At 38.4% G+C, this 144,179-nt stretch overlaps 2 protein-coding genes across 4 annotated transcripts; one reads left to right on the top strand and one right to left on the bottom strand.

Moving 5' to 3' along the window:
* Positions 1-48,431: 48,431 nt before the first annotated feature.
* Positions 48,432-66,198, top strand: LOC311442795 (protein EURL). Of its 2 annotated transcripts, XM_084532416.1 has the most exons (5): positions 48,432-48,557; positions 48,782-48,912; positions 60,889-61,425; positions 64,667-64,729; positions 65,196-66,198. In XM_084532416.1, exons 2-5 carry the CDS (start codon positions 48,789-48,791, stop codon positions 65,354-65,356), a joined length of 885 nt encoding a protein of 294 aa, XP_084388542.1. In that variant the 5' UTR covers positions 48,432-48,557; positions 48,782-48,788; the 3' UTR covers positions 65,357-66,198. The 2 variants fall into 2 exon arrangements, with proteins under 2 accessions (XP_084388542.1, XP_084388543.1); XM_084532417.1 differs by lacking the exon at positions 48,432-48,557 and having other exon boundaries at positions 48,658-48,912.
* A 28,483-nt stretch (positions 66,199-94,681) lies between these two features.
* CXADR (CXADR cell adhesion molecule) lies at positions 94,682-128,311 on the bottom strand. Of its 2 annotated transcripts, XM_084505504.1 has the most exons (8): positions 127,605-128,311; positions 112,834-113,003; positions 111,462-111,666; positions 110,942-111,097; positions 108,761-108,883; positions 108,266-108,404; positions 107,756-107,942; positions 94,682-95,277 (listed from the first exon to the last, which is right to left on the bottom strand). In XM_084505504.1, the coding sequence occupies exons 1-8, from the start codon at positions 127,855-127,857 to the stop codon at positions 95,236-95,238; spliced, it is 1,275 nt and encodes a 424-aa protein (XP_084361630.1). In that variant the 5' UTR covers positions 127,858-128,311; the 3' UTR covers positions 94,682-95,235. The 2 variants fall into 2 exon arrangements, with proteins under 2 accessions (XP_084361630.1, XP_084361629.1); XM_084505503.1 differs by lacking the exon at positions 94,682-95,277 and having other exon boundaries at positions 106,415-107,942.
* Between the last annotated feature and the right edge of the window lie 15,868 nt (positions 128,312-144,179).

Here is a 144,179-nt window from a genome sequence, read left to right as displayed (position 1 = left end):
ATGGCAATAAAATACAAAGAACTTTTTAAAGAGTACCCATAGACTGTGAATGTATGAAAAAATATATAACTGTTCTGTAACTAAAGCTCTCTAGTGAACTAGAAACATGTTTCATTTATCTATGAAAGTGTTCAGGACATTACTTCTTGCTGTAAAGGACATTTTCTCCCCATAATCTTTGGTTTACTTTTCCTAATGTCCAGCCTGAACCTCTCCAGGCCCAGCTTTGTGCCATTCCCACTTGTCCTGTTGTTGGCTATCAGAGAAAAGAGATTGCACCTTCCTTTCCATTTTCCCTCCTCAAGAGATGAGCAATGAGGTTACCTCTCAGCCTCCTTTTCTCCAGACTAGACAAATCAATTGTCCTCAGCCTCTCCTCATAGGACGTGCCTTCCAGCCCTTACACTAGCTTTGTTGCCCTCCTCTGGATGCTTTCAAAGACCTCAACATTGTTTTTACATTGTGTATTCCAGAATTGCACACAATATTTGATGTGAGGCTGCAACAATGTTAAATGTAGCAGTAGGATTACCTCTTTTGACCAGCTGGCTGTGCTGTGTTTAATACACCCCAAAATGCATTTTGCCATCTTGGCTGCCAGGGCATGCTGCTGGCTCATGTTGAGCCTCCTGTCAACCAGCACCTCCAAATCCCTTTCCGCTGAGATGCTCTCCAGACACTCCTCTCCCAGTCTGTACCTGTGTCCAGCATTGTTCTGTCCCAGGTGCATCACCCAGCGTTTTTCTTCATTGAACTTCATGCCAGATGATTGTCCATTGCTTGAATGTATCTAGATTCCTCTGCAATGTCTCTGATCCTTCCATAGAGTCAACAGCACCTCCCAGTTTAGTACTATATATAGTCTGAATTGCATATATAGTGTATATTTTAATACATTATAATACTATATTATATTATAATATTGAATGGATAGTGTACATTTTGAATTACAATTAGTTGTGTTTTTTTCAGATTTAGCAACTCTAGATACAGCTGAGCTTCAAATATAAGATTAAGTTATTAAGGATCTAAAATACTGTAATCTAAAAGAACCTTGCTCTGGGATAGATTACAGGATGATGCAGCTCATTGTGTTTGCTGGCAACACAAAGGGGAAAGTAAACTGATGTCAGCTGCTCAGAAGAAGTTTCTTTCAAAAGAAGAAAGGGGCCCTTTTTCCCAATCAGTGCAAACATGAGGGGACCTGTATATGTAAGATTCATGCCATGAAATGCCATGAACAGATGGAATGAAAAGAATGACTACGCCATGCAGAGAAGATAAAGAAGATATGTGTCATATGTTCAAAGGAAATGTTTCCTTTGAAACATTTTTCCAAAGGACTTTGCTAATCTTTATAAAATACCATTTTCCAAAATGAAAATAATATTTCAAAAACATTAACTGTCTGTTTCACCCAAATTTCACAAGTCATCCAGCAATTATTCCACAGAAATTGGATCATGATCCTCTGTGTAGCTGTGAAGTTTTTGATTCAATTCCAGCAACAAAACCATCACCTTCTGTAATCACTTGCTGGACTATATTTTACATCAGAATGCTGCACAAATCTAACCCCTCCCAAATCATGCTTGAAGTATGGACCCCAGGAGGGCACAGCAGGTGTTTCCAAATTTGTAAGTATAGTAGATCTTTGTTTGTTGCATAAATAATATTTATTTTAAAATGGCTGAGCTTTGAGCTTCCATGTAGCTTGGGGAAATTCTGGAAAGTAAAGAGATTATTATTATTATTATTATTATTATTATTGTTGTTGTTGTTGTTGTTGTTGTTGTAATAATAGTAATAATAATAATTCAAGGAAATGTACTAAAAGGTGCAGCATGGTGAAGTAATTGCAAAGGTTCGGCACAGAAAACAGGTATCTGAAAGTCGATTAAGACCTTATTTGTGTTCTGTTTGTTCATTTTCAATATATCTCTCTCAGACCTTTGTCTCCATTGTGCTTTACAATGGCTTTACAGCCATTGTGGTCAATCAGTAAGCCATCTTCAAGAGTCTCAACACCTTAACATAAAGCAGTGAGTCAAGCATGTGGTTTCAGCCTTAATTCCACATTTTCTGACTCTAGCAAACTGTATCCAGTTATACCCTTAACCTAATTTCAGCACATTTTGTTGTACAGGAATATGACTTTACATTCTGCTTGTCAGTTGAGTATAGAAGAGTGGAGTAATGGTGTTTTAAAGTATTGTGAATCATGAATAAATGGTGCTGGAATATGCAAAGATTTTTCTTCAAATTTCAGTTATTGGGAACCTTTCATAACACTAACCCCACTGCAAAATGTGAATATTGCATAGATTAATCATTTTGATTATTAGGTTGTACTCTTTTCTGCCTCATCAGGGTTTGATCCTGAAAACCCTGCCACTAGAGATGCTCAACAGAAGAGTCCAGTACCCTTGCAAAAGACAAATTTTGGTTAATTTCACATCTTGTTACCTCTAGGTTTCATAAACAAGGGCATAGGCTCTTTGTAATTAAATATCATTACTATGTTTTTCTTAAGTAAGTTTGGCAGAAATTCATTTCACTAACTTTAGACATCTAGAGGTACACTGAACATGAGAGAACTCTTTATCTAGGTTCCCTTGAGAGCCTGTGGAAAGTCATGAACTTCTCAGCAGCACTTCTTCACATCTGTAGCATGTATTACCCTGGCAAGGGATGAATCACCTGCTGGAGGTGCATGTACCTCTTGTCAATGATTCATTTTAGCCCTGAATAGGCTGAAAAAACATCTTCAACCAGATGTTTAACTTTTGGACAGGCTAAAGTCTGATGAATCCCATCTGAAAGCACAAAGTAGTCTTTGCTGTTTATTTTGCTGTATTTTAAATCAGAGGAGAAAGAGTTTACTCAGTAAGACCTAGTTCAGCTATTGTCCCTGGTGACTTCATTTTATGTGCACATTATATATGTGCCCACTTATGTGAATGGTACTGGTTATGAGGCAGATGATTCAGTCTCCCAGAGGATGTATATATAATACCTTTATACTGAAAGCAATCTGAGACAGGACCTCAGAGCTGGCTGAGATGGTAGTAATGCCATTCAGATAAATGTTTTGTGCCATACAAGCCCGTAAATGTAGCTGAAATTTGTAATGATAATCAAATTAGCTTAGAATTGGTTTATTTTCTTTTGCCATATTTCATGTCTTTGATGTCAGTCCCATTCCCATATGCCATTAAAACAAAAGATTTTCCAATGCATAAATGTGGAATTTTTGGTAGCTATAGTAGATGTATGTAATATTAACTGGCATCAGCAAAAACGTATGTATAATTCCATTGTACCCAAAAGACAAGGAACAGAATTTACAGACAACAAAACTAAGTAAGCTGTGTAGCAGTAATTCCCTTTCTACTTGATCTAAAATTAATATGGATGGAGGTAAAATGAAACACAGAGGAAATGAGCACTTAAGGGACACACAAAAAAAAAGGGCCCCTACTGAAACACTGTGTTGATAAAGGAACCTGAGAGCTGAACATAAGACTCTAGACTTCATATTTATTTCATGCAAACACAAATATAGGCATTATTTCATTTTTATATAATACAAAATAAATGCAGCAACATAACCACTGTAAAGGGCTCCTAGCAAAATTCTTACTGAACCAAGTGGTAAAATCCCATTATTTTAATAGCATGTTTGTAGTGTGCCTGAGTTTCATTTAATACTACTTTTTTTTAGTGGCCCTATGCTTTACTTAACACACCAAGAGGCAAATCATGCAAGACAGAACAAAAGGATATACACAATAGTTGGGTGTTTGTGCTACAAAACCATACAGAAAAGCACAGACCTATATGAAACATTCCATGCTCAAACTGAAGGATAAATGTTCATAAGCAGTGAAGAATAGAAACTTTGAGCCAGTGTCAGCTCAGTTAAGTATAAATCCCAGTTTTGATGATGTTCTTTTTAAGTATTGGTCCTACTAAGTTTTATGAACAAGAGATTGTTAGGACAGGTCCTCATCCTTGTGCCTTTGTATACTGCAGACACTAATTTTCTGAATAATCTAAATTACACTGTCATTTAAATTAATCTTGTAAAAGACATTCATATAGGGTAGGCTTTTGTAGTCATCTGCATGTTTAAAGATAAAAGCTAGTGCTATGCTAGCAATGAAATACAAACAGTCTTAATCAAGTTTGGTGACTAAATCTTTACCAAGTCAGAAACATTTAGAGACCCAGCCTATATGGTCTTGTTTCATAAACTGCAGCTGTCATTCCCTCAAAGCAGTACAATAGAAATAAAATATCCTCAACATAACAGGTAAATTCTGTTAGGAACTAAAATAGAATCCTGGTAAGTTAAGAATTGTGATGGCTACTTTGAGAGATTTTTCATGAAATGGTAGAGAACGAGACCTGATGTATAACTGACGCAATTGTCAACTAAATCAGTTTTTACTTTTACTTTAAAATTGCCAGATTCAGAGGTACAAGTAAGGGCTGAGTCAGAGCCAGTGACCACAAAGATAAGTCAAAGCAAATAGAATTTGTCCTTTTCAGCTTTACTGTTAGAGCATACACATGCAATGTTGTTCTTGATCAAATGCTTTTCCATCTACTTATTACTTGCATCAGGCAGTGCCTTCCAGGTCCAACTTGTACAATTTTCAGACATTGCTGTTTGTAATGAGCCATGCTAAAATAAACAAAAATAAAAGAACAGGTTCAGAAAATATAGGCTTCCCTAGCCCTAGTCCTTTTTGGATTCTTTGGCATACTCTATACCACTATACTATACTCAACTATACCAGAGTATAGTTGAGAAGTCTCTCAGTGCTCAGCCTGCAGCAGCCTTCAGTCCCTCAGGCAGGCAGCCTCACACACCTCCCTAGGGAGCCACGGAGAGGATCTCTGTCAGTGGCAGAGTTGTCTTTCTGGCTATGGGCGCTTTCCCAGAAGTACTATCCTATTCTTCCAGATGCTTGCATTTGAATTACCAAATGTCTCTGTTTGATGTCCTCTTGGGATTTCAGTTGATAAGAGATGATAAGACATGAGAGAAGGTAAAAGGCTAACTATCCAAAATTCAGCTGGCAGTTTGGTCATGTTATATACAGAATTAATACTTTTGCACAGAGTTCATAAATTCTGTAGGTGGTTGCCTCAAACCATCACATAGACAGACTTGCTAAAAATAATGAATGGTGCTTAGAAAGCAACATAACTATGTTTTCTTACAGTTAAGAGCTTTTCTTACTGTGAATGTTGAGGGAGGAAGATTTTTGTTTTCTTTTGATTTTATTTTGAGGGCAGTAAGTTTTCTTAATATAAAGGAGTTCTACACATTTTGGGGCATGGTACCAATAGCAAATGGGTTCACTCTTGGTGCTGAGAGCAAGTGAAACGTTACTTAAGTCTTCAGAATAGAAGCTCTTACATCACAAAATCACAGAATTATCTAGGTTGGAAGAGACCTCAAGATCATCTAGTCCAACCTCCCTGCCAAACAAGATTACCTAGAGCACATTGCACAGTATGGCTTTTAAGTTCTTTGCAAACAAAATCAAAAGATAAAGATTAACAATAAATAAATAAATACAAGGAATTAGGAGTGACAAGTATTTAAAATCTCTTGCATCTATAACCATAGTGAGTTAACAGGTTAATTATTTTAAAGGAAGTGAAAATTGTTATGTGATGACAGTTTGGTATATTCACCACTTATGTGGACCATTTCTCCATCTCTTCCACACTTTATGAAGTTCCTTTTTAAGTTCCTTTTCCCTTCCTCTCTGAAATCAGAGTTACTGCAGATATTTCTGTTCACTCTCAAATGTATTCAGAAAAATTGGTTCTTGCAATTTGCACATTTTTATTGTCACTTCTATTCCAATAAAACCAAAACTAGATGGCTGAGACAGTGCAGGGTAGTTTCATATAATCAGTCAGAAAACCATTCAGATAATTCTCTCCAACTTTTTTTTTTTTTAAATTTATTTATTTATTCAGAACTATTTTGTTTCAAACATCTCTCTTTCAGATTGCTTTCTGAAATTGCTCCCTCATCCCATGTTCCAAGGAAAGAAGCAGCATCAGAGTTGTCAGATTTCTAATAAATTGTTATGGATCAGACTGAATATAAAAGTGACAGCTCCTGTCACGCACATATACATGTGCCTATTAGCCAAATGGCTAAAAAAGTAAGGATGTGGGTTCATGGACCTGCACTGAATCTGAAGGTGTACAGATTTAGAAACTCAGGACTAGAAGAGTAATTTGCATTATCAAATCCTCCCTTGATCACAGGCAACCATACAGCAGATATTCAGGCTACAAATGCACCTTCTGCATGCAGTGCTCAAATGATATTTTGCAACATCTTTGATGATGTAAACTAATAATAGAACAAAACAACATAGTTTATGAGCAATTGTATACACAGGATCAGATCTGAAGACACTCAAGTTATCACTTACATTTCTGCAACAGCATTTCATACAGTCATCTTGTCTCCTTCACTTATCAAATGAAACACACCAGAAAAACTTACTTTGAGCTAATCAGGCCCTTTGGCTATGTCTGTACTAGTAAATAAAGGTGCAGACTCAGGTTGAAGCTCTGGCCTGCAGTTATCCAAAGTGCTCACTGTTGTGTGCTCCTCTGCATGGTTTTTGCCTGCATCGCCTAACACTCTTCCAGAGAATGGGGGGTATGCTTGAGGAAACATGCACAGCAGGGGATATTTCCAATATACAGTACAGAAAGGTGTCTAATTTAATTGGGTCCCTCCATCCACTACAAACCTCCAACATTATCCCATTAAGTTCTGCACTTTCAAACCTTTTACTCACCCTTACATTGTACAATGGGGCAGGCAAAAAAATTTCATGGTGTCAAACAACAATTCAGACATTACTTCAGGTACTTTCAACCTGAAAAATGCTGTTGTTCTTTTGTCTTAGGGCCACAGAGTACCAAGTGGAGCTAAAGAAATAGCAACAGTATGGATGCAGCTATGTCCTGACACTGGCTTAAGGGACAGAGAATGGTCTCTGGCTTTGTTTTGTGGAATAATATGAAGAGATTAACACAATTTACTGTGTATTTCAGCCAGTTTCAAGTAGTGCTGGCTTGTCACACAACCCTCTTCAGAACTGAGGTTTTTCTCCGTATTTTTTGAGAATGACAGCTCTGAACTTCAAAGCTCTGAAGTTCAAAGACAAATTCCTGGAAGCAAGGCATATATATTAGGGATACATGGTGAGTATGTTACATAAATACTACCATTACCCTTTCTATGATAGTATTTGGACATAGTTGACACTCTGTTTTAACATGGTTCTTATCTTCCTAATTCCACTCATGAACAAGTTATTCAGTGACTTCAGCGTAACACCTCTGAATTGAGTCCCTGTAGCTTCATCTTAAATCCATGCAAATAAAAAGCTGACACACCCATCTTTAATATTTATACTGTTACACAATCTTGTTGTTAACCTCACTGAAGAGCGTGAGATCTGCGAGGGCTTCAATGGATTGTGCTGCTCACTGAAATATTTACACCAGCAATGTGACAGCTTTCCTACAGAAAATAATCTAGCAGTCACCAAGACTTTTATTGTCATGCATTATGTCAAATGTCTGAAAGTGAAGATTATGGCTCTCCATCACCTCTGGAGCAGGGTCAGTGAGGTTCTCTCTGCAGTTCAGCAGTGGCCAGTGCACCAGCCCACCATTTAATGACATGGAAATAGCCTTAAGATATATTTCTAGAGTCCATTTCTTTCATTGGACAGATAAGGCTATAAAGGTACTTAAATGGCTTTATTCAGCACATGCTTCAGATAAACACTAGAAAACCTCACATTGCCTGTCACTGTGCTTACATTAAATTATTAATGGAAAACCTGCAAACCAGAAACATTGCTGCTCATTTTGTCCCATATAAGCGACACAGTTTTAATAGTTTCCTAAATATTATCTTGGATCTTAATTTTTATTGTAGGGAATTGGTAAGCTATGACTTTAATTTCAAATCCAGGCTCAATAAAATATTGTATTGTAATAGTCAGCATAACCAGAGTGGCAGGAAGGAAGGAATGAATAAAAGGAATATCAGTAGGTTTTTTAAATTAAATCACATTTTATGCTTTCCAGATGGGAGCAGGAGACTAATTCCCACCTGGTTATATTTTTTACCTATTCAATATAATTGAAAGGAGTATGAAAATAATGTCTATTTCTCCAGACACGTGCTGAAATGCAACTCTTACATAATTCTTACTTCTCATCAAGAAAACAACACCTTTTCTCATAGTCTCTCTGAAACATTTCTAGGCTAAAGAACTGTGTATAAGTCGTTGTTGAATTAATAATTAAAGTGGGCTGAAAAATATCTATTTATATTGTAATCATAAATAAAAGATCAGCATTGTTCATGTAGAGTATTCAAAACATCGTGGACTATACTCCTCAAGAGTCAGAAAATGTATGACTTGAAAACCTCTCATATGGAAAGCTTTAGCAGTCAATTTGCCTGCAATTGAAAATTAATCGCATAGACACTTAGTAAAATTTTACAAAGTTTTGGATTCATTATCTTAGTTCTGCCTTTTTTACTCCCTAGTGAAAAATAACAAAAAAAAAAAAAAAATCATATCTCACAAAGAGGTCATAATTTAAAGAAAGTATGATAGATCTCCAAATTTAAATTTCTGATGTTCCCCAAGAAAGGCTGACATCCAATAATTAAAAATATATTCCAAAGGGAGAAAATGAACAATGGTAGTGTAAGAAATTGAGAGGCCAGTTCTGTGCAAAAGAGATTTGAAGTCTTTGTTGCAGTTCAGAGGCACCTGTTTTTTAAGCAGACATTGAGCAAAATCCTGTTTACAGTTTCATTTTAGTGTGCCACTCTAGTGATACATGGCACTTTTCAGCTTTTCTAATAGGTCAGCCAAGATTTACCCCAACATGCCAGTCATGGCCTACATTCAAACACAGTTCTCAGTCAGCCCTTTGGAGGTAATGAGGCCATCAAAACACACAGCATTTGTCTGATCTCCAAGGAGCACAGGAGTCCAAGCCAGGCCATTAAACTTCAGGTATATAGGAGCCTAGGGAAGTGGAATGATGTTGAAAACTGAATTGAGCTCATGTCAGTGCAGTACACAGGAGGATGCTTTATAAAAGAGGATGACAGGTGTACATAAAAGAGAGGACCTCTTTGCTGCACTTGTACGAAGAAGAAAACTGACCAAGCAAAGGGTTGAGACTGTGGATTGTGACTGAAGGCAGCAATGCCTGCTGGTTCATCCCAGGTTAGATTAAGAGCTCACTTACTTAGGTCATCCAAGGCACATTATTCTTCCCAAATCTTTTAAAAATCAGCTAAGTATTATCTTATATCCTTTTTTTTTATTTTTCCTCGAAGACATCAGTACAAGTTAGATGTCAAAACAGCAAGCATCATCACAACCCCAAAACCTTTGTTGTGGATCTCACTCTCTTTGATTAGGTTAACAGTGAGTGAGGAAAACTGACAATCATATACCATAATAAATAAATAAATAAATAAATAAATAAATAAATAAATAAATAACAGAAAGGAGTATGGGAAAATTAGTAAATGAAACAGATGGCTGTAATGCATATCAAAGTGAATGACTTAAAGTAAATAATTAAAGCAATAAAATCACCAACACATTTTTTCCATTAAAGTTCTAATTAAAGTAAAGGAATGGTTCAGGATCCTTGATCTTAAATGTAATTAACATTGGGTGCCAGGAGTTGGCTAAACGATTACTATTTATCAATGTGCCTCTACTATAAAAATCAAAGTAATGGAAAAAAAAAATAAACCTCTGTGGGTCTGTTACACTTCCTTTAAAAAAAAAAAAAAAAAAAAAAAAAAAAAAGTGTAGTTCCACTTGAGGGAACAGAGTCTACATTATGATGTTATTAGGAGGTCTGACCCAATATTTCAACATTTTCTAAAAAGTCAAATATGTGTACTAGGCTTAAAAAATCACACTACAGATCATGGACAAAAAAAATAACATATAAAACATTACTCATCATGTGCCACAATGGCAGTTATTCTGGCCCTGTAAATTTTCTGCCTTCATAACTGCGTTATTGTTAGTTTGAAGAACAGCCTTTAAATAGCAGCTATTTAGCTGCTACCCTGTTTTACTAAGCAGCTGACTGCTAAACAAAAACTTGGGTAATGCTTAAATTGAGTCCACAGCAAATGATGTGAATTCAATGAGAAAGCAAAGGCTACAGTGTTGGAGAGGGGCGGGAATGAAATGGAAATGATAGATCAGAGGAAGCATGGCAGGGGGATAGTTCAGAGGCAGAGCTGAGCCAACCTCACAGCCTGCTGCCAAGACCAATTTCAGTGTCAGACCACCTCAACTCTATTTATCTAACCACACCATCACAGAATAAGGGGAAAAGAAGAAATGCTGATGGAGAACAGGTGGTGGCATAGTAGAAAAAATATTTTCAGAAACGTCATTAGGAATTTGGTCAACAGTGAACAGATCCTTGTCCTTGTTAGACTTTTCAGGAGAGAATGATTATTTTTCTAGGTGTGTTTTTCTGGGAATCATTTAAACAGTGCACAATTGAATCTTTAAAAATTTCTATACTCTATTCTGAGGGAAAGGAATTTTCTCTAATTTGGCAAGAGTAATATGAGCATATTTAAAAGTATCACATAGTGTTTATTTGATGAGTATTGAATATCAAGAGGATTTTCATTTTGAAATTAAACTACTCTTTTTAGAAGCTCTGGTTCTGAGTAGGCTCTGCTTACTTTTCATCTCAGAGGAAAAAAAAAAAAATCCTTTTCCTTACTTCTACTAACTAAAAGTAGAAAGATCCTGAAGAAAATTGTGCTTTGGACCATTTTTTGAACAAATATTCTTTAATTTTAAATAATTTGGCTGATGCTAACTCTGATGTGATGCAGCACAAAGCTATTTTTAATGGTAGAGGGAAACTGGAGAAACAATTTCATGTTATTGCTAATGTTATATATGGAGTGGTAATTCATGTCGAGAGAATGGTTGATATTAATAAAGAAGAGGGAGATTTGGGAGTGTGGCCATGGGGGCTGGAAAGCCCGGTGGTTGAGATAACATTAGACTCTTAACGATGAGGCCATCAGGAATATAAAAGAGTTTCGAGGGAACAAAGAAGGGTGATTCAGGAGACTCCATGCAGTTTCTTGTTCTCCAGATGGTTTCTTGTTCTCCAGCCATTAAGGCATGGAAGTTTCTGGGTGTTTGCTGTTGTTGTTATATGCAAAGTTGTTTGACCAATGAAAAGTTGTTTTTGAAAAGGACTGCTCTGGGGAGAAGGGTATAAGAGGGGAGCCTGTCCTCAGGTCAAGATTAAAAAAAAAAAAAAAAAAAAAAAGGCAACACGAGTTATGTCATCAGTAAAGAAGCAGGAAAAAGGAAAGGAGTGAAGAGGAACAGTCTAGCAGAACGGAGACCAGGACAGGAACAGGCACATTGATCGCCTCATGAAGATAGGTTCAGCCAAATTCAGCAAACCACTCAGAGAAGCTCGTACTGAAAGTTGCATTGATGTCAAGGTGTGGGACTCTGCAACTAAAAATGACAAGGTTGCAGTGGGATTGCTCGGCACCTGGCAAGCAGTCTCTGAGGCCTTAAAGAGCCCTGTGGGGCCACAGTCAGAAACGTGTGGTTTGCCAGACAGTGAGGGAGCTGCGGGCTCCTTCACTGGTCCAACTGCTACGCCATCGCTCCCCCTCACCCACTACGGCCATCTCAGGCCTTTGCTGTTACGCCCCCTGCTGACCTGGACGTGCCTTTTGACCAAGGCCTCATTGGCCTTGAAAAGGAGATGGGTATGTTTTTCTTCCATCTGGGAAGAACGGGATACATAAGGCCTGAAGACTGAGTTGCTTGACAACTTAAAGTGAGACATATTGTTCAAAAGGAATGGAAAATGGAGACTTGTATGTAATCAAGAGAAGGAATGGAAAATGGAGACTCTTCAGTCATGGAACTTAAAGGATTATTTGTTACCTTTTCTGATTGTATAGGCATACTCGGATTTAGTATGTAAAAGCAATGTTCTGTATATTTAGAATGTTTGATGCTCGTGTGTGCGTGTTGGTGGAGCATAGACTCCCCACACACCCAGCACTGTTTACTTGCCTTTTATACCTTTTATAAATATTCTTTTATAGATATTATTAAAGTCAGATTGAGTTGAGACTTCATTTATAACAGGTTAATCCTCAAACTGGATTTTATTTTACTCTATTTTATTATTTTATTTTATTTTTTTTATTTTGTTATTTTATTTTATTTTTTTTTAACTATTTTTTGGTGTTAAAGTAGACAGCAACAAGAATGAAAATGCAAGGAAACTTGTACAAAGTAGAGACATTTCATAGATGCTGCTGGGGCAAATCTTACTGTACAATGAACTGCTTAGGAATCTTGTTACATGAAATAGTATTTGAGAGAGATGGCCAAGGAAAGTAAATGTTTTTGAATTGCCATAAAGATTCAGCTCTTTTCACTTTTGTTCTATGGATTTGTTTTCCTTTTTTCTTTTTTATTTTTTTACAACAACAACAACAAAAAAAACTTAGTTTTCTGTACATGTTGCTAATGTCTTATTCCCTTATGATCAGAAAAGAAATATCTTAAAAGTCATTTCACATCTGAGTTAATGTGAGTTTAAGAAAAGGCATGCAGAGCTATATATACCTGTCTGTGTTTATTATAAATAGATATCACTCTAAAAACAGATAGTAGGTGAATTCTTGAAAATCACTGTCGACAGTGTAAGGCATTTAGTGGAAGGAAACGCCAAAAAGTGTTCTGCTAGGTCCATGCATGTCAGTTTATGAGGTTCAATTCAGCAGCAAGACAGAAAGAACTGCAAATGAAGCATGAAGCACCTACCCTCCCACCCACCTGCCAGGGGCTGGGCGCTGCTGAGGTGCTAATTGACTGCAAGGCACCTGCTTGACATGCACAGCACTAGAAAGAGGGAAGCCTACTATGCAAATGGCATTCTGTAAACATGTGTATTTTGGGTGTCACACAGCCATCTTACTGTGTGAGGTATCAGGAAGCATCATCATTTATATTCAGAGGGAAAAATCCTCTCCTATCTCCTAGGAATGAGGAAAGACAAAGCTCTTCTTAGTGTTATAAATGAAGTCTCAACTCAACCTGAATTTTGTAATATTTATAAAAGAAATATTCATAGAAAGTATAAAAGGCAAGTGGGTGTATAAAAGTGCTGGGTGTGTGGGGAGTCTATGCTCCACCAACACGCACACACGAGCATCAAACATTCTAAATATACAGAACATTGCTTTTACATACTAAATCCGAGTATGCCTATACAATCAGAAAAGGTAACAAACAATCCTTTAAGTTCCATGACTGAAGAGTCTCCATTTTCCATTCCTTCTCTTGATTACATACAAGTCTCCATTTTCCATTCCTTTTGAACAATATGTCTCACTTTAAGTTGTCAAGCAACTCAGTCTTCAGGCCTTATGTATCCCGTTCTTCCCAGATGGAAGAAAAACATACCCATCTCCTTTTCAAGGCCAATGAGGCCTTGGTCAAAAGGCACGTCCAGGTCAGCAGGGGGCGTAACAGCAAAGGCCTGAGATGGCCGTAGTGGGTGGGGGGGAGCGATGGCGTAGCAGTTGGACCAGTGAAGGAGCCCGCAGCTCCCTCCCTCACTGTCTGGCAAACCACACGTTTCTGACTGTGGCCCCACAGGGCTCTTTAAGGCCTCAGAGACTGCTTGCCAGGTGCCGAGCAATCCCATTGCAACTTTGTCATTTTTAGTTGCAGAGTCCCACACCTTGACATCAATGCAACTTTCAGTACGAGCTTCTCTGAGTGGTTTGCTGAATTTGGCTGAACCTATCTTCATGAGGCGATCAATGTGCCTGTTCCTGTCCTGGTCTCCGTTCTGCTAGACTGTTCCTCTTCACTCCTTTCCTTTTTCCTGCTTCTTTACTGATGACATAACTCGTGTTGCCTTTTTTTTTTTTTTTTTTTTTTTAATCTTGACCTGAGGACAGGCTCCCCTCTTATACCCTTCTCCCCAGAGCAGTCCTTTTCAAAAACAACTTTTCATTGGTCAAACAACTTTGCATATAACAACAACAGCAAACACCCAGAAACTTCCATGCCTTAATGGCTGGAGAACAAGCAACCCCAGACTGCATGGAGTCTCCTGAATCACCTTTCTTTGTTCCCTCTAAACTCTTTTACATTCCTGATGGACTCATCGTTAAGAGTCTGATGTTATCATCAACGATGGGGCTTGCCAACTCCCATGGCCACACTTCTAAATCTCCCCCTTCTTTATTAATATCAACCATTTTCTCGACACAAATTACCACTCCATATATGACAAACCATTAATAAGCATAAATAAATCTGTTTGCGAGAGCTAAGGACCAGGGGGAATGTCCACTTAACCAAATAACATGTACAGTGCCTGTATAGAAACATAGTAAAACATAATATCCTAAATTCTGAGCACAAGAACAAGATTTTAGCCATTCCTACTTTAATTAGGAACATATATCTCAAATGTATCTGTTATGATGTGCTCTCAGTTCCCTAACCAAGGCTTCTGTAGATTTTTTTGGTTGCGATAAGCTGCCTTAGATGGGTGTACAGTCAATAAGGCAATGGCAGGGAGAATGGATACGTTCAAGCTGTAGTTCAACAGTACGTGTCCTGTATAAAATGTATTTATTCTGGATTAAAAGCACTTCAATAACATATGAAACTCGTTCTCATGACTCAAGTTTATTGAAATATTTTAGTAAGTTTAGTATACCATAATGCTTCCTGTGAGGTCAGTTATTGCCTGTCCATTATGCTATAAATTTAGTCCCAAACAGATATAATTTGTCCTCCTGCATCTGTCCTAGACAACCTGCTATCTCCTTTTTACCACTGCACTTTTTGATTTTCTTCCTCTCCATTTCCCTTCTCTCCCCTGCTACTTCACTTACCCTGTTTCCAGTTCTCAGCAGACCCTCCCTTGATCCAACTCAACACATTTTAAAATATCTGTTCTTCTGAGGGAAGGAGGGTTGGCGAATTTGTGTTAAATTCTTGTTATATTAGCAAGTTGATTAAAATAATGGGAACTGCAGCAAAATGTAGGTTAGAATACACCTCTGGAAGTCATTAATCCAAACCTCCTCTTAGAGCTGGATATCTTTGAAATTAGATCTTACTGCATAGGACTGTGCTCATTTGGGTTTTGAATACCCCCAAGGGTGGAGATACCATAGCTTCTCTGGGCACTGATCCAGTGTTTGACTACCTTCACAGTGATTTTTTTTTTCCTTATGTCCATTTAGAATGTCTCCCAGTGCAGCTTGTGACCATTGCCTCTTGTCCATTCCGCATGAACTTCAAAGACAACACTGGCTCTATCTTCCCCACAATACCCCTTTACACAATGGAGGCACATGCCTGACAAAGGTAAGGAGCACAAAGCCCTGGGTGGACCAGGGACATGGGATAAGGAAACATGTCTTTTCCCTTCCAGCCACGCCTCACCTGACAGATTGATTCCATTAGCTGATTTCCAATTACATAGAAAGGGTGATTTATAATGAAAGAAAGAACAATGTTGTAATGACTGAAGTCTTTATTGTAAGTGGGAGCTGAACTGGAAATCACCAAAATTAAAAACAGGATCCTCAGCTTTCTAAGTGAGAGCCTGTAGCATAATGGAGAATAGAGATCTCTGAAATGGCATCTACCTGCACTGGTACTTCTGCAAGGTGTGCCCTGTACAAAACTAGTCAGATGTAGCAGGGTGGGTTGCAAAGCTATTTAATTGCATCCATTAGCATAAGTAATAACCCTAAGGAACTTGGATTGTTTTCTGTGTCAAGTTTAGCTTGATCATTACTGGTTTGATGATCTGTGCACAGCTCTTAAATTCTGTGTAAGTGTACTTTAAGAGATATTCAAAGGCACTTGTACTTGACTCCTATATGGGAAAGCTGCGCAATTTAGGCGTCTACAAAGTTTTGAGTTACATAGGTAGATATTACGAAGCTCAACTAAGGGGCTACAGTCAAAGTATGCAGTTGATTTCCACCATCAGAGATTGAGGGAGGTGGAAGGAGGCAGGAGCACTGTTTGATAACAAAAGACTGTGAAATGCTCTTGCTGGAAAAGTTCAGGATTATTTTTTTCCCCCCAGCAAATGCATTACATGTAGCAATAACATTAAATATTGTCCAGTATATGTGCACTTTTAAAAGAAATGAGGGGTGACCTGGCAGTTGAAAGGGGAGGAAAGCCTCACTTGGTCACTCCTGTTCAGGAAGAGATGATCTTAACACAATGGAATATGATCCATGCTCTACAGATGTCCTTCCTTTAGCTGGCACAGGAACAACATTGTCTAGAAACTCCAGGCTGCCTGAGACTGATTCATATGGACCATTTCAATTCCTCTGTATGCTACAACACTGTAGGTTTAGTTTATAAAATAGGTCCAGGAACAGGAAGACTGAATTTGCCCCAGTGGATCAGCCCTGACATCTGTCTGATCAAGAATCCTATTCCTGACAGTCACCAGTATCAGGCATGTCAGAGGAAAGATTGACAAAGGAGGTCAGTGCATGTGATCTTCACGTGTGTATCATGGTTTCTGCAGATTCAGTATTGCACCTCCCTGTAATGCAAGGCTTAATGTGCTTTCAGATTGTTATTCTTTACAATCATAACTATTGGAGACACATGGCAAATGTTTTCCACGAAGGTGTCCTTTTAAAACCACCTAGAAAGCAGACTTTGCATAAATCTGTCACCTTTATATGTGAGAAAACCCATATCTCAACATGACTGATTTATGAATGCAAACCAACCTAAAACAAACACATCCTTTCAGTGCATCACTAGCCAACTCTATAATACCCAGTCACTGCACTGCGTGCAAAAGTTATATACACGCAAATCAATATTAGCAAAAAATGGGTCCGGGACAGATTTTCAAAATCTGAGGAGCAGAAATGAGCCTTTTTTTTTTTTTTTCTCCTTGGGAGGCGGCCGCAGGTTCTGCAGCTAAAATAAATACGCAGTCCTGCTGCCCTCCTGTGGGCGAACGAGATTGTAGGGCATCACGGCTGCATCTCCTCGGCTGGCTGCTGGCATCAGGGGAGGGGAGGGAATGCCTTAAAAATGTATGAAGGCAGGTTTATATGGGAGCTTCTGTGCAGAATAAATCTAATCTGCAAAGTCCTCTCTGCTCTGCTATGGCTGTTCTACGCATAACAACGTGATGCTGCTATATATCATACAATAAATCGTTTCATTATTAAATTTGGGTGAAAAACTATGTTTTAACAGCATTTCTCTCTCTGAAACATTCACGATTCTTTGATGCCATTAATAACAAAACCAAGCTGAACAGTACCCTTTCAAATGATGTTGCCTATTTCTGCGAGTTTTATTTAAAGAAATTAAAATGCCCATATTTCCCATAGGTATCTGACCTATAACGTTGCCAGAGACTGATTTACAGTGCAGACATCTCCCAAAATATTGAATATGATTTCAACTCTGCGAATGTCTACACCTTTATAACTCAAATGTTCAAATTACTTCAGCTAAGGTAAGAAGCATATTATGACATTTGTGGCAACTCAGTAGAGCTTGCTTTTTTTTTCATTCCCTTCTCTGTCTCTGTCTCTCTCTCTCTCTTTTTTTTTTTTTTTTTTTTCCCAGTCCTCTATCTTTGCACTTCCTGTTTCTGGAGGAATACCACTTCTGAAATACTATGGGAACCTCTTCCTTGCCTGGCCAAGATACAGTTGCACTGGAAACACAGCAAGAAAATCTTCTTTAGCTATTTCTAGGCCAAAGTTGTCTGGATAAGCAACCATATTTTTCCAAGCTTGTCTTGGTTTTAGATTTCATGCAAATAAACCACTTGTGTATTACTGATGAACCAGACACAGCTGATTGAACCAGCTGATAAAAGCTGAGGGGCCAGAGCTATCCTTTATCATTGTTTATAAACAACATAAAAAAGCATACCTGATTTTGTTCTTTTTCTGTACTTGTCAAGGAGTCTTTGCTGTTTTAAGATCCCAATTCTGCAAATAGAGTAATTAAAACAGTCCATACTCGACTACAAGTAAAGCTGTGTAGTGGCAAGTAGAATAGCCTACAGTCTTGCTCTCAACACATATGTTTGACAAAATTGATCCAAACATTCCTTATCTCCATTTCTGTGTGTGAAACAATAAGGTTCAAGCATCCCATCATTCACAGGGACATTACAATATAAGGGTTATTAATGACTGTAAAATTGTCAGAATTATTAAGGTCACTTACATGGACATTGATGGTGTGAAATTGCAAGAAATGCAGCCTTCTGTTTAAATTGTTAAAGCCTGGAGCATGACTATGTGCTCCTTAGCACACAGGACTACTGAGTATTACAGAGGAAGAAATAACAAGTACTATTAATATTAACTGGTCATTAATATATAATGTTAAGTGATTTCTCGGGTTATTCTCTTAATTGAGTAAATTGAATCCTTTTACATTTACTTGTTAGCAGAAGTGAATTGCTATGGTGCCAAAGAACTACTTAAATAAAATCTATTCTCTCACTGGAGTGAAATAACTAGTCTTGTTATCCATATAATTAGCAGAGGGCAGAGCACATCTTGGAAAATACAGAAGAGGATTAATAGAGTCAAGAATATTGCCCGAATATTGCAGGGTTTAGAAGTCATTACTGTGGATTTTAAGTAGTATTTTTTTCTTTATCCTTTCAACATTGTCCTTTTATTAATAAAGCTTACAACACTAAATGATCCAACACTAAATGATCACAACCTGTGTTTGCTTAAAAGGATCAAAATTAATGAAATGAAGAATTACACTGTTGCTATTGATTGTACCAATGATTTGGTTGAATAAGTATAGATCAGATTAAATATTAAACACTGAAAGAATTAGGCTTAAGTGACTGTATTAAATTGCCAAGTTAATTTTGATTTCTTTTTACTGACCAACTGGAACTAATTTAAGGCTGTGTTGACATAGTATTCACAGAATATTTAAACAGGAATGACTAAATATGCACCAAATCTCTCTTTTTTTTTCTTTTCCTTTTTTTCCTAAGAAATAACTCCCCTTCTCTCCCTTGCCCCAAATGTCTAAGGAGATTGAAAGATTTTTCTCAGACTAAACAGGCTACCTAACCTGGTTTTCATATGTTTTGATTTTCTTTTATCAACTCTAAATTCCTCTTACACTCAAGAAAATGTAAGGGCTGACAGAACCACTGGTCTTATTTTTGTATTTCTCCTAAATGCACTTCAAGTTAATAGCAGTGTATAAACTAACATATACTTATAGCTTTGCAGAGAAGATTGAGTGCAAAAAAATATTGCAACAAAGAGAAATAATACACTCTAATTTAACAGGTAAACTTTGCCTTTCCTACATATTCTCTATGAATGTATGACTTTCTCAAATGCTTTTTAAGAGACTTGTAAAATATTGATAACCTTGAGACATCAAATTCTTAAATGTTTGTTCTTTTGTGTCTTTGCTGTTTTGGTTTACTTTTTATTTAAAATCTATTTTTAGTATCACACAGAATTACAGAATCACAGAATTCTGTATCATTCATTTAAACCCTGCCAGTCTTGTGGGCTAAATGCTTCATAGGTAAAGTTATAGATAATAAACACTTTTTTTTTTTTTTTTTAAGGTACCCAAATTAAACAAATAATGTACTGTACCTCAGATTAAAAGCTCCCGATTGAAATGTCAATTTTATTTCCTTCTGTAAAGATCTGCGGATTTTTATTATGTGTGTATGGAATGAAGGCTTCTATCTAACAACAGCAACAGGAAAAATACATCTCAGAAGACCACAAATGGTTCATAATGGCATGGAAATCTGCAGTCATTCATGAACCTGTTCTGCTGTAACACATTACCTTGATTATTTCAAATCTTAATGTATCACATTGCATACATACAGGTGCAACTCCAAAAATATGTGTCAAAGTTGTGGGTCAAAACCATAAACATCAGTCCTAGTTCTCCAGAATTTAGACCTCAGGTTGTTTCTGTAAAGCCCAATGTAGAAGGAAAGTGACAACTGATAAAGCTGAGTGCCTTGGCACTTTCCTGAAAGTGAAGTGGACAAAATCCCAGCCCCAAAGAATGGAGAGGTGAGTGTCCTGGGGATTTGGACAGAACACTAGCTAGATATATGGATCCAAGCCAGGCATTTTATGAACATGCCTGTAACTCCTAACAACAGAGCTCTTACTACCTACCTTAAGGCTGGCCTTCAGCCCCGGAAAATTGGTGAAGCACCATTCATGTTTTTATGCAACCCAGGCAGATGGTAACAGCTCTGTATGAGACATTGAATAGTGTTAAAGAGATTTGGAACACAAGACCTATAGATTTGTATTTAGGACTGGGTTCTAAACTCCATAAAGCACTTTAAAAAAATTACTATATCATTTTGAGCAAAAATTTTACATGAAGAACTTTGCTGTGTTTCACAAGTGTTATTTAGAATTATTATGTAAAAAATTCTGACAGATCATGCCAATGTGAAGAACCTGTCTTTTTGTGTAACACCAACTGTGTTGCAAGTGATGTTGCTTCTCTCTCTCTCTCTTTTTTTTTTTTTTTTCCCCTACTGGAAAGAACAAATGCAGAACTGAAGATGTCTTTAGAGGAGGCATAAGTGGTTAACAGATAAAGTGAGAAAGCAGGTGTTATTTTTCACAACCAGGTTAGTTGCCTGCTTACAACTTTCTGCTTTGGTTTTACTTCTCTCTTTTTTTCTCTCTTTTGTTAATTTCAGGTATAACATCTTGTGTTTTCATCTTCTTGTGACAAAGCAATTTGACATGAACTCTAAATCCATGAATTATTTGGATATAAGATTTAAAACAGCTTTTTAATCTACCTATCTATCTTCTACTATGGTGATAGGAAAGGAGAATTTAAAATTATTCAGTAACCTGTATGGTAGCCCAACCTTATATCGTACCAGTTTTAGGTGTTCATTAAATTATCTTCCATGTTCTTTGTCATCCTGGAACTTGTTTGTTGGTCACCAGCTTGATCAATACACTAAAAAAAAAAAAAAAGGGGGGGGGGGGGGCGGCAGGCGTTTCTGTCTGGCTTTCTGCTAGGGATTTAATACACTATCTTCACAGCCACTCAGTTGCTTCACTGTTGCCTACATTATACAGAGAAATGTGACAAATTGAATCTGATTTGCGTGATTTCAACAGCTTTCTTGAGAAGTAGACTCAGCATTCATGTCCAAAGATGATCAAGCACTAATTTATCTGGAATTTACAGGGTAGGTCCTGTTTAACAAATTTGATTTCCTTTTATGATAAGATCACCTATGTAGTCGATCAAGGGAAGCCAGCTGATGTAATCTTTTTGGATTTCAGTAAAGTTTTCAATACAGTTTCCCATAGGATCCTACTGAAGAAAATGTACAGCATACAGCTAGATAAAAACATCATAAAATGGGTGAACAATTGGCTGAAAGGTGGGGCTCAAAGGGTTATGGTAAATGGGTTTACATCAAGCCAGTCATAAGTGGGATCCCCCAAGTCTCCATTTTAGGGCCAATTTTTTTCGATGTTTTTTATAAGCAATTTGCATGTAGGACTAGAGGGTGTTTTGAGTAAATTTGCTGATGATACTAAACTGGGAGGAGTCATTGACTCTTTTGAGGGTGGAAAGGCCTTGTGGAGAGATCTGGACAGATTGGAGAGCTGGGCAGTCAGCAAGCGCATGAATTTTAACAAGAGCAGGTCCTGCACCTGGGACGGGGCAACCCTGGCTATACGTACAGACTGGGCGAAAAGAGGCTGGACAGCAGCCCCACAGAGAGGGATCTGGGGGTTGTGGTTGATAGCAAGCTGAGTATGAGCCAGCAGTGTGCCCTGGCAGTCAGGAGGGCCAGCCGTACCCTGGGGTGCATCAAGCACTGCATCACTAGTCGGTCAAGGGAAGTGATTATCCTGTTCTGCTCTGCACTGGTGCAGCCTCACCTTGAGTACTGTGTGCAGTTCTGGGCACTACAGTACAAAAAGGATGTAAAACTGTTGGAAAGTGTCCAGAGAAGGGCTACAAAGATAGTGAAGGGCCTAGAGAGGAGTGCCCGAGGTCACTAGGCCTGTTCAGACTGGAAAAGAGAAGGCTGAGGGGAGACCTCATCGTGGTCTACAGCTTCCTCACGATGGGAGTGGAAGGGAAGGCGCCGATCTATTCTCTTTAGTGGCCAGTTATAAGACCGAAGGGAATGCTTGTGTCCTATGTCAAGCTGCAACAGGAGAGGTTCAGGCTGGATATCAGGAAGAGGTTCTTCACCAAGAGGGTTGTTGCACACTGGAACAGGCTCTCCAGGGACATGGTCATGGCACCAAGCCTGTTGAAGTTTAAGAAGTGTTTGGACTGTGCTCTTAGTCATATGGTCTGAATTTTTGGGTAGACCAGTGTGGATCCAGGAGTTGGACTCAATGATCCTTCTGGGTCCCTTCCAACTCGGGATATTCTATGATTCTGTGATTCTACTTTCTACTAAGCAGTACGTTCTTTTCCGTTTTTTTCCCGGCCTTTGTCACCAAAGTAATTGCTAATTTTATCCACAGGAGGGCAGCAAGAAGTTGAAAATCCCGTGTAACGCATGGTTGTCGTGTTGCAGTGAGCTATTCAAATTTCTAATTTACATTGCAAAGAAAAGTTCATTTAAAATCTTATCTTCATCCCAAGTCATCAAAAGGAGTTCAGTTATCAGTCACCTTTTTTTCTTTTTCCTTTTTTCTTTTTTTCTTTTTTTCTTTTTTTTTTTAATTTTTTTTTCTTTTTTCTTTTTTTTTCTTTTTTTTTTCTTTTTTTCTTTTTTCTTTTTTTTAATTTTTTTTTCTTCTTTCTTTTTTTTTTTTTTTTCTTTTTCTTTTTTCCTCAAAAGGAAAGATTTCTGAGAAAATGAATTTTAAAATGTTGAATTGTTTTACTCTATTCATATGTGACAGGTTCTACTCTTGGGTGTGCTGCAGTTTAAGTTCTTGGAGTCATAATATTCCATACAGAACAGATATTCCATGTTTCTCTTCTGAGTTGCTTTAACAACAAAAGAGAAGCAACCAACACAATTAAGACCATACCACACTCAAGCCATAAAGACCAACAGAAGCATGGGAAACCAGGCCTGCCTTCCACAAGGCACTTCAGCAAGTCACACAAAAATGGATCCTTGGAAACTGCCTAGGAATCCTAAATATTTTAGCCTAATCTATTCTAGTCTAATATTAGATATTTTCTGAAGAGACAGTTTAAAAATAGGAGAAAAATTAAAATATTATCAATTAAAAACCTCAATAACTGAAAAGTATCTTGTCTATTGGGAAAAAAAAAAAAAAAAAAAAAAAAAAAGCAGTGATATGAAATTCCTAGAGATGTCCATTATAGAAGATGATTTTCACCATTATTCAGTTAGCTATACTTTTCAAAATGCTGTGTGATCCTGTGACCACCAATATTTAGGTTTATTTTAATAAATGCACCTTCATAATTACAATTCATACTCTTTTACTAATTTAAAGGAAGAAATCAAGACATTATGGCATGCTGCGGTAAAAGGTTTAATCCATTCAGGATTGTTCAAATGGTCTCCACTACAATTTTTATATGCATCTAGTTACATTGGGTTTGTGCAGTACTCTTAATGAAAGAATATTGGTTTTACTGATTCTAGTAAATCAAAAATGATGCATCCTGCTAGAGCTCAGTCAAGCCATAGCTCAGTCTAACTCAGCTTCTTATCATTCACATCTCTAATTTCTCTTGAGAAGTTCAAGCAAAGTAACCTACTTAAAGGAGTGCTGATACTTTCTCAGAACCAAATTCCGCATTGTAAATGCTTCAAAGTGCTAGCAAATTGCTTACTCAATCAATAAGTGCACAAGGTAGAGAGGGCTTCAGCTTGAATATTGTTCCATGTTATCCATTGTGTGAATTGCAATCAAAGTAAGACCACTGCTCAAAGAAAAGCGATGTAAATTGAGCTGCTTTTGTTATACTGCTGTTACAGCCTCAGCTTCTGTTTGGTTGCTGAGTTTCAGAAAAGTCACAAGGTTCAACGGCTTTAGCAGGAAGCGCTTTTTTGATTCATACAGGTCTTTCTTTCACATATCGTGTCTCAGAGCCCATGCCAGCTCTATCCTGTATAGAATGAATCCCAGCACAGCAGAGACTTCAACATGTCAATTCTCTCAACATGAGAATTGCTTAACATGCAGTGTCCAGAGCTATCCTACAAGACAATATAGTGACTCTATGCTTTGTCTTCATTTAACTAATGTGCCAATCCCTCACTCTGGATCATTGAACACCTTTGCAAAATGTTTTCTTGTCCTGGTATTCAGGATCAATTTTGTTAAATAATCTAACTACGGAATTTGGCTTTGGAAATCTGTCAGAAACAAAGAAACAAACAAACACAACTCTGGTATGCAACATTATTATCTCATTTTCCTCTGTTTTTTAAACAAAATTGGCACAGAGGCACTGAAGGGACAGAATCTACTTTTTAGGAACATGACATTGCTCATAATTCATTTTGTACAGGCTGACAGAGAAACTCCAAATTGGCAATTATTGCTGCACATTTTACATTTAAATATCTGACTTATTTGCTCATCAGTGGATTCAGTCATCTTGTATTAATTAGACATTTTTTTTCTGTTATTCTATACACAAACACATATGTAGTATGATATTTAAGTTTGCCTGTGCACTAGAAGAAGTGTAGCAATAAACATCTTACAATGTTTTTTTTCTGACTGGTAATGATTGAGCCTGGATCCCAATCACTGCCAAGCCATGAGGGAGTACATATTTGCTATACTTGGGCTGATATTTCTCAGTTTAGACAGCAGCATTTGAAGTTGCATTGTCAGTGAAAATATAATAAGCTTAACTCAAAAATTGCTGAGCCCTTTTAATGAGTCCATGAGAATGTCAAACATAGTTTATCCAGTTCTCAAGTGCACATCCTGACAAATCTAAAAGCTGGTACTTTCATCAAAGCAGTCAACTACCGTCCCCATGGGGCTTTAGTATCACAGTGTCAGTGCTTAGCTCCAAGTACGTAGGATCTGCTGTAACAGATAAAACAAGTGGTCCATCTGGCCCAAGAGTCTGTCCCTGGCAAGGCCTGGCACCAGAGACCTCCAAGGAGTCTCTTTTGTGGACAGCTATGAATAACTTCTTCAGCAAGTGTTTCTTTTGATTCTTCTCAAATTCAGACATTTGGTGATTTGTACACTGACATATGAGTTTGTGTGTCCCCCATAATGAAGGAGTTTGAGGCTTGCTTGTTCTTTTCTTTAGTGTAACTTGTGGCTCTCTGTATTATTCTTATGATATTTTGTTCCCTTGCTTTTAAATAAGTTGTATAAGTGCCTATATTTTAATTTTTGGAAACAAGTTCCAAGGAATAATGTGTGTGTCTGTGTGTATGTATTCTGCTTCCCATTTTTTAAACTACCATGTTTTATTTTAGGGGAGGTCTATGTCCATATACTTTAAATATCCTATATATTATCCTATATATAAAGTATGTGTTTGTTAAGCCTTCTCATACCTCTTTGCTTTGTAGTCTAAAGCACTCTGACCTACTCATTCTCTCACTGTAAAAATAGTGTGTTGATCATATGCTGTATTTCTCAGTATTGTTTTAATTTGAATATTTTATTTGTGGGTTTGGGGTTTGTTTTGTATTTATTTTGACAATATGACTGGAAGTCAGCAGAATACTTGGGATGACATAAGCAGATGATGAAGCTCTACAAGGAGCTAACTTACTCAGGGAGAAGAATTTCATGATTTAGCTGATCTGAAAGAAGGAAAGGCTGCAGTAGCCTGTCTTCACTGATGTACTTATTTCTCAAGTTAATGGTCATTTTTTCTTATTCTTCATTCCTCAGCCCTCTTAAAAGCAATGGAATTTTACAGTTCAGGAGGGCCAGGACTTCACATTTCAGGTGCAGTTCATTCCATTTCAGGAAGGAAGGAAGGAAGGAAGGAAGGAAGGAAGAAAGGAAGGAAGGAAGGAAGGAAGACTGTCACAGATCCATTCTCTTTTAGCACCTAGGATTATCACAGCTCTTGGCCATTCCTGGATGCTGTAACATGTCCCTTCTTGTGAGATTCGATATTGGAAAGAGAACACTCTGCTTTTGCTCTTAGGTAAACAATAGTTAATCTTTTACAGAGGTCTTACATTTATCTCCAGACTAATTACCATTAGCTGCAGTGTATTACAGGATGGTAACTCACAGTGCAGAAATAATGTACCTGGATGGCTGAAATGTAATTTAGTTATGTCAACAGCAAGTGAACAATGTTCAGCCTCAAGAGCAGCAATGTTATGCGTGTACTACACAGTATAAAATAATTCTACAGATAGTTGGATCTTGTTTGTATTTGCAGCATTTTTCATGATGGAGACGAGACACCCTTGCACCGGAAAAGTGAAAGCAGATAAACTTACCTTCTGCTAGAAGTTTAGGAATAAGCAAATTAACAAATCCATGTATGTATCATTGTGCTGTGATGCATTGAATGATTATGTAAGAACATTTGCGTTCAAGCCAAGATCTTTGCTTGAATGAAAAAAATATCCTCAGTGGAATCAAATGAGGCTATTTGATATAAGTATAGAAATCAATTTAATATCTCTCTCTGCCAAGGGCCTCTGGGTTTAGGCCTGCTGCTGTTGAGCTCTCATTGGGCAGATAAGGCTCATTGTCCTGTCCTTGTAGGAGATTATGGGCTTCTTCTGTGGTCCTGCAGAAGGCTTCTCGTCAGCACAAAGACCTAAATGCTCTGATAAGTCACTTTCATTTATGCACAGACATAACATTACAAACACTTCTAATGTTATTTCCAATGCTGGAGCAAAATCCTGCACTCAGACTTGTGTGCTATGGGATCATGCTGCGGTTGTGTGAAGACAGTTTATCCTTGATACAATTTTTTTCTCTTCCCACTGTTTCAGTGGGAGGAAATTGCAATTAATCTTCTTCAATTTCAAAGGAGAAAAAAGTAATTATAAAAATTATAGTAATTGAGTCATTCAGCTGCACTTCAAAGGATTTTCTTTCTTTAATATCCTTGCGGAAATGTAGTTTCACATTTCCTAACAAAATGTCATTCCACCTACATCACTGGTCTTCTTAAAAAATGAATCTTTTAGAAATGATTATGGGCTGACTATGAATTCACTGAAATCAAAGGATACAAGCCAATGACTATGTTGTACTCAGTAGTTCTTGATGTTAAAATAACAGCAGGAGGTTACATAAAATTGAATCCATATAGCTGGTGTAAATGAAAGCATCTTTGAGCTTCCTGCATACCCAGGGCCTGGACTGAAATTTCAGTGAAATCGTGGGAAATTCTTCCTTAACTTAATATGGTAATATAATGTCCACAGGTTTCATGACAACAATGCTTCTTTGATCAATAGACCTATTAAGCCAAGTTTACTACAGAACTATGTTCTTTTCCTTGAAATAATTTCTTACCACTGTCATAACCCCAGTGCCTCCCACATTGCTCTCGAGTTCCCTGACACTTCCAAGGGGTTGCAGCAGAACACTGATTGCTGCCAAGCAGAACAGAAAACAATGTTGTCCTCTTGTGTTTTCCACAGTGGAGGAATTAAAATCTTCTGTTTGATTGCTGATTTTCACCAAACTACTAGTAATGACATGGTGTATTGGAGACTTTGAGACTTTTCTTCAATTTTGTTTGAGCTAATATGTTCAGAAATTACTTGATAATGGTGATGATGATTATAATAATAATAATATAATACAGTTTAAAATGTTATATATAATAATAGTATAGTACAGTTTAAAATGTTATATGCATACTTTTATTATGCATACTTTTATTATCTACGCCTTTCTGTGGTGTTATACTACTCTGTCACTGCCCCTCTGAATCTACCTCTTCGGATCAGCTTAGGGACATTTTTGTACGTTTGCTAACGTGCAGTATCCTGTGCTCTGCTTCTCAAGGCCTGTTCTGTTGTACCAGGGTTACGTTATGTTTCCCTAAGTTGCGTCCTTGTGTTAGTCATAAATATTTCATTCTGTACAGAATAGCTGCTTGTTACGACTATCTACATAAAATTATGCAAAGATAAAAACAATAACAACAACAACAAAATGATAATAGCCAGCAGGTCATTAGGAAGACATTGTAACATTGCTCTTACATCTAAACCTAGCAGAAACAAAGTTCCAAGCAGAACAGGACAGGTTTAAAAAAACATGGCTTCAGCTTTGAGGTCTTGCAAAGTCAGTACAAATGCTGTGGCAAGATACTAGCAACAGTTTTTACCAAGCTACAAGGCTGCAGTGCAGTATAATCACTGAAAACAGTTTTCATTTGAAAAGCAGGGTAATGTAGAGAAAGAGATACAGCAAAGTGCTTGTTTTCTTTCCTATAGTTCTATATATCTTTTGTCTGTAAGTGATTTGACGGAGGGAGGGGCGGGGGGGGAGGAAAAAAAAAAAGAAAACAAACAAAACAAACAAGGTTGGTATGAGTAGGAGGATAGCCTGAGTACACAACAGAAATAAATGTCTAATGGAAGTCTCAGAGATGCAGCAATAAGAATATAGAACAGCATGAAAAATTGCTGCAACCTTTCTCCTCACTTTTCCCTGCTTTCAGTGCCCATAGGTTAGGAGATGCCCAGTCAGCTGTGTTCCTGGGGTTTCACCTGCAGGTGCTTCTTCCTGGTTCCTCTGAGATCAACATCAGAGATTTCTGGGAACCACAGATCTTGCTGGACCAACTTCCTTGGTTCGCTCCTCTCATGATAACTCTCTAGATCTGATTCTCTCATCCTGGAAGTCAAGGCACGAGGTGTTTCTCTAGCACTTGCCTTGCCAGCACTGCAGCACACCCAGCCAAAACATCAGGCAGCCCCACCAGTCACTCCTTCACCCCACACCACATGCTTAAGCTTTTATTCCACCCCCAGACAGACCAGGCTCTGGGAAAGCGCATCGCCAGGCCTGCTATTGGCCTTCCTGCTGGTAACCCACAGCACCAGCTGCTTGATCAGGATTTCCCATTTGACATGGATCACAGTATGGCCCCTACAGGGATGCTGGGCTGATATTAAAAGAGCAGGCCCGACCAAGAGCCTGTCCCCTGGAAAGGGCCACTGTCAGAATGCCCCCACAAAGCTCAGCCCTTGAAGAGATCTTTAAATCGGGAGGGCGCTGCAATTGCATGCAGTTCACTTCCTACTGATCCTATTCCATAAGTGGACAACGGATCTGTTGGCCGTTAATACGGATTTTTGTGCTAATCCTTCACAGAGACTAAGGCAGCTGTAGGTAGGTGAAGGCGAAGGAACTGGGTTAGGAGAGATCCCTGGCAGAAAGCTGCTGTGAATTTTCTTCTCATTTATTCCATTTTCTACATGGATTATTCTTCAGACCTAACAAATAGGAAGTAAATATAGTTATGGGAAGGAGCTGCAGACTGCAAAGCTATTTAAAGTTAACAGAGACTGCTTTTCATAGTCTTTGTGAGATGCAAGTAACAATTTTGACACTTTCAGTATATTCAGAAAGTCCATTTCCAAATGAGAGCAAACTTCCTGTGGTTTTATGGTCCCTGAAAGCCTGATCTCTAAAACTGATGAATTACCAATTAAAAGCAGTAATGGCAACTGCAGCAAAGATGGGTAGCAATAAGATCTTCTTTGTTTAAAGAAGAAAATGAAAAGTACATTTGCTTTCAAGAAATGGTGATCCTCATAAGGAATTAAGAATAGCTTACCTCAAGCTCCATGGGGAGCAAATGGAAGGCATAATAACACTTAAGCTTTGGGAACGAGTCCCCTGTGGGGCTGGTCTGCTGGAAAGATCTAGTTCATTATCCGTTGAAATGTAAATGTTATGTCATCACTACAGGGGAAAAATGGAGTGAGCCTTTGTTTTAAAAAAACGGGCTTCATGTTTTCTCTAATCTAGCTGCAGTAAAATTAGCTTCAGTCTTTATTCTGTCGTAAATTTGTGCTCCAACATCTAAGCTTTTAACTAATAAATTATGTTTCTACACCTCTGCAGTGAAGCAAGTCTTCAAAATGTTACCTTAGTCTAAACTGATATAATATTGTTCTCCTTAAACAGCAAACATGATTTAAAAAAATAGACCTGTCTTAAGTTTTATTTTATTTTTTTTTCACATTACTGATGTCGCAAAAATTCCTCAGAGGGGGAAGAAGTGGCTTGTGCACAGAAAATTTCCTGTTTTGAGCTTAGCTATCTGTTCTTCACTGGCTTTGCCTCAGCCATCATTGTAAGGGACAAACCAGGTTTGTGTCTGATGTATAACTTGAGCACGGTGCGTTATGATCATGCCTGCTTCCACAGGTCCAGTCCTTTGTTTACAAATGGACATCACAATACACATGTTTGTTAAGGCACCTTGTGCACAGCATATGAATTAAAATAAGATCTGAGGTTTCTTCTCTCTTGCTCCCAGTACTTTACATCCAAACTATTTACCACAGTGTGCTTCATCATCTTCAGGAAAATAATAATAATAATAATAATAATAATAATAATAATAATAATAATAAGATTGCATTGGCCTATCTTCTGTTGTAACTTATCCTAGCAACAATGGCTGATAGCTAATTGTAAGTTAATGACCAATATTGAAATGCAATTATCACTTCTCCACTGCTCTTATTTTTATTCACTATATTAAGTAGAAAATCTGTCTTGCTGAATTTGTATATTTCACAGGCAATTTGATGTAAATTTATCATTTTAAAGTTAAAAAATATTAAATAAAATGTATCATTACATTAAATTTCAGCTCAGAATTTCCTGGTGTTATAAATACTAAGTTTAAAGTTCCTTCATAACAAGTTTTTGTTCTGTTTGATTACTTCTTTTGTCAATGTTGTTTAATTACATGTGATATTGTTTAAGCAATTCCTTTTTAATTCTCTCAGAAGATCATGTTCATAAAAAAAATAAAATAAAAAAAAAAATATGAAGAAGTTGAATAAGACATTGTGAATGGCATTTGTAGTGTTATACATGCAGGAAGATGCTATAAATAGAGCAGCTAAACTCAGAGACACACCTCTTGCTATGCTTTAATCCCCCTGCGAGATGCTGAGTACTTCTAAGTACAAAGCTCATAGAAATCACTTGATTTTAAGATGATCCATGCTTATATTGCAGAGTGAGGGTAATGACAATGTTGCTACAAGACTGCTGAAGAGAGTTATTTTGAGGCATACAGAAACAGTTTGCACTGAGCTCTGTGATATGGTTCACAGTGCTTCCTCCTCTATTCTGAAAAAGCCTTGTAGAGAAGAACAGAGGATGCCCAGTGAACCATGGCACCATCTCCAGTGCAGTGCGATTGGTGCCTAAGCATGAATTTCTCCCATAGGGCTTCCAAAAGCATCAGCTCTTTCCAAGAGTAAGCTACCTTGGTGACAGCCAGAGTTGAAATGCCCTCAGAACCAGTATTGAAAGCTTCTGTCTGGATCTTCATAGAAAAATTCCCATCCTGGTACCTTCAGAAGTTCAACATTTCTTTTCTTGGTTGTCAGGTTTTCAGCGAGTATAGTGCAATCTTGCTCTTCATCGGGATATATAAGCCTGCACTTTAGCTTACAGAAAATACAATATCACACACATCCCAAGGACAGGGGATTAAACAGAAATGTCAGGTGTTGTGAGAAAGGGGACACTGAAATGTGAAAAAGAAAAAATGGTGAAACGGAAAAAAATACTGCCTATATCATAGCTTCTTCTCCTTTCTGTGTATGTGTGTGCATGTGACAGTATGATGGTAAGGACAAAGTAACAAAAAAATAAGAGAAGAATGGAAAAAATCAGTCAGAGAATCCAATACCCTACTCTCACAGATAATTACATAATTTCTTCCATAAACTTCTGAAACTCCCATCAGAGAACTATCTAGTTGTGGTGGTGTTTTGTTTTGTTTATGTCTGGTTGTGGTTTGTTTTTGTTTGTTTGTTTGTTTTGTTTTTTTTGTTTGTTTGTTTGGTCACACTTCTTTAAGTAACTTGTTTTTACTAAGGATTAGAAACATTCTGCCAGATTTCAAGCCAAAAGTACTGTGCCAGTTTATATGATTTTTTAAAATACATCCACTGTTGTTCAGTTTGAGCCTTTCCTACAGAATTCATCTGTTCAGTTTAACAAAAAGGAACAATTGTATTCCTTCAGGCCTTCCTACTGCAAAATAAACAGAACAAAAGCTTATTTTCCTACCTGCTAATAAACCTGTTATAATTAATAGGAAGAGAGATACATAGGGCAAAACCCTAGTTCTGCCTAGAATAATGGCAAAACTATAATTTATTTTGCTAGGTTTAGAGTGTTATCTATCACATCCATAAAGCACTCATAGGTCAAATAATCAAAAATGGACAATGCAGAATCAAAGATGAGTATTTCTGTCAAATGCAGAAAAACATATCTTATTATGAGTTTGTGTTTAGTAATTTCTAGCTGTATGAATAGGCAAGTATAATCAGGACTTTTCTGCTAACTCAGAGGCTAAAACCTTGACAAGCCAAATGAAATAAGCAAACTGTGAATGCTTTCTGTTAGTCTTTTTGCAGTATGGAAGCAGAGATGGAGCTTTTTTTCTCAAAAGGAGATGAGCGGTGAATGCAGGTGGCTCTGTATAAAGATTGTGGACTGCCATGCCTATGTGGAGCACGCATCAATCAGAGTCAGACTTATGTTCTGCTCATATATGAGCTGCATGCGAGGCAAATATGCCAAGGCCACCATTGTGCATTTCACTCATTCCCAAAGACTTCTTATGTTTTCTTCTCCCCTTGGAAAAAAATAATCCCCTTGGATTATTTTTAGAAAAGAGAAGAATTTACAATGCCTTAAAATTTTCAATATAGAAAAAAAAAAAAAAAAAAAAAAAAGAAAAGTATCTGGAAAACATAAGTTTTGCCTCTTCCATAAAGAGAAGGTGGCATTTTCCAAACTATAAAGAGACAAGAAATTAGATAGCATGCAAATATTCAATAAATAATTGTAGAAGATCTCCGAATCTGTTTTTCCTATAGTTATTTTGTTCTTTATTGTAGTGATGGAGAATGTCACCAGGAACTGTAAATTCACTCAGAACTGGAGAGTGAAGAGTGTCTGGGAGTTTTATAACACTGATTGGAAGAGTATTTTGTAGCAATCACTCATATACGAAGCCCGACGGCTATTATGCCTTCCGTTGCTTGACAGAGTCCCACAGAGCCTACCTGGAAGATTGTGGAGTTCTCATTTCCTAAGATGGAAGAAATTACATTTGGAAGAAACCCATAAGGGACTTCCAAACTCAAGGAAGTAGCACAGGTCAGGCAGCTAAGAAATCAAACAAGAAAAGTTAGACATAAATAAAAAATTGTGGCAGAGCTTTTGCTACAGTGCTTTGTTATAAGTTTCCAAGAGAGAAGTAGTTTTGTGCAGCAGGTCAGAGTTGAAGGAGGAAGAAAAGGTAGGTTGCTTTGACTTTCCTCCCATGAGTATGAGCGTGTCATCTCGATTTAAAACATCATTTTAAGACATCATTTGGGGAGATTAACTTGTAAGTTACACAGTGCTTTATACTAATCAAAATATGTGAAGAAAATTAACACAAAGTCTTTCGCTCTTCTCAAGGGAGACAGTTTTTAGTGTTGTTTCCAGTTGATTTAGCTTTTAAATGAGTAAGGTTATAATTGGTAATTAAGCTGGCTGCATTTTTGGCATACAAATGAAGATGAAAAGTGGAGTTGCAGCTTCTGAAGGGAAAATGAGAATAAGCATATGGGAAGTAAATGAGGCTAATATGACACAATTCACAGCTTCATTAACATCAGTATGCAAGTCAGGCAGGCTCCTCTTGATGTTAACGCTACACATGCTGAACTTCATAATCAGATGACAAGCTCTGTTGCAACAGAAAATAAAAAGGTAGCTACTAGATGAGAAATAGCCTAAAAATAAAATAGTGACAAGGCTCATTCATACTCTGAAATGTAAAGCTGAGCCAGAGTCACACTACTGACAAGCAGAAGATCTGGAATTCTCCAAATCTTAGATGGCATATAAATTATGGCTGTATCTGCTGCAGTTACAAAATAGCCTTGGATATCATTATTCCTTCTGTTTTATACAATAAAACATTTGAATATTTAAGTTTTGGTCAAATTTCCTTTACTAACACACTGATTGAGAAGCCAAACTATTTGCAGCAAGAAACAGAAAGTGGCAATACATCCATATGACAGCAAACAGAAAACAGAAAGATAAAAAATGAACGGATTGCTAACTTTGGGCCAAAACCTACTGAAATTAATAGGAGTCTTTCCATTGACTTCTTGGGGTTTTATGTGAGTGGCTGTATGAGTACCTGGCAAAACAAAAACTTGGGCCACTCCTGATAGAAGTTGCTTCCTGATAGTGTATTGTACCTCCTGCTGTACTTTCCTAGTCCTTTCAGCTATGTTCTTCCTATTTTTAGTTCCTCCTTACTTTATTCAGCCAGGCAGTCTTCTCTAGGTTTTGGTATTAACAGTTCTTTCACACTTTTCCCAAGATGAACAGCTGTATTCTGGATCCTGTTGTGTGCAAAAAGAAAGAACACAATGCCTTGTCCTCTCTACATTCAGTAATATTTTGATACTAGTCACAAAACAGATTTCTAAACACTAAAGATCTAATAAATCTCCAGCTTGACAAACTTTTTCTGTTAGCTTTTTAATAGATTGTTCAAAAATGTGTGCTAGGTAATTATATCAGGAATGATAGCAAATGAGTGAAATAGATTTAAAAATAAATAAATAAATAAAAATAAAAAAGTTCTAACCAGAAATATTAAAGCTTGTAGGAGTATCTTGCAGACTTGTGAAATGTTAGGTCTGAATCCTGCATGTCTTGTGAATATAAACGTCATTTAAGTAAACCTGCACTGAAAACTAAGAGAATTTTCATTCAAATTTTGTTCATGATCCTCAAGATTTCATTAAGCCAGTTACTAGCTTTCCCTTCAAAAAAGAGTGGCAGTGTTATTTGACATACCTGCTTGTTAGTTTACTTTGCCAATAAAAATCCTAAGGAAAAAAATGAATAAATTTCAAATTATTTCTCACAGTAAGACCATTCCATATGGTCAGTACATATTCTTCCTTTATATATATATATATATATATATATAAATAATTATTTTTTTTTAATTTAATTATTTAATTTATAATTTTTTGTCAATAAAGTTATGCTTTAATTTTTTTTGTTTGTTCATTTGCTAATATATATGCAGGTGAAAGAAAGAAAGAGAGAGAGTAATAAAGAGGTATAGCAGGTACAGTAAGGAAGTCAGAAGAAATAATGTAAACATCTCATCCCTGTACGTTTGTTTGTTTTGTTTGTTAGTTTGTTTGTCTGTTTCTTTTCTTTTGTTTGTTTGTTTTTTTCAGCCAGTGACCTTGGTTGGCATAAAATTGACTTCAATTAGTAGATGTTGCATCACTCTGATGTAAGAGGTGGCCTTGTGGGTTGTAGATACAGCTAACAATTTAACAACTAAGTTGCGAAAAGACGTGTCTGGTCTTTTTATGTTTCAGACTTCATGCTGATTTGGAGGCCACATACTTTTTCAGTGAAAAAGAGCCTAACTAACTGCATGTAGTTAGTATACAGCTTGCTCAAGTAGGTCAGCACCATTGTGCTCTTACTGTAATATGTCTATCCTTTCAGTACTCTAGTCCATAGGGTAGGATTTCTGTTTACTGAAATATAACTTTATAGATGATACATATCTACAGGTAGCAATCTCCTGTAGTCCATTTACATTTATGGATTCTGACAAGCATGACATCACAGTTAAAAACTTTTATTCTTTTCTGAATCTTATGTTTAATATAACAAAGAATTGTTATGCTTTTGATTCATCCATCTTAAATGTTTTACCTTTGAAGTTGTTGAATAGAAGAAGGAAGAATCATTCAAACAACATGGAAAACTAGCAATGATTTGGAATGATGATAAATATCTTCATTGGATCAACCACACATATGAGTCACTGCAATGAGTAATAATGTTTGAACACTAAAATGCATGAAAAATATCAAAACTGAAATGTTTTTTATTATTTGAATCCCATCAGTTATGTGGTGAAGAGTCTGAATGATTTTTTTAAAATTGTCTCTGCCAATTTTAACATGCTCTATATTATTTCAACATGCTTCTAGACTATACCTAAGATAAAGACATTTTTGAGAATGAGGATAAATTTTCCAGAAATTCTTAAACAGGAAATTAATGACAGTATAGAAGATACTGAGAGAATAAGAAGAATAAAGAGAATTAGGATAACAGTTGGTATGAAAAAAATAAATAAAAAAAAATAAAATTAAAATTAAAATTAAATAAACAAATCAAACTACTGTGTTAAAATGGAAAGACAGGGAGCTTTGTGCTGTGATAGGTTCAGGAAGGAACTGAGTGCTCATCCTGCTCCTTAACTAACAATTGGTGAGATTGCACTTGTAAAACTCTTCTGTCAATTGGTTCCTCAGAGGCAAGGAAGAGTAAAATACAAAATTCTCTCCTAGCATAGATGTGGTCACACTTGCTTTTGGAGATTTCTGCCAGTGGGTGAAAAACATTAAAGAGCTGGCTTGTGTCACAATAGGAGTTTGATCAGTTTAAGAAGAGGACTCGGTTCAAGTTTTCTTGAACATGAAAACGTTTACTACTTTGTTTAACAGCAAATGTTACTATTTTCTGAAATATCTTTTTCCATGTGATACATATATAATGATGTATCTCAGCTATAAAAAATGATCTTTGATAACTGCCAGTATAAAACATTGTCTTTTATGTATATATTTATATTACATATTATATAATATGCTACATTAAAAAGGGCACTGTATAAATGCTTCTATTTCCTCTAATATCATTATATAGCTATCAGGCTAATATTTGCAATCAATAGAATCAGATAATGAAAACCTAATTCTTTGTTATTCTGGGCTGTGTACAAACATTGATGTCAATGGATGTAAACATTGACAAATTAAAACGGTACACTGAGCACTCACTAATTTTGCTAACATGGCCTTTGGCACAGGGCAATGAAAAATGGCTCCACCATATTGTTAATACTCATTTTTGTGGGTCGCCTGTTGTTTATTGTTTTCCATTATTTGTTAAAGTTATAAGACAGGAAGTATGTTATGATGACAAGACAAGCATCATTCAAACACTGTTAAAGTCATGTGGATGTTATAGTTTAGGTCCTTGGCTGAGGTTCCATGTAGGAGTGAGGAAAATTATCGTGGTTTTTGATACACTGGATCAAATCAATATCAATAATATTCAGGAGCTAGAACTAGGTATTTTAGGATAGACACAAATTGATGACCTTTCTAAAGTCTCTAGCAAGTAAAAAATCCATGTGCTTGAGAAAAGAATTTCTGTATTTCATTCCCCAGCCTGGGTTATGCATGGCGTCAGACTAGACTACTGCAATCATCTTGCTGTCTCTAAATGTGAATGACCTACAGCTAATATCTGTTCAATTACCTGAGTATTGTTCTCCATAATCTGGATAGTCTGTGCTTTAATGGATTACCACTTGGGTGGCATCATTGTCCATAGCAGGGGGTTTGGAACTAGGTGAGCTTTAAGACTCCTTCCAACCCAAGTTGTTCTATGAATCTATGATCTTCCAAAATTGTTTGGTATGCAATATTGAGCTTGTTAAGTGGTTAAGGAGACAACTGGTATTCACTTTGTTTTGTTTTGTTTTGTTGTTTTTTGGTTGGTTGGTTTCTTTTTTGAGAATTTTCTTTAAAAGAAAGTGAATTATGTGATCTGGAATGCTATCAATCCTAATGGCTTTCATAGCTTTAAGTATAGTATTTAATATAATATAGGAAATAAGATACATAGTAATCACCATTGATAGTATGTAAGTAGTGCTATAGAATAATATAGAATATAAGAGTAACAAAGACAATTTAGCATTAGTTAATAAGAAAATATTACAGTATCCAGAAATATCAGGGATACAAGAAAGATATAAGTTTAGGCTTTCCACAGGCATAAGATTATTTGCAATAGCCTGTAGGTGAAGTAGCAAATAAACTTGTAAACTAATCCAGCATAAGTCATTTTGTACTATCTTCTTTAGGTTAAGATAGTACAATCATGTCTGATTATATTTTTATATAAATAATATTTTTGTATTATTGATATATATATATGATCATATATATATGATATATATTGATATATATATAAGGACAAGTTTTCCCCTGTCTTTAAATCAGTTCTAGACCAGATTTTTCTCCCTGTGGGAAATTTTCTCACTAGTATTTTACTAAAATTTTTTTTTCACTTTATTGAATAATACATCCTTTACTTTACTCTTGATCTACTTTTCATCTTTCACATTTCATTTTCATTCTAATTTTACATAGTCATTGTTTGTTTACATTTCATACTACTGAAGAACATGAATTTGTTGTGTGATATCTGCATCACAGATATGCTTAGTGAAACTGGTAAATTTCAATATATTGCATGACTATTAAGTAAAAAACTTCTAATCTATTACCATGAGAGCCAGATCTCTTCAGTGAATGTTTCCAGAGCACATGTGATTTCCTGGTTAATTTCTGGAGACCAACATCTCAGAATACTTCACTGTATATTTCTGAATAGCTATGTCTGTCTGCTGAAAGAATTCATCTGTCTATTCATCTTTCAGAACCACCATTAATTATTTTCAGATCTTTCTCCAATTTCAACCACATTTGGCAGAGAGACAGAAGTCTCAGTTTTTGTTTTTGCAAGTTTAATGAAAACAGGAACATATGATGGAAAGAACTTAACAGTACCCCTTTGCAGAAAGACTGGAGTGTGAGGTTATTAAACATTTATTAAGTACTAGAGATGTGTGGAGAGGAGAGGAGAGGAGAGGAGAGGAGAGGAGAGGAGAGGAGAGGAGAGGAGAGGAGAGGAGAGGAGAGGAGAGGAGAGGAGAGGAGAGGAGAGGAGAGGAGAGGAGAGGAGAGGAGAGGAGAGGAGAGGAGAGGAGAGGAGAGGAGAGGAGAGGAGAGGAGAGGAGAGGAGAGGAGAGGAGAGGAGAGGAGAGGAGAGGAGAGGAGAGGAGAGGAGAGGAGAGGAGAGGAGAGGACAGGAGAGGACAGGAGAGGAGAGGAGAGGACAGGAAAGGAAAGGAAAGGAAAGGAAAGGAAAGGAAAGGAAAGGAAAGGAAAGGAAAGGAAAGGAAAGGAAAGGAAAGGAAAGGAAAGGAAAGGAAAGGAAAGGAAAGGAAAGGAAAGGAAAGGAAAGGAAAGGAAAGGAAAGGAAAGGAAAGGAAAGGAAAGGATGACTTTTCTATGTCTTAAGATATTTTAGGGTTAAAAAAGAAACAGACATAATGCTCATTAAATGGAACCAGCAGGCATCTGATTTGAAATGGGATTAGTTCCCCCATCCTGCTGTGCTGTTTTCATGTACAAGGATGGATTAACAGAACAGGTTGGGTTTGGGCTTTTTTTACCCCTCATTTCAGTTCAGGACTATCAGTCACTGCTTTTTCATGACTTCACTGACTAAAACTTTTAATTAATCTATCAGTGGAAACTAGGCCACTGTCAACAGTGAGCCTAATACTAGCTGACAATTTTTGGAGATTAAGGCTTAGCCTGTACATACAGTGATGCAACATTTTTATTTTAATTAACAAAAAAGAAGCAACTAAACACAGTCTTTACTTCTCATTAAGTTTAATAGAAGCAACATGAATTTGGCAGAATCATGGAACACTACATTCATTTTTCGGTCTGATAAGTTGAATCAGTAAAATACTCAGAAATTTAGCATGTTCAGGGAGGGGGGTATGAAAGTCAGTGACCACCTGGAGATGAATCAGGTAAGGAATGTGAAAAGCAACAAGAAGGGCTTCTACTGGTATATTATCAGCAGAAGGAAGACCAGGGAAAATGTGGGCCCACCACTTAACAGTGCAGAGGGTCTGATGACAAAGAACATGGAAAAGGACACTGTACATGATACCTTTGAGTACTAATAAAGACCAGGCTGCGATTCAGATGGACCTCAACAGTCTGGAGAAAGGGGCTGACAGGAACTTCATGCTGTTCACAAAAGAGAAATGCAAAGTCCTGCACCTAGGGAGGAACAATCCCATGCTGGAAGAATAACCAGTACAAATGGGTACTGACTGGCTGGAAAGCATCTTTGTAGAAAATGAATTGATTTTTCTGGTGGGCAACAAGCAGAAAAAATTCCAAAAATGTGCCCCTGTGGCAGAGAAGAGTACAGTACAGGAGAGATATAGAGCTACTGGAGATAGTCCAGCAAGGGGTCAAAATGACAGAGGGTTCAGAGCATCTGTCATATAAAGAGAGCTTGACAGAGCTGGGACTGATCAGCCTCAAGCATTGAAGGCTCAGGGAGATCTGATCTATGTGTATAAATATCTGATGAGGGGAGTAACGACGATGGAGGCAGACTTTTCTCAGTGCTGCCCAGTGACAGAGGCAAGAGAAAAGACACAAAAAGATCACAAATTCTGACTCCTGGCTTCACACAGGACCACCCAAAAATCAAACCCTATGTCTGAGCATGTTGTCCAAATGCTTCTTGAACTCTAGTAGGCTTGGTGCCATGGCAACTTCCCTAGGAAGCCTGTTCCGGTGCCTGAAAACCCTCTTGGTAAACCTTTTCCTAATATCCAGCTTGAACCTCCCCTGATGCAGCTTGATGCCATTCCCTTGGGTCACCAGAGGGATGAGATCAGTGCCTGCACCTTTGCTCCCCCTTGTGAGAAAACCATAGACCATGATGATATCTCCACTCAGTCTTCTCTACTCAGGGCTGAACAACCCAAGTGACTTCAGCAACTCCTCCTTCATCTCATACATCAGCCACTCCTCATACATTTTCTACTCTAGACCCTCCACCATATTAGTAGCCCTTAAACACCATCTTTGTTTCACTTAAGCATACAGAAAAACTTTTTCATTTTGTGGGTGGTTGAACACTGGTACAGGTTGCTCAGAGAGGCTGTAGAACTTCCATCCTTGGAGATACTCAAAACTCAACTGGTCATAGCCCAGGGCTGACTCTGCTCTGAGCAGAAGCTTGGAACAGGCAATCTCTAGAGGTGCCTTTCTGTCTCAGCTGGTCTCTGATGATGTATGTGATTAGAAATGTCCCAAAGCATGTAGCACCCAGACAATTCTCAAATCAGCAGGCCATGTTTTATTGAACAAATTCTCTTGACTGAGTTTTCCTGTCTCACTTTCCATCTTCTCATATGTTTAGGCATCAGAAGTGAATTTATAGTGTTTTTTCCTAACACTGTGTTAGGGCACTAACTGATGTAAATAGTTTCTGAGCGTATAATTAGTGCAAATGCACCACCAGAACTGAAATGAGGCAGGGCTAAGTCAATACAGGGATGCTAGCAGTGATGCTACAGTGTAGTTATGTATGTGTAGACAAAAAGTCTTTATAGCAGCGAGCTTCAGTGAAGTTTTCTGACAGGTTGATCATCTATACTAATGCAAATTCATATGGCTGCGAAGTGCTGTTTCCTTCAGCATTTCCACTGATGCCCTATGGATTTTTTATTTAATTGAAGCAGTAACATCCAAGTATGTATATATACATGTATATATAAAACACCTAAATGCTGACAGCAATAAGAGGCAGGAATAAGAGCAAACATAGTCACTGGATAAATGAATTTCCAAAGAGGTTGATTCTGCTGTACCAGTAATTGGAATGAGTGTTGCAGTGAACAACTCAGGCACTTCAGCTCAGGTATATACTTGCTGACGAAAACACTATCACCACAGAAGCATCCTACAACACAGAGGATTATTCTCCTTAGAACATTAACTGTAGAGAAGAAATACTTCAAACAATGGCATTCAAAATTGTCTCCTTTTTGACAAGCTTCCATAAATGTTTTTAGTATGTTGTATGAATTCACACATTGAACAGGCAGATGATTTTTCCCATGTTTATTGTTATTTTTGTTTTTATTTTGTTTGGCCTGAACTTTAACTCTCTGAAACAGAAGAGGGAAGGAAGAAGTTAACAAATCATCCCCTATCAATACCCTGTCAATGAGCAGATTCAACATTAAAAAATAATAATAATACAGAAGGAGATCAGTATGAAGATGTAATTCTTCTTGTGTTTGCTGCTACAGAAGATTGCAATATGAACACAGAATAGCCTGGTTTTGTATTCAGAATACAACTAATGCTATCAGTATATGTACAGAGCATTTGCTATGATATTGAAACACCTATATACTTCAAAAGCAGTACCTGAGTCTTGTCTAGTAGACAGTGACATACATCTTACTGCTCTCTAAAGAACACAACTATCTTATTGTATGCTTTTCAGGCTGATATTTCAACATGTGGAAAGCTATTAAAGACCACTAAAGTTCTTTAATGCTGTGGGTAGGTGTGCTACTTAGTGGTCCTCACATTTGGTAAGGCAGTGGACATTTGGCTGGCATGTCCCCGGATAGTTCACATGTCATACATGTATATGTGTTAGCCTAAACTTGAATAAAACCTTTACTCAAGCAGCATAAGACTGCAGTCTACTTAAGATGGTTTTCAAGACAACAGTTTGGCAACCAGAAGGCTTTGGTAACAACCTTGTAAAGGTTTATAATAAAAAGAAGATGAGTTTATAGGATTTCAGAAATACAAAGTGAACAACTGGATAGTACCAGTGAAGATAATGAAAGGTACAGAGCATGAAGACTGTATTTTGCACGTTCAATTCTGGGCTACAACTCTGTCCAGCAATGCAGAAATAAGTCTTGGGTGAATAACAGCACGAACTAATTTCTTCAGAGTTTGTGAGGAACTTCCAGCAAAGGAGGAGGCACGTTGTAAAAAGGCCAAAGGTGATTGTATGAGAAATGCACTAACGAGACGGTGAAGACTAGTATTACTGACAGGGAATACATGAGGGCTGATGCTCAATGAGACAATAAAGCTGATTCAGTATAGAGTCAATTGATCAGAAACTTTGAAGAGGACAATGAGTTTGCCTTTGATGCTGATGAAATGAAAAGCCAGAAGAGAGACAGAGACATTATGTCAGCAAAGAAGATAATCCTCACAATGCAATTTTCAATGAACTTTAGAAGAACACAGTGAAAGGCACAGGAATTAGAGAAAGAAGCTGAGAGCAGATGAGGTGTGAAGTGACAGGGGCAGCTGAGACAGTCAACAAGGCTGAATCTTCTCACTGATATGTAGGAAGAAACAAATAATATAGACACAAACTTTATGTTTAGATCCAGAGACAGCTATGCTGCCAGAAGTATTCAAATTAATGGCCTAAATGACTGAAAAGATAGTTTGTCATTCACAATAAAAATGGGGAGAAAGAGAGGTCTGTGAGAGAAAAACAAAACAAAACAAAACAAAACAAAACAAAAAAAAACCATGACCTGAATGTATTGTGCCAAGTTAGCTGTGGTAATTTCCTCAAAGAGGTGGCAAAAAGGTACTGATTTAGATCGGGTGAAGAAAGACAGATCAGCAATGTAGATGTAGAACCATGAGTCACCAGAATAAGACATGAGTTAATGTCAAGTTCATGGATAAGACAACTAGAGACAGAAATCACGGCTGTGAGAACTTCGGGGGATACATGACAGATCATGATTAAAAGCTGCTTGACAAGAATCCGCTTCTTTAAGAGAAATAGCCAAGAATTAAAAGGAAAATCAAACACACACCAAAAAAAAAAAAAAAAAAAAAAAAAAAAAAAAAGGCTATATGAAAACCTTACTTTAGAAATGATGGAATGACTTACACTGTCAGAAGATACTGACTGAGAGGTCAAGGAAGATTAAGGTGGAATAGAAGTGTGCTGGAATTTGGGTAGGAGGAAGGTGTCCTTCACTTGTAAGAGCACTTTCAGTGATTGGTAGAAATGCACAAATTTGTAAATTGTTGGGTTATCAAGGAGGAAAACAAGGCTGTGCCAGAAATAAGGCTGTGGCAGCAGAAAATAGATTCAGTTAAACTGAAAAGAAAAAAGTTTAAAAAGCTTTGGTTTATCACTAAGGGGGCAAGAGGCACTGCAAAGGATAGCTAACTCTATGGATGAAACATCACTTAGAAATTAGACAAAGTGCTATGTCATCATTACAATTAATCACTGAGATCTTATTAGCATTAGGAAACCTTGTGTGTTCTAAACAGAAAATCAGGAACAAGTTACTAGGAAATCTTTTACCATAACGTGAGGGCAGAGAATTAATTTCTCTCCTCTGTCTGCTGTTTATGACTTGTTTGAACAGACACAGACTGATTTATCACATCTCTGACACACTGTAGCCAGCAACCTGCCATAAGCCTTTGCTTATAAGGCATAAACATTTGTTGCTCCACCTTCACGTTCTGTGACTGAGGAATATTTTTACATTGGCTCAGCTTCCTCCTTTTTGTGGCCTAGCAAACATACACAACTGGAGATTTCTTCTTCTAACCTCAGAAAATACAGAACATGTTTTTCTAGGGACTGATTTTTCACGCTATCTGGATTTTTATTTTTTTTCTGGGGCAATTGTGAAGCCAAAAACCTTAACAATGAGCAATCTACTTTTCTAGATTGGTCAGGGCTGTGATTAGACCATTGGTACTGTGGTTAGCTTTAAAAGCTTTCCTCAGCAATGTCTTTTCAAGTTTGGTGTTGAGTTTGCCTACCGTCCAGAACAGGCCTACATCTCCTCCTATCACTGAACAAAACTAAATTTTCACAGGTGAAGATCTCACTTTAATGAAGTCATGTAAGTGAATGAGTGGAAGAAGATGTAAGTGATACATACTGGTGGTGTGGCGTGACCATGAAACTCTTGAGCCATAGAATGACACAAATGCTCCATAGAGTGAGCAGTGGAGGAATTTCCTGGTTTTGTATAGAAGAGCAGGAAGGAAATTGAGAAAAGGAACTGGAGGAAAATGGCAATAAGGGGAAGAAAAGAAAAGCAGAAAGAGGCTGGAGAAGAAAGGCTTAGGCTGTCATTACCCATCTATTGATATAGTCCATTTAAATAGTTTCTGCTGCTGCTTTCCACTCCTCCTACCACCTTGACACAACATCTGCTGTGCCAAAATGAATGTTTGGGCAATCATGCAGTGAATTGTACAGGAATCTGGTTGATATTGGTTACTTCAGCACATAACTCAAATTAAAATAGCAGGAATAAAGAGGATAGAAACAGGGAACACTTAAGCTGACACCGCTGCCAAGAGGACTATGGGATCATAGCCTGAAGGAAAGGCATAGAAAAGGGACTGGATAAATGAACAGAAGGACTGGAAGCAAGGGCTAAGACTGGTGATGCTGCATCTAACTTAATGTAATTTCAGACTATGGAAAGGTCAGTCACATCCCCACCCCAAAACCCCTTACTCCAAATCTAGCAATAATGTACCTGAAGTTATAGTCATTTCATGAACTCACAGAGAAGTCTTGCTTTGTTTATTTTCCTCTGCTGGGTCACCTCAGTGACTCGGTTCACCTTGGAGCAGCCTTAAGATCATCAGATCCAATGAAAATTAAATGGCCGGATGAGGGAGAGAACTGCCTCTTTGCAATTAGATTTTACATCACACACCAAGAGGGGCTAAAACTAGTCAGTAAAGGTTTAAAATAATACATTACAGAAAAGGTTAAACACTGAGAGAAGTTAAAAGAGAAAGAATGTGAGTGAAAGTATAAGAAACAAGAGATCACAAAAGAAAAGAGTCAAGACGGGATATAGCAAGGTATTTCTATCTCTATATATTCAGTCTTCCAGAGGTGAAAGCTAAAATAAGCAAGGAAAGTCTAGAGAACACAGGAACATCTGATTCATTAAAACAGGAACAAGTAAAAGAAACTATGGAAAACAAAATGAATGAAAAACAAAACAAAACACAAACAAAACAAAACAAAGAGTTGGAGACAATGTACTTGTGTTTATTAGCTGCAGACAGAGAACTACCTGAAAAACTATGATCCATAGAAATGCCTAGAAAAGCCTCAGCTGTCTGACCTATAGAGGAAAAAAAAATCCCCCAACCCAGGGGACAGCAGAATGAAGAGAACAGAGAATAAAGAGAATGAAATCAAGCTGATTTGGGAATGTTACTTTTTAGAGGTTTTCAAAGTGGGAGTGCTCACCTAGACTATGAATTCCAAATTCAAATTCTTTATAAACTTTTCTCCTTTCCTGCATCTCTTTTAATATACACACTCATATCTACACAGGTACTTTCATTTGAGCAACGCTAATGCTATTCATTATCTCCTCTGGGAGTTTGCTGCAGTATCTTTAATAATACCTAAGCATTATTGTTCTTCTCCCTGGACTCCTGTTTGACACTGTATTTTTCAGTAAAAATATTTTTTAACTTTGGAACTTCTACATCTTCACTTAGAAAACTGTATGCCCTCAAAAGACTGACAAAAGCCTTCATTACTAATTTTCAGCTCTTTAGAGTGAAGATACCAATGAAGTCAAAGCCATGATTTCATGATACAGGGGACAGAGTACTACTTTCAGCTGCCTTTCCACCACTGCTTGTAGGGCCATACTGTGAAACAAAACAGTGAATCGATCTGAGTTAGAATTAATTTTCTTTCTTTTAAATCAGTTATCCAGTCCCTTGCGTCATCTCATCAAGACTGAATCATGGTGAGGAAATAGCATGGGAACACAACCAAGCAGCTAGGGGAAGGTGAAGCCGTGGGAATTATTAAAACATGCCTACTGCCAAAGCCTCCCTAAAATGTAAACACAATCTTAATAGGGAGGAGGAAAAGAAAGAGAGAGATGATACAGATTTGTTTGTTACTAAAGTAATTTTCCAGTGTAAGTAAACTCCTAGCTAGAACAATATGCACTGATGAAGCAAGGGACTCGGGAGGAAATATGTATAGGTATGCATACATACGAACAACATCATAGGCACTAATTAAGGTTGCTCGGGGTTTTTGTTTTGTTTTGTTTTCATAGTTTTGCACCTGAAACTTTTCCTTTCACTATTTTCAATGCAATGACCTCTATATTTTAAAGTAATTGTTTTTACAAGGAAAGCAGTGCAATTGCCAAGAGCCATACTATCTCCCACATGTCATTCGTTAACAAGATTCATGGCTTTTTCGCCATTGGATTTCACAGCTGCTGGTACACAGTAGCAGTGGGGTGTTAAAACTCAATAGTCTTTGGATTTACATCAGATTCTGGAGGGGAAAATACACCCATATTTATAGATACTATAATCTTGTCATCTGCCCAGTTTCTCCTTTCTGTTTTTTGTTTGTTTGTTTGTGTGTTTGTTTGAATTATATTTTAAGCCAGGCTGCTGCTTCTTTGCCACCCTTCAGGTGTATGAAAAAAGCAGCCAAGGGAAACGCAATCCCTCTCACAAGTCCAGCGTCATGCAGTGGGAAAAACAATTGGAGGAAGATTTCAGGAAGCTCAGGGATGAAGTACGTTCTGCTGCCCTCCCACAGAAGCAAATCTAAAGTCTATGCACTACTTAAAAGCTGTGGAGCAATGTATTAACACAGAGTGACTTTTTGTTTGATTGTTTCTTTTCGATACAGTTGCAGAAATGCCCTGAGAAAATACAGTGAAAGAACTAACAGACTGTAAACGATAAGGTGTCGGAAAATGTGTTTCGAAGGAGGAGATTCTGGCAGATTACACATCTCTTTGCTACACAACCCTACTGACGTCACGGGACCGTGCTGTGGGTGCTTTCCTCACACCGGGGAACTTCCCGGGAAGGCCGGCGCCACCAGCCGCGGTTTCGCGAGCAGAGCTGCCGTGGTTTTACTTTCCACAGCAGTACCTGGGGCTTGCCAGCACGCCCAGCACGCACACTGGCGGCCCCAGCGCTGGCCGTGCCCCCGGCACGCTCCGGTCACAACTCCCAGCCGTGTTGTCAGGGAACTTTCTCCTTCCCTCCCTCCCTCCATAGGCACAAGGAGTGTGAGGCAACAGCAATCCCCAGGGACCAATTTTTTATTATTTTCCTCAGAATTATGGTAAAACACCATCGCCACCACACGCTCACCAACCCCCCCCCCCCCCCCCCCCCCCACACACACAGGCCCTGGGCGAGCCCAAGCGACGGCGGCGGGCAGGGGCGCTCTCTGCCGGTGCAGCCGCTCGCAGGCCGGGCGGCCGCCTCGTCCCGCCCCTCCCTCCCCGTCCCGCCCGAGCCCTTGGTGTCGTCCGGAAGCGGCGGGCGGCGCCGTGGGGGCGGACAATAGCGGGGCACCGGCAGCGGCAGCGGGCGGGCGGCGGTGTTGCGGCGCGGCGGTGAGCAGGGCTGGGCTGGGCTGGGCTGGGCTGGGCTGAGCTGAGGGGGGACGCGGGTCTGGGGGCTCGGGGCTCGCCCCGTGGGGGTCCCGGCCCCGTAGCGGCCGCGCCCCGCGGAAGAAACTTGTCCGGGACGCTGCCTGCCGGGGGGGCGGGGGTTATGCCGTTGTTTCGCGCGGCGGCCGTTGTTAACGGCTCGCGTGTCGCCCCCCCCCCCGCCTCAGGGTCAGGATGAACGAGGAGCAGTTCGTCAGCATCGACCTGGACGACGACAACGTGTGCAGCGTCTGCAAGCTGGGCACCGAGAGGGAGACGCTGTCCTTCTGCCACGTCTGCTTCGAGCTCAACATCGAAGGTAGCGGGGGGTGCTCCCGGGGCTCTCTGGGGCTGCGCGACCCGGGTGAAGCTCGGGGTGGGGAGCACGCCGCGTGCAGAAGTTTTGCTGCGGAGCCCGGCGGCCCGTTAGGTTTCCAGCCGGCGTGGTTCTCCTAGGCTTTCTAAGAGAGCACCCGCTGCCGTCGGGTGTGAGGGTGTGCTCGTGTTTCACCAGCTTCTGCAGCCCCGCGGTGCTTTACCTTCTGGTGCTGAGCCCCGGGGTCTGTCCTGATAGAAAGGAGCGCCTATGATGCCTTTATTCAAAATCTTTTGCTCAGTGATCAGAGTGGGTTATATACGAAACTTACACTGTGAATTTCAAAGCAAAGTTGTTCTTGGAAGCAGATTAGTGTCTCCTTTGAAGTAAAAATAATCAGAGGTCTGTTTAGTGCTTTCATAAGACGGTAATACATGCAGCATGATAAAGACTGGATTCATAGTCGAACTTCCTTAAAATTTGCAGAGCGTAAAGTAGGAGTTTGGTTTCTTAAAGACTGATCTTGTGTTGTCACTGGCCTCCAGAACAGTATGGATTGAGTAAAAACTTGTATGCTTCTGGAGCATGAAGCCTCATTTTCCCAACTGTCGTGGTTTAACCCGGTCAGCAGCTAAACACCACGCAGCCGTTCGCTCACCCTCCCCCCTCCCTCTCTGGGACGGGGGAGAGAGATGGAAAGTGAAGCCCGTGAGTTGAGATAAAAACAGTTTAATAACACAAAATAATAATAATGATAATAATACAATGATGATAATACTACTACTAATAATATGTACAAACAAGTGATGCACAATGCAATTGCTCACCACCCGCTGACCAATGCCCAGCCTAACCCCGAGCAGTCCGGCCCCCTTCCCCTGGCTAGCCACCCCTATATATTGTTTAGCATGACGTCAGATGGTATGGAATACGTCTTTGGCTAGTTTGGGTCACCTGTCCTGGGTCTGTCCCCTCCCAGCTCTTACTGCACCCCCAGCCTGCCTGTTGGCAGGACAGAGCAAGAAGCTGAGATATCCTTGGCTTGGTATAAGCATTGTTCTGCAACAATTAAAACATTGGGGGGTTATCAGCACTCTTCTCATCCTAAGCCAAAACATAGCATTCTACCAGCTACTAGGAAGAAAATTAACTCTGTTCTAGCTGAAACCAGGAGACCAACAAATTTGCCTATCTTGCTCCTTGTCTTCATGTCTGAAGTAAATGGCAGGCATGAATGAACAGAATAGAACAGAGATTTCCTTTTTTAAGTCAGATAAGGTATGTTTTGTTTTGTATTTTCTTTTAATGCATAAACATTGTCTCTTGATTTTTTTTGGACAACAAAGTAAGTTGTTCCTCCTTAAACAACCAGTTCTTTTGGCGTTTGCCAGTTCTGTATGCGGGTGACCACCTAGAGTAATCTAAACTGGTACGAGGCAGTTGAATGTGAAGATCTTAAAGCTGTAATGTGAATATTCTCATTTCTTGGTGACAGATAACAGGATATGGTTTGTTTGATATATGTGAGAGTACACTGAAAGTCTGATTGAGTCTTTCTGAGGGGGAGTACTGTGAGATATAATCACGGTGCCCAGTGAATGGTCTAGTTTCTTATTCTGAAACACAAGTATAAGACTGTCTGGAAGACAGGGGACTATAAGTGTTACGTTCAATATGCTGCTTCTATTGAGCATCTTACTTTTAATGCACGTGTAAGTAATAGAATTGTGTTATCACCTCACAGAAACTTGAAAAATATATTAGCAAATTGGAATTCCTTTCAAATATTGACCCTGTACTTTGTCTTTTAATTAAAAGTTGGGGGTTTAATTAAAAAAAAAAAAGTATCTTTAAGGCATTTACTAATAGAGGTGATATATATTTTAATATGAACAATGCATTCATGCTTGAGTAGTAGTCTTGCTTTTGTTTAGAAGAGACATGCTTGTATACCTCCACTTTATCATAGAAAACTCTGAGCAGCTGTCTAACCTAAACCAAGATGTCAGTGTGCTTTAATTTGCTTCCTGTTTTCAAATGATAGGTTTGCACCAGAGTTAAGACGCTTCTTTCTGTAGACTCTTTAATTAGAAAAAAAATGTGTTGCTATTGTTAGAATTAAGTAAGCCAGTTAGATTCAGAATCTATTTTTGTAGTGGAAGTTGTGAAAAAAATAAAATAAAATGCATTAAACATTGCTGGAGCTATTTAAACAGAGCTATTTGTGCTCTGTTTGAAAAGCTATGGACTTGTCAAAGTTTCTTGTAATGGATATTACTTTACAAAATGATCATGTTTTTTAGCTGGAACCATGTTATATTTATTTTTCAGAATTCCAAATAGACTTGATAATAGCAAAGGCGTAGTGTGTGCAGCAGTATAGTCTGCATAATCTCCCAGATTTTCACTTAATTTAAAAAAAGACAACTTGAACAGAATACTGATGAAAGCTCACCTGAAACTGAGGCCATTACGTTCTTAATTTATTTTGCATAGTTAAAGAAAAGTATTAATATCTTGGTCATTGCAGCATCAAAATACCACAATTTCTGATATTCTGTCTTATGTGCTCTTCTTTGAAAAGATGTACTGTTACTTTTATAGGGAGAGAAGGCTTAAGATCAGCAGAGGCTGTGTAAGTGACTTTAGAAAGAATCTTTAAAAGAATTTTTAGCTGAACGCTGTATGAGCCAGTTCTTTACCGTATCCAGGGTCACATTCCTTCTACTTCTGGCACATCTGTTACATTCATCTCCTGTATTTTCCTATAACAAAAAGAATGATTTATATGTGTCTAGAAGAGCAGTATTTTGAGAGCCCTGGGTAGGGAATGAAACAGAAAATTCATAGTAACTCTGAGTATTATACTGCATATTTTCATACCAACTTGCTGCTTATATTGTAAGAAACTTCACATAATGACTTGTTGCACAAAATCAACTGACTGTAAGTTGTGTTAACTCTGTAAATGTGCTATCTATCCCACACATAAGAATAAGTGTCATTCTTGCTAATAGTTTTTTTGAAATCATATTTAAAAATGCAGGAAATTAAAACATATATATATATATATATTTGTTGTTCAGGTATGTTTTTAAGTGATTCAGGAAGTGAAACAGGTTATTTCATGTTCATGCAACAGCTAGGATACTGCTTAAGGATTGCTTCTTTTTTGTATTGGTGTGCATCAAGGGATATTGCAGGAGCTGAAGTATTCCTGCTGTTTGCAGCAGCCAGTGTTAATTTCTGTATAATGTATAAAATTCTGGAAGTCATTTCCTCAGTTTCCTTGTTCAAAAGGATTTAGTATTCTAGTGCTTTAGTGAAACCAATGAGAAAATTCTGTTTCCATTCCTGCCAGCATCTGGTTCTTTAAACCTGTCTGTGGTAAATCCAGACACATGAAACGAACCTAAGCCAAAACTTAGCTGCTTAAACCCCATATAAAGCAGACTTTCTCAAAGGTATATAAACAAAATGTACTGTACAACAAATTGCACAGTCTCCAAAACAAAATATAGTACATAGCTGCACATTATACATGTAGATAACTACTGGTGTAAGTCTGTATTTTGGACATCTGTGAGTAAAAGTTGTAAAAGTTTGTGTGTAGATGGTGATGTCCTTGATTGTCCTGGGTTAAGTAAGATGAGTATTTAGAAACAAATCTAAGAACATCCCAGTGTGTAATGACTGAACAGGCTTCCTCCTGGATCAGTACTGTGATGTATCTCAGCCTTTACTTTCCTGATGCTTTGTGTTTTTTTGTAACCTTTATTATGGTTGGACAATAGCTTAGTAATGATGCATAATTGAAATAAACATTCAAGTTCTTTTTCCAATCCTTTTATACAGGCTCCTGCACAGAAAGCTTAGTCTGTGGTCTGCATTAGCTAAGTAATCATTGAGTTACTGAACAAGGAAAGCTAGCTCTGTTACTATGAAAATTCTGGTTTTCAATCAGAAATATTGTCTCTGTAATAAATTGTTTTTGAATACTAGATTTATAATGTTTAAAGAGATAAAATTATAGTTTAGGCTAAGATTTGGTGGTATAGTTAATTCACATAAACTGTTGGTTTGATTGCAGCTTGGAGTTCAGCTGTGATGTCTGTCACTGAATTTATTCAGGAGTGGTGTGTATGGATTGTAGGGCCCATTTCTCTAAAGTTAACTGGAAGATTGTTAGCAAAATAAGGAGAAAAGGGAGAACGGGTATACAGAATAAACAGAAAGCCAAGATGCAGGTTTAAACAGTCTCCTATTACTTGTCATCAACTATTGTTGAGGAACAGGGATAGATGGCTGTAGAGGAGAGTTTAGCAATGCTTCTGCTGTTTTTCAGTCTAAAGAATGGGGGGGACAAAAGGGCAGTGTTTCTGTCTATTGTGGTTGCCCTTTCAGCTCATTTTGTTTGAGGATTCATGCTCAGGGAAATCGAATGGATTAAAATACGCGTAAATACCTCATTCCCAAACTAGCCAGAAGGATGGTGATCAGGTGACTTAGGATGTTAGGATACTAACATAATTGCTTAGACTTTAAGATACATAAATCCAATGCTCTGGGAAACAAAGCTGGTTCTGTACAGTAGTTTTAAAGTTGTAGATAGTGTTTAGAATATACAGGTGGTGTGGGTCTGCTGGAATTGGATGTTGGCTTCTGTATGCCCTGTACAGGCAAAGTGAATGTCAGGGATTGTTATGTACTGTTTTGTTTTTCTGAGTAGGTGCAACAGTAGTAATCAACCATTGGAACAGGAAATGGTTTAAATTGTTTAAATTCATGTTTAAGTAGATTGCATAAGCCAGGAAATGATGTGTTGTATCTCCATTTGAGACCAGTTTCTTCTCAAGAACCATTTCATTGTAGCATGCAAAAGTGATTAAGTGGACCATGATAGTAAATACATAATACTAACAACAGATCTGAAGTTAGAAGTGCAGACTGGATTATGGTGGTGGAATACAGACACACTTATTTCTTGTGTTTGTATATAGATATAAACAAAAACACCTATTAATGGTGTCCCTACAATCTGCTTTGAGATGCCAATTGCAGGAGTTTCTGTTTCCAGGTTTCCACGTGACTATACCTGTTTGTGCTGTGCTCCTCCTGCTAGAAGGATGTAGCCATCTAGTCCACATTTTGCACAGCATGGAGAGGTGCCTGGAGTGCTGGGCAGTCGTGCTGCCTGTGGGGCTGCTCGGGGTTCTTCAGATACCTCTACATGGTAACATGTTGTGCAACATGGATGTGTCCCTCATTGATGCACGCTCTGTGATCCTCCAAACAATGTGTGGGGAAATCCCAGCTTTGGAAGCTTAATACCCAAATGTATTTGTGCAGACATCACACTCGGCTCTGAAAATTTCAAACTTTGTAATAATCACAGTTTAATTTTCATTATTTGTCATAAATGGTGTATTTATCTTATCCTGTTTTATGCTAGCATGTCATAAGGCAGGATTGTTTAAAAAGTGTCAGTTTGGGGTTCGTAAGAGAAATGAAACTATAATGGATGGGAAAAATCTGTTTGTTTGAGCTGATTTTTATGTACTGTTTTGCTTATCTGTCGCTGCTTACTATGATAACATCTTGGAGAATACTAACTGACAAGTAAACCGGCTTGCTTCCTTTTGTGTTTAGAGGTGAAAAACAGCTGAATTGTAAATGACAGGAGTTGAAACCAAAATCTATATTGCAGGCCTTCTAATATGAAAGAGGATGTAGGGAGTAGATAACACAGTAGTTACACTGGTTAATGTTAAGTATAGTTACGTTTCCATGATCCTTTAAAGTGTGGAGAGACTCACAGCATCTTAAGCAATTTCAGCATAAGATCTAGTGCATTCTGGTCTCAAGATTGAGGCAAAGGTGCTATAAACAAGTCTGTCTTAGCTTTTTTGTATTTTAAGGTCTATAAAATCTTGTGTAATATTCTTATTCTTCATTCTCAGTGTTCATCTTTGAAAAATGTGGTTTTGTTCTTAAAAGTTGCAAGTACTCACATTTTTTTCCCCTCTTATGCTGTATAGAAGAATATCTTACTGAAATATGGAAGAATATCTTAATAAATTAGGTGCAAACTGCTGTCTTACTTTCATTCTGTTCTAAAATACGTCTTTTTTAAATGCTAATAAAATAACAAATAACTTGTTATTCTGGCAAAAAAAGCTAAAAACTTTCATCATTGTCCTTTAGGGTAGACAGATGAAAACTTGTTTTAAGGTAGCATTTACGGTCCAGGGGCATGACTCATTTCTGCAACTTGAATGGACTTGTGGAACTAGCTGCAGCTTCCAGTAAACCTCTTAGCTATGAGTTCAAGTTCAAACATGGTTGGAGATGCTGTTCTTAATCCTTTGAGTGCCATACAAGTATTGCCGAGTAAATAGAGCTGTGTGGCTAGTCCTAAAACTGTTTTTGAACTCTCTTAACTTAGGGAAGTTTGTACATGCAAGTATGTAATATGAGCAGGTAATGTTACTTTGGCATCATCCCGAATACAGAAATACTGTCTCATGGCTTCCATTCTCTTCTAGGTCAGCTTAGTAGATTTCTCTTATAAAGTGAAACATCTCTGGCATAGTTTCTGTAGTAAAGTTTTCTGCAGAATGCATCAACTCATCTCATGTAATAGAAAAATCTCTTCCTAGATAGTAGCTTATAGGGAATGTGAGTTTTGAAAATATGCTTAAAGGCTCAGTTGGATTTATGTTGTCCTATATAGGATGTTTGCTATGTGGCAAAGTACATGTAAGTTGATAGAAATGTAATGGGAGGTCTTGATTACACACTTGATAAATGGGGAGCACTGGCTTTATCAAACAAAAATGAAGAGAGAATTTTAATTTATGAAAAAAAGATAATATCTAGTCATTACTGGTTGTCTGCTTTTGGAATTTAATGAATGGCACTGGCATTTTTCCTTCCAGCTAATCTAACAAATCAGAAGACTTAAATGAAACTGCATGCATACACTTGAAAATAGCATTTGGCTTTAAGTCCTGTGAGGCAGATGTATTGGAGATAAGTCTATAATGGCCCCATTTTTCAGTGTTGGCAGAATTGTACAACTGAAGAATAACAGGTCTCCCCACCCCTTGTCATTTAGATGTGAGGGTGACTTGCTGTCACAGTTTGCCATGGGCTGGTTTTATTTAATGCATTTTGAATAGGTCTTGGGGCAAGAGCCCTCCTCTTACAGCAGTCTGAGTGATCTGACTTGTAGATGGACATGAATGTTTATGTCCATGAAACAACATCTTGGGAAGCATTTCCTTTCGTTTCGCATGTCCTAGTCCTGCATGCAAGAAAAAATCAAAATTGAGCTTGTCTGATCTTAATGTTTTCAATGGAGGTGAGCAGTTGTTCAGGGGCCGTTTCAGAGGCCAGTTAAAGCATTGGTGTTTCAAGAGCAGTACTGTGTAGTCACAGAAGACAGCTGGGGAGAACAGTAACTGGAATGTTTCAGGAAGTTAAAGCCAGTGCATCCTGTGAAAATCCCAAGAACTGACTGATAGACAGTAGTCATACATCCACACTGTGATACTACTCGTTGTGAAGTACAGAAGTCTTACTTTGTTTTATTTGTCTCTGTGTTCATAGTGTTAAATAAAGTAGTCTGTCCTCTAAAATTGAATTATCTTTGTGTCATTTAATCCATGTCAGTTTACCAGGTGGTAGATTTTCTGAAGTGGTGATGAAGAAAAATATGGAGTATTACTTCTTAGTAAAAAGAAATAAGCATCTTTTCTGCCTCATAAAGCTGATGGTATTGCCCAGAACAGAAGGACTTATGTCAAAGGAAAGTACTCTTAGTTGCTGTAATTCTGGTAGGTTATTGCTAGTTTGTGCTGGCACAGCAGCTACTGTGAATCCTCAGATCTTGGGGTAAAATTCTAAAATGGTAGTGGCAGATGTTATGCATATCCTCTGTACGGGAAGGGACTGTCACCTTAGTACAGCAGAGAGGATTGTTTTTGTGTGTGTTTGTTAACATAGAAACTCATACCAGGTGAAAGATGAAGCAATTCTGCTAGCCTAAAGACAACTTCCAAACCACTTCTGTAAGTTTGCTGTTCCTTATTTTATTGAAGAACATCTAGATGGAACTCCAGGGTTCTAACTTCTAAGAGGAGAGGGTGGTTGTAAATTCTGATTTGGGATGGGATTTTTATTCTTGTAGATCGGAAGTTTTTGTAATAACTGGCCCCATGTTTGGAAATAATGCTGTTATGGCTAGTATCCTGTGGCTTATAAATAGCAAAACTTAAAACTTCTGAAGGAATGGTTTTTTTCTTCTATAATAGGTGTGCCTGAAATTAGCAACTGTTATTACTGAATTCTGAAAAGTTCATTTCTTTGAGCAGCATGTCTCTGGAGTGGGAAAGTTAACGACGCTCAAAACTCTAATGGAAGATAAACTTAACAGTAGGAGAGACTGCTAAATTGCTTTAAGTTCATGTCAGAGACATAAAAATCAGATGGGGCTTCATAAAGCCATGCTATGTTTTCTCTTGTTCTGTATGACTGATAATTGTGTGTTTTCTATTTTGAGTACTCTTACACCCTCTGGAAAAGAAGAGGTCATGCCTAGAAAATGGTTCAATTAAAGAATGCTGAGACTTTCAGTGGTGTGGGGGTTTTTTCTTCCTGTTGTTGTTTTATTCATACAATAGTCCTCTATTTTGCTGAAAGCAAGATTCACAGCAATAGGGAATTGTTTAACATCTGCAGTGAAGATGAAGTGTGTCAGCCTTGGAACCTGATCTGTGTCCCTTAGCCAGCTGCATTTCTACTCTAGGATTTCCTATACACTTTCTAGTAGAATTTGCTGGGGTTTGTCAGCACCTAATCTAGGCTGGGATTCTCTGCTTTTGTCTTCTGAAGGGTCAACCTCTGAATAAATGTGTTTGGAATGTTCTATTAAAAAATTATCAGGATAGGGCTTCTTAGACCAATATATGAAAACTCTATGTAGTGCAACATACTTTGTTCAAATGAGTGTTTCATATCTGTAAGTGTTCTGAAAATAACTTCAGAGAAGCTTTTGATACTTCTATATCATTAGCAGCCCCGTAAACTATTTTAAGACCACAGAGCTCGTGTATTTGGCTTCAAAAATTCTATATTGGAGCTCAAGGTTTTTACCTGTGCTTGACTATGAGTGCACATTCAGTTTTGTGTATTCAGTATCCAATTTTAAAAAATATTTAATATTCTTTTAGAATGTTTTTTTTTCATTGTACTCCTGTTTCTTATTTGCCTTTCTGCTGTTTTGTGAAAAGAAGATATCATAGTCTGTCAATTGATTATTAGTACTTACTAGTTTATTTTCACACATTCACCATTTAATGTGTAAATCCTAATGTCCAAAAATCAAAGAGAGCATTTTAAAAGAACAACATTTATAAATTTGTTTGCTCTAATGCTGATTAGAACTTGTTTCTGGACAAGTAATGTGTTACTGTAATGGAAATAAAAAGGCAGAAAGCCTCAGATCTATGTTTTTTTTTTTTTTTTTTTTTTTTAACGTATTTTAAGTGAAGCTGCAGTATTCTGTCATTTGTTGTGCAAGTGTTTCTTTTGTGATTGCCTCAGAAGTGATAGTGTGCATACACGAGGAAGCGTAGCCTGACCTGCTTCTACAGCCATGCCAGACAGAGGAGCTAAACGCAAGAGGCTATGCCTCAGAACTAGTGATGGGAGTATTTCACTGAACTAGCAAGACTCTGTTCTTGTATTTTTAATAAAAACAGTGTTGTAGTTCTTCCCCGAGTTTTGGGAGGATGGTGGGCTGGGAGAAGGGTAGAAGTAAAACAGGTGGTAGAACCTGTTAAGAGCCAGGAGCTAGAATCAGTCTGTGCAAAACTGTGTTTGCCCCAGCCATCCTTAACTGTGCTTCCTGTGGTTCCTTTTCGTCTCTTTAACCAAATCTTCAAGTATTTGCTTTAGGTGGGATTTCTCTGTCCTGTCACTAGAAGACATTGGCTTCATTCATTCATCTTGCGATGAAATTAAGTTGGTTCCTGAGAGCTACTTTATGGAAAATTGTACAAGACTTTTTCCTTCCAATCTGTTGAAGTTTTCTGTAAGTTTAAACCAAACAACAACAAAAAGTACAAAGAATCACTTGGGTAAAGCAAAGAGCATTGAACAAATTAGTTTTTGTCAAGTTTGAAATGTGACTGTCTCACAACTTCAGTTGACAGTGTTTTCTGTTTCTTCATGGCTTAATGATTTAGTTTATATCATACTACCCAAGTTAAACAGACTTGCTATAATCATACTGATAAGCTCTGAAGATAAATGATTTGCCTTTCCTTGTTTTCACTGGGAAAGTTTTTTGTTTTTGTTATTATTTTAAATTTTTTGGAGGGAGAGAGGGGAAAATAGTCATTGCAAGCAGACAGATCACTTAGAGCTAAGAAAAGGTAGTGGATTAGTGGATGGTTATTTGCTGAAAGAGGTTGAAAGATTTTTGAGGTGCTGGGTAAGGATCTTGATTTTATAGCTATAGAGATGACACCTGTACTTTGTATTTTGTTTCCTTCTTGAAAACTGCCTCTGGCTAGGATTTGTTTTTTTGTTTGCTTCAATACTTAGTTCCTGGACAGAAGGAGTACCTGTTTTCATGACTTTACCTGTATCCTCTGCTGCTGAGCACAAAATAAATTTCACTGTCGTCATCTTTCATTGCCCATTCTTGTCATTTTGACCTATAAATTGTATGTACGCTCTTACAAACAAGGCCTCAGTAACTCAGTAGCACTCCTGAGTTTCACTGATGTCTAGAGAGTAGAAAATAAAGAAAAATTGTAATGGCTCATCTCCCTGTTTTACCTCCCAAATACGGAACATCAGTTACTGCTACGTGAGAGATTCAAAATAAAGTGCTTGGATTTGTTTTCAGGACTTAATATTAAGAATCTTACCTTTGAAGACATCAGTAAGCATTGGGCACCTTCAAATAGTGGTTCTCAGAAATGCTTCTTGTTGTAATCAGGGACATAATTGTGTTACATAATTTTTTGTTCACATTGGGACCTTCCCAGGTAGCGTACTGACTGAGGTAAGCCAGACTGCTCAGTATTCTGAACTCGGATACTGAATCTACTGCATAGGTAAATCTGAACAAAAATAAGTATCCACTGAAGCTGAAAAGTTATTTTGTAGTGGAGTACTATTCACTTTATGAAATAGTAATTTCTCATGCCATCTGTCTGAACAACTGTTGATCTTCACAGATTGTGTTCCTTTTTACAATGTCAATCACTATCAATTACTTTGAGGTTTCAGTAAATTACCTGCTGTAGTTATTTAAATAGTCTTTGAAGGAGGACAAGCAAAGAGGAGAACAAGCATCCATATTACATGGAATTAATTTCCAGACAATATAATGTTGGCAAACGTAGACAGTGCTAGAACTCAATTCTCAACCTGGGCTACAGGCTTGTACTCCTGCAAAATAATAAACTGTGACCGAAGTCTGAATTATGTTTAAGTACTTGACAAAACCTGGGCGCTGCAGTATTGGTGGACCAAATGGCTCATAACATTATACATAGAAGGCGAGAGCATGAATGGCTGTTAACAGAATGCTCTTCGCTATTGTTCAGTGGAAATGTCTGATACGTAGTTAGAGTTACTTAGGGCAAATTATAAATGTCTGTTTCATCCAATATACGTGCGGCTGGCAACATGCTTAATCTGTGTTATCACATAGGAGGCACATGGAGGTAACCTGTAAGTCTGAGTCCTGCACTAGAGATTACTAGTGTGAAGGATTTGAGATTGGGTGGTATTTCAGATCATTTAGGTTATCACATACCAGGCTTACTTCAGTGATGGGACTATTAATATGAAAGCATCAGTAAATGTTTTATTTTATTGGTTGCTTGTGAGTAAAGGTTTTGAAAAATTAGTTTGAATAAACAGTAAGTGAGCTCTGCTTTTTTTTTATTGTCTTTACAGGAGTACCAAAGTCGGATCTTCTACATACAAGATCTTTAAGGGGCCACAGAGACTGCTTTGAAAAATTCCACTTAATAGCAAATCAGGACTGTCCACGGTCAAAGCTCTCTAAAAGTACATATGCAGAAGTAAAAAATATCTTGAGCAAAAAAATTAACTGGATCATACAGTATGCACAAAACAAGGATTTAGACTCTGATTCTGAAAGCTCAAAAACATCCCAACATCCATTTTTTAACTTCAGACATCAGACTGATAGGAAATTACTGCCGCAGTTTGACTCCCCAGTACCTAGATACTCTGCAAAATGGATAGATGGAAATTCCGGAAACATCTCAAGCTGCTCACAAAGTCTTTTAGAACAAAGAGAATCCTCTGATTTCAGACTTGGTATGTTACAAGAAACAGGTGCTACGTTCTGCTGCAACAGTGTTTTGTGGTCTAATCACAGCCAAGCCCAGAAACCCGAAAAAGCTGAAAGTGATTCATGCACTAGTGTTCCTCATCACAGGCATCCTCATTACAGCAGGGAAGAATGTAAGTGTGTATCTATCTATTTACATGCAGCCTCACAAGTGGGGGGCATCTCCTGAAATATCCCTTGACCACTATATGTTACCACAAGGCATTAATTCACAGACAGAAATGCATCTTTTAACAGTTTAGAATTACTGTAAAATCTGTGGGAAAATGTGGTTACGTAGTTAAGTAGATAGTTTTCGTGGGTGGAGAAGTGGGTTTTTGTTCATTTTCGTATTTTTTTTTTTTTAACTTCCCTGATAGTTATACAACAAAGCAATACACGGCCTGTCTAATTTATGTTTTAAAGAAAAGATACATTTGACTGCAGTCTGTCTTTAATACGTCAGTCATGACAGTCACACTGTGCTTGTGCAGACTATTAGACTCCTGAAAGCAACCATCTTGTTGAACATCAATAGTGTCTTGAGTTACCTTTTGGACGGAGCTGCCTTAAACAATAGAGGAAACTAGAGGTAAAGTAACAGAGCAAACTTGTGAAGCAATGTACAGAATTAAACATTCTTAAAAGCAGCAGACTCTCCACGTGCACTTCTAGTTTCGTTTGTTTTCTGCTTGTTGAGCATAAGAAAAAATAAGTTTTCCTGTTATTTCAGGAAAAGTGACTGGAAGAGTCTTCAGACATACATCTAGGTTATTGGAATCTTTGGAATCAAGTTACATAAGATGTGTCAAGTGCAAGATCCTAGAGATCCGTACAGTTACCTTGATGCTTCTAAACAGTTCTTAGTCCTAATCTAGCATACATTAACTCTTACTTTTGTAAATGAGGAAAGTAATTGGAGAGTGTTTTTGAATTTCAAAAGACCTGAGAAAGAAGATGAAAAAGCTAGTAAAATGTTCAGTGGAAAACTTAGATAATGGAAAAAAGGCAACAACAGAATTTGGAATGAGAGAGTGAGAGAAAGGGGTGCTGTAAGATTTGGAATTGGTTTCCTTAGACTCCCATTTTTAATAAACTAACAGAACTTGTCCTTGTAAAGTTTGATTATTTCTCATTCTTTACAAGACAATTTTAACTGATGTATGATGTTTTTTATTGTATTTGTTGTAAATTAGCAGTTGCAGTGCCATAAATCAAACCAGATACGCTGTGCTGTTTGACCACCTGTCCTCTGGAGTCATAAATTGGAATTAAATAAATCAGGACAGCATTTAACAGAGGAATTATGAAAGCTTGACCTGGTTTATGGGGTTATCTAACTGAAGTTAGTCACTTTGAATTTATCTCTCTGATCTCAGGACAAAGGAACATAAAACTCTTTTTGAGCACAATAACATTTTTTTCCTTTCTGCTATGACTGCATCATATGCTTTTAAGGCATTTTTGCTTTGTGTTTTAAATAATGTTAAAATAAATTACTTATCTTTTCTGCCTTGTAAGATATTCATTTGGAAACTTCGTGCTTATGTAAAGTTCATTTAAGAGAAAAATCTAGTAGGACCATGTATGCTGAAGTTAGGTCCGTTCTTATTGCAGCACCAGCACTGTAACAACATAATATTCTATTAAAAAAAAAAATGTTGCTAATGTAACTGTAAATATCTTGGTCAGTATTTTTTAAATTTCCTCAGCTGTGCATAGAAAAACTTATTTAAATTTAGTATTCTATTCCTGTATCAGAATTATGGGACATAACACAGACCTGTCCTGATACACACAAAGAGGAGGGAAATGTGTGAACCTGCCTACCTGCTGCAGCTAATGAAATGTTGATGAAAATAATGAAATAGAAAGTGACTTCCTACCTCTGGGTATAGAAAGAAGGGAAGACGTATTGATTTTATTTCCTTTGTTCTTTTAAAATTATTAATTACCATATTAAATCTGATCAGACCTTTCATGGAGATTAAAAAACATCAACTTAAAGTATGGTAATTTGTGGGAAAATCTGTCCTATTGAGTTGAAGGTTAGGAGAAGCACTGCTGTAATCGGCTGTTGGAGGAGACAGGTGGAACTGTTCCTCTGTTAAGTGGCCTTATGTTGTGAGCAGCTACAAGCAGGCTATCTTAGCTCTTGCCAACTTCTTTAGTTTGGCAATAATAAGAGAAAGTTAATAACCCACAATTGCAAGATGTGAGAAAGATTGGAAGAGAAGGCTTAGCATAACAGAATAGTCTTTTGGGCAAATAAAAATCAGCCTCATCAGAATTTGTGTTTTAAAATTAACAATACAGAAACTTCTGGCATTCAAAAATCCCTGAACAAAAGCTGTGTGATTGCAGTATGGTCTCTGCCCTGTGGTGTGCAGTGTGTTTTGCTAAGCTGCAGCACTAAGAGGCAGGATTTACAAGGTCTTAAAGTTTGTTTCAGCATCCTGTAACTTCCTGTGGTGGCCAGGCTTGTCAGTTTTTACCATCCAGCCCTGGGGCATTTCAGCAGTAGATGTGGCACCAAGCTCTGCCCACCGCACCTGGGTTGAGGGACTTCTAGGAAGGAGGCCTCTGCTTCCTTGCTTGCTACTGTTGATTGAGAGCTGTGTAGAATACTTTCAAAATTCCCTACTTGAAGGTTTAATATGCATTTTCTCCAAGGATGAGCAATGTGCATGCCTTAGAATAGCCTTATATATAGGAGGAATTATGAATGATGAAGAGGGTCTTTTAGTTCTCTCTAGGAATGTAACAGAAGAAAGTGAGAAATAAACTTTTTATATGTTAGTCTTTGCTTGTATCAAACAAAGATTTTTTTCATTGTTTTTCATTGTTTTCATTGTTTATCAAGTTACTGTATGGAAATTGTATACAGTATTTCTATATGCATAAGGCACAAAACTTTATAGGTAACAGATGTAGCTGCATGATAAAAAGTCTGTTCAGAAGCAATTTTCTAAGGGCTTGCAAATGTAGCAGAACTCACTTCAGTATTGTCCACTTGCTTGCAATTAAACGGTTGTACTTGCAGGGAAGTGTGGAAAACATGTTCTGCTGTCAGAACTGAAGTCCAAGAAATGTTAAAAGGGGACATGCAATTCTGATTCTAGATACTTGTATTTTGAGTGCTTGAGCTTGCATCTTCTTGATGCGAAGGAAGGGGCTTTCTTTGGACTAGATACTTGTCTATGTCAGCATAAGAGAATTTTCAAACTTTCCAAAATTACTAATAAACAATGTGGCCTCTAGTTTACTGTCACACCTGTTGATCATTTGAAAGCAAATAAAAACAATTTGATAAAATGACAATCTGTTTAGAGGTGTTTGTTACTTTAGAAGTGATAATGGATTTTATTCTTACAGTGAACACGATGACTCCCGGAGAGTTAAAGCAACTTAATGAAAAACTTCTCAAGCAAATCCAGGGTGAGAATTTTTCAGTACTCTTTGTTTTGCCTTTGTGCTGCTTTGTGGTAAATAAAATCTTGTTTAAAAAGAAGTTGTAATGGCTTTGCTATCAGTTAAGTTTGGAATTGAGATCACTTTACATCCAATCACTACATATAGCAAGAAGCTTCTATGTGCTTTATTATGTAACCTTACTGGGTGAAACAGATTTGCACTTAATATGTATTTTTGTTATACATGTATTTTTTGCACTGGATTCAACTTTATTTCAAGTTACTAATTGTTCCACCTTGACTTGGGTCACCTAAAACAAAACTAGAGATCCCGTTCAGTTTACAATGCATATACCAAGCTGTGCTGGAACTAAACAGTGTTCTTATGAGTGAGCCACTTAAATACCTTTTAAATAGTAATGTTCACCATTACTTGTTATCCCTATGAAAGTAGAGTGGTGAAGTGCATTAACCTAATGATGTTCTTGCAGATGTGTTTGAGGAGCTGACACAGCAAGTCCAAGAAAAGGACTCTTTGGCCTCAGAACTGAATGTCCGTCACATTGCTATTGAGCAGTTGCTGAAGAACTACTCCAAATTGCCGTGTCTACAAATGGGACGTGCAGGAATGAAAACAAATGTCCCCATATAATGGGGATACAACTCATATCCCCTGTATAGCTAACTTTCCCTGGTGGCTTTGATAACTGCTACACAAATATTTAGAAGCTTTTGAGGAAACTTGGGCAGCTTGCTCTTTGCATTCCTAATCCATAAGAAGTCTTATTCCACTTTGGTTTTAACAAAATAGGCAAATATCATAGATACTAAAATAACTATAGTAAGACCTATTCCCACTCTGGATTTTTTTTGCCCATAATGACGCATGAGCCTTGAACTAAATTTTGTTTTGTTGATAATTGTTTCTAACAAGGAATGACCTGAAGCCTGTAAATCTGCCTACTTTATACAGAGGAAAAAAAAAGTTCTGATCAGATCTGATCATGTTACATCCAAGAGAGCTTTAAGGGAAGAACAGTATTAGTGAAACACATTTTCTTATTTATTACAAGCAATATTTTATTATTGAAATTTTATACTAAATATTACTATTTTAGGTACTTTTTCAGATCTCTTTATAAAATGTCTGAATTACTCTGTGTAATGTTTATGCCTTGTGTATGATTGTTTATCCTTTTTCAGGTCAGTATCTTTCATGATACAATTTAAAAAAAACTTTTTTCCCAAAGAGATAAATTTCACATGTTAATTCACATGAATTTCACATGTGCATCATTTATTTTTATCAAATTTATAAGTGAAGAATTTAGTTCATAAGATGTTTAAAAAAAAAAGAGAAAAAGCACAGCACTTCTGTTTAAAAAAAAAACATACTTTGGATTTAATACATAAAAGTTGTTTTTGTATGTGTGAAATTTTCAATGCTGAAAAAATGATTTCAAAGAAACTAAATAAATTTGTAATACTACAAAACCGTGTTGTGTTTTCTCTGATATTAGATTCCAATGTGATAGTATTTCTATTTTTACATTCTAAAAAAATAGAGACTATTCTGTTTTATAACTTTTATCAGTTAATCATACTGAAAAATTCAAGTTAATCTTTGCTGAAAAGACTGTAGAGTTACATTTGTATAAATGAAAGTTAGAGAGTTGCCCTGAAAAAGTCAGGGATGGAGAGATTTCTCCTTCCCCTAAATGTAGTATTTGTGCTTTCTGACTTTAATGACTTCAGGTGAAAGCAGGGAATGTTTAGTGGGAAGAAAGGTTTAGATTTGGTTTTAACTTAAACTTCAGCTTAATTTGCACTTTTGTTTTTTTGGTTCCTCAACTTGACATCTGAACTACATAGGACAGGTTTATTAATGCTTTTCTTATGATGCAGTTCTGGATGGGCACTCTGAGGGTTTTGGAGCAGCATGAGAGAGGATGCAGAAGCAGGGTCTTGAACTTCTTTCTCCAAGTATTTAGTGGTGTAGGAGGGTAAAATATGGGCGGTGGTGTATTGTTTGCATGCAAAAGTGGTCCTATAAGTAAATGTGTACTAGCTAATCCATGATTATGGTTGTCAGAGGATGGATTAATCTCCATATGCAAGTCTATTAATACAATACTAAGATAGCTGCAAGTATAATGTGAGAGCAGAAATACCATCATTGCTTACATCTGTGAAAACAATCATCACACAAGCTGAAACAGATAAATCTAAATATCCCCAGCTGTCTGATTAGAATGTTGTGAGGATTTAAATTTCAGTTCACATGGTAATGAGAGGCTCTGAAGGAGTAAGTTGTACTTCCACTCCTGATGTTTGCTTCTGCAGGAATTAGAAGCATAGCATCTATATGGAGTCCTTCCTAATATCTTTCTATGTGTTTTATTTTTGTTACATTAGATTAGGTTTTTGATGAAAGCAAGGTGAGGGAAATTATTTTGTTTTTAAGGTAGAGTATCACAAGGAAGGACAACTTCTAGGGCCCAGAAGCCATGGAAAAACATTAATTGTTTTTATGCTTTGCCCTTGATCTGACTGTGAGTCAGAGGAAGAGGAAAGCAGAATCCCAGCATATGTGCTTAAAAGAAAACCTGACTATATAGCTGCTGCTGCTGCTTCTTAAGCCCAAAGGAAAATGCTGCAGGTTCAGAGGGGTTAGTGTGTGCCCCAGCTGCCTGTCAGCTCTGACCTGGAATTGCTTCCGTGTATCACTTCTCTGTAGCCCTGAAGGAGTTCAAGAAGATAGATGTGGTTGTGCTCTTGGGTGTTCAGGTTCAAAATGAAGTACTGTAAGGAAGTGCTCACACCATCATATGCATGGGATTTCTTTCCTCATGACTTCCCTGACTTTCACTGAGAAATCTGTCTCATATAAATCTTGCATCAAATTTTGAGCTGCTTCTCTATAAGAAATGTAAATCCTTAGGGTATTCAGACACAAGATGCGTTTTGAGTGAGTGGTAAATAAGCTTTACCTAAGGGGAAAAAAAAAAGAATTGGGTTTGCAAAAGTGGTGTTTGCGGCCATGAACACCTATCAAATAATAGCTACTGTGAGAGTCTTAGCAGCTTAAAATTTACTAGTTTTTATTTGCATTGCAAACTATTTCTTACTGAAGAAATAACTTCTTTCCAGGCAAGAACTGCCTGGAAAATTGTGTACTTTATAAATAAATAAAAAGACCTTCATGAAGTGCTCTCTAAAAACAAGCAGAATTACTACTGATTCCTCCTTCCCAGCCAAGTCCTAGTGGTATATGGCAAAAACAATACGTGTTTTTTTGTCTGTTTTTGAAGGGGAGGGAGGGAATGTCTTTGTTTTTGTTTCCTTCGTTTTTCCTTTTACAAAGGGATGCATTGCCAGGAAAAATGTTCACCGAAACTGAATCTGAAAACCTTTTGTTACTTTTATTTGTATTGCAGTGCCTGGAGACCCCAACAATAAGAATAGAGCTGAATCTAAGGCTCAGTAAGACAGTAATTAAATTCATGAGGAGGAGTCTCTTGTTTGATCAAAATGAGATCCGTATGAGTATAAAAGAGCAGACCACAAACTTAGATCCATTTAAGAGCTTAATCTGTTATTTCCATGCTGATTTATTATTTATTTTTTTAGACTAACTCAGTAACTGCATTATGAAAACGTTGCTCTCTCTCTTTTTCCTTGGTTGAGTTCTCATGTTGGTCATGATATTCTGTTAGCACCCCGAATGGTAATGCATGCTCTGGTTTCCATGCCAACAAGCCATTTCCAGAAAGTGGGCAGGGGGTTGGGGGCTTGTTGCTGCTTTTTAATTAATCAACTCCTAGGAGCAGAATTGATTTTTTGTTTTTGCTAGAAATATTTCTTGCATTATCAAGAAAACGTTATATGGAACTGTTCATGTCAAAATTGGAAATGCAAATTACATATCGCAAATATGTGTTAGATTGCAAGGGCAATAAAATTGGTTTTGCAGTTGTAAGATTTAGGTTCACTTTATACGTATTTAAATACTGAGATTTAATTTTGAGGAAAAAATAATAAAGCAATCAATTTATTTTTCATAGTAACATATTGCTTGCTTTATTGTTGTGTTTTTTTCCCCACAATTGCTGTTTTTTAAAATGAATAAAACGTTAATTTTCTAGGTTTTACTGAATATAAAGTCAGTGATGTAAAGCTGAAACATACATTAAGGAAATGCTATTAACTGCATTAAAGCTTTCAAAGTAAGTTGGGTCATAAGAAAACTTCCACAGGATAGCTCTAGTTTTAAAATGTCTCAATCATCATTTTCTAGCTAAAGAAAGAAAGGGTTTAAACTTATAAAGACTAAAAAATGTTTTGTTTTGTTTTGTTTTTACAAAAAGTTCTTTTTATTGTGTTGTGAAAAGCAGCCATCTATTCACTTCTGTTTTGCAATAATTAAATGTTAGCATCTCTTGGTTCAAGGCTTTTAAATGTTGATTTCATAAGAATATGTTACATTAAGAAGGGGTATTTGGATAAAGGGAAGTAGGAATGCAGGAAGCAGTAGTTCTCTAGGCAGATTAAATTCTGCAGTAGAGGGGAAGAAACAAAGATGCTGCTAAATTGCTGTTGTTTGGTAGTGTAATCATAACACCAGTCAATTTTGGAACCCACTGTGAAATGAAAGACAGAACTTTATTGTTTTTTCCTCCATAATTTATTTCCTATACAGTGCCCATCACCAGAGAATCCTGAAACCTGCAAGAAAAGTCTTGCAGTCACTTGTTTATCTACCATCTGCTTAAAAGTTTATTAAAAGGATTGTTTTCCTCTATTAGTGAGAGCAAGTTAATTTGCCAGTTGAAAGCACAGGTGTGTGGTCACTGGATGGTCTTTAAGGTCCCTTCCAACCCAGACCATTCTATGGTTCTATAAACATTTGCTAATTTTATTTTTTTAGAAAATTGACAGCTAAAAATATAAAAGAAAACTAAAAATCTCACCATCTTTTCAAGGTTATGTGACTCAGGGAGATTTTATGAAGCCATCTACAGTGTTCCATTTAGAAGGAAAAAAAAAAAAAAGGCTGCAGGATAAGGTCACACCAAAGCACTCACATGGAGAGTGTGCATGCATGTGTGCGCATGTGCCCCAAGTACAAGGAAAGCTTTGCTTGGTGCTTCTGATATTCCCAACAAGGATTCATAAGTGTGTGGGCAAAAAACTCCGCTCCTTGACCACTGCAACTGTGGTGACATCATGAGATGTTCCAGTGCTCACATGCCCAAGTGCAGTCCAGTCAAGCCAAGACCAACGTGGTGCATTTCAGATCAATTTCCTGCCCTGGGTTGAAGCAACAGCAGAGCAGCTCCTGCCGGGTTACCAACATAACCTTGTGATGTCGCCTTTTCAGAATGCATCGGATCCATAGGTCATCATGCTGTCAGAGAGGGGCGTTAAGTGATGTTTCACTTGATCTGTCCTTCAGCAGCAGTTTGCACAGCTGCCCTTGGCCATCTGTAATAATGGCAGAGGAACAGCAACTTACCAGGAGGTACGTCCCACTAAGCGCTTTTCTTTTCAGGATGTCGCACACAAGAAACGAGATTAACGAGAAGAGTACTTAATAAATCTGATGCAAAAGCACTAGGATAATTTGGACTGCTTTGTAGAATCATTATTTCTCAGCAGGTTTAAAATCTGACAGGACCCAATGATGCCTTTTCCAATTCTTTAAAATGTACTCTGTATTAGCCTAGCATTTGAAACACACCCTCACTATAGCATTTAGTTTTACTCACAACAATGTAATTAATGCAAGTTCAGTCCAAGCCTCGAATATTCCTAGGGTGCTGTGTTGACTCCAGATAAAGATGCCACTGAGTAAAACCCTCAGCAGTAACAAAAAGCCTACCAAGACTGATCCTGGAACAACTTGTCTATAAACCTCTGTTAGAACAATTTCAGGATCTTCATCATCATCTTCATCCATATTTCAGAGGTAGATTGCAATGCTGAGGGACCAAGCAGAAACAGATTATTGGCTAGAGGTAACTTTTGCAATATCAGCTTCATGGTACAGTCTAAAACTATTTGTTACTTTTTTTTTTTTTTTTTTTTTTTTTTTTTTAACTTCTCACTTGGCTGCTTTAGTTTATTGATACTAGTATGGAGAGGAGTGAGTGCAGGCATCTGCATAGCTATATTCATAAATTAATTATATAAATTAAATAATTATATAAATATATAAAAAATAATTATATAAATCACGTGTAGCTAAAATTAGGAAATAAGATTTTTTTTTCCTACCTCTTATTTTCAAGTGTTTAAATATTTATTGTACTTTTCTGTGTGTTTGGCATGCATGGGAATCAATGTGCCTGTTGTTCTGTGGTCAGTTTAGAACACGGGAGTATTTAGTGGCTTCTTGTAAGGATACACAATACCCATGCATACAGCACATGATTACATTTAGAAGAGTAATGTTGCAAAGCATTAACCATTGTATTCCGTAAGTGAGGAAACAGGGTTAAAGATTGGGTTAGGCAGCCAAGGGCAGCCTAACTTCTTTTCGTTAGCAACACTGGTTTGGTACAGATTCCTCAGCAGAATAGTTCTGATATTTCCTCTTTTTAAGATTTTTTTTTTTTCCTTCCTGATATAGTAGGAAAAAAATAAAGGTATTCTGTGAAGCCAAATGCTGGCTTTAAGTGATAGGACTTCCTTAATCCGTCTAAAGAAAGATGAAATATTTAGAAATACTGTCCCACTTTCTGACTTTTCAATGATTTTTGCTAATCTACTGAAGCTAAATAATACTGTGGGAAGACGGTTTTCCCTGTAACGGTTTTAAAGATTTTTTTTATTTTTTTTAATTAATTTTTTTTTTTTTTAGGTAGGAGTCTGTGGCTTCCAGTGGGTATTTTAATTAGAATTCAATTAGAATTCAAATCCAATGCAGCTAGACTTTCAAATGAAAAGATCATAGAGTGCAAATTATTCTGTTTAGAGTTGTGCATTGAAATAAACAACAGGGGATTTCTTTCCCGAGATGTTTTTTAAAAAGTGATTTTTAAAAAGTGAATAGATGTTAATGGGGGCTGCACTTTTGAAAAATAGTAATACTTCTGTTTAACTGTAGGTTTGTTTGAAGTGCCATTGCTTGAAGTTTTTTGTGTGATTAGTCTGCAGTGAGGCTTTTGTACAAGTGACAATATTTAAGGATAGATGGGTCTTTCAGTATGGAGATAGGTTAAGGAATAATATTAGTACTAAAGTGCAATCAACGTGGGAACGTGCAATATTCTTCTTCATCATGATTTAAATGACTTTGATAAGCAGCAGCATCCTCCATAACGCTGATACAGCTGCTGCTCAGAATGAGCTGGACAGTATTCTTTGTCCAAAAGCTCCGTCATGCAAACATAAGATGATTTGCTACAATCTTTTGATAATTACTGCTGCCACCAATGTGCAGCACAAGGCAGTGTGCAGGGCAGTGCTGGTTGGTGTCTGTGAGTATCATGGCTGTGGATGCTGGGTTAGAGGAAGGATGCGAATCGCCATGGGGAGCTCACCAAGTATTCTCTCCTCTTGCTGCTGATGGGGTCACGCTACTGGGCTGGAAGTACCACGCTTTTGTACAGTAGGACATTTCTGACATTATTCTCGCTTTCCAGGCAGATTAGTTGGAGCACAGCAATGGCCAAGTAACATACCTGTTTGCTGTGGATGCAGCTACTTGTTTTTCCTTCTCACCCTACTACCCCTAAGATCCCCTCCTCCCCTCCCACCTCCTGCAAAAAAAAGTATGACTTCCCTCTTTCTTCAAAGACATACTTGAAAAAACATCTCTTTGTGGATTCGTAGCTATTGGGAGAAAAACAACAACAAAACAATACCCTAAAGCTTTAAAAAGTGCTGAACCCAGTCATGGAAAAGATACACTCACCTACAATACTAACCAGTAGGAAGGTCAAGCTGGTCTCCATTAGCATGGAATCATCCAGTATGTTTTTTTCCCAGCAGCAAACACTTTTTTTTATTATTATTAGTAGTAGTATATGTACTTATAAAACATTCTTTTAAAATAGTTCTGACCAAATTGCTTGGTTCTCAAAAAGCATATTTTCTCTGCATAATCAACTCTTGAGAGGGAAAGGAGTAATGAAGGAGTAATGCTACGTATTTGCAAAACAAAGGAAAGAGAACCAAAAGGTAAGGCAAAGGTTTGCTTGTTTGTTTTTTAAAAGACTTTAATAAGATTCCTCACTGCAGTATCTAGAAGGTGATCTTAGATTAAACCTCAGCAGCGGCTGTCAGCACAGATCCCCAGGGAGCATGGGCTGGCCTTCAGCAAGCCCATGTCAATGTTAACTGCCTTTGTGGCTAGCTCCACGAGGTCTTTCCCCTGAGAGGAGTGAAATGAGCAGGACTGGGAGGAAGTCTGGTCTTTTCCAGCCCCCATCGCTCTCACATTAAGCTCTAACTCTGCTGCACTTGAAATAGCTCTGTCTAGACCTGGAGACTTCATCTTGAGAGCAGCAGGCATGCCGGCTCGCTCAGAGGGGCCGCTGTCACCACATGGTGTCTGGCAGCACACCCCACGTGGCCATGGCCTTGCCTGAGGAGGAGGCTGGACACAGAGAAGAGGCTGTACACAGGGCATGTTTTTCTGTTGGGTGAGGGTTGCACCATGGCATTCAGACTCTGGACTCAAATACACCACAGAAGAGCTTTGCAGAGAAGTAGCTGAGGCGCTTTGGCTCTTGCACAGAGACATTACGCAGATCTGTCCTGTTGTTCATGAACAATCCCACTTGTTTTCCTTATTGTGGCAAACAGCCATGGTTCGCTTATGCTCGTTTATTTTTGTACTTGTTAAAATAACAGCATTTACAAAAGAATTTGATTTTTGGCATGCAAGTCAAAGACATTGATCCAACAGCAAAAGCAGACCAGTTATTACTGCCAGTAATATGATAGTGTCTTTTAGTGCCAAAAAAATAAAACTGGTAGCCAGATGCTTTTGTCTTTTTTCTTATTTCTGCTCTGTTGTATTTGATCACAACAAATCTGTTAATTAACTGCATTTATCAAAATTAAGTGCCTAATGTTTAAATTCAACATTTTAGTAATGTAATCTCCTTGTTAGTTCCAGTTTTGCATTTATTACCTTAAACTGCACATCATTTAGCAGATGAGGTTTTTCACACAGGAAATAGCAGATCACAAAAGTATTCTCGTAATAATTTGTACCCAGTAATAGTTAGCATTTGTGTAAATAAATCACATCTACACTCTGCTAACATCAAATTTCAATCACAAGTATATTTGATGTTTTATCTGGCCAAGGTATTTAAAACAGTTCCAGCAGTGATAGCCAGACTGCTGGTTCAGCGTGCTCTCCAGCAAGATACCATCAAGCCCTGTTCAGAAGTTAATGTGGGTATGTTTTCCTTCATACTGAAGGTCAGCTCAAGGTTTTGTCTATTTAACTTTAGTACTCTTCATGTTGTTATCAGAGAGGCAAATCCTAGGGAATGCATTTATATGTGAAATGCAGCTTTTCATCCTGCTAAAAGCTCACAGCTTAATCGTCATTTATGTTATTTACATGTATGTCAGCCTTCAGCTTTGTTGCATCAATTCTTCAGCATTCAGTGCCATTTTTTGTAGGACTATATGACAATTTCAGCTTCATTTGCTGATCACAGGCCTATTTTAAAGTGTGGCTAGGGCAAAGGTATTCTCATTAAAAACAAACAAACAAACAAAAAAAACCTCTTTGCAGCTGTATAATATCTCTTGAAAACAAACAAACAAAACTACATTTTACACACTTAATATAAGCAAGGAAAATAGTATTGCCTAACATTATGACATACAGTCATAACATGCTGCCTCACTTGCTAGCATAGCTGCTAAACATTATCCTGTTGGCACTAACTCCTCGATGCTGGGTCTCTGCTTTAGAGAATGTCCTTTCTTGCTTCCAAATCCTGGTGACAGTAACTCTGAAGAGCTCCAGAACATTTTTACATTGTCGTGAGAACAAAAAACAGACCTGGGACCTTGCTTTTTTTTTTTTTTTGGAAATTTGCTTTCCAGTACCCTGCTGAGGCTGTACCCAAAGCTGGCTAACTTAACAGGCCTCCGAGAAAGCTCATGTTCTCCATGCTGGTGTCTGAGACAAACACTGAGCCTTGCTGCCAGGGCTGGCCATGCTGTGCTGAGTCCTGCTGAAATCCAAGTGAGGTTTGCTGTGTGGTTAGGCTGGGGAGCACTAAGGCACAAAGTCATGTAGGTCAGCTGCATCTCTTGTGCACTCAGGGCTTGGCTTGGAAAGGTGACAGTATCTTCTGCCCCAGCAGACCTTGGCACAGATGGGGAGTATCTGTTCCCAACCCATTCACAGCCATCCCGTAACAAAAGCAACAATTCCTAGCATTAAATAACATCAACATTGGACTGGCTCATCTAGAAAGCAAACACATCAGAGGCTAGCTGATGTGAGATGTTAGCCTGGCAAAGCCAAGGAGGCTGCAACTGCCTGACTGCACTAGGCAGCTGGAGATGGCTGGGAGCAGCAGATGCTCAGTAAAGCACACCAAAACTGTCATCAGCTCATTGCATTTTTGTCCTCAAAGAGCTGGCAGGGCACCAGCTGACACTGCTTTGTACCAACAACAGTGTTAGGGGGTGGCAGCCTCAAACCTGGCTGATGGCTCCTGCTCTAGCTCCAACTTGTCCAGGCCCTCCTGGCCACCAGCGTCCCCAGGCTGCAGCCCTGTGCTGCAGCCCTGAGTGCCACAAGGCACACAATTAACAAAGAAGAGGGTGCAGTGCCTCTGTCCCTGACCAGCCCCATCCCACAGTCACAGCAAGGCGAGCTGGGCCATGCCAGGGATGGTGACTGGGGCTGGCCACAGCCTGGCCATCCCCAGGCCCTGCTGCAGGCCCTGGGCCCATCTGGGGATGTCAGGTGTGCATGGATGGGCATGGGCATGGGCACGGGCACGGCTTGGGCTGAGCCCAAACAGTGTTCCCCAGACACCGGCTGGTGGGTGCCCAGCTGAGGCCTGGCACAGCTCACATTAACAGCTTGGCTGTTTCCACAGAAATCTGATCCGAGGTTTTACAGCTGTGCTGTGTCAGACTTGGTTTTGAATATGGGCAGTTGAGGTAGGGCTAAGGAGGACTGCAGATGGGGAGTCACCCAAAAAAGAGGTCAGAAGGTGGCCAGGGCAAACAGAGCCATGTTTATACATGTGGATCAGATGTTGCTGCACCTTCTCTGCTCCAGGCCAAACAACCCCAGCTCTCCCAGCCTCTCCCCATCAACAAGAGATGCTCCGATCCCACAATCACCTTTGTGGGACGTTGCTGGCCTCACTCCAGTGGACTCTCAGGCTAAAATTGCTAACAATAATGAGGCTCCAATACCACCTATGTTGTTTCTTTGCCCTCATGGTGCACAGACTGGATCAAACATGAATAATGTTATAAGACAGTGTCTGATTGCCCATGAGCTCTATCTGTCACGGAAATGAGAGGGAGGAGGAGGAAGGCTTACAAAGAAAACATGTGTGATCATCTCAGCAATGACCGTCTTGCACTGGCTAACCACAAAGAGACAAACTGCACTGCTTTGCTAGCTTTATCTCTGCCAAACCAGAATACCTGATTTCGCAAGCATAGCTGCATGTGCTGTGTTTTCTACGTTGCTTTGTTTCTGTTTTTAAGAAACTTTTAATTTTTAAACTAAAATAGGAAAAACAAAAAACAAACAAACAAAACAAAACAAGAAAAAAAAAAACCACCACCACCACCAACAACAACAAAGAAGAAACATACTTCGTTCTTGCATCATATTTTCTTCTTGCTGATCAGATCTTTCCAGGGACATTTATCACACAAACATCTTTACTTACACTCATGGGAAAAGCAGATTCAGAGTAGTCTGACAGAGCCCTAATTCCCAAGTCAGGCTTCAGGCTTGTCCAGCAATCATCTTTGTGGCCTTTCCCTGGACTTCGTCCTGTACTGTGCTTTCATTGGCCTTTGGCTCATTAGAGCCAAAGGTGGTCAGAGAAGGTCTGAGAAGCTGTCTTCAACTGTAAGCTCTTTCTAGCTGTGTCACTGAATTTTGGATGATGACACAATGCAAATCCATAAAACCATTTGTTCTTGTTTCTTCAACTACAAAATGTGGCAATACTGAATTTGATGGCAAAGCTTAATCTGTTTACATCTGAGATCCTCTACAGCTGTATGCTATGCAATCATGCCATTACTCACTACTTATCACCTTTGTGGAGGATTAATCCTTCCAGAAAATCTCTGAAATTTGACTGCAGGGTTCTGCAGACTTATTTAGAAAATGTGGAGCCAGAACACTAACAGAAGTTGCTTTGTGCAGTACAGTCTTTGCTATGATAAATTCAAAATTGCCTGAGACCCAGTGGAAACTACTTACTGTGTGCAAGTTTTAAAGCAGGCTTGCTGGACAAAATATCATCAACCAAGTGCAATGCCTGGTCGCACATAACAGGATGGCTTTTTCACCACCTTAAAGAGGTAAATCTGCTTCTGTTCCATATAGTTAGAAACTCATAACCTTATTCTCCCCCTCACGCCCCCCAACTGATGAAATTAGCTCTAAATATTCCTATTATTTTTCTCTCTGATGTGAGTCAGCTATTTGATATCACAAGGCTGTATGTCACTTCTTTTCTGAACCAGTGGTCTCTGGATCCAGTTTTTACCTTGTAGCATATCTTGAGCTAAAAAGCATGCAGAAATTGGAAGCCTTGGGTTAAAGCACTGACAAGAGAGAAAGAAAAGTTTTGTGGTTTTTATTTGTTTGTTTGTTTGTTTTTAGTCCTCTTCTTCAAAAATCCAAAGTAAACTATCAAGCTGGCACTGGCATTTGTGAAACCAGAGCAGAGCAGCTAGACTAGTGTGACATTTTCCCTTTATAAACTCTGCAAAGGTACACTTAGAGATGATGGTGGAGTCACTAGCAGGGAAAAGTGTTGAAATCTATCAAGACAGATCAGACACTCGGAGTGACGGTGTAATTGAAAAGACGTCTTGAGAACTGAAGTCTCTGTTGTTTCCAGGGGTTTTCTTCTCCACTGTCAAATGGAGGATACTTTCTCAGCCAGGTCCCAAAGCCCTCAGCAAACAAGGCTGCTGATCCACTGATACCTCACTCTTTTGGCAAACTGAGAGCTTGCAACTGAGGCAGATGTTGAAGCCTGCTACCCCACTCCTGCATGGTGCTTTCCTTGGCAGCTGAGCCAAGTGAACACATCCTTGCCACCAAGAGAACATTGCCACTAACACCAGAGTACCCTGTTTACCTGCAGCAGGGGAGTTTGCCCTGGCTTTTTCCAGCCTCTTCTGGGAGCCGCTCATTAAAGAGACAGAAAACCAGCTGCAGCCTTGGTGGTGGTCCCACTGGCCAAAGGGGCAGAGAGAGGAATGCTCAAGCCAGCACATGGTGGGGGAGGTAGAACAGGCAATAGCAGTGAGTTGCTGCACTGGTGCCACTCATCAGCTTGAGGCTCTGTGCCTGCCTGGAGCACAGGGCAGCTGAGCAGGTATGTGCTGCCAGCTCACACCTTGCTTACTGTGCTGGCATCTCTTCAACAAGCAATGCGAAGAGGCATAATGCTGCTTGCATAGAGGCCCATTTTAACATGCGGGTCTATGTGCATTTCCTGGCTTCTCTTCTTCCGATTTTTCTCAACATCCCCTTCCCTGTGTAGCCTCTCTGGTTTTTGCAGGTATGCAGGCATGACTGTCCACAGCACTGTGTTTTGCTGGGCTATTTTTCAAGCAAATCAGTTCCCTGAGCTGATTCATAGCGTGGTCTGACAAACAGTTGAGTCGACACTACTTCAAAGGACAGCATGGTGTGGCTGTCCTGAGAGAATGTGACATTGGGCAGAGGGAGAGGACATGCCTTGGGTAATATTCCTCTCCAGTATCACATCTTGCCGTACTGTACAGCTGGAGATTACAGAGCAATTGCAATAGCTCTGAACTGCAGCCACAGAAAGAGCTAGACAGTCAGCCTGCTGAGGTTTTGACAGGCTCTGTTTGGCGCCCTGACATCATCACTAAAGAACCTGGTGGCCTCAGGAGACTTCAGCACCTGCAAGCCCAGGTGCCCTGAACACAGCCTCTTGCTGACACATCCAAGGGCATCCTGACTGTTTTCCTAGTGAGGGATCCCCTGGGGCATGTGCTTTCCCTGCTGCATACTTAATGGCATGAGTGAAGGAGGATTCTGTTTTGCTCATACACTGAACCCTTCATGGAATTATTAGAAAAATTGCAGAAGACTTTGGAGGCAGACTGTTGTCAGGAGTAAAGTCTTCTCTAATTATCATTAATTCTGAATGACAAAAGTGGCTAAGAGGAGAATTTCACGTTATCAAAGGTGTTCAGTGTCTTGCAGGGTCAAATCCGCTATTATCTAAAACAACTTTTCACCTTTTCAGTAAAGCAATCTTGAATTCTAACAACTCTAAAACCTCACTAGGCACTGCTAAGTTTTTGATATGATCAGCCCTGATTACGTATCTGGTCAATCAAATGGTGCAGCTATGTGCCTGACCTAATTGATATCAGGGTGTAAAATACCACAGCTTTCACAGCAAGCAGCTAACACAACACTCATGGATAAAAAGAGCTCATGTTGGGGTCAAGATTAGGGTAGAATACATTTAGGACACCCAAAGTTACATTTCTTTTATTTTTATTTATTTATTTATTTACGAAAATATGTTAGAATACATCTACTCTCATGATGCTTTTTTTGAGTAAGCAAAACAAATCAGAACCTAATTCGTTAACAGGATATTTTAGCACAGTCAACCACTACTAGGAGGAACCTCTGAAGGGTTTTTATATGAATCCCAAGCCAAAATTAATGCTTAGTTTTTCAGGACTTCACAGAAATTGTTGGCTCTCAGCGTTGTTACTTATTTATTTATTTAGTGACACACACCACACAAACACACACACAAAATAAAAAGTCCCAGAACACAGCATTAAAGACAGCCTATAATTAAGTTGGCTTCATGCAGCCTGCCAGAATAATTCACCACCTGTAGTATGCTCTTTTCCTTTAGGGCTTCTTGGATATCCACACGTATGTGTGGTCAGATCACGTGGACTTTTGTTATGTGTTTTGCCCACTTGGAGGATGTGTTTTGCTTTGGTGACTACTTGACATGCTCTTTGATCTGATTCAAACAAAAACAAAAACAAAACAAAACAAAACAAAACAAAGCAAAAAACACGTTGAATACACTTGATTTTACGATGAATAATAATTAAAAGACACTAAGAAATCCCTAGATCAGACATTCCTGGAACCAAACAGTTCCTGGAAGAGAGCAGACGCAGCTGTAATTATTCTACCTGCAGGTAGAAGTGTTTCTTGCAGGCCTGAACATGCATAGTCCTCTGCACTCCCTGAAGTTTTAATGTGGGAAGGACCAGCGAGGGACAGTTAAGCAAAAGGATTGAACTAGAAAAGTATTCCTATTAGAATGAAAGACATCACTTCGCTGAAAGTTTCCATACACTGCTGCATGGATCTCAGGAGGGTCACTCAAAGATGGAGCCATTCACCTTCAAAATTGCAAATACTCTTTTACAATAAGAGTGGATAACAGGGTATTGGATGTGGGAAGGGTGAATGGGGAGATACTTCATCTGAAACCACAAAGTTGGTGGAGCTGCTGGGCAACTGCAAAGGTGGGTTTTGACCAGTATCCTATTTGCGATGCCGTAGACCCAGGAGAGAAGCTGTGAACCCTGCAAATCTGCTGGGATGTGTCCCAGATACAACTTCAGAGTTTTGCCCCACCTGCTGTTCTTCCTGAGCCATTGCTGGTGTCTTTGCCACGAACAATACGAGACCTAAAGTAAAATAGATATTTTACCGAGCAGATAAGTAAAAAGAAAAACAAATTTTTATCTGAAGTTGTGTCCATTTTATAGAGACTGGTTTTCTATTTTAAAAATTCAGAGTCACTGAATATTTTAAAAAAACAAAGAAGTTATCATGTACATGGAAGAAGTATCTTGTTATTATGTCACATGTTAGTGGTGGAAACTAAAAGACATATTTCCAGAACAAGATTATGCTCATAATTTTGTAGCAAAGGAGAAATATTTGGCTTAGCTCACTACTCTGTTCAACTCTGGGTGCGTTTTCCTTCACAAAGCACCCTTTGCTCTCAGCCATGCCAATAGACCAAGTTAAAATCCAAGGAATTGGTATCAAATCAGGACCTTTATAGATACAAATTATCCAGTTAGTACCATTTTCCCCCAGTTTACACTAGTTTTATTATTTTTTATGCTGTCCTGACAGATATCACAGTACCGAGCATGCAATTAAAATGAATACAAAATTCATGTGTATGCATTTACGTTTCCTACTGGTGCTGTCGATTTTGATTCATTATTCTCTTGATACTTAAAGATGAACTTGATACTTAAAGATGAATAATACAATACTTACGAAAACTCCCATTATGACACTAGATGAAGGCTTGTTGCTGTCTTTCTATTAATGTTAGCAAGACAAAAGCTCTCTCTGGTGGTAGATTTCAGTAATTACAGTTTTTTCCTCTTTTCTGTGCCATGTCAAGCAGGCTGGCATTGTAATTCTGTTATGTTACTAAACCCAAAGTGTGCTAGTGACAGCACCAGGGGAAAAACACTGCACTGGGCTGTTTGAACAGCAAAACTTGAGATATGATGGTGTATAGGTGGTGAACTGGAAGCTAGATGTAAAACTGTGAAATCAGAAAACTCGTGTATTAATGTTTATGACTGCTTGATACATATCACATTAAACCTAAAGACATTCAGGAGCTCAGAAAACAGAAACTACCCTGGATTCAGTTGATTTACTTGTTCTTACAGGTAGGCTTTCTTACCATAGCAAAATATAAACTGGTCATGTTTTCAGCTGCAGGAGGAGGCTTGGAGCGAAAAACATGCTTACTTTCAAATCCAATTTTTACACATATCGCCAACTGCTGAGCAGCTATCACTCTAAATTAAATTTCCACTTCCCACATGGAAACATAACTATGAGTAAGCAAACAACCTAGGAAAGAAGAGGGAAAGAGATATCCCTAGCCTGTAAAATTTGCTGCAATTTCTGAGTTTAGTTCACATCAGAGGAAGATTTATGTTTAATAAGAATAGTGTTAGCGAAGCTAGCAATAAAGGTACTATGTCTTCCCATCCTTTCACGTAATAACACTATGCATCTTCTCTTTGGGAATGCGCTCTACAAAATAACCCTCATCTACGAGATCACAAATACACAATACTAAAAACATCCTTCTGTCCCTAAATGACAGTGTTATTTCTTTGCATGCATACAATATTTACTTGTCTGTCAACTACAGCCCAGTTATGCCTGAAAATGGGAATAAAAAAAAAAGAAAAAGAAAAAAAAGTCACACAAAAAGGCATTTTATTTCTGTGTCCTTATCAGAGATTTGTCTATATACACTGCAGGTTAGTCACTTAGTCCCCGTGATATTATGTGAACAACAGATTTCACAGAATTGCCTTCTCATTTCACTGACCTGTTATACCTTTGGTGTACATGTCTGAGAAAGCTGGGAGAGAGAGGCTGGAGAGAAATACAATTTGCTGATGCTCAGAGATGCATCTAACTGCTAATGGGCTGCCACATACATCAGTGTCTTTTATACATGGTTTTATATATACATTACATTTCATTTTTACTTTTCCATATAGGGAACTAAATGCTGCCTAGGAAAATCACATGTAGAACTTCAGGCATAAGACTTCAGTAAACTGTTCATAAATACAAAGTAAACATTTTTTAAAGTATTTGGCTATAGTGGTACCCAGACATCTTGCAATGATTTGCAGGGACAGAAGGAATTTTATAAATCAATCAATTTACTACTTTTTATAATAACGAATTAGTGCATGTGCAACTCTCAGATGTGTTTAGCACCTGGTCATGAGTTTGAGGAATTTTAAGATCAGAAAATATGTTTTATAAAAGTTGGTGTCACCTCTTTTTCTGTCATGTACACATCTACAGGTTGGCAATCTCTCACAAGACTAAACTTGTGAAGTTGTATTTATTTTTCTTCTGAAGTTTGTCATTAATGTTTTACTAAACGAGGTATCCTAAATACATGTAGGTTTACAACACTCCTAAAGCAATCAAAGACCTCGAGTCCTGTATCATAGTTCTTATATCAGTTCTTGCAAGCTCATATTTTCTTTGAAGAAGTGTTTCTTGTATTAAAAAGACAGCTTCCGATGTTTCCAAAAGATCATTTACGTGCTCCAGTAGAAGCACTCTGTAGATGAATAAGACTCTACAGAGCTGTATTACGAATGTGCATAAAAGACTATATGTAATTATACTTCCTACAGTGAAAACATACCTGAACATCTTTGCCACAGCCTCAGTGGAGAGAGGCCTTCAGTGAAGGTTTTGAACAGGAAGGGTAGGATGCATACATAGCATGGCCAGTGATAGTCTTACTTTAAAGGATTTCTCCAGCTGACTTAATGCATTTTGCCAAAGTTGACCTCATTCCATCTCAGCAATTTAGAGCTGTAAGTCTCCCTGTCACTCCTCATATTACTTTGTTCATTGCTCAAACTGGTGTCTCACCTAGGACAGTATGCACCAGGGAAAAAACCTTTTTGCATACTTCAGAAGAAGCTTCAAGAGCAATTGTGATCTTGCCCTCTTGCTTATTCTAGGCTGCTGCAGAGTCCAAAGAAGAAAGCAAGCTGATGACATAGGGGAGGAAGCCTCCAACAGTATGCTAAGTTTGGGACTAAATCAGGAGCAAGCAACTGAACTTTATCTGGAACAAGGAGCAAGATCCACAGGGTTTGTTCAGGCTTGCCCTGGACATAGAAACAATGGTGCAAATTTTCTTTTCATTGGTGAATCCTGAAATTTTAGCTTGCAAACAGCTATCCCCGGAGTGTATGCCTGTTAGAGGTATTGCCAGGACTATAGTCTGGATCTGTTATTGTCTAAACAGAGGAGACATCAGTGCTGCTGGATCTGGACTTGCCTTAATGAGAAGCTGCCTGGATCTGGAGCATCAGCACTTATTTCCCATGTCAGAATAACAGCTGGGTAACTTCTGCTCTTGTTCCCCAGGAATTTTATACTGTCCACAAAGTTTGATCTTTCATTCAAAGACTGCCTTATTTGCATACCAAACTAGATACCATTTCATACATAGAACAAGCACAGATTTTCCTTCTTTCAGCACATGATGTCCAAGTGCGTTCTTGTTCTTCATTACTCTTCACTTCCTTTTTACATGCCCCCCAGACCCTGGTTCTTCTTAACCCAGTAAGCCAGCTTTGTGAGATGGGGAATGCAGTGAATAATGGTTTTATATCTGTCAGTCAACAGTCAGAACTTGGGCAAACGGGGAGGAGGCACATCAATTTATTGCTGGCAGAGACAAGCGATATATTACTGGCACAGAAGAGGGAGGCCCCGAGTGGAAAAATTATAGCAAGAGATGGCTGTCCATGTGACACACTTCCTTATGCTGCACCATTAGTTTAAGGAACTCAAGTATTATTATGTGTGTAAAATAATGACCTCACAGCTATAGGCATGATGGAGTAAAACACCGAACTACAGAAACAGGAAATTACTGTTTATACACAAATAAATGCTGTTTCCAAGCACCTTGATACTTATATCACAACATCCCTACTAAGCTGAAAGATTAGCCACATACAGTACCAGTGAAATGATAACAAAGCTCTTCTTCAAACATCAGTAAAATATGAGTGACTTAAACAAGTAGAGAGAGACCCAGCAGGACTGAACCCTGGTCAGATACCAGTTTTCTTCTCACCGTCTCACAAATCAAACTGCAATGCACGATCAAGGCAGAATGCTGTAGGAATAACATTAATTAGTGTATTAAAATCCATTTGGTAAAATGATGTTAAAATTTTAAAAAACAAACAAACAAAAATCCCCAGTGAATTGGCTCACATTGGAGCTGTCTGGTGCATTACACAAAGTGCCTACTTCCCTGGACAACTAATCCAAAGTAATCCTCTTTTGAGATCACTGATTCACTATCTGATTTGTACTCTGGTTTGCACTGGGAATGTCTGCTACTGCAAATTATTCCAAAGTAGCTGATTACTTTATTTTTCACAGCATACACTTTGATCTCCAGAAACTGACAGACAGCACAGTCTTTCCAACAGCTGATGAAATGCAACTTAAAAAAAAAAACAGAAAGAAAGATAAAATCCACACATTATTATAAAGTCTCTTACTGGAAATAAACCTGTAAGAAACATCCTATTTTGGCAGTCATACCTCAAATAGATATGAGAAAGCTCACAGGTTAAAAGCTTCACTTTTAGTTTTCCCATAATCCTACCCTTCGGTTTCCAGTTTCCTTTTTTTACCTACTGACTTACAATTCTGCCAGTCATTTCAGCGAATGCCTGGGTTTACCTTCCCTTCTTTCACTCGTACAGCAGCAGGAAGAATGCTGGTCTGGTGAGTGCACTGGGCTTTGATGCACGTAAGCCGGACTGGGACTATCTGTCTCTTGCAAGGCTCCTTTTTGGTCTGTGCTACTTAACGGACCTCAGGCTCAGTTCCTTATCTGTAGAATAAAGACAACAGTGCGCCTGTCCTTTTATATCCCAGCAGTTGGTAGTCTTCACTATTTAGACTATGAGGTCTGTGTGGCAGGAGTGGTTTCTTACTGCTGGCCTGTAGAGTCTAAGCCAGTGAGGCCAGTCTGGGTTGGAACACATGCACTCATCTCTACCTTAAGTACAGCAACTGCACAGTTATTTGGTAGTGGTAAGAGTAAGCATGTTGAACAGTTGAATCAAGCAGCATCTGAAAGAAGAGCACTAGTATGTTTCTCTTTTACTACATTCATATTCCTTAACTGTATCATAAAGTAAATGTGAATGTATGCGTGGTTTTTGTATGTTATTTTTTATAATAGTTTAAAATTTTGATCAAATATCCCTTCCATAAATTGCTCTTTCATTAAATAATTCTAGTAGCTGGAGACTTCTATCAAATACCATAAGATATAAGACTGCAGAATCCAGCGCTTTCATCATATTTGTATGTGCCATTCCACAACCAAGCATAAACAAGAAGGTATAACATAAAAATTAATCAGTAAGGAGGAAACTGAGCATATATTCTGTCCCTCTCCCCCCTTCAGTTATGTAGATTAAGTCAACAATAACTAAGTCCATAAGCTAAGTCAGGGTCAAAGACTGAGATCAAGGGAGAACATGGAAGGTAAAAAGAGAGAAATATTTTTGGATTTCAGAAAGTTCTTAATCCATGGCCATGATACTGCAATATCTAGCCAATATACAGATTGCTGGTCTCCACATGATTTTCTGAGTGATATACAGTAATAACAACAATCATTCTAAAAACATTGACATTACTAATTAGCTTGAGGCTAATTTTATGAAGCTTGACAGATTTCTTAAAGACCATATGATATGTCCAATAGGACTGAATATTGGCAAGATGCTATTAACCACACTTTTTTCTTCTGTGTCTGCCAAAATACACAGTAGAGTCAATGGATATTCCCCGCCGTCAATTACAAAGTACAGCAGTGCTCAAATGCATATAAACTAATACAAAACTTTCCATTGCAAGCTTTGCTGCTTCTGCTGTGAAATAAAAATAAATTGATATTTTCATAATGCAGTCAGGTTAGATCTCAGAGTCTGATCAACACACATTTCCACAGGCAACTGTACTACATCTTTTGTGTTGCTTTTAATGAAGCTGCAGTGTTCATTCTTAGCTATATCTTGTTGCCTGAGCAACAATGCTTTGAATTTGGATTGCTGTGTTACTCAATTTTGCTCAATCAAATTAAATGAAGAAAATAAATCAGAGAGCATAGAGTTCAGGAAAAAAATGCAAGGTTTTTCTAGCCCCACCTCCCTTTGATTTAACACCTCATCAGTCCACAGATTGTGCTCCAAGAAACATAAAAAAAAAAAAAAAAAGAAATGAATACATGCTACAGAAAGTATGCTGAGATGGGGTTATAGGCACAGAGCTTCATTAGCAGCATCCATAACTTATGGTATACATTGTGTACATATGGTATATGTTATATGCATATACACTCAAATGATGAAAGACGGAAAACAATAAATAAATAAATAAATAAAATGGGACAGAGACAGGAACTTAACAAGAAGGAAGGGGAAGAACAGCAACAGAGTCCAACAGGCTTCCATGGCTCCCTGCAGTGCAGTAGTTGGCAATAATGAAAGTGATGGGGATGACAATCATTTTTGGCCATGTTTTTCCTTTGGTGTTATATACTTTTTGTTTAGGACCTCCTCAAATTTCCTACTGATTGCTCCCATTTAAGATGTTCTTAGCACTGATTGGTATATGGTAATTGGGTGCAAATATAGCACATTAGTTGTGAAGCTTCTCTGTGTATTATTTGGATATGAAAAATATCCTTATTGGAAAATATTTATTGAGAATTTAAATGACTTATCTATGTTATTGTGCACCATATTTGTTCTTCACTAATAAAAAACTAACAACCACAAGAGAAGAGGTAAGGCAAAAAGGGGGGCAAGACAGGCGACTGCCACACCAGGGGTAGTTGTTTTCCATGAAAACCTGATGTAACAACAGGTTTGCAGGAACAAGGGCATGAAAACAACACAAGCACAATAACAGAAAAAAAAGGGTGACAGAGCCTCTGGAAACTGCTGGCTAAGATGAAAGGTTACAGAGATGCAAACAGCAGGTACCATGCAGCAGTTTCTACAAACTGGCATTAAGTAAACCTCTTTGACAGGCTATTGACTTCTCAGTAGCAGCTTTATCCAAATGTGCAAGAGGCTAACAAGTGGTCCTAGTCAAGAGATCAGTTCATATCTCTGAGAAAAACAGCCATACGTGCTTTGTTTCACAGAATCACAGAGAATTTCTGGGTTGGAAGAGACGTCAAGATCATCGAGTCCAACTTCTGACCTAACACTAACAGTCCCCACTAAACCATATCCCTAGGCTCTACATCTAAACGTCTTTTAAAGACTTCCAGGGATGGTGACTCCACCACTTCCCTGGGCAGCCTGTTCCAATGTCTAACAACCCTTTTGGTAAAGAAGTTCTTCCTAAGATCCAACCTAAAACTCCCCTGGCGCAACTTAAGCCCATTCCCCCTCGTCCTGTCACCAGGCATGTGGGAAAACAGACCAACCCCCACCTCGCTACAGCCTCCCTTGAGGTACCTGTAGAGAGCGATAAGGTCGCCCCTGAGCCTCCTCTTCTCCAGGCTGAACAAGCCCAGCTCCCTCAGCCGCTCCTCGTAGAACTTGTTCTCCAGGCCCCTCACCAGCTTGGTCACCCTTCTCTGGACTCTTTCAAGCACCTCGATGTCCTTCTTGTAGCGAGGGGCTTTGTTTCGTAACAAAGAATCACACACCTGAAAGCTACGTGACCCAAACAAGCATCTCCATTCTTTGTTGGTCTCCTTCTCCCTGTGAGAGGTGCTGGTGGCGTTTGCACTGCATGTCACTGTGTGTCACTGCCTGTGCATGACATTCAATATCCCAGCTAAAAAAAATCAAATCCGTTAAAAGATAAATTCTGCTGACAGTGTTGATAGGATAATTTGGGAGGAAGGAGAGAGCTCTTTTTTAGTCTTTTGGTATTTTATTTTTGGAGTAGTGGCCAACATTTACTCCTGCAGTGTTATAATTTAAGTCCTGATGAGTTACTTAAGAGTTAATTTCACTAAAATCTACTGCATCTCCCATCTCGTAACTTTCTCCTCTCTGATTGATGACCCAGAACAGCAACCAGCAGTCACATCAAGGGATCTGCAGTGGCTGGAGGAAGGTGCCTCTCTAATGAGGTTACCTGGCCAGCAGGAACCAAAATGAGAGGAAAACTGTACGAGGTTTGCTTCTGCCAAGCAGGCTTCCAGTGGCATTAGCACTTGCCTTTTATCTGCTTAGATAGAAGTCAAACTGACAAGCTGAAGACAACAACAGTCTTATTTATGGTTTTGCTTTGTAAAGCCTACTTTTCAGGGCTTGTGTACCAGAACCATATAGTCATGCCTGGGTGGCTCACAATGAAGATGAGAGCTGAAATCTGTGCAGAATAACTGTTTCTAGATTTCTGTTTATTTACTGCATTTTTTTTTTCTTTTTTATTTTTCCCAAGGAGAGAGTGCAAATGCAGATTTTCTGAAAGTGTCTGTTTAAGATTAACATAGCATTGTATTTGAAAATTAGGCACATCTATCTAAATGAGAATCTTTCAGAGAAGGCTTTCTACTGAGAAATATGTTAAGCTTGATGTTCCTTTTCACTTCAGAATAATTTAGTTGTACAGAAAGAAAATCAGCCAAACCGAAATGCAAAGCTTGTTATATCTTATGAATTTCCACTTTGCCTTAAAAAGATGTAACAAGGAACAAATATAAAATGCATTTCCTACAGTGCTCATTGCTGGATAGAATTTATGCCAATTACAAGGTTATGTTAACATCTCTGGGAAAGCATGAATAATATCAATATCGGGAAACACTAATTTGGCTAAATGTTATTGAAATAAAAATGTTACATATATTTACATAAAGGAAATAACAGTTTGACATCCAGTTGCTGTTTAAATATCTAGCCCTATTCTAATATTATGTAAGCTTTTAAATTGTACTAAAGCAAAATCATATAATAAAACTGGAAAATCACTTTAGGGGATGCTTATTTGTTTTATATATGTATGCATACATATAAAATAACATGTAATATAAATATACATTTACATATAATCAAAGAATAAATTGTACACCTACAAAATATATTTTTAAAAAGAATGAAGAAGTTTTAACAGAAATTATCAGAGAAGCAACCATAAAGGCTTGATTCAAATTTCTTAGGTTAAATTCTTTTTATTAAATCCACTTTTCCCTGCTCAGCTATCAGTTTATTATTGATTTCTATCAACAGCTTCTCTCCAGTGATTCACTCTTGAAATCTCTCTCTTTCTGAATATGCACATTCTCTGTACATGAATCATCTCACAGAAGGACAAATCTAATCCTTATTCTTCTGCATGACAGCGCAATGTCAAGCAAACACATTCAGAGCACACAAAGGAAGAAAAACCACCACCAATATCAGCATACAATGTATTGTTTATGTTCTTCCATACATTTTCTTGCTTCAGGCAATCCACTGACAAGCCCAAATCTGTCTTTTTAGCATAATACAATAAGACAACAATTTATGTCTGTACACTGCATTTTATGAATAAAAATAGTATTATAAGTCAAATAACAGTTGGCCTTACTCTGCAGCTCTATGCAGAGATTCCCCATTTAAGTTGTAATATCTATATCAAAATTTGGATTTGAAAGTGTGAAACTCTTCTGCCTGTCACAGGACACGCCTTATTGTGTTAGTACTCTATTTCCCAGTTTCAGCAACTCAGATACAGCATTCATCAAACAGTTCTGCAAGGGTTTCATGCACTTCGTTTCCATGTTAAAGCATGATTTGATCAGAGATATATTAAATTTACCACCTCCTTTTCCATTAACCTGAAGAGTAGGACTATCAGAACCTCCAAAAAAGTTTGTTTTCTGATAATAGAGAGAGCTACATAGAAAAAGTTAAAAACTGAGAAAGACAGGTGTGAAGGGAACAGGGATTTTTCTGCAAGGACAGCACATTCCTGTTGCATTAATGACAGCTAGATTGTGAGGACAGAGACCTGGTATTGACAATTTAGACACTCAGACATGGTAAAAAAGCAGCATGAGACAGTGTTAACACAGAAGGCAGTAATTCCATTATAATTTCTCTATCAAGCAAAACTTTCAGAGTTTCTGTTGTGATAATTTTAATTAATGCAATTTACTTTGGAACCAGGGAATTGCTTATGCAGAACAGAGTACATACAGTGTGTTGTAAGCACTTTGACATATTCAGTATCAGCTCAGGCTCCTGCTCATGCCTTGCTGCTTCCTGAACGTTAAAGCATCCTGCATTATATAAGCAAACAGTTCAAAATAAATCACTTGCAATTCTTAACATATTACATTTTCCTATATACAATGAGAGTCATAAGAGGAATACAAATGAACTAGAATGAACCACATTAGAGTCTTAATATCTGTGCTTAAATTTTATAAACTGGGCCTTGCATATACGGATTAAAGCAAGCAGTATTTGGATGATACACCACATTGTAGAGAAAGATACTGGTTTTTCTTTTAATGGTTTCTCTCTTCACCTTCCACGTTACTGAAGTTGAGTTTGAAGTAAATTATTCCTCTCCACTTGAACTTGAGCCTTTTTTCTTGTAAACAACAGCAGACATCGTTTGCACAGAGAACTGCACTACCAGTGACCTAGCTACACTGCCCTTGAAGATAACGGTGATTTGCCCAAGTGAATCTATTTCATCAGATGCCTTAGGGAGAGACTTGGAATTACTTTGCAGTCACAAAAAATAACTGCATACATTTTTGCAAGCTCATAATTGAGGACAACATCAGCATTATCAACAGCCATCTCCTTTAAGTATTAAAAGTGGCAACTTCTGCTGACATGTTTAGTCCCAACACTGGCTGGGCCGGGATGTCCTGACAACACACTGGATTCATATAGACTGGTTCATATGTGTGGTAGCCCACGGGGTGCATGTGCAATACAACACAACCTGCATCCCATTCAGACCAGCTGGTTTCTGAGCGGGCCAGGAGGACTAAGGGTGCCTGGAACCACCAGTTGGAAGCAGAGGTAACTATAGCCTTCAAGCATCTTCAGATTTACATGGCTGCTAAAAATCACCATTTTTGATGCAGGGAGAATTTGGGTATGTGTGTCTATTCCACAGAATCACAGAATAGTTGAAGCTGGACAGCATCTCTGGAGTACATCTAGTCCAACTCCCCGCTCAGAGCACTTTTAGCATTGCTGCTGAAATAAGCTGTCCCACCTTTCTCTTGTACTTTGATCCCTGTTTCCACTTTCACACTGTCTCCTTCTCTTCCCCTTTTGTCAGCACAAATATTGGTGCAGCTGTCTGGTGAACTGAAATGATGAACATATCTGAGTTAAAACTAAACTACGCTATATGTAAGTAATTTTAAACTAAATCATGTCTCTGATGTGGCTCACAGCAGCTGCACCAATGCTTATGCTGACAAAAGATAAGATATAGCCCAAGGCCAGAAACGAAAAGCCAAGAGCAAGAAGGACTGGGCCAATTCAGCCTCTAGCATACCGAGTTCTGCTGTTTAAAAAGCATATGCTAGAGTTACAGTCTGAGGTTTCTAATTTTTATGGAAATAATTACAATGCTATAAGTTCAGGCCTGGATAGAGTCATGGCAATGTGAAATTGCCTTGTGGTGGCATAGCTCATTCCCATTTCTGAGCCTGTTGCAGCCATATTGCCTGTAGGGCAAAGTCTGAATCTGGATCAGCCCCTAGACCACAGGAAAGTTCATTTGGTGAAGGATCTGGCTTGCTTCAGACTCCAGATGGTGTAACACCCAGGCAGTCTGAACCCACATAACCAACTTTGGTCTTAAATTGCAACATATGATTTCCAAAGCACACATCAAACCTAAAGGTCTGCATGACTAGAACGCTTGGTAACTGTGGAGAAGATGCCAGCAAGTGTTAAAATGGATGAGCACAGTGCTATTTTTCAGATGTGTATAATTAGAATGGCTGTTGGAAAAATTATACTGAACTAAATAGAGTACAGTAACAGCTTGATTCAAGAATTCACATTTGATAGACCTGCATATTATGCAGGGATAGTGGGAAAGCATTGCAAGTTTTGCAGGCTGCTGAGTATAGGCAGCTCTTAGGCTTTGTCCAATTGTCCAGGTCAGCTAGCTTGCATATGAAAGAGAAAGACAGAGATTTTTGGGTGTGGACAAGAGCTCAGTTACCAAATAAGCACTGCTTGAACTTTCTTGTGAAAAGCAAGCCCTGGCAAGAAGATCTCTTGGCACAAGAGCTAGGGTGCTTACAGGGTGTTTCCTCCACCCTTTGACCAGGTAAGCCAGTCTGCATGCTAGATACAAAGATAAAAGACTTGAACCATATCCAAGTAAAAATGCCTACTGACATATATAATTCATAAACAGCCACCAGGTCACAGTAATCTATCCAGGCATGATCTCCAGGCTTCATTATTTTACCTTCTAAGCATGAACACAATGGCAGCATGCAGACAGAGTTAGTCTCAATCTTCAACCTGTCTATATAATATCAGGCAGGCTTTCAAATTTGTACCACATTTACACCACTGTAACAAAATTAACATTTACTTGGCCATCTCACTGAGGTAGACTTCTGGACTAAATAGTCAACATTCAGTACCTTGCAAAAGACTCTGTGTTGGTATCTGGAACGCTAGTAAGAAAAGCTGTACTGTCACGTGGATTAGACATGACAAAGTAGTTCTGCAGCTACTAGCTTACTTGAAGAAAACAAACACATCACACATTTAACTTCAAGAGCAACAGATATTTTTCTTTACTCAAAATATATTGAAAGACTGTTTAGGCAGGAATTTGAGTACAAAAATGGTTCCTTTCACTCCATGGACATATTTAGGTGCATGAAGTTTCAGACTTTTCTCACGTTCTTTTTACAAAACTAATTTTTAACCAACTAGCTGACACTATAAGCTTGCACAGTAATTCCTGTGTTTCTCCCCTTTCCTAAAACACTAGCAGTTAATCACTTAGATGATGGGGTGTGTAGGCAGGTGGGGGTGGAAGGGAATATCTCTTCATCTTAATTGAAGCAAACTGTAGTGAAAAAAGTTTTATTTATAAATTACTGTCTTATGTGACAGTCTTATGGAACCAAACAGGCAACTGGTGCTTCTTGACCAAGTAACTTTCCCAGTGGAATTTTACCCTGATTAATTACTTGCCAGATTTGCTCACAGACAAGTTTAGGCAGCACAGAGTCAAGGGAGAGATGAGTAATGCAATGTTTTGGCATAAAAATAAGTATTTCTTAAAGGCAAAGTATCTTTTTCTGCAATTATAATATTGAAATTAAATCAAATTTGAAATTACTTCAAAAAATTTGGCTACTTAAGCAACTGTGACATTTAGAAACTCTTTCCTTTTTTTTTTTCTTTAACCGTTTTCTTAATTTATTTTACTTCTATGTGCAGTGACAGAAACAAATTTATGATTTTTTTTGGTCAGAAGCATCTCAGTTTGAGTTTATAATACAATTAGCTGTGTTCCTTTCAAAAACTGAAGCAAAATTAATTGAGTAAGTAGCATACTTTTCAGCATTATAAGCACCGGTATCACCAATGAAGTATATGGTTGCCTTTCGAGTACAGTATAGCAGATACCACTGGATTAAGTTTTAAATTAGTAACTACATATTATAATAGTAAAACAAAAACAAACAAAAAAGCATGCACACATACACTCAGCATTTCTCAAGAGCAAAGAAAGATGTAGTGTCTTTAAGTTGCTCTGATTTATGGGGACTGTGACAATAACCAAATGACCACTTTAAAAACTGCCCACATATCGGTGGGGTACTGGCTCCCACCAGTTTCATCTTAGCCACAACTTTAAAATAAAACAAAGAATAAAGTGAATTATTAAAACCTCTGATCCACAGTCTATAGTGATTTCATCCTTACATGGTTAGGTAGACTAATGTTTTTATTATGAACTCACAGTTTTAATCAGTACTCAAAGTCTCATGTCACAGAAGACAAAAGACTATGTACCTAGCTTGGTTTAAAGAGTGCATTCTTCCTTCCTCCAGTTTTCTGCAGGGTAAAAGTTGAGGAACAGAAACAATGAGACAGTGTACAGACATGAATTACCACAACATCTGCATTAACAGATTATGCTGAAGCATGCATTAACTGTAGCATTCAAATACATTTTATTGTTATAAAACATATACAATCTTAAAATACATTTCAAAGACAGGTTGCAAGTCCTCATTACAGTGATACTGTAGTAGCACTACAGTACTGAATAGATGATATACTTCCTATCACATCAGCTGAACAGAAAGCTAGGGAAAAAACAAAACTATTCTATTAAAGATTAAAATCTCTTTCAATGCCCCACTGCTTAAGGCTGTATTTCTACCACCTGAGTTGATTTTGTTAACTTGATGAATTTTTGAATCTATGTGGTGGTGGAGCAAAGGGGAGTGATTGTGCATTCTTTTTAAAATACAAAACTAGCAAGAAAATGATGGTAGTCACTTTGTAAACTTTGTATTAAAAATATATAAAAGCAAATTTGGTACTTACAAAACTAAATACAGTCTACTTTACAATCTTGAATCTAAAGTGAGATTAAGTTAAAAAAAAAAAAAAAGCACTTCATCATGAAGCACTTCATCATGAAGCACTTCAGTTTCACCGTACTTGAAATTCATGCAAAAAATGATGCCTGTTTCTTCATGTTTATACCACTGTTATGTCACCAATCTTGTGTGCGATGCCATACTATAAAAAAAAAAAAAAAGAATATAATTAATCTATATTAAAGAGGGGCCAGACACTTTAACATACAGTAATTAAATGTATGATTCAGATAATCATCCAAATGATGGTCATTCCAATTAGAGTTCATACCAGTGTCTTACATAAAACCAGTGCAGCAGCGTAGCAAGCTAATTTGATTTATTAGTTAATTTGAACAGAAATTATTTGGTATTTCACCTAAAACATGCTTTAACTCCCACTCAAGTCAATGCAGTTGGCTGCAGCTAACAGAATTGCTCTCCATGCCATCCAGTAAATCATGTAATTTTAACTTCATCATAAGTTTTCTAGTATCTTCACCTAGGTTATTGAAAATTTGCATGGATTTCCCAGCATACACCCACTACAGTCAACTTGCAAAGTTTCTGTGAAAGTTTGCTTAGATGGTAGTTTTCTGTTTCATACCAGTGACTGAATTACCAAAGAACCACACATTTTTGCTTAGCACTCTAAGCACTCAAACAGGCTTTTCAAAGTACCCAATGACTCACCCATACTTAATAAAACATACTTAATTAAAAAATTGTTCCAGTTACTGTTCTTTACTAGGTCTGTATACTTTCACCTAATATTCTAGATTGATATTCTAAGAAATATGATAACTAAGCATTTTTGCTACCACTCTGTGCCACAAAGCTATTTTTTCTACATTGTTAATACTCAAACCTTGCTGACAGTCACCAATATTCATTTTCAAAACTGGATACTCTAACACAAAACAAATCTTCTTAATTAACAATCCACAAATGCGTATGTATATAGTGCATTTACTGGAAAAATCCCATTTTCTTACTCCATTTCAGCCTATTAAGGGTTTCTGTATTGCTGTCCCAGTACTGACAGATATTTAAAACATGCCTTAACTCCATGGCAACTCATCTGTAAGACCATTAATTGAAAAACTAACTCAGGTTATCTCTGTAACAACTCACATTCTTCTTTGCAAGCTGTCACATTTCAACTAGAATTACACTTCGAATAAAATCTTCCAGCCGCACATGATAGTGAAAATAATTGAGCACCTTCACAAATCTTGCTTGGAAGCATAATTCAAAGCAGTGCCAAGTACTGCTTGGCACTAAATCACCACATTTGCTGATACGTTCAGCAACTTATTCTGTTTATTGTTTATATGTTTTCTAAAGTTATTCTTTTAAGGGATAACAACATGCAGTAGTGTCACAAACTTGGTTTTCATTATCATATATCTATTATTCTCTCCATTTGCAAAGATTTTAGCAACATTTTTTTGTTTTTTTCTCCTGGAACTCATTTTCACCCTAACTTAATGTATCTATCCTCAACTCTAGTACCACAGGAACAAGAACACTGCCATTGATAAAATTAATTGATACTCTGTAAGAGGCCTATTAATTCGAATTGTACACTGAGGCAAGAAGTGTCCTTTCAATCTGTTTTCCTATCTTTGCAGTTAACACAGCACTCCTGACATTTTTCATCAACAGCTCTCAAACATACCTAGTTAATAATTAGTAAACATAATCCTTCTAAAAAAGTTATACTGCTCCCCCCACAGTTCATCTTATCTCATGCTATTGCAAAAGCCTGAAGAAACAGATCTTACGTGCCAAAAAGTTTATAAATCTATCTATTCTGAAGGATAAAACAGGCACACAAGTAGGAGCTTACTCAAGGAGGGCTCTCCATCAAGCCTGTTCTGTCCTGTTCATGCCTTTTCATGAATGAGTCTAGAGACAATTAACATAGCCTACTTATGAAAAAAATGTCTTCTGTGTGGAGCACAGAGACCAGATGGAACAGGCCGATAGCTTTTGATCACCCAGTTGTTTGGGAAAGCAAATGTTTAAAAAACAATCAGATGCTTAAAAGAGCTGGAAAGACAATGTGAACAAATACAATGTAATCTGTTTTCTGTTTCCCGCACTGTCCTGATATTTTCAGTCTTTGTTTTCTTCTCCTTCTCATTTGAGTAAATCTCTCTTTCTCACACCAAAAAAATGTGGTAACTCTTTTGGATCTCATAAGACAAATATTAATTAATGAGAAACTGCTGTCTGCTCAGGTACCTGGGATCATAGCTTTATGTTTAACCTGAGTAAACAGGTGACAGTCTAAGATACTACGTATATTTAGTTTACAGTACCTAGTACCTAAAACGGTACAAAACAGGTGAAACTGGTTAGGAACAGAAACTATGATAGAAAGGAACAATAAAAATTATGATCATCTACAAAAGCTTGTTCAATAGCAACATACAGAAAAGGGGAAAACTGTCTAAAATCCATCCTGCTCCAATGGTGAAAAAATCCAGCAATCAGAAATAGACAGGTAGCATGCAACAGAAAGAAAGTGGAAAGTCAGATGTCAGTGCAAGGGGGTAAAGTAAAGCAAGTGGGTAGGTAAAGTAAAGATGTATAGAAAGGCAAACCCAAGGAGTAATTCATCACTGACAGGGCCAATGATGACAAGAAGCTCTACTTCCCTCTTCACGTACCACAGCCTGGCAGCGTAAGCATACCTGTCTAGATGCCTACAACATCAATAACAATAAAGAGAAGTACTCAGTATATCTTGACTCTGTATTTTCAAAATAAATAGGATGAACTACCTTATTTTGAGGATACCTTTCATTACACTCATAAGTGAGCAGCAGAAGAGAAGGGTAGGAAGGGAGCGTCAAGTGGCCTGGATGACTAATGAGGGACACTGGCCTACGTGACTACTCTCTCCTAAATGCAGTTCAGGGGAACGAGAGGGAGGCATGCTTCCCGTGAAGGTGATCCCAAGCAAGCAGCTAACCTGGGTTCTGTGACAATGCACCTGGAGGAAAAGTGTTTCCCCTTGCACTAGCAATGGGTCTGGGGAGATCCTTCGCTCCTAATAAGTTGCCTAATGAGATCTGACCTACCATTCTTTTCTCTACATCCTGAAATACCCAAGTAGTGCCAGAAGTACTGGAAGAGCAATTATTGTTAGGACAGAATTAACTAACAGCGAATGGTAGGGGACAGACAACTACAGATGGTCTGACCAAGGTAACTACCTTTAAGTGCTGGTCATTTGAAGGTTTCATTTGACAGTTCAAATTGAAAACAAACATTAGATGGACAGCTGACAACCACTAAAAAGACTGGTTAAGGAGAGCTTTAAAAAAAATAAGGTGGTGAGTTGGAAAGTCTAGTTATAAAGTCCCAGTAACTCAACAGAATTGTCTTCATTTTAACAAACTGAGGAATATGGAGATGCTGTCAGTATTCAAACAAGAAAACATAATGATCACGTGGCTAAATCATGACATAGCCAAGACCTCAACCCTAATCCTCTACTTCATTAATCAGACTTCCTTGCCTTGGAAATCTGTTGTTATTGTTATTTCTGCAGGTGAGAGCACCTTTGTTGGCCATGTCAAGCATTAAGCATGTCCTAAGGTTCCTTGCATTTTCAGCAGTTTCGCCCCGTGTACAAACCATACAGCCAGCAGCAAGTTAGCTAGTTAATACGGATGGCACAGACACAGGACATTGTCAGGACAAAATTCACATGTGTAATGTAATGACCCAATTTCCACTGTCAGTTGGATACCCCTTTTAGAGTGCTGATTAAAATCCTAGCTTGCCCAGGTATAACTGGGGGCAGGGAAATTATGCTAAGATATGCAAAATAGGACTGTTGAGCATAAAGGCTCTAAAACTCCTTTCAGCTCTTTCATCTAGCAATAAAGTATCTTACCAGGTTGTTGGAAACTCCTGCCTGCCCACCTAAATCATGCACTATTAACAAAAAAAAAAATCATATTGGTATATCTTATTTAAATAATACAACTAAAATACTTGAAGTAGAAACGTAACGTCAATTTTAAGATGTAATTAATGTTTAGGACTTCAGTCTCTTTCAATCTTTCTATTGTGATAAGAACTGTGCCTTTTTTTTAAATAAAAAAAAAAAAAAGGGATCACAGTTTTTACTATCTTGCCCCTGAGAAAAGCCTACAGATGCAATTAAAATGTCTGAGACATTCCCTCCCCCTCCCCCCCCCGCGAGGACCTCTGCAAATGAAGGAACATTGTCAGTGACCTTAACAGCAGTCTCGTGAAAACAGATATTTCAATTACTAACTCATACTAGTCAATCAGGTTTCAGTTACGCTTTTTTTTTTTTTTTTTTTTTTTAAGAAAAGGATGTAGGAGTTTATACTTCTAGCCTAGCAATAGGGTAGCATAAGAATAGTGTTTTACATCAAAACTGTCAAAAGCTATATTCATACCTCAGCTGTACATTTTTTAATATCTGTACAATTTGCAGCTTTTTACCAGAGCTTATGCAGACAAATAAAGTGTCTGCAAATAATAGATGCAGATTACAATAATCATTTTCTTACCTAAATTATTTCCCTGAATAAACAAGAAAAAAATAATTTTCTGGTATTTAAGAGTCACTTTGCTTTCTGTTGAAAAACATAACATTTCTTAGTAAGCCACAGTCAACCATCAGTAGAGTGGCCGTTAGCCAGCCAGAAAAAAATTAAAGCTGCCTACAGGTCAGCCACAAGAGGGCAATCAGCATTCTCAAACACAGAATTTACTACTTTGTTTCAATTCAGACCAATCCATTTACCCACATTTTTGTTTTTTTCCCCCTAAGTAGGCTAGAGTCAGTATGGGAGACAACCACCTTTTTCAAGTTGTGTTTTAAACACAGTGAGTTTTCCACCTTAAATAATAATAACAAGGTAATTAAATTAAATAGGTTATGCAAAGTTACTTGAACCAATATTCAAGTCTAACGCAAGGGAAAGACATTGTAATTCCTAAACAATTTCACACTATAGAATACAAGGACGAAATTAGGTCAACAACAAATAGTCAATTTGAAGCTGTTGGTATACAAGAAAAGTCAGTGTACTACTAAAAGGACAGAAGGAATGGGGAAGGATATATTAAATAAAGCAACTTCAAGCTTTATTTTATATTTTACAGCTCTTACAGCTTAGACGAATTGTTTCTGCTCTTGACAGTTATAGGATTGGAAGTGACATAAAAGGACATTCTATTTATTGGGATAAAAAGTACAGTGCTGGCAGCCACAACATAAGCTTTTTGACAAGTTCCACAAACCACCAGCTGTGCCCTAGAGTTGTCATCGTATTCAGAAGTCACAAGCAACTCAGTAGTGTTGTCTTATCACCAGCTGTCTTAATTTCTGGTCTAAGGATATCAGTTCCCCTCCCACCTGAGCTATTCTACTAGTAAATGGAAATCTTAAGTAAATATTTTATCTTAATCTCCTATCGTTAAGTATGGCACAGCTCAAGTATTTTCACTCCAGAAAACAGTTTCTTAGAAACACTACCCATTCACAGGACTAGCAAGATGCTGCAAGTTGATGCTACTGACAGTTGCAGTCAGAGACCTTGAACACTGAGAACAGAAGTTCTGCTACACGTTTTTAACTTCAGTGAAATCTGACTAATCCTGACTGCTGTTTTACAATTAAGATGTTAGCAAACAATATGAAATAAGGAGTTTCAGATTCCTGTATGGGTCAGTAATCTCACTTATATATTACTTTACTTGTGTAACATTAACTGCCCTCAAAAAGACAGATGTTTCTTCCCAATTCACTACGAACGTAAGTGGCAAAACTGACACAATTGGAAGCTATTATACTAACAGTACTAGATGAAGTTACTTTCATTGCTCTTTATCATCTGATACAGTGTTCCTTGATACCACATTCTGAATTTTGACACCAAGTTCTGCTAACGTAACCCAAACAATCACTGCATCCCCACAGATGTTTGGTGAGCACCAGGAAACCTGGGCTCTCATTACTTGCACCATGTGGGCTGTGCAGGAGACTTTTGTCTACTGCAGCTCCTACCATTTCTCGCTGCTTCTTTATACAGTATTACTAGTAACAATATAACCAGAGACATCACATGCAGAAATTAATTATGGTAGGAAGAGTACCTGACACTGTGTTTTTACGCAGTGAAAATATACTGACTGATTAAACAACTCAAATACAAAAAGGTGCCACAGATTGTCTGAAAACCACCAAATGAGACACTGCTGGAAACCAGAGCAGTAAAAAGCTTCAAGTTGGACAGTTAATTTGTGTTTCCAGAAATCATGTTTTACAAAATTCCCAACACGGTGATCAGACTTGCTACTTTTCCTTCCCCATTTTATAAGTTGGAAAAGTACTTCTGGAAAGAAGTCACATGCCCTTCAGCTGCTTCACTCAACTTTTACCCTGCCTGCCACTTAGAGAACCAAGGCTTCCAGCCTTGAGAAGTGGGACAACTGTCATTGCATCACACAGCTCTCTGAGTTTCCTAGTGGGCATACTGCCTCAAGAGGTTTTACCCTGAAGAAAAAATTAGATTACTGAAGGTAAAATGATGCGCTTTCAGATGTTAACGTCTATTCTAATATTGCTGTTTTAAAATTGTTACATAATCTAGTTGTGTAACTGACCTACTCAAACTCTTTATAAAGATACTCAGCTCCTTCCTACCATCCAGTAATCCTATCATCATACAAGGTTAGTAAATGCAAGGTTAGTAAAAGTTGCAAAACTTTTATGTTTCTGAATATTATGGTAGAAGTGTCCTTCATCTAGTCAGTACAAGCTTGATAAATAATTCAATGAATATGCTGATCCGCTAAAGAGAGAAAACAACTAGTAGCTGCTGCCACTGAATTAACTTTGCTTTTCAAAGCACCCTGGCCAGTACTACACAGCTGAAAACTTGTCCTCTGAACACCAACATAGGAATGTGGCGCTAACACTGCCTTAGAACAATAGGGATCATTTAAAGAATTTATGTTTTCAGAACATTTATTTCCTCTCAGAACTGGGTAATCATCTACAGTTACCCCTCAAGTGAAAGGTAGTTTTAGTAATTTTAAAATATGCTAAGACTTGGAAAGGTAGGCAACACTCATAGCTCATTTCATTCAACTCTTACTCCTTGATCAGCTATTTTCTTTACAAATAGTTTTGGTTTTGTTTTGTGGATTTTACAGACATGAAAGCAAGGCTAAGTAGCCAGCATTAAGTGTTTTCTGTCTAATAATTTATTAACTATCAGCATAATTATAGAGCCTCTCTGAGAAAAATGTAAAACAGTAAGCTCAAAGTACACAGGATGTCTAAGAAATTCAGCAGAGAAACAGCAAGACAGACCTTTTAAGATACTTTATCCAAGGTGTTGTCTAATATGTGTGTGAGGACAATAAAGGTTTTGTAGAACTCCATGATGAGCATACTCTCTTCTTTTATGACACTACCAGCAAAGTGCTAGTTGCTTTGTTGGAATTCCCACATTCATCAACTCCTCTGATTGAAAATCACGTGTCTCTAAATACACTTTCAAGCTGCAGCTTGAAAGTTCTATTTAACAGAAAATTGCCAAATTAGGAAAGGACAGAAGTCTTGAAATTAACATTTAAGAGATCTTTCTGCACCTTCTTAGAGTTCTATAAAATAAGAATATGAGCCTTCATTTTTATTAGGTATCCTTTTGTATTTAAGCACAAATTTTAATCTGAAATATAAAAAAAATATTTTCTGCTAGTACACTTCATATGCTTCTGTAAATACATTAAAAAGATTTTAGATATACACAAAGAAATAACACATCTGGTATGGCACAAGTATGCATTATCATATGAAAATATGCATACATTAAGAACAAACACAAGCAATTTAGTCCTCTAATGGTATTATGGTATTAACATACAAAACATGCCACTAATACAAACCTATGCCAGGCCTTGTTTCCTGAAAATAAAGTGCCCAAAATGACACTGAAGAACTTGCATTTGTCTTTGAGAAAATTACAAAGACAGTAAAGCAATTTGTTTGCAAGGTCAAGGGGTGGGAGGTATCCCCAGTCATCTTTTTTTGAATAATAAAAAAAAAAAAAGCTAGTTGGTTGACATTATAAAAAACAATATTTTGTCAAAATGCTTTAAATATAAAAGCCTTCTTGTTTGAATTTTTAAAAATTTTAAAAAATTATCAGATTCAGGAATACTTGGTTCTGCCCAAAATAAAAACAGGGCAAAAATTAAATTCCTTTCCAGCTTTTTTTTTTTTTTTTTCTTCAGAATTCCTGTTGAGGATGCCCAGATGTTTCAACTCATCACTACATCTGTGTATCTGCAGTAAGAATTTCCGTATTAAGTGCATGTTCTAAAATATCTATAAAAAGTTTTACTTCCTTTTACTTAGAAATTGGTGGGAGGGGGGAAAGCAAGAAATGATTATTTCCAGTGTGGTATACACATGCCTATTTATTAGTTCACTTCCAGTTACAGAAAGAGAAAGTTGAAGCCACATGTAAGTGCTGCTTTAAAATAAAGACAGACTACTGTTTTCTCCAACAGTTTTATTTCAAAAAAGTACACAAGTCTGTCATGGAACTACAGCATTTTAAAATTTTGGATTTGTTTTTACAGATTCACGAACAATACTTGTATTGTAGGATACCATTCCCCCCAAAATGTGAATATAAAACTTCATACTGGAATTCATATCGATATTCAAGTCCATGTTTTGTGCATGGGAAGCATAACATAAGATTTTGTATTCCAGGAAATATTATTGCTCCAATTTCATTTGAGCTGTGCCTCAGTGCTAGAGGACTAACACCCAAAGGGCTCTATAAAGCACCCATCAAGTGTATAAAACAAGGTTTAAGTGATACAAATAGAATTGTGTCTTTAGACTGCCACAGAGATCTAAAGTGATCCAGAACATACACAGTCAAGAACAAAACCAAAAAGCTATCATGGAAAACAGCAATATACAATATGCAATATTACAGAGAAAGCTTGTAATTAAGAAGTCTTGTACTATCAAGCAGGAAGCATACACCTAACATGAATGTGACTATCACGGCTGATAAAGATGTATGCACTATACATTTGCTTCAAAAGTCACTTTACCTCTCCAACAAGGCATTTCTGTGCACTACGTAATTCAAAAGTTTTCTTTTTCAGATAAGGAAGGTTCACACAAATATCTTTAAATATCCATTTCAGAAGATTATGAAAAGGCTTGTAATGTATGGACAAATGTTACATAACCTCTACAGTATTACAAGTCTAATACTTTATTCACACCATACTATAATTCAGGGGTTTCTTCTATATATAGTAGTCCTCAACAGGCAAGTTTACAGTCATGACATTAACTAGTAATTTCTCAGGTTCATTTAGAGTATTTACATAATGCTATCACCACCCACCCACCCCCATTCTTTTTTCTTTTTTTTTTTTTTTTTAATAAAATGAGACATTAAGAATGCCACCTTCTAACAGGTATATCAGCTGCCACTACTTCCTAGAAAAGTTCTGTTAGCAGGTTTATTTGTAACATCAGACACCTCACGCATTTAGTCAGTTCATGTCCTACACAACTAGAAATCATTGCTAAGTATAGTAGCTCTTTTGAGAATCATAATCCAGTGTAAGTTATGAATCTAGTGACTAAAGAAATAATTTATAACAGTGGTATTATGTTTATATAGTAGTGTTTTATTCATTCAAAAAGGCATGATGATAGCAACTCGAGGCAAAGTTTACCCCAAGTCAGAGGTTTTTTATTTCAGATAAGGACTATGTCAGATTCCATTCCTTTTATTTTCCATGCAATTACATAAATAGACAGACACTGTCAAGGCTGCTAAGCCTAACAGCGAGGCTCTGAGGGCATATCATGCTGTCTTTCCATTCTGTCCATTTATTGTTTTGTGCAATCTGACAGAGCATTAAGTATGTGTAAACTCTGCTCTGCATGCTTCAGTGAGAAATTTCTCGAGTGTCCTAGGGCTTACCTGACGGAAAGCACAGGGTCTCAAGACAGGAAAAAAAAGCAGAAGCAAACAAAAACCACACCTAATCTCACATTAGGTCCACAGAGGGCTAGGAATCAAATTTAGTAGGTTTGCCTGTTTGCTTAGGTGTCTAGCTATCTCTCAGTCTGTGATTCAGTTCTAGTTTTGTACTCAGCTTGTTTTTATGATCCAAATAACCATACCCTTTTAATTAAGGAAGGCCTTAGTTGCAAGGTAAACAACCAGTTTATGATTAAAATATCTTGAAAGCCTCTTCTGTCACTGTAATTGGATGCAAAATGTCATCTCCTCATCTATTGTTCTTCATAAGCTTGAGTTTGGCACAGTTACTAAACCTATTATTTACCACACAAGTGAGAGTCAATCATCCATCTCATTAGTACAACTGAAGAGTTTTCAGGAATATAAACACAATATAACTACCAATTGAAGGAGCAACTCACAATTTGAAATACAGAACAATACAGAGAGTCACCGAAATCACATCCAAAAATAGGCATGAAGAGGTATAAATAGTACATAGGAATCAAAAAATCAGATCACAGTGTCATGTTTTAAAAACTGTACCATCATCTAAGCACCTGTCTGAACAGTAAATTTTAGGCACCAGAAATTTCATTAAAAACTGAAGATACAATCAGGCAAAGTTTATTGAAAAGGCACACATGAAAGATAAAAAATCTGATCTCTAACAGTATCAGTTTACAATCTAAAAAAGTCCAAAATGTGTAAAACTTTAGAGTCTAGAATACTTAGTAGCCATTCAAGTATCTAAATGCGGTATGAAGGGTATGTTACCTATGTTAACAGTGCCAACCAAAAATGGTGCACATAACTATAAGATAGGGAAACATTTAGTAGTAAGCCAAATAATTTATCACAGATTTAAGCAGCTACAAGAAAGCAAACACTAAGCCTAGAAGTTCGGGGAAGTCTTTTATCTCACTGTTGCTACATACAAACAATCCCAATATCTTTCAACAGGCTCTTTCAGATATTTTCTCCATTAACCTCTGTGCCACATACTATACTCATTTAGAGTTTTCCAAAATAATTGGCAGCCTAACATCTATAGCTAGAGTAAGCTGAAGGGACCCACACACACACACTGCCAAGCACAAGATGAGAAGGAGAGTAGAAAATAGGAAGGAAGGAAAAAAAGATTTAAACTGCACTTAACTTTAAAACTAGCTTCCATAGATAGGTAGTATCTATCATCAGAAACTTGAAAGTTCTTAAGCAGGTGTGAAACTAAGATAAGGGATTGTTCTACTCCTGTAATGCTTTAAGACGGCAAAACTGGGAAGGTGTTTTTTTTTTTTTGAATGGACTCTTGAAACATGTTCATATCAGCAATTCTGGATAACTATTTTCTCCTAGGTTCTGTCTGCATGAAGCTTTTGGTGATGAAAATCTAAATGTCCATTAATAAGAACATTTAGGGCCATTAAACAGGCAAGGAGAAGCTAGCTTTAAATTCCTTGCAAATTCATATAAAAATGTATCATCATCTTAAGGCTAACTACCACTTACATGAATGTGGGGAAGATTTTTCTGAAGAACTGTGAGAGCAAGAGAACAGATATCAAATACCAGTTAATTAACAGCTTTATTAAAGCTCAATGAAACTTCTAGGTAATTGGTTTATTAAAAGTAGGAACACTGCCTTAGAACCTAAGCAGGCTTTGGAAAATGGCAAGCTACAATTATAACTCAAGACCTGTAGAGATACATATTTGTTCTTAGTGTGACAATATAACAGTTGAGCTACAGATTTTAAATGTTAGATACCACTAGTAACAATTTGATAGGATGTCTTACATCAGATAACTTAATGTTACCTGACATAACTAAAACTAGTTATTGCAGTGGAATTCAAATTTCAAAGAGCTCACAAGGTCTCCTATCACATTTCCAGTCACTGAGATTTTAAACTCAGAATAGATTCAATTATATTAACTGAATCAATCAGATAACTGGCAGCCCCTGAAATAAAAGCTCAAGAAGCACTCCAGATAAACATTACAAAGTTAAAGAGCTGCATAAATTCTCAGAGTTTGAACAGAATTCAAAGTCATCCTCAGCATTTCAGCCCCACAGAAACTTCAGACAGTGGCCAAATTAAAATACTTCTATTAGTCCAAAATTGAGGATGAAATTTCAAGAACTCTGAGGAACTTCATGGCCTACATATGGTTTTGTTACTTTTCAACTGTGTATTATTGTTTCATATTCAAAGCTGCACATTAGCAGACAATGTCTCTTCAGCAACCTACCAGAGGTCCAAACACCTTCAGTGTTTGCATTTATGAACTCCTGTGCTTTCAGCAAATAGTTCAACTGTTATACACTAATAAGATTAAATTTAAAGATGAGAATTGGTGGCTTTTCAAACTAACTTTGTTTTCCTCAAGGAAAATTGCATGCCATTGTTTAAATGAGGGATGGAATACCGTAGTTCTCTAATACTTATAATGAACAATTAAAAACAGGATTTAAATTAATGTTCTATACTATGGACCCATCTTTGCTTTGTGCAGGAATCATCACTGGGACAGCTCCCATTCTACTTAAATTAGGTGCAGCTACCTTTGAAGATGCAAAGGTTTGGTTTTGACCAGAAGTACGTTCAAAGTCTTCACTTGGGACTTGACTATACGGGGTTTTGGTATATCCTTCCATATTTGATGGAGACATTGAGCCCAGAGAAGAACGATTGCTGCCTATGTAGCTGCGGGCTGTTGAACTGCGACTTTTTGGAGGCGGAACATCTTCTCTGAAATAAAAGAAAAATTCAGTTGCAGAACAAGAGTTCAGTCAATGTTACTATGCAGGAGCTTACACAAGTTTTCCATTTGTTTCTTCCTATTCTAACACAGTAGCCTTTTTAAGTTGAAAAAAAATGAAGCATTTGTTGCCTTTAAGATCCTTACTGAAATTACACAAACGTGACATATTCAAAACAAGTTCAGACAAACTGTTAGTGTTTCAATAAACAAATTAAAACAGACATCTCTACCACTAAATATCTTACTCACAGAAAAACATTTAAAAGTTAATTTTCAAATACTACTACTCAGAAATTAGGTATGTCATTACCTAATATCATGATGTACTTCTTTCTCATACTTCTTCTCTCTGTGTTTTTTACAGCAACAGAAGACGAGAAAAGCCAGTAAGGAGAGACCCAGCAGAGTTCCTACAATAGCTCCAGCAATTATACCAGCTGTATTTATAGCTAGAATAGATAAATTACAATACTTTTAAGTGCCAAACTTATATGACCATTTTCTTTTCTCTCAACATTAAAAACAGTATGTTTCCACATGATTCAGGTTAACAGCATATCACTGAATCAGATATGCTTCAATCCATGATTCAGAATGACAATAGAGTTACAGCCTCCTGCATAAAACAGGCAGTATTTGGAGGGAAGTACAGACTTAAAGCTACAACCATCAGTTGCATAACAGTTTTTTTCATTTGTTTTGTTTTCAAACTTTTTAGGAATTTACAGAAACTTTTTAGGAATTTAGAGAAACAAAGTTATTCAGTTACACAAAACACAATATGACTACACAAGTCAACACTTACGAGGGGTGACATTCAGCTCAATAGAACATTCATCTACGCCAACTCGGTTTGAAGCAACACAACTGTATACACCAGAATACTCTTGAGATGCATTTTTCAAGAGAAGTTCGCCTGTATTTCTATCTACAAGGAACAGAAAGCAAGTGTTTACCATTTAGCAAAGTTTAGTTTCCTATTCAGTGCTACAGAACTATTATTCCCGCACATACATGAAATCTTAAAAATACCATATAAAAAAATCCAAAAGTCTACCATGCCACAGAATACTATTATTTCAAAAAGACTTTTTACTGTACTACATATTTATTTCACAAAATTTGACTTTAATACTAAGCCTTCAAATTGCTCTGTCAATGGGAAGGAACAGATGCTTAAAATGGCCAATTCTGTCACCTTAATGTAGAATACTAAAATACAAGAGATTAACTGCATCACAGAGGTACTCTTTGCTCTTCTATGTTGAAACCAATTCTGCACCAAAACCAATTCTGCACAACCAGCTCAGATGTCTGCAGAACTCATGTTCATCATGAAAGACAAGTTTGACGTAAACCTTGCACTCCAGTGGGCAACCAGTTAAGTCTAGCTATGCTGATAGAGTGAAAGCAGGAAGAACACTTCCCTTAAGGTTTCCAAAGCTAACAGCTACCTTTGCAAGATTTTTAAAATGCTAATAGATTTGCCACCAGCACTTAAACCCTAAAGCTGCCAAGAGATTACATCATGGTAACAAAGAATCACACATATACTTAGCTCTTCCCACCGGAGTTAGGCAGCATAGAGGTCCTTGAGAGCACGTTCTATGCTCCCAAACCTACAGTCACAAGCCCCAAATAGCTGTTGCTTCATTATATGAAATGCCACTTTTGCATACTTCCTAAATCATTCTTGTCCAGCACTATCAATTGATTTTTTTTTTTTTCAAAACATGAGACAAATTTGGGATGCGTAAGAAGGAATAACAACAGAACAACAGAAACTTAAGGTCTTGAGTGGTAAAGATAAAGACATTAGTGACTAACTTCATTGTCAAAACAAGAGATTGGACATAAACAGCGCTACTGGGATGCAAAGGTTCAAAAAGAACAGCATAAGGCTCTTCAGATATAGTTATTTTTTTAAGCAATCTGTCCCTTAAGATATACAGATACTAAGAGACTACAAAAGTAGTAAGTAGACTGGAGAAGTTCCTGTAAGTCAGAGGTTGTTCTAATGAACTAAACTGGAACCACATCTCCCTCTGAAAATTCCTGAACCATAAATTAAGGGAGGATAAGAGACCACTATGAGGAAGAACCATGCAAGTTCCTGTTCCCTCTTCCCTAGACATCCACTTTTTAGACACATGGAATCATGATACCCTTTGTCCCATATGTCATGCACACTCCACATCAAAATGCTTCTATCTGTAAGTAGATTCTTAAACTGCTCCAACTGCAAGGTGAACATACCTTCCCCCAAGGATTAAAGTTTTTGTAACTACGAAGACTGACAAGAATTGGTACTGAGAACTATAATTCTAAGAAATATTCCAGGATAACTTTCACGTAGTCAAAACTCACAAATTACAAATTAACTGGCTTTACTAATAAACTTTCACAATGAAGCTTTCACAAGAAAATCAACACCACCAACACAATAATAATACTGAATTCAGTCAAAATTTGTAACATTGAATTCTTTCCTGGATGTCAGCTAATGTAAGAGGGAAAAGCTTCTCTTCTCCTTTATGTATAGGAACTTTTCCCCTAAAGACACAGAACTTCTTGCTTAAGAGGGCTGTATCACTTGATCAGGAATTAAGAACTTCTGTGCAATCTCTAATGACAATCAAGTTTTTATTTCCACTTTCCCAAATGCAGCTGTAACTACTAGACTACTCTGACTCTTGCCTGATGCCCATCTGAGGAGAAAAGCAGCCAAGAATCAGAAAGCAAGAGAAATTAAAGCATTCATGCAGCAATGAACATGGTTCTGCAGTCTAATGGTAAAAATCTTTTGCAACTTCAAACAGCTAATTTAAATGTCAATTTTACTACCCAGTGAAAGGACAGAAGTGACACTTCTATAGACTGCTCTATACTAAAATTATGCATGAGATGCTAACAAGTCAAAATATGTCAAAAATACAAATATAATCTTTATTATTTATAATTCTGAAAAATTAAAGTTTGACAGTACTCAGCGTGGATGTGGCAGGAAGTTCCTGTGTGCCAGATACTCTTCTCCAGTCATAAGACAAAAGTGGAGATCCTTCTTGTGATGCACATTTCAACGTAACATCCTTTCCGATCTCCTGTGATCCTTCAATGGAACATTTAGTTCTTGCCGGCTTTACTAATAAATAAAGTATTATTGAATTAATAGGTCACAATCAAAAATGCTAGTTATGTAGGTCAGACCGTTTTGCTAAAGAAAGTTTGTGAAACAAAGCCTTTGCAAGCATGGAGAGATTTTGTATGAAATACAAGCCAGATTTAGACTTTTTTTTTTTTTTTTTAAGTTCTCGTTATTCAGAATATTACTCCCTTTGCCCCTTCCCCCAAAACCAGAACAATGTCTGTGCCCACCCTGAAGTCTCAATAAGGGATGATATGTTTAGGATGACTTTGCCCTGTGTAGGTTTTCATTTTATATATCAAATATAAAATGGCATAAGCACAAAAACTTCACTGCAAATTCAAGAAAAAAATTTGCTTACCAAGTACAGTCAACTGTATTTTTTGGCTTTGAACTCCAGGAGCTTTCTTCACTTTGCACTGATATGTGCCAGTATCTGATGACTTTAAATTCAGGATATCCAACGAACCATCACCAGATTTGGGATCGGCACTGGTAAACTGCATCCGCCCAGTCATAGCAGCATAATAATGATTATAAATTCTGTCTACAGCATACATAATTATCTATAAAAGAATAAATATGATTCAGAAATCTACTTGGCATGTAAGCACTTGAAAAAAATGTTATCTTCAGATCCATAGCAGTTCCTTTCTACTGTTTAAAATAAGCATGACAGATGATCACAAAGATGATATGAAGGCTGGAGAACCTCTCCATCAAGAAAGGCTGATAGAAGTGGGTATGTTCAGCCTGGAGAAGATATGGCTGCTGGGAAAAACACAGTATCATAAAGGTTGGAAGAGACCTCCAAGGTCATCTGCTCCAACCGTCCCCTACCACCAATATCACCCACTAAGCCACATCCCAAAGAGAGAAAGAGGAGACCTCATTGTGGCCTTTCAGTACTTAAAGGATGGAGAAGGACTCTTCACTCAGGTAGGTAAGGATAGGACAAGGGGGAATGGTCATACACCAAAAGATTAGATTTAGATTAGACATTAGGAAGAAATTCTTTAATGTAAGGGTAGCGAGGCAGTGGAAGAGGTTGCCCAAAGAAGTTGTGGATGCCCCATCCCTGGAGGTGTTCAAGGCCGACTGGATGGGGCCTTGGACAACCTGATCTAGTGGGTGGCATCCTTTCCTATGTGGTGTGGTGGGAAATTAGATGATCTTGAAGGTCCCTTCCAACACAAGCCATTGTGTGATTCTACAACAAGCACCTCCATTTTCAAAATAACACCTCATACAATGCTCTAATGAATGCTCCAACTCAACACCTGCCCAACTAAGAAGACATCAGCATTGATTTTTGGCTTAAAGAAAACCATTTAAAATTCCTCAAATCTTCATTCTGTAAAATCTCTATTAAAAAGAAGTCATCGATAAGGCTTCAAAAGAAGTGACAGCCTTAATAACTAACAGAGTTAACACATAACACAAAATTCTCAAATTTTTGATCAGGAAAATAATACACATACACAACACAGTTTTCTGTACTCTGAAGCATTTTTGAAGTTCTTTAGTTATTAAATTAAGTACAAAATATCATAACATTCTCATTATTCCAAAACTTCCACTACATTTCATATGACTGGTGTTTTAAAGTTATTTAAGACCACAAGCATCCCACCTTGAAAATTTTAACAAAGTCAAAAAAGTCACTACCAAAATTCATATATTGATTTACTTTAATAATTTAATTAGAACCGTGCAGAAAAGTCTCTACTTACTATTTGTTCCTTCTTTTGATTATCTGTTGGTATCAAGACCCACTCAATATCTAGTGGGCCTTCATCCTCATCCGAGAGTACAAAAGTACATGGTAATGTAACTTTTTCTCCTTCAGCTTTTTCAAACATTGATTGGTCAGCTGGAGTTATACTCAGGCTTCTCGTTAGACCTATAAAAAATACTATGTTTTAAAAATCACTTCACAGTTCCACAGCAAATGTTCTCTTAGACATTACTATATTCTTTCCAGAACAGAATGCTTAAAACCAGTCCCTGTACAACCAAAATGCGTAAGTTACCCAAACAGCTAAAGCCCAATGAAACAATGCACAAAGCACAATGAAAGCCCAGCTTTTTTGGAGTTCATATGTTCATTTAAGAAAAAAGTAAATTTACACCAATTCCTTTTGCAAATCCATTATATACTGTTTGTTCCTGTATAGAAATCAACTTTTAAAATCATTTCAAATTATTATTAAAAATCATTTCAAATTTTCATTGCTGCTTAAGAAATCCTGTGCAGTATGTTACTGAACACAATGCAAAGCTGGGTAGTCTTAGTTTGGAATTGTATCCCATAGGCAATTGCATCTTTGTTTGAAAGGTCTTTTTGTTCAATTTGAGTCCCATTTGAAGCTAATAAATGAAAAGGCTGCTGCTGAAAATTTTGAAGTTATTGAAAACAGAAAATACAGAATATTTCCAATGACACATTTGGAATGAATAAAAAAAAGTCACAAGCTACTCACTCATTGATAAAATGAGAGCATGAAATGGTGACAAAGCCAACCAGGACTGTGGGTTAGATCAAGACAAGTTACTTTGTGATGAGTTATAAGGACTGGTTTATCTAGGAGGAATGGACAAATGCATCCCTTCCAAAAACCTCAGGGAGTTTTCAGATCTGTTTGTCCTTTCTACCAGACTTACTTCTCAAAAAAGGCTATATAATCTTTATCCGTATGGGTGACTACAGAAAACATGTTTCTGAACGGAATTTCCCCACTTCAACCCCATAAAATCATCCACAGTGACCCAAACAGACTTGCTCAAAGGTCTGAAGCAAGATTCCCTTTATTTTACAAAGGGTATAGGCTTCCCTCCTTAAGTGTATGGGAACATACATCACAATCAAGAAGTAGAAACCTCCATTGACTTGTTATGGAAATAGGTTTGGCATTTTTACACCCACTGTTTTGTCCACCTTGCTGGCTATCATGTTCAGGTTTTCAGAGTCATTTTTGTATGTTGAGGCTGCTGTCCATTGTGGCTATGACGTAGTCACTTGGATGTTACCACTACAGCAACACATAAAAGGTCACAAGAAGATTGTCCAGCAAGATTAAGATTGTTTTGGTGCATCTGTAGAATTATAGCCTCAGACATAATAAAAATTACTACAAACAGTGCACATAAGCTCTAACTTGCACTCTCGCACTAGCTCAAGTTACTATTTAACTTGCACTTTTCCATATAGCGGATAAGCTCCAGCTGAACTCTGGAAACAGACTGTACCACAGCACAAGGACATGGACCTATTAGATCAAGTCCAGAGGAGGGCCATAAAAAGTTGATCAAGGTTTTGGAGAACCTCCTAACAGACTGAGAGAGCTGGGGTTGTTCAGTCTGGAGAAAAGAAGGTTCTGGGGATAGCTCATAGCAGCCTTACAGTACCTAAAGGGGGTCTACAATAGATATAAGGAAGAAATTCTTTACTCAGAGGGTGGTAAGGCACTGGAACAGGTTGCCAAGAGAAGCTACGGATGTCCCATCCCTGGAGGTGTTCAAGGCCAGGCTGGATGGGGCTTCGGGCAACCTGGTCTAATGGGAGGTGTCCCTGCCCATGGCAGGGGGGCTGGAACTGTATGGCCTTTTAAGGTCCCTTTCAACCCAAACCATTCTATGGTCTTATGATCCTATGAACACTTGTAGATATTTTCCTCTCTATCCATTGTTTGTTTCATCAATGTTAAACTGACAAGCAGAAGCAGCAAGCATCTTAGTTGAAAGGAGATGACAGAGCCAGCTGGGCTTGAATCAAGCATTAGCACTAGAAGGGAGTGGCAGTTAATACTAGCTGGAGATCCCCTTCTGCAGAACAGACCCCCATCTGCTGACAGATACATGTATGCTGGCAAAGAAGGTTTAGCTAGAGCAGGCGTGCTAAGAGATTGCTTACCTTCCATGACTCTTGGACTATTATCATTGCATTATTACTACTAGTAGTAGTTTTGTTGTTTGTTTAAACTATTACCATTACCTACTTATGCTATTAACGAAGACAACCTGAAATAAGTCAAAACTGACCACAGAGCTGGGAGCAAAGGAAAAGGAGGTGGGAGTGCTGGGGATGAAGGAAGAAAGGCTTGTGGAGAAGCATCCTGTGAGTGAATTGGCTGCAGGATTGGCCAGAAAAGCTTCTACTAGCACATGAGCTGTAAAGAACCAAAAAGGAAGTCAGGGCATTTGTTTTAGTGACAGCCAACATAAGGCAAGATTGAAGTACTCACTGTTGATTCTGCTTGGAGCAGAAGGTTAGATGACTGAGGTCACTCTCAATGCAAACAATTCAGTTAACTGCATTAAAGACCTATATGAAGCTAATGCCCGAAGTGATCAGATGGCGTTGTCTCCAAGCTTTCCCCAAACCTCACCTCCTCCGGTTTCCACTCAAATCAGAAAGATTAAATTTCTGTTCACTCCCCTAGTGTACTCCTCAAAACATAAGAGAATCATCTGTGGCATTTAAGTGATAGTACAACATTATCAGACTGAGTGAAGATCTGTATTTCATAGAATCATTAACGATGGAAAAAACTTTCAAGACCATCTGGTCCAACCATTGCCCTACTACCAATGTCACCCGCTAAACTATGTCCATGTGCACCAGGTCCAGCCTTTCCTTAAACACCCCCAGGGATAGAGACTCCACCACTTCCCTGGGAAACCCATTCCAATGCCTGACTGCTCTTTCTGAAAAGAAACGTCTCCTAATTTCTAACCTAAATTGTTTTGGTTAGTGGAGTTTTATGGATCAAGTTTCAGACTTTTCAGACTATTTTGAACATACCAGAAAGATGGTGATTTCTCAAGTTAGCTATCCCACTTATTCAAAGGTGCTTAGCATGAACTTGTCTGATTTTTAATTACAGCTAACAAATCACTGTGAAGAATAGACTCAGGAGCATGTAACAGATTCTTCCCCCACCCCACAAAAAAAAAACCAAAAAAAAAAAACACTGAAAACTATCAATATAGAAATGCAATTGGGTCCAAACATATATCATTCCCAAATACTTTTTCAAGGAAAAAAAAAAAAACATTTCAAATTCAACAGGGATAGTCAGAAGAATGAGCCTTTGTGAATGGGTAAGAAGAGACAAGTACCATTCCTTGATACAGAATAGTTAGTATTATCCCTTATAAAAGTTTCAGAGAAATGTAAGAGGTCAATACACATCTTGGTTCTGAGCATTTAGATTTAAAGGTTCTCAATGTGGAATTATTTAGTTTTCCTCTGAGAAATTGACCCTACCGCAAGTCACTGACTGAACAAGTTTTTCACATTATTTCTAAAGGAGTGCAAAACAGGATACCGTTTTTCAGGAAACTGTGGAAACTCCTTCTGAGTACTTGGACATACCATCAAATAGCACAGTTTAGCAAAGTACATTATTAAATTTTTAATCTAGGAAAAATGGTGTATTTGATGAAACTTAATGGAAACAGATTTTTAGTATCATTTAAAAGTTTTCAAAACAGCAAACACAACAAATGGAACAGTGCATTCTCCATTCCAACACAAGTAGCAGAAGACAAATTTTTGTTAAATACTAAATGCAGAAATAATAAATATTTTTAGATGAAAAATGTGAAGAGTTCAGCATACACTGGAATTCTGGGCTGCTTGCTTACACAATCTGAAGTGTAAATTTTAGCTTGACCAAAACATTTCTGGCAATCAGATAGCACTATCTTAGGGCAGTGTTGAATAACCCACTGAACACAATCCCTTCCTAAACAGGTAAGGTTAGAAAAGCCATCAGCTGGCACGGAAGGTAAGGCAACAGAAATACAGAGAGGACAGGAGTAGCAGAGCTACACCATGAAGGCAAGACTGCCACCAGGTTAAAACCAATGTCTGAAATAGCAACTGCTACAGAGCGCAACTGCAAAGAAGCACAGACGACTTCTCCATGGAATAAGATCTGAGCTCACGTATCTTGCTGCACTTAAAATCGTAGTTGATCAATATACATTCTACATTTGCATGGTACTTCACCTATACTAGCAGGCTCTCCACAAACTTTATGATTTCCCAATAGCAGCTTGTAAACAGGAAATGTCTGTAAATGCATGAAGGTTTCCTCACAGAATGAGGTCTTCATAAGTATCAATCAGAAATGCAAGCTACAAAATTCACTTAAGAGACTCTTTCAAAGTGTAGTTTATAGATGATGTTTGCCTGCATAGTTGTGATCAGATCTTTCTGCCTGACAGACTTCAGTCTTGAGAATCAAATCCCCACTCATATTACTTCTGATTATGCCTCTCAACCGTAGTGAGTCTCTTATTTTAAGTTAGCTCTAATAGTATAAAGCAAAATTCCCCAACTGCCCCTTTTTCCCCACATCCACCTTGACAAAACTGCATTTCTGAAATAAAACACCATAAAACTTGGAAAGTCAACTTACACCGATGTCCTTACCAACTAGTACCTAACAGAGTGAGTTTCCCACTGCTTACTGGCACAGTCTGACACAAACACTGTAAGCCTTCCTCATGGCGCAAATCCCCATAAGTCACCATCTCACAATCTTCTGCTTCCTGACTACACAGAGTCAGTGTCTTCAAGTGATGACAATTAACATCTCTGCAAGGCAGGGTGCTTCTAACAGAATAACTGGAATAAAAGTTTCCTTAGCAAAAATAAAGTGAAAAGAACATTTGATATTATTCATTTTTAGTGATTTTGATATTACTAATTTTAGTGATTTTACAGCACCCACCATCCAAACCGCATCAGCAAAGCCAGCAGGGCCACAACCTGCAGAACTTGCTTAGGGTTTTTTCCCCCACAGTATCATAACTGACCACACCGCAAACTGAATCCTAGTTTTACCAGTGGGATCCCCAAAGGCCACAAAGCCTAGCTTTAGGTCTGGGTTCTCACAATCTCCCAGCATCTTGCCTCAAACAGAAAGCGTAGCAGTCCATTAAAGTTAAAACTTTCAGGAGCTTGGGCCAGGTGTGCTATGAGGATTTGTTGTGTCTACCTTTCCACATATTAAACCCTAGAACTTCTGGCAAGCCTCAACGCATTGCAAAATCCTGAGAACATCACGTCCCTTAGTCATAATGAGGTCTGAAAGACAGGGTTAACCTTGCCTTAGTTTCTGAGGAAGTTTTAACAGGATTCAGAAAAATCAGGCTGATCAACTTGGGGGTAAACAGAAAATGAAGGGAAGAGAGTCAATTCTCATTTTTCAACCAGCTCTAGTCAGATTTATTTTCTCAACTTCACTGTTTTTACAAAGACATGACTTAGAACAACACGGAAGAAAGGCCACCAAAGAGACTTTTTTAAGCTTAGTAAGCATTATAGAACCAATGGCAAGAAAAAAAATGCAATTTAATTGAAGGACGCACAAAGAAACAGTGGTCTTCCCTTTAGAAGGGAAATTCAAGAGATTTGGAGAATTCTGACGTGAATAAAACTCTAAAATTCTATTTTACAGTCACATACACAGATTCTCGTGAGATGTTTCAGAACAGAATCCAAAATCCCTATTAGCTCAATACACATCTTCTCAACTTTTCTAGTCAGACTCTTAGTCACTGAAGAACCAGTACAGCAACCTCATCTTAGCTAAGAGGAATAAGAGAGGAGGGACAGAAACAAGCAAGCAGTCAATGAACCGTTGGTAAAAACAAACTGTAAAGCTTTTCTAACAAAGAAAGTACTATCCAGCCTGTTTTAAAAAGTTAATATTTAATATGTTCTACAGAGCAGTGTTTGATGCTAACTGTGGCTATTGTACAATGCTACAGTACAGATTTCAAAAATAAACCACAGTTCATAGTAAGTAGAAAATAAAAAACCCACCACCACACCATCTTAGCAAAAACATCCAACACTTCAACCTAGTATTTCTAAAGTTATCAACATTAACAAACTATGCCTTTACTTAAACCTCAAAAAGGCTCTATCAAAAAAGATTAGAGAGAAGGTAAAAACCTGCCTGCCTACTAGCCTAAGTCCACCATGCTGAACACTTGTTAATCCCTGAAGACAGTAGACTCAACATTTGAACAGATGTTCACACCTGCACCTCTGATCTCCTAGGTGAACACTCCACAAGCTAACCAGAGTGACACAACTTATTGAAGCACTTCTACTATGCAGAAAAGATCCAAAGCTTATGGAGCCAGAGAAAGTAAACATCTCAAAATAAAAGCACTAGCCTAGAAAAAGTTGAGATTTGGCTTCCAGTCTTCACTCCAAACACTGTTTCCTCCTTCCTAGCCTATTTAGTCCCAGACTCAATATAGTAGTTCAGGAAAATAAATCCACAAAACAATTTCTGAAAAAGAGATTGAATTTTAGGTAGATAGGATTAGTAGAGGCACAATGTTAAACCTTTCTCTTTCACATTTCATCTCAGCTGCCTCACCAGTAGCAGGATGAAGCTGAGAGATCAAACTCCCAGAGATGTGGTCTGGGTAAGATTTTGGGACATGCCGTACACAAACTGAAGCTGTTTATCAGCACAGAGGAAGTTTCTGCCATAAACTACAAAGAGAAAGCTGATGAAACAGCAGGAGCACTTAAAGCACAGCATGGGAAAAAATCCATGTCAGAATGATCCTGGCAAATTCTATCACCTGGACAATCAACTACACCCCTGCTGGGTCTCCAAACAGTGGGTTTGTCTTTCCAAACTTCACTTCATCTGAGCAGCCTGGGTTGGGAACACCACTTACTGGAGGCACACTTACCATGCAAAATCTTCAGTTATGCTTACTCTCAAAATAACCAGGGTGACATCACGGATTTACTTTCTCCCTGCTTATTTCTGACTTCTTATCTGCTTCCATATTAAAGAGGACTCTGCTATTAAGAATAAGCCTTATTTTTCTTTTTACTATCCAATCCCCAGACTCATAGAAACATGGTTTTCAGTAGCATAGAACCTAAAATCTGACCAGTTCCAGAAATGGAGGAGTGTTGCCAGCCGAAGCTCCTGATTTCTGCAGAACATCTCAAAAACACTGATTCTGCTTCAGAATTCCACAAACACCATCTTAAAGGTATCTGCTCTGAACAGAAACTGAAGCAATCCTGCATTAGCCTAGGCTAAGAAATCTGACAAAATAAATCTATTCAACAATAACCATTAAGTTACTGAATTTCTACCTGAGTTCACCTGAATCCACAAATCCTCTGTCAAGTTACACAATGGAAAGGAAGAAAAACTGCAGTAAAACCAACAGGAAACAGGCTAAGCATACTGCCTTTCTGAAGACAAAAATATTCTCTTTCAGTCTGGACGTTACTTGCAATAGAAGAGTTCTGTGGCAGGATCAAACAAATAAATTGCTCTAATTCATGTATAGTTGCATACTCGAGCCCCAGTTTAAAGCATACTGCACAGTAACTTCAGAAGTTATTCTTTCTCCCAATCTACTGACTTTTTTTTTTAAGCTCTAAGACTCAAACAGAACTACAAACAACCCTAATCCTGTAAATACATAACATGATTTTTATTTCATTCCCAACCACAATTCACTGAAATCAACTGGAATAGCTATGCAACAAAGGAAATCTTAAAAAGCATGGGCTAAAGCTTTATTGATCTTTTACTTGTCTCCCTCAAGTTTCACTTCTTCCCTTGATATCCCATTTGATTCTACCCCATGTTCCTTTCTTTTTCCAACTGTCCTTGTGCTCCTAACTTGCTCAGCACATTCTTGAAGCTATTCCTGTTGCTAAACCCAAAGTCATTAGCCAAGTATCCTAGCAACTACAGCAGCAGATGACCTTACTTAAGAGGGACGTACTTATCAAGTTGGGAGCGGGAGAGTTCGTATCTCATTACTGAAGTAAAGGATATGCTTGGGGGATGGGGCGGGTGGGCAGCCACACATAAAAAGGGAAGGGCTATTATAATAAAAATTAGGATTAAGATTAATTTTAAGCATGGGGATACTGTTTAGCCCAACATCTGTAGACCACTATGAATTCTGAGTTTTAGTGCTTGGTCACGTTCAAATGGTCATGTACAACTTTGCTCAACCTCAAGTATTTAGGAAAAGGCAACCAGACGACTTCGAACTTACTGAGGTCCTGCCTTCTCATCCTCAGTTCTGACTGTCACCTCCCTTTATGCCAGTAAAACACTTCATGCAAAAAAGCACAAGTTTCAGTAGCGCAAAGCCAGACACAGAAAAGCTGAGAGGCTGCTGTAGCCTCGGAAAGGATTTTCTTACACTGCCATGATGCCCCACCCCATAGAGAAATTTTGCGTTACACCTACACCAGCCAAGCTGCTGCCAGCTCTCAGAGTAAGCAGCAGGGCTCATCCCCATGCTGCACAGCCACAGAGTGACTTGGCTTAATGAACTCATCCAGTAAGAAAATAACACACTCCAAAAGTCCTCTGTTGTACCAGCTGAGTGAATTCAATCATCAGCTGCACAGCACTGACTCTGACAGTAGGAGAGGAAGAAGGAACCCAAAACCACCACTGAAGCAGCAACAACCTAGATGGACACGTGCAGTCACACCAGATGTAACCACATCGTATCTGTAACACACCTAGGTGTAATGTGAAGCTATACCTTCACACTGCACTTAAGTGGCATTAAGGAACCATCACGACATAGCATTTAGAAGGGTAAAAAGAAACGGTGTCCAACCATTACAGAGATTTTTTTCAAAAACAAAACAAGAAAAAACAAATCCTGACACTCCTTTCTTATCCATACAAAACCCTGCCTCTCCTCTACCAGTCCACACCAACTGCAGCAGCTGGTTTGTGCTTTCAGCCCTATGAGTCACATGTTTTCCAGCTACCCAACTGATACTGAAGGGTTATACAGCCACTAAGCAATCAAGTCACATGGTTCATTTTATTTTTTTTCCTGCCAATTTGATGGCATTTAAAAGGAAGATGAACGAAGCAGTCCTTTTGCAGTGTGAAAGCATTAGGCACATCTGTTAGTCAATGCATTAGGGAGTTTAAGTACAATCAAGCACTTAACTGAGCAGCCATATTACTTTCACTTGAGTAAAGAGGTTTGGGCTCTTCCGAGCTAGTGAGCCACGTTTTTTCATAGCACATGCAAGTTTTACATCAAGATTGAAAGTTATTTTATTCAGTAGTATATTTTTGTTGCTTTGTGAGTTGTCTTTGTTGTTGTGGTGGTGTTTTAGAGTAGCTGCTTGTTTTTGCCTCCCTCCTCCCCACTGCAAGAAATAGCCAGAAAGGAACATGTTCAAAGAACTAGAATATCCACCCTAAATAGACAGAAAGTTAATGAGTCATTATATGTATACATATGCATTATTTTATAGGTCTTAACTGAGAGGGAACATTCCTCATAGGTTAAGTGGTTAATACATCTAGAAGGAAAAAACAGAAAATGCAGGATCTGTAGATATATGAAATTTCAACTACCTATACAATATCACTCCACACTAGTTAAAACAGCTGTGAATTTAATAAGTTTTCATCCTTTTTCCTACACACACCCCAAATATTTCTTGTTGATTAATCATCTTTCAACATGCCAAACGTAGGTTTTAGCTGCAGGGCATGAAAGATACAACTCTATGTGCTACATCACAAAATAAAAAAAAAAAGGTAGCAGCAAGCAGAACTGCAAAACTTGTGACCATTGAGCACTTCAGATGCTTCTCAAAAGCAGCTAAAGGAAATCATGTCACTGCTGAACAGCTCAGGACTGGCTGCAGCCTACAGCCACCAGAGCTGCAGATCCCACTTGTCTATCACACTGCAGTTTTAAAATACGCAATCCAACAAGTACATGACATCCAGAAACAACTTTTTACCCTTCACCCACACGAGTTTGAGGTTACAGCTGATCCTTTGCTTACAACTAAGACTAGTGATCCCACTGAGTTGGATCCAGAAACAGAACAGGTAAACAGTACAACCTTATAAAACCTTACAAAAATTTAATGTTTTTCTGACTTTAAACCTCCCTGAAGACGCTCACTTTGGAGCCAGAAGAATGCCAGCTACCACTTGAAATGGGATGCAAAAGTAATCCTTGAGGTAACATCTAGCCATACAACTGACCAATTGCCTGATTTAGCAATGTAGTCAGACTCCCCAAAAAAGCTCTCCAGACCAGGTTTACATATTTTTCTCACGTGGGAGAACACTGATCACACACAATTAGTCTTCTTCCGCCATCTTCCTGGTACTCATTACTGCCCTGTAGCAGGACAGATTGTTGGCACAACTCTTTCTTGTTCCAAATCAGACAACCTTAACTGGTTTAAAAAAAAAAAAGGTAATGTAAGGATTCTCAATTCAGACCCATTCACCCACACAACTAAGACAGTTGTGCAGTAAATAAAATTACCAGCAAGGATGAAGGGTTTGCTATGATCCAGCTCCTACTGAAAGAGGTTAGCTTCACTGCCACTTACTCCCATGACAACAGGCTGAAGTGGCTCTTCTAATAACCAGTCCCTGTCAGATGCAAACTAGTAAAAAGATGAATTTAAATAAAAGGCAGCATAAGCTAGCTAACTGTGTATTTAGCCAGCAGTGACTAAATTGATGTAATTGGCAGGGGAGGTATTCTTACAAGCTGCTGAGCCACACAACTGTTGAAATTTATTTAATGTTTCACACAGCATCTAAAAGCTTCATGAAATGAATCAGAAGTTGCAACATGAGCAAAAAGGGAGTCCCTGACATTAAAAGCTTATGAACACATGCAAGCAACAACAAATGATGAAATTAGTTAGACAGTACTATGAATCAATACTGGTCCCAAAAAGCTCTCTGTTGCGTATTCATCTCCTGGGTCACTGTGGCAAATGAGTTTTAAAACACTCCAATAGAAAGACAGGTCCAAAGATGCTTACAAGGTTACAAGGAACTTCTTGAAGCATGAATGGAATCAAAGGCAAAACACAGAAGTACTCATAAGAAACTTTTTTTTTTTTTAAAAAAAAGGAAAACAGCAGTGAAAGCCAAAACAAACAAAAAAAAAAGTCATTTATATAGAGATAAAACTACCACTGCTGAAGTGGAATCTGGTTTGGAGAATGCTGCGACAAGCACTGAAAGTGAAGACAGGCAGACAGGCAGCTGATGCTTGATGCAACACAGGGGAAGCTAGCAAGGGGAGGCAGCCAGAGGAGAGCAAAGTGACAAGCTATAATCATTTTTGCAGCAGCACACTGAATGCATAAAATACTCTCTGATAAACAGAAGATTAGATAAAGCAAACTGATTGTAATTCAAATCTCAAGGCTGATGTCACAACAGTAACTAATTAAACCCAATAACCTCAGCTATTGCTGGTTAAAGTTTTTCATATGACTTGAAAATACTATTATTTGGGAAATCTAGGAAAGGAGAACTGAACATCATTTAACTGTCCACTGACATGAAAAGCTAAGAAGAACTTGAACCCTGCAAACTGTTAAAATTATTCCTCAACTGACCAAGCATATACAGCTTAGCAATAAAGAGACTAGGATGGGAATGATCCTGTGGTATTGAAATTCAAAAGTCAAATTCAGATCCTGGTGCTGCATAAAAACATGAACAGGCTTAAGTTCCTTCTTACACATACTTGGCGAAGTGTACCAGCCACCAAATGCTGCCTGACTTAGAATGCATCAAAAACAGTTGCATAACCATAAGACCTAACAAAATGATCTGCCAGTGGTAATAAATCACCACCTCCTTAAACCAAAATTCTGCATTATCCTTTGGAAAACAGTTTAATATACATTTTCTCATTAAAAAAGTATTCAGAAGCTGGAGAGTATATAATTTTGATTAGCCTTCTAAAGGATTTGTTGGTGACAGCTACCAAATTAATTTAAAGAGAGCTTGCACATTTTGGGAACCCCCCCAACTACTTGAAGCAACCAATCATACTTAACCAAAATACGTAACAACAGACCTTGCACATGGCCATCAAGTTTCACTTACCACAGTGCTTGGAGTGCATTTTTAGATAGAGAAGAATTAGCAACGTAGCTTTAGAAAAGGTCTCACAATTACAAAAAGTGATTCAAATATGAACTCATACTGTATGACCACAAGACAGCCAAAGACTCAATTTCACTACCCCAACCAGTTCTGTGGTCACATTGCAGTAGCACCAACTCAAAGAGAAACCACCATGAGTTATTTATCAGTTGCACAGCCAAGTAACACAGAGGCAGTTGCTAGAATCAATGCAGGACTAGTTACAATGATAGGGTAGAAGAGGACGGTTCTCCCCTTGTGTCCCAGTGTTCAAGGATGAACCCCTTCCCTCCTGCAAGGGAAAGAGGAAGTTCCCAATTTGATTATTTATGACTGAGATATTGACCTTAGCAGAGAGATTAAACCCCTGAGCTGGGTTCAGGGACAGCTTACACCCAGACACCTCTCTCTTTCAACACAGAATAGCACAGCATGGTTGCCTGCTGAGGGTCTATTTTGTACAGTCAAGAGAAGCCTCCTGGTTTATACAAAATCAGTAATTTTGAGTCTTTTACTATTAGCAAGGTGGAAACAAGGAAAGTTAGACTTACAGAAAAGGAGGGGAAAAAAAAAAATACAACTTTCAGTAGAAGCCCTGAAGTACCACAATAAATTACTCCGCTACCACAAACTCAAGCAAGGACTTGAGCAGCTAGACCATGCTCCACTGCCAGCAGCTTTTACACAACAGCACACAAATGGCTTCTTCTAACTTTGGTCCATACAGAGAAAGGCAACTTACTGCTCTGTTTCCTCAAAGGAAACACCGTGCATCTGGACCACTGACAGAAATATTAATTCTATTTAATAGAGAAAAATAAAAACAAAACACAAGGAATCCCTGATCAGCTCCAATGATGAACTATTTTTTTTTGTTTGTTTCTTTTAGAGGACTATGAAATCTGTGCATCATTCAGGCTAGTCATCCAAATAACCATGCAAAAATATTCCTAATCAAAACACACTATGAATATATTACTTTAGGAAGTCATCCAGTTTCACAGTGAAGTTTGAAGACACCTGTAACACTTCAGTAAAGCTGGGGCGTGAAATCTGGTTCTGGTTTTGCATTTCATCATATAACAATTATCTCTAGTTTTATAGCAGTGTAACATTTGATACCTTAGCAGGGATCCAGCTCATTTACAGCATATGCAATAATTGTGCTCGAGACAATCTTTTTTCCCCAGCTTTTGTTACATGAAGTGTTTCAGTACAAACCTTAATCACTAACCCAGACACTAAATACTTGTGATTCATAGTTCACGCACAACTTCTGCTTAGAGAAAGCGAGTTAATGCAGAACTACCGATATCTCTTTACGCATGAGATTAGAGCCCATCATTCTGTTAAACAGGCAGAATTTTGATCCCATGAGTAATTTCCCCCATGACATCAACACGGCATTAGCATTTCAACAGGAAACAGAATCTGTCCTCCTGCCAGTGCTGATGCGTGCTCTGCTGTAGACCTTAACCTCCTCAGGTGTTCTGTCACCTTCCGCAGTTTCACATAAATTCGGGCCACCTCTAGGCAGAACACAACATGTTTTTCGAAGTCACTTGAAGGAAGCGTTGACATTGCACGCAGTTCAACCGAGTTCATGCCAGCCACCTAGCCAAGCGTTTGCCTACTTTTTTGTTTCAAACAGGCCAGGCATGCTTTTGTTGCTGTTGTTTGACAACATCCACCCCTTTGTTCTCTCCCAGTAAGAAAATCAAATGAATTCGGGTTTACGTGTAATGCAGAGGGCTTTCTCCCACTTCGAATTCCCTCAACTTTCCACCAGAGCTTCCAACCACCCTCACCACCCTCACTGAGTCCACAACAATTGGGCAGCGAGGGCTCGACGAGCCACCCGGCCCCTTCCACCCTGCCACGCCAAGACCAACTTGGCGGCTGGATGCAGGGTCGGGGGAGGCGCTGGGCGCCGATTTCTCTCGGATTTCTGATCAAATTTGATTAAAAGCGCTCCTTTTCGCTCCCATTCCCCCGGCGGGGCGAGTTCCCTCCCCAGCCCCGAGCTGCTGCGCCCGTTCCCGGCAGCCTCGCACACACACCCTACCGCCACCACGTTAAAGATTAATTAAAAAATAAATAAATAAATAAGCAAGATCAATACAATAAGGAGAGGAGCGACCAAAAAAAAAAAAAAAATCGAATCCCGCAGGTCGCCTTCACGCGGCGAGGTGGAGGAGGGAGCCGAAGCGCGGCAGCCCCCCGCCGGCTGGCGGCGAACAAAGCCCGGCGCCGCCCGCCGCAGGGCTCCGAGCCTCGGCCACCGCCCCGGAGCCACGGGGGAGAAGCCGGGACACCGACACCGGCACCGCCACGAGGACCGCGGCCACCGCCCCTTCTCTCAGCCCAGGAGCGCCCTTTCCCCTCTTTTCCCCTCTTTCTTTTCCCTTCCCCTCCATTCCCTTCCCTGCCCTTCCCCTCCGTTCCCTGCCGGTTCCCTCCCCGCCACCTGCCCGCCCGTCCCATCCCGCCCGCCCCGTCGCGTCCCGTCCCGTCCCGGCGCCCACCGGCGGAGCCGAGCAGGGCGAGTGCCAGCAGCAGCAGCACCGTCAACGACGGCGGCGGCGGCGCGAGCGGCGGCTCCATGGCGCGGCGCGAGCGGGCGGGCAACCGCCACCAACGGCTCCGGCCCCGCGAGTCCCCCCGGGCGGGCACCGCCCCGCCCCGCGCGCCCCGCCCAGCAGGTGAAGCGCCCGTCACTTCCGGGCCCTGGCGGCCGAGGTGTGTGGTGGCGGCGGCCGGTGGCTGGGTTGTGTTCATCTACCGTGCACGAGGAGCTACCGCTGCGTAGCAGTCTGATGTGTACACTGCAACGCCAGTGCTGACAGCGGGCATAAAAGGCTTTCTGCCGCTATGGCTTATTCTCGTGAAGGGATAAGTCGTGCTGGTAGCGCGTCCTTTGATGTGCCCCCTGCCCTGTCCGTACTGAGAAGCTATTCCCATAATAAAAATGTTTACGCAAACACAAAACGTTGTTTGTTTCCCTACGCTGTTTTTGACAGGAATTGTGTTACTGTCAATTGTGTTATTTTTCTTTGATGCCCATAATACATAAACTCCAAATACGTTAATATTCTACGGGTGTGTGGGAGATGAAAGCTTAAAAAGCAAAGTCCTCTCTCCCCTTGTAAATTTTAGATCGAATGAGCAGCTAATCATTAGGGTATTTTCCCGACTGCTTAGCTATAAAGGACGTGTTGCTCCTTCCATTCAGTCAGGGATTCCTAGTGATGCAGGTGGTGGTGTCTCCATTTCTGCTGGAGTAATGAAGGCATGAATATGAGCTAGCATCTTTCAAAATGGTTGGCTGCTGTAAAGAAAGCTGCAGCTTTTACCTACCACCTCACAATCTTTTTTTTTCTTTTTTTTTTTTTCTTTTTTTTTTTTTTCTGATAAATAGGGTAAATGCATTGCTATTTTCCATGAAGATGCACCTAAGTACTGCTTATTCCATCTTGTAAGGGCATGACAGTTCATAGTGCTTGTTAGATCTCCTTTCAAAAACAAACTTACCCAGTGCGATGCTAGAGACTGTACATAAAGGATAGACTTTTAAATCAGGGGATTTTTTTTAATGACAAAACAGAATTGTCTTTCCCCTCTATCCAAGAAAGAAAATAATATTAAAGTAATATTATGTCAAAGGGACTGGGACCTCAAAGTGGGGATATTCAGATTTTGTTTTCATCTGTTGTTTTATATGTGCTTTAAAGGGTAATCTGTTTTGAGCATCCTAGGCTGACTGGATGAGTGAGGTTTTTTGCTGTATATCCACTTGTGTCAACACAGAAATTATATGCCATGGAAAGTATAATGAGGCAATCACAATCATTACAGAAAGAGAAAATGATTCATCATTAGAATGGAGATGCTCATCCTTCTGTGGAATAAATCCTAGCTAGTAATTAAAATAAATACTGTACTGCATTTAGGAGACATGAAATCCACACTTTGTCTAGCCTAGACAGACCTATTCCTGGTCTCATTTAAATCAAAAGCAATACTAATGCACTTGTGTTCATACTCCTGAAAATTGTCCTACACTAGCAAATTAAGAGTACGTCAGTTTAAATAATGATTTTTTTTATTTATTTTATTTTTTTTAAGCAAAGATATCCATGCTTCCTCACTGCAGACCAAAGTCGGGGTAATAGGGCATAAAGCTACCAGATTTATTAGAGGATATGACACTGTAAATTTTGAGTGGCCTATACTTCCTGGAACACTAAACAATATGATGGAAAACACAACTGTGAAAATGACCAAAGCTATTCCACTCACAAAGGAAAAGGTCAAGTTCAAAACTTTTTGAACGGATTTTGACTAATGCTGACATTTTGGATCAAGCCCCAAAAAAAGCACCTGAGCTGAACACAGAATCTGCTCCACAAGGAAGAGATATCCACTGGAGCGGAGACCTACAGTCTAGACTTATGTTTTGCAAATGTATAATTGCTTACCATTTTGTTTATGGAGAATGTTGTCTTGTGCTCCCGAATCTTAAGATTTAAGTCAAATGTACAACTGTACATTTTGTGTCTTTAAAGTTAAGAAAAAACTCAGTATGACAACCTATACATTAGTGTCAGTCTAAATTTATGGATATCCTGAAATAATACCAATAAAATCTTTTTTTAAGTTTTTGAGTAGCTTTTTACACAAAAATCACAAATTCATAAGTAATTTTAAAATAAGCTTACAGCATGCGGAGGTGGTCAGTATATCCACAACTAAATCTTTCACAGCTTAAATAAAATGATTTGCAATTTCCCTCTACTTTTGTTGAGGATAAACTATCCGTCAAGTCAAATCTCAGTTTGTGAGTAATTTCTGTTCCCTGCCTTGGGAACACTTCCTTACCTACCCTTATCTACTTGACCTTCCTGTATAAGTGAAATAGCTTTTATTATTAATTCATTTTTTTTTTTTCAGAGAAGAGTGGAAAAATATCAACTGAAGTGACGTAGAGATGTGATACAGAATCAATGAAATGGGACTTATCTGTGTTTCTATTACACAAATCAAGAAAATGTACAGCACGTGGTATTGTGGCCCTGTCATGAAAGGAAAACAAGGGCTATGTTTCAATTTCCTCCTGCTGAGTGGAAGGGCCACTGTGGTCAGACAGCACAACTCTTGATGGAAAACTGCCCATAGGCCTATATGACTCCTAACATAGATAACTGTATTTCTCGAGAAAACGAAGAGGAAAAGAAAAAAAAAATATATATAAAGAGAAGGAGCAAAAAGTCCCAAAGTCCCTTGGGACTTTGATTTTAGATTTCTACTTGTAGAAGGGAGTAGACACATTTTTGTTCCAGGACAAGGTTTCTTCTTGACCAACAGACTGCATAGTTTACATTATAATTCAGGCCAGAGCCAGACAATAGAAGGAGCAGGAACATTTGGCCAGGAGAGTGGAAGGGGACAGTTTCTGTTCAGGCTGCTGCTGTTAGGTGTGAATCCACCCAGAGGATGGTAGTTACAATTAGGGGCGCAGCAGCCCTGCCCTCTCCCTGACACCACAGTACTGCTTTACACCAATGCTGGGGCTCATTACACTAGCTAAGTTAGTTCAGGAAGCCAGGTTGGCCAAAGATGAGTACCTTTTGTTTTCAGCCACCTCAGCTCAACGAACTGTTTTCCTGCTTATTTGCCTGAGTGCCAGCTGGCCCCAAAAATGGGGCAGGCTGGGGAAGGGCAGGACTGTGAGCGGCCCAGCTGAGAGCAGTTTAAGCTGCTGTGCAACCACATCCAGAGCTACCAGAAGGTAAAGGTCCACCTGACCCAACCTTTTTTTTTTTTTTTTTTCTCCCCAGAAGGATCCTCAGCGCTGCTTATACCATGCTTTGTGCCCTGCTGTGAGGAGCAGGCAGTCTATACAGCCATTTTTTTTTTGGCTCTAGATGCCCTTATCAACATTAGTTAAACCAGCCTTGGGCAAGTCAGGCTGATATGCTGAAAATAGCTACCAGGGTCAAGATAAAGGCTACGTTAAGGTCTCATCAACATGGGGAGATTACAGCAAAGGATTTTAGATGGCAAATTTACAGAGCACTATGTATTTCACAGTAATGCTTTGAGTGCATGCTCTCGTGCTGTGTCCCAACTGGCAGAGCCTGGAGCAAAGTCAAATTCCTGTGTGGGACATGCCCAGCATTCCAGCTTCCCAACTGGGATTGATCTAGCTAGGTATCACCACCTACTTCCTGACCTTAGTTTCCACACCAGGGTGGATGGATTGCTGACTGGGAGAACCGATGATTGAGGTCCACATTTTTCTTTAATGATCTTGGGCTGTTTCCAGTTAAGCTTTCATGAAATTGCTACCTTTTTATAATGATAACTAAATGCAATCTCATATTGGGAAAAAAGAAAAAGAAATACAAGAAAAATAGCCAACAATAGCTGGGGTTTAATTATCTTTAATTCGGGTTAATGTTTTTCACAGACTGTCTTGTTCAGAGTTGAAATAACAGCTTTTTTGAAATTTAACACCTCAATCAAGTGACAGTTGTTATCAGGGTACAATTCACACCTTGCTACACTCCGCTTTTGGAGAGACTGTTTCTGGCAAAGATGTCCTAAGAGGGCAACAATTTACACCTTTGCGGCCCTGTGATATTAAAGTTTAGAAGTATAAATTGCCTCCAATAATTTTCACTTAGGTTACTTACACTTGTGTGTCACCTTGGATGCTTAAACAGCAGAAAGTAAGAAGGAACACCAGTTCCCTACTGATGGCAGCTAGTTTTACCCAAATTTAAAGTTACACATTTACACTATAAAAGGGAAGAAGAACCCATGTAATATAAAATAGATTTAGTTTGTTTAAAGTCCAGAAGAAGAGTACACTGTGTAATTTGTCTTTGTAAAAATATTAATACTATACATCTTCTATTATATATTAGATATATATATATATTTGTGTTCAGACTTTCATTGTATATGCATGTCAGTAAAAATGCAATGGTTCTTGATTGGAACAGTAATACAACAGAGAATGCAGCTGTGTACAGTAATAAACCATTTTTTTGAGCTTATATTCACCACAAATATACCTGGATTTAAGAAAGCTTCCATTACATAGGAAGTAAAATAGATATTAAGCAATTTCCTGAAATGATGAGAAAGTGCTTCTTTAGCAGCTGATCTGAAAATATGCTTTCTCCCAAAGAGGTCACATTCACATTCCTTTCTCCCTTTCTCTCTCTCTTTGCATTGAATTTCAACTGAGAAATTTGCTGATGCCTATATGACCCAGAAACAGCATTTCACAAAAAGCACAATTCTAGTCCCCTCTCTTCACTTTCACAATCACCAGACTTACCCTTGTGCCAGTTTTGATAGCCATCTGACAACTTAGTGAGCTAATTTAGCTCTCCAGACTAGCAAATAATTGTCTCCTTCACTTTTTTTATTAGCTTAGTTTTCCTGCAAAATGGATTACTGACCATTGCTGGTGTCTTAAAAGCCATACAAGCACAAGGTAGGAGGAAGTGCAGCTGTGAGAAAGGCTTGGGAGAACAGGCCCATGCTTGTTGTTTGTAGCAATAACTAAATCATCTTAGATGCCTCATGAAATCTGGCCTTCCAGCTTTGGCCTATTTTCACTTCACAGCAAAATTAGCTGCATCACGGGGCAGTTGTGTTGAAGGAACCACAACTACACTTGTGAAGAAGTGCTGGATTCCCACTCCTGCAATTGGCTCCTTGTGGAAGGAACTCATCCAGCTGCTTGTACCCCTAACATAGATCTTAAATATTACAGCCAGAGAGAGGATTTATGTTCTTCCTTGCATGGCTTTTATGGGTTATACTTAGTTTGGGTCTCCAGCTGGAACACCTTAGCACTGGAATGGATTCTTGAATAGCCATGCTGGAAACAAAAGCCAAAAGGAAACCACCCACAAAAAAAAAAAAAAAAAGCTAAAAGGTGCACTGCGGAAATTGGCATCTGTGGACAGAACGAGGGTGTTTGTAGTATGTTTTTCTAGTGCCCAGAACAAAAGGGAGAGAATTGAGAATTGAACAGGCAAGACTAGGAACAGGAGGACACACTTGAAAGGACAGAGAAGAGAAACTGGAGCTGAAATCCAAGAGCATTTGTGAGCTAAGAGTAGTGGGAAGGGGTTTCTCCGTCCCTTCAGGGAGTTCAGTTAAGCAGAAAGATGATCGCAGATATGTCAGAGTCAATTCTTATCTAATCCCCAAATTAACTCAGGTCAGTTTTGATAGTCTTGAACAAATAGCTGATGAATGCTTTGACTCCATCATGAACTTTCAAATTATTTAATTTGGGCAAAACATTTATAAATGGCACCTTAGCACCTACTATCCTCTCTGGTAACTGCAGTCTACAGACACTGGTAACATTTTGTGAACTGGCACTCAGCTGCCACTCTCCTGCTAAGCATCAAGTTTCTCCTGTTGTCACTGCAGACTTTGCCCAGTCATTAGCAAGCTGCTCAAGCCATTTCCTGAGATGATATCTCAGAACCCCTGAAGCAAGATCCTCAGTAATCAGGGGAAATCACCCCTTCATACCAAGCTTGAGGCCTACTTTGTTAAGTGGCTTGAGGGAGAGCCTGTGACTAGAGCGGGTAAGTCTGCTGTGCAGTACTTCTAGTGACTGCAGTAACTCTGCTGTTATACAACTATTAGCTATGGGAAGAAGCAAGAAGGTGCTTAAGACAGGAAGGAGACAACTGCATGTAACACTTGCTTCATCTGACATTCATTTTCTTATTCTGTCAGCGAACCAGATCCCAGAAGCATGCCAGATCACTCCTGTTTGTGGTCTGCCAGCTCACATGTTTGAAGGTCTGGGTACAAGCCAACAGTGTGTAGAAGAACACAGTGTCAGCACAAAAAGCAGTGGGAGGAATAAAATAACAGGCCAAAAATAAGAGATAAGGACCGCAAGTACAGGATGGGAAAACAAACTGTTTCATCTGGTAGTGGCACACCAAAATTTGATGCTGATGTGAGGAAGGTGTTCATAGCTTAAGATCTCAAGAACAGGTGGGTGGGTAGGTGCCATTTCAGGTCCACCAGCTAATTATACGGAGTCACTTGTGTATATGCCTGTACAACTTACTTGTTGCTCCACACGTCACCTCTCACTTTTCATCAGTGTGAGACACTGTCCTCAGCTGGCTGCTTTCTGAGATACTTCCTGTGTAGCTGTCTAATATTCTCCATCTCCAGGGAAGCATGATTGCTTAGCTTGAACCTCTAAAATCTGCTTTTCACGGGGTAGCTAGAACAGCACTTAGAGCCAACTTCTACAAATGTATCTCAGTGTTAACTGGCACTGTTGCCAACAAAATAGTTAAATAACACTGAGGATCTGTATGTTGGGGCCAACAGTTACAAAGATTGTGACACAACTTCCAACAAATGCCTATTTTTGCTATATGTGATATCACTAAGAATGGTAATTTTCTCCAATATTCCTGAAGCCTTGTTCCATTTGGTCTTCTCTTTCATTTTAAAGTACCAGCTGCTACACTCATAAAAAGCGGAACTTTCATAAAAAATGAATAAATATTAGAGTCTCTTTGCAGCTGATAGACTGGGAAGAAGACCTGCAGAAATCACAAAAACAAAAGGCAAATAATTTTATTTTTTAAAGAATATTCATCATTTTTGATGCAATCTCAATACTTGGGGATGTGGGGAAAACTCATAAGTTTTTAGCTGGCAGTACAACATATTAAGGGTTTCTAGCCATTTCTGAGATGGGTGCTACATCCTCCTCATCTTCATCATTTCCACTTATTTCTGTCTAATCCTCAGCTTTGCCTCTTCAGGTTCCCTTCTGTAAATCCCATTTTGTTCTCAGGTAGACATGTATCCAGGCTATCCTAGATAGGCTGCCCAGAGAAGTGATTGAGTCAACATCTCTGGAGGTCTTCAAGAAACGTGTAGATGTAGAACTTAGTAAGCATGGTTTGTCAATACTTAACCTTGTCAATACTAGGTTAAAGGTTGGGCTAGATGATCTTAGAATTCTTTTCCAACATGAATGATTATTTGATTTTATCCACATTTAACTATGTCAATCCCTAAAATCCCTAAGTTTTGTATAGCAAGGCCTACAAGCTTAATTATTCTGAAATTAATATTCAGTATCACTTATAGATGTCCCTCCTCTAAATCTAGCTGGCTCTCAGGGGGGTTCTCAGAAAGCAAAAGAATGGGTATGACTGCCTGTATAGCCAACTGCAACTAAAATAGTAGTCTTACTGTTAGCAATGTTTCCTTCACTTCCATCATGTTGCTCTCCATTTCCCTTATCCTGTGTAGTTATCATGTATCCTCAGAGTAGGTCCATCTGACTGACATATTGGGAAGTTAATCCTACAAAGGAAAACAAAATCCACCGCTTTTCCACCTGAGCCAAATGAAACCACGTGATCACGTGATCCATCAACAGAAACCAGTAGTTTATTGTGGCTGATTTTGTATAAAGGGTTCAGCCCCTTCTGGCAGCAGTTTGCCCTTTGGTGAGCTTAGGCATCAGGCACAACCATGCTCCCCAGCCATCCAGGGAACAGAACGGCCCCTCAGCCCCTCGTTGCTGAAGCTGCCAGCAGTCCAAAAGTGCAATGTGAAACACCCTTTGCCTTTCATTGCTTCCCTCATTGCGGCCCCACCCCTTGGGTGCAACTGGGACTTTGGACCATGGAATCTACTTTTTTTTTTTTTTTCCCCCCTTAATTTCAGGGGATAGTTTCTAATTCTTCATGTTTGAAGTTCTAGAAGAACTTTTACCTCTGGAAGAAAAAGTGAAGGTCTAATGACTTTTAATACAGGACTTCACCAGTTTCTGCAAGGGAGCGTATGACATGACTGCTTGAACCTTGCTCAGCAACCCAAACAGAAGTCCTCCAAAGGTTGTCTCTAGTTGTGATTCTCTCTTTGTATCTTTGTGGTTCTCTGCATTGTATCTAAATACCTTTCTATCATAAGGGAAAGTTCCAGTTTGTATTCCAGGCTGACCTGGATGCATCATTTCTACGTTGCTAACTTTTTTTTTTTTTTTTAAGGTAGGCTTATGTAACTTTCTTTCCTGCTGTTTAAACGGGTTGGGTTAGTTTCAATAGTGCTTTGCAATTACATTAGCTTGGGGGAAAAATGCTGACAGTGTAAGGAATACATATTTTCACTGATAACAACCTTTGTAATGGCTTGCATAACTATTTACAACGAAACCTGTTTAAATGGCCTCCCAGAGAGCCAGTGAAAAGTATTTGCTTAGTAGAAGTGGCCCCTAACTGGAACTCTGGCACTGTTAGTCTAATGTCAAACTATGATGATGTCATTGCTTATTGAAAGTGGTGCTTACTGCGGAACTGTGGTGTATTTTGGGGCATTATGCAATCACAGAATGAACAAAGAAATGCAACTTTGTTGATATAGAATGTTACAAAGAAATGAAACTACTTTTCGAATTCTGTAATTTGCTTTTCTGTAAGCATTTTTCGGTCTCCTTCATGATATCAGCTTATTGCCTCTTGTTAAGTCAGATTTCAGTGGTGAATGTCATTACGAATTATATGTTAGTCTTTCATCAATTAGTAAAATGCTCCAGGAGGATGAGTAAAATGCATTCAGGAGTTCAAAACCGAATTGCATGACATGGAGAGGAGAGTGGGAGGCAGGACAGCCAGATTCTTCATTTTGGTTTTTGTTGAAATCTCCGTGCAATTTGCTTCACTTGTCTGTTCCTTAGTTGTCTCATGTGAATAGCTGTATAATAAAGTATTTGCTCATCTGAAAGGGAAAAATGTGAAAAGATAAATTTAAAAACATATTCGGTAAACGCTTAATCTTTGCTCTTCATACAGGAAATACTGTAAGCGCCAGAGATGTTATAGGTGCTGTAATGTCCATTTCATAGTGTATTTTAATATGTTTTATTGCCTCAAGCTAAAAGTTCTGTTTACACTACAGGGTGGTGAAGGCTAAGGCTTATGACTGGTGTGCAGTGACATCAGAAGAAGCATTCCTGGCCCTTCCCTTTGCCTTGTGCTCATCAGTGCTCCCCTGTGACTTCTTTGTGCTTGTGCACGTGTTCATTGCCATGCAGCCCCTGAGAAGAAGGGATTAGGCACATCCCAGAATTCACAGGGGAAAGACACATCAGGCCAGGACAGATGAGGACTGGGGCCAGCCTGTTGTGAAACCATACCTTGAGACAGCACAAATTAGTGAAAGCTATTGAAATTTCCCCTGAGTAAAGGCAGCAGGAGGAATTCTGGCACCACTGGAACGAGCGGCCCAGCTGCCACCACCGCATCCAGCAAGGCCAGAGCTTCCCCTGGCAAAGTGTGCCTTCCAGACAGCTTGGGGGTGGCTGAGACCACTGTCAGCACAGCCCCTCTGCTAGTGGCAGTTAGTTCCTCTGCTGAGTTAGTTCCTGAATCACTGCTGGTCACAGCCATGCGTACAGATAGCAAACTATGGCCTCACACTAGTGTCATTGCAGGACAAAGCGGCATCGCAGGGCAATCAGTTTTACAAGAAGACAAGGATGGCCATGGGGCTGTGATTGTTATGTCAGCTAAAGCAATTGTCATTTCAGCTAAACCTGCTGTTAAACCACTGTCAAGAGTATATATACTATTGTTTGTGCAAGACTCTGTTACGAGTCATGTCTCTCTTTCACTAAGAACTCTAAGTATGAGTAATAAAATATTGATCGCTGTCCTAAGTAACATGTCTACTCTCTTCTCTGAAGCTAGTGGTTTTTTTTAGTACTCCTGAAGGTGTGCAATTAAACTGTCATAATGAACCCAACTATTCCAAGATGCATTCTCAGTGAAGATAACGCGTTTTAATTTTCCCATAAAGTATTATTACTTGGATGATAATTGACCTGGCATTGTGACCTCATACCAGAACAAACATGACTGATTTTAAGCATGATTTCATTTCATAATAAGCCCTTTTTCTCATGGCTGTAGCCTCCTACCACACTGCTTAGCAGTTATTTAAGATTCTGTACTCTGAATGTTTTTTTCTGTCCATCTCTCAGAGGTCCCTCTCTCCAATAGCAGAAGCAACAAAATAGCAGGTGTATCTACATCTCAGTTTCTGCAGTTTACTGTTTGTAAATCCATCACATCAAAGAGCTTTCAGCTCACCAGCTTCTGAATGAATTGTAGTGACCAGAAAAGGGAAGGTAGGCAAACAACCCTTCTTTCTGTTCCTGTTTTTCTACTTGATATAACTTCTGGTGGAATGGCCAGGGGGCATTTTAGTGGAGGAAGTGAGGTGGGTACTACACAAACCATCCCCTTTTTATATACAAACGATTATCATTCGCTTTAGCTGATCTGAAGCTAAGTTTTTCATGCATAATACCCCTTAGGAGTGCAAACAAATCAGAACTAAAAACAAATATACGTAGTTTTGGCCAAAACTATGGAGAGTATGTGTCTATTCAGAAATGTGCTTATTACCATAAATTAACCGACCATTTTTGTAAAATAAATAAATAAATAATGAAAATAATTAAAAAATAACAAAGTATAACACAGACTTGTAATTTAGTCAATGTATGCAAGAAGTTAAAAGAAATGTGGTCAGGAAAAATACTAAGTGCTTCTAAGGTAAGTATGAAATGGACAAAGGAGATGGTTATGGAATACGTAATAACACTCGACTGCCTACTTACTAGCAAACTATGTTTCTTGAGAGAGAGAGGCTTCAAGCAAGGGTATGGAATAAATCAACTTAATGGCCTTACATATTTTTAGGGGGGAAGTGTCTTTTGATGCTATTGAGAATCAAAAGAGAAAGCAGAAAGTTGTTATGTGCAATAAAAGATGATGACATATGACAACACAGAGGTCGGGAAGGTGAAAAGATTGACAGAATGTAGGAAAAAAGTAGAACAGATCTAAAACCAGAAAAAAAAAATAGTGTTTGTGACATAGTGGAGAGAAGGAAATAATGGAGAGACACAAAAGCAGAGGTGACATGGTCAAAGTGATGAGCCTGGGAGAAGGACGTGTTTATATTAGAATTTAGAAAATGAGATTTTTTCTACTAAACTGGGAAAGGAACGATTGCAGAAGCTTATCTGTATGGCTCTGCTATAATGTAAGAACCAAACACCCTGCAATTTGGGAAAAGCTTCCTTAGAAGTTGCACAACAATTATTTATAACATGAATACAATCTCAATAAACTGAGCCTCAAGCATGACTTAGGCTACAAAGACTCCCTTCGTGTCCCTAGGACTGGAATAGGGCTTTCCATTACCTCTGCTTTGTGAGATTCTTTACAGACACTTTATACTTTTTTTTTTTTTTTTTTTTTTTTTTTTTTTTTTGGTAATAAAAACTATTGCCTTTCCATAGGGGTACGACTATCTTTTAGAAATGCCTAGTATCTCTTCATATAGTCATAGAACAGAATCATAGGACCATAGAATGGTTTGGGTTGGAAGGGACCTTAAAGACCGTCCAGTTCCAACCCCCCTGCCATAAGCAGGGACACCTCCCACCAGACCAGGTTGCTCAAAGCCCCATCCAGCCTGGCCTTGAACACTCAGAATCATTAAGGTTGGAAAAGACCTCCAAGATCATCCAGTCCAACCAGCCCCCTACTACCAATGTCACCTACTAAGCCATGTCCCTGAGCACAAGGTCCAATCTTTCCATAAACATACCCAGGGACAGTAAGGACGGTAGTCAAAACAATCCTGGTGTTTTGGCAGGCTTAAATTTTTGCCTCATGGATTTCAAGTGAAGATCACACAGTCTTCCCTTCACCAATTAGTATTTAGGTATCTTTGCAGTTTTTATATTCTGCTCTGTCGTTGCTCACATAATGTGAGCAAGGTGGGTTATTATGCATATTGCAACAAGCGTGTATTTCCCAGCACATAGACCTTTCTCTCATCATATTTCAGGACCTCCACTGCCACTGACAACAGCCTGTTGCTGGACAGGGACTGTTAACTTTACGCAGAAGAAAGGTTTCTCAGGACCTAGTCCAAGATTCATTTCACCAGAAATACTTCAAATCTCCCCATGTTGACACATATGTAAACCTCTTTTTTTTTTTTTTTTCCAGTTCTTTCCTTCTTTAGTGTTACACCTGAGATGTGTATTTACTACAGCTTAAATGTGTATTACTATAAAGTGGTCAGGTACCTTAAGAGTAGAGCAGAACACAACCATGTTATGATAAACATGAAAGGCGTGGTTGGAAACAGCTGGTTGGAAACAGGAATTAGGAGATGTTGATGTTTGTTTAAATGTGTTGGAAACACACTGTGAGGTTTTCCCTTATGGAAAGCACTGCCAGTTTATCTACTGCCTCACCAGCCCTGGGAGAGGGGAGGCTCGTCAATTTTGCTGACTTGGAGCAAAGGTTTGTGCATGGATTTCCCATGTAGCTGATGAGTATCTTACCCGCCAAACTGTGGTATCATTCTCCCTCTCAAGCCATTGTAAGTATAGCCATAGGATTCAAAGGGATATTTTAGAAGAGACAGGCTTCATAATCTGGAGGTTAGGCTGTTGACTTTTGACAGGTAAAAGTGCAGTTCAGTAATGCTGAACAAACACTCTCAGCCCCTCAGGTCTTAACTTGCACTATGTCTCCCTTTTCTTTAATCCTTTCAGGGAACCTTGTTACAAAGCAACTTCACCAAAATTCTCATCAGCACAACTGCGAGGCTAGGGAACTGCAGTGCACAGCCAGAAATTCCAGCAGAAAGAACGAAGGGCAGGGGAGTGAGGAGCTTTTCAGGAGGTCTAGGCTGGGAATATAGCCCGTTCTTCAGCTGCACTGAAGGAAGAGTGTGCTGGTCTGAGCACATGAGGAAGTAGAAAGAACACAGGGAGATACAGTCTGAGAGATGAGCTTGACCACTTTGAAGTAAGTGCCTGTGACATTTTTAAAATAGATGTAGAGGTAAGGCACCCAATTATAATCTCTTGCATTTGAAAATGTTGACTGCAGGCAATACAAATGAAGGATGTATTAATAGGAGCAGCAAAAGCTAGAGCATGTTTGACACTTCCCTACATCCTCTGCTCAGTTACACAGTTCTTTTAGACATGCAGATAGCTTGTTGTTAGGGATCCATGGGGAACAATCAAAGCAAAAAAAAACATCAGGTAAAATAGGGTGATAAAGGCAAACTGGACCGAGTTCAACAATTTAAGTGTGTTTTAAGCACCAATAAATTCATATGCACTGTTGAAGACATAATATTTTAACATAGTGAAGCAAGTAAACAAATATAAGAGCTACGTTTGTAGTTACCCTACGGGAAGAAATAAGAAACAACCAAATGAATAAAATAACTCTGTTAGTTAAAGCCTGCAGGAACTATTTAAATTCAAGCCAACACAGATGCCAGCTTCAGTTTTTAAAGACCAGGAAGGCTTCTTAGAAATGCAAACTTTTTTTTTTTTTTTTTTTTAGATAATATTCAGAATCATTCATTTAAAGAGTCTTCAGATTCTTAATTCTGTCTCTGAAGTGAGAGAAGCTATTTAAGGAAAACATAAACAGAGAAGATGTTTATCAAAAAGACAGTAAAACAAATAAGCCTTTTAAAACGTAAAACAAACAAACAAAAAAACCCTCAACTTTCCAAGACAAAGAAAGAAAGAAACAAAAAAAGCTCACACAAATATTCCATTTCATGCAAAGGATTCTCTGATATATGAATCAATCTGTGTCAATTCTCAACGTGTAAATGTAATTTTCAAAACGAAACAAAGGGAAGCTCTCATGATTTTATGTTGTTGTTACTATCATCATTAACATGGACAGAAAGGATTTCTTTTAATGTGCCTGTTTCTTTATGTTCGGGATTCACTGCTTACAAAAAAGGCCCTTCAGATTTTTCAATATATGTTAGGAGTTCACAGCAAATAGTGTTTTAAAGTCCACTTTTTCCTAAGAATTAGTGAACATTTTTGCCTCTTTATAGTGGCATTCTAGTTTAATTAGACCATTTTGTGCCAGTATAACTGAATTCACATAAAAAGCTACAGTGATGCAAATGCTCTTCCTCCCCCTCCTCAATTACCCACATTAAAACATTGCCTTCCAGACAAGACAATTTCAGACAAGACAAAGGCAAGGAAAAATAAATAAATAAATAAAATATATATCTAAAAAATCAGGCCTCAGCCTGAAATTTTCCTCCACATAGCCACTATAAAAGAAACCAAAATGAATAATTGTACCTACAAATGCAGAGTGCTTTTAAGATTCTGAACTGACACAAAGCAATGTGGCCAGTATGAGCCAGTTCTGTCATGGACTACAGCAAGGAGGAAAAGGTGAAATCTGAGGTTGTCTTCCAATGCAACTTTTTTAATACATCAATTATTTTCAGTGATCCAGAGCAGATCTTTCTTCTCCTAAAACCATAAGCTCGGGCAGAATCAAACCTGAGATAAATCTAAGGTAGAAAGAAAAATGAAAGTAGGACAGCAGCAACAACAACAACATTAAAATCAATACAATGGCTTGCAAAGCAGAATTAACCATGGAAAAAAAAAAAAAAAACACAAAAAAAAAACAACAAAACAAAACAAAACAAACAAACCAAACCAAAAAACCTTTGGCTATATATGTATATATATATATATATATTTTTTTTTTTTTTTTGTTCTTTATCTCTTTGTTTCTCATTTTCTGAATGGGATTAGTCATTCTCAGTATTCCATTTACTCTACCGGGAAAAATCAAACACAAAGAGAGCGCAGGGCAGCCAGGAATGTGGCACTTTCACACTGAAACCCGATACCACCGAGCTAGATGTAGCCTCCATAAAGCACTTTGGGGGCAAAGGAGGAATGGCTAGCAAGATGAGCTCTGAATCCCATTGCGTTGTGCATGCTTCAGGCAGAAAAGAAAAAAAAAAAAAAAAAAAAAAAAAAGCAGAACGAAAAGGCTGCAAACAAACAGCTTGGTGGAGAAGAACAGAAGGAAAATAAAATATTCAGGAGATATCACTGGAACGGCATGTTGACTATGTGAAGTTACTAAGCAGTTTCTCAGGTTTTTCTCTGACTTTTTTGCACACAAACAAAATCAGCTCCTCCAAGAGCGAGAGCTCAACGCGCTGTAGCTATACAGACCTCTATATAAAGATATAAAAGCTGACCAGACAAAAAAAACCTGCAACAGCCTGCCGAAACACTTCTTCTTCTAGGAAAACATATGGCACAGCCTGAAACCAAAGAACTTCAGAAAAATCCTGTCCCCCTCCCTTCCCAGCATGCCCAGACACAGCCCGGGGCTGCGGCTCAGCCCTGGAAGAGGTGCAGCCCGGAGCACGGCCATGCTGCCTTTGCCTGTGGTGCTGAGATGTGACATGTCTCTTTCTGGGAATTCTGCTTTCCAGTCAGGGAAAACTGTGACACTCCCACCTCGACAACGAATTAGAGAACCAGCTTGTCTGAAAGAAAATGGATGTGCTTTTGCTCATCTGTGTGGACTAGAAAGAAATGCGATCAGTAAAAAAGCACATTGGGTAGCCACCCCAACACGTGTCACAGCAAAATGGCCCAGAGTAACGCTGTCAGTGGTAGCCCAGCATCTAATTACTGCATGTCCAGCTATCTGTCCTTCTCTCAGATACTCAAAACAGGAGGTCAGTCGTGTGACTTGAGGGTTAACACATGCAGCCTGTGTCTGCTGTCAAGGGCAACATGTGAGTGCCTGCCATGCATTATTTACCATGTATTAGCTGTGATAACCATGCTTACAGGCTGTCATTAAAGGTTTGTCTGCAAAAGCGCATTTTTGGCCTCTTCCTGTCATTGGAGGCAGCCTTATTGGCTTTACCACTCAGGTATCCTTTCTTGTGATTCAGCTATAATAAGCACCAGAAGAGGAGCTGGTCCTATCAGCTGCTTTCACGTAGCGTCTGGCAGCAGCAGCAGAGCTGTTTGCAATAACAGGAACTCGTAGCATTTGCTCCTTGCAGCATCATTAACACCCGATAGCAGAAGTGGGGCTTTTTTTTAAAAAAAAAAATATATATATTTTTTTGGTAACAGTACTGCCCAGAACATCAGAAAGAAAGCAGAA

Source organism: Aythya ferina (assembly GCF_964211825.1).
Source record: "Aythya ferina genome assembly, chromosome: 1".
In the NCBI taxonomy this organism is placed as follows: domain Eukaryota; kingdom Metazoa; phylum Chordata; class Aves; order Anseriformes; family Anatidae; genus Aythya; species Aythya ferina.
The sequence above is the reverse complement of the archived record's forward strand: the minus strand, read 5'-3'. Positions and strand labels throughout refer to the sequence as shown.

Coding starts and splice junctions, on each gene's coding strand:
- CXADR (XM_084505503.1), bottom strand. CDS start 127,857: ATGAACACAACCCAGCCACCGGCCGCCGCCACCACACACCTCGGCCGC. Junction 111,098..111,461: donor AATACAGTTGACTGTACTTG/GTAAGCAAATTT, acceptor TTTATTTATTAG/TAAAGCCGGCAAGAACTAAA. Junction 108,405..108,760: donor TGAGCTGAATGTCACCCCTC/GTAAGTGTTGAC, acceptor TATCTATTCTAG/CTATAAATACAGCTGGTATA.
- LOC311442795 (XM_084532416.1), top strand. CDS start 48,789: ATGAACGAGGAGCAGTTCGTCAGCATCGACCTGGACGACGACAACGTG. Junction 48,913..60,888: donor CTTCGAGCTCAACATCGAAG/GTAGCGGGGGGT, acceptor TTGTCTTTACAG/GAGTACCAAAGTCGGATCTT. Junction 64,730..65,195: donor ACTTCTCAAGCAAATCCAGG/GTGAGAATTTTT, acceptor ATGTTCTTGCAG/ATGTGTTTGAGGAGCTGACA.